General features: G+C 42.3%; 4 protein-coding genes and 1 long non-coding RNA gene across 7 annotated transcripts in view; 1 reads left to right on the top strand and 4 right to left on the bottom strand.

Moving 5' to 3' along the window:
- The first annotated feature begins 46930 nt into the window (after positions 1–46930).
- Positions 46931–51096, top strand: LOC139025215 (uncharacterized). The gene is made up of 2 exons (XR_011476688.1): positions 46931–47233; positions 48143–51096. It is a non-coding gene; the product is annotated as an uncharacterized lncRNA (long non-coding RNA).
- LOC111961210 (alpha-protein kinase 2-like) lies at positions 49079–56280 on the bottom strand. Its single transcript, XM_023983292.2, has 3 exons — positions 55162–56280; positions 54849–54937; positions 49079–54633 (listed from the first exon to the last, which is right to left on the bottom strand). The coding sequence occupies exons 1-3, from the start codon at positions 55276–55278 to the stop codon at positions 54456–54458; spliced, it is 384 nt and encodes a 127-aa protein (XP_023839060.1). The 5' UTR covers positions 55279–56280; the 3' UTR covers positions 49079–54455.
- Positions 56281–68138: 11858 nt separating this feature from the next.
- On the bottom strand, positions 68139–72560 carry LOC111961065 (retinal homeobox protein Rx3-like). Its single transcript, XM_023983189.2, has 3 exons — positions 71988–72560; positions 71556–71785; positions 68139–70921 (listed from the first exon to the last, which is right to left on the bottom strand). Exons 1-3 carry the CDS (start codon positions 72241–72243, stop codon positions 70454–70456), a joined length of 954 nt encoding a protein of 317 aa, XP_023838957.1. The 5' UTR covers positions 72244–72560; the 3' UTR covers positions 68139–70453.
- A 9927-nt stretch (positions 72561–82487) lies between these two features.
- LOC111961064 (complexin-4-like) lies at positions 82488–105426 on the bottom strand. The gene is made up of 3 exons (XM_023983188.2): positions 105094–105426; positions 95742–95829; positions 82488–83601 (listed from the first exon to the last, which is right to left on the bottom strand). Exons 1-3 carry the CDS (start codon positions 105252–105254, stop codon positions 83374–83376), a joined length of 477 nt encoding a protein of 158 aa, XP_023838956.1. The 5' UTR covers positions 105255–105426; the 3' UTR covers positions 82488–83373.
- A 12689-nt stretch (positions 105427–118115) lies between these two features.
- Positions 118116–137869, bottom strand: part of LOC111961209 (protein ERGIC-53) — a 28487-nt gene continuing 8733 nt past the window's right edge. For 2 of the 3 annotated variants that reach the window (XM_023983289.2, XM_023983290.2), the window contains exons 9-13: positions 136749–136933; positions 132345–132415; positions 119018–119177; positions 118769–118896; positions 118116–118649 (exon numbers count right to left, since the gene is read on the bottom strand). In XM_023983289.2, coding sequence (XP_023839057.1) covers positions 118613–118649; positions 118769–118896; positions 119018–119177; positions 132345–132415; positions 136749–136933 — 581 coding nt within the window. In that variant the 3' untranslated portion in view covers positions 118116–118612. Of the gene's footprint in view, positions 118650–118768; positions 118897–119017; positions 119178–130998; positions 132250–132344; positions 132416–136748; positions 136934–137869 lie in introns of those variants that run through there. The other variant, XM_023983291.2, reaches the window with a different exon arrangement.

Here is a 137869-nt window from a genome sequence, read left to right as displayed (position 1 = left end):
GTGGCCTGTCTTTATTTGAGACATCTTCATCACCTCCTTTGTTAGATCAAGCCCAGCTCTATCCCATCTGAAGTCCGTCTCTTCTCTTGCTGGTAACCTCTTTCAGCTGATGTGCAAGCTGCTGTCCTGCTCTGTCCTCACCTTGAGTTAGTGAGCCTTCCTAAGGTGGTGGTTGATTTGTGGGTTGTGGTTTGCTTCCGCTCTCCCTGCGCGCGCACCACCTCCCCCTCCAGTTTTGGTTGAACTCATCCCTATGGCAAGCCATCGGTGGTGAGGAGCGGCCTGAGCCTGCTCTTGCACTGAGGGGTCGCTCTCCTCCTGGAACCTCGTTCCGTCCACTATGGTGGAAAGAGAGGTGCTGGAATGTCCTTGGGGGGGGACGTAGAGATTGTGTAGGGGTGAGGGTGGAAGTTGTGTTGTGGGAGGGCATGTCACTGGTGGTGTCCTCTTCTCTCTCCGCTCTCTCCTTATGGTCTGAAAGTCCTGTTTCAAACAGCCTGATTGTTACCTTGCACCCATGGACAGTTCCCAGGTCTTGTAGAGGTTGATTGTTATCATGGTGCTGTCAGGGTCGTTCTTTTCTATGTTCTCTTTGATTTCAGCTTGTTCCACCCACATTACAGAATTCCTCTTTCTTTATGCATGGGTAGTGAGAGCGGACTGCTGAGCGCCATGCATTGGCTGGTTTCAGTTTTTGGAGGGATTGAGAGATTACCAACCGTCCCACCGTTTTTGTAGAGGCTGCAAAAAGGGTTTTCTGGCCTCTTCTCTAGTAGTTTCTGGTTTTGAAAGCTTTCCCATTGTGTAATTTTTGACCTTTTTTGGGTAGAGAATGGATTCTGCGCTGAGGGGAGGGGGACATTGGTGGTCCCTTGTGCGGGCTCCTGCTACTTACCGCTACTTTGCTTGCGCTATTCTGCTGCCCCGTTGCCATGGCAAACCGATTGTTTCGTCTGCTGTTTCGGCGCTTACTTTCAAAAACAGCCAAATATAAGTGAAAATCCTCAACAAAAGACTGAAGATATGTCTACAGTTAGTCCGTGCTCCTTTTGTTTACTCACTCAGTTTCATTGGCGTTTTGATGTAGTTTGTATTAACTGACCTGCTAGGTTTGTTCTAGCTCGTTTTCTTATGGCTATGCTTGTTTAGTTCTGCTGCGCTGGGTCTTTGTGTTTGTAAGTAGCTGCTAGACTTCAAAACTTCTTTAACTTGAGGCGCCAAGTTACTTTTTTTTTATTCTGAATGTTATAGAGTTGTTGGTTCACACTTCTGTCTGGAATTCTTTCTTCGATTAGAGTGTTATCTCATTCTAAAAACCCAAAAAAAATCAAAATATATCAGGAGCTCATGTGAGCTGACTCTCTCATCTCTCTCTCTCTTCTCTCCTCTCTCTCTCTTCTCTCTCTCTCTCTCTCTCTCTCCTCTCTCTCTCTTCTCTCTCTCTCCCTCTCTCCTCTCTCTCTCTCTCTCTCTCTCTGTTTCTCCCAAATTCAATTCACTTCAAGGAGGCTTTATTGGCCCTGGAAACATGTGTTTAACATTTGCAAAGCAAGTTGAGGTAGATATTATACAAAGGAAATAAACAATAAAAATTAACAGTAAAACATGTACACATACAGAAGTTCAAAACAATAAAGACATTACAAATGTTATTTATTTATTATACAGTTCTGTAACAATGACAAATGGAGTTAAAAGCACACAAAGTTAAAATAAACAAGCATAATTTGGTTGTTTTTACAATTGTGTTGTTCTTCACTGGTTGCCTTTTCTTGTGGCCAAAACAGGTCCACAAATCTTGCTGCTGTGATGGCCACACTGTGGATTTCTCCAGTAGATATGGAGTTTATCAAAATTGGATTTGTTTTCAAATTCTTTGTGGATCTGTGTAATCTGGGGGAAAATGTCTCTCTAATATGGTCAACATTTACGCAGGAGGTTAGGAAGTGCAGCTCAGTTTCCCACCTCATTTACTTGTGGGCAGTGTGCAACATAGCCTGTCTTCTCTTGAGAGCCAATGTCTGCTACGGCGGCCTTTCTCAATAGGCAAGGCTATATGCCCTCACTGAGTCTGTACATACGTCAAAGCTTTTTCTTCAAGTTTTGGTCAGTCACAGTGGTGAGGTATTTCTGCCAGCTGGTACTCTCTGTTTAGGGCCAAATAAGCATTTCTAGTTCTAGTTTAGTTTTTAGTTTTAGTTTTTAGTGTTAGTTTTTATGTTATTCTCCTCTCGTCTCTCTTGTTCTCTTCTCTTCTCTCTCTGTCTCTGTCTCTCTCTCTCTTCTCTATGTCCCCTCTCATCATGTCTCTACTGTTCCTCTATCCTCTGTCTCAGTCCTCTCTCTCTGTGTCTCTGTCTCTCTCTCTCTTCTGTCAGAGCCTTTGACCCACCACTCTCACACACACACACACACACACACACACACACACACACACACACACACACACACACACACACACACACACACACACACACCACACACACACCACACACACACACACCACACCACACACCACACAAACCATAGGGTAGAACACAGTAACACCAGACCAGCAGTGGACCTGTCTCGGCTTTGGCCTTGTTCTCATCAAGGTATGTGTAATTTTGGTAAATATGAGCTGTAATTATCTCACAGGGTGAGGACCATGGAGAGAAGACACGATTCACAGAACAGGGATCTTCACAATCCATTATGTTCTTTATGTAGAAAGTAGTGTGACGGACGCATGTGATTGTATTACTCTATATGATGTATAATTCAGTGTTACCATGGTTACTGTTATTGATGGTATAATCAAGTGTTTACCAGGCGGTTACTCTGTATGTGAATGTTTAATCAAGTCGTTACCGATGGGACTGCGCGCCTACGGTAGTGTACTGTTATATGATGATATTATATACAGTGTCACCATTGTGTTACTGTATATGATGTATAATCGAGTGTACCAGGTTAACTTATTAGATGTAAATCAGTGTGTTACCATGGTTAATGTATATGATGTATAATCAGTTGTTTCCAGGGTTACTGTATTATTTGTATTATCAGTTTGTTACCAGGTTACTGTACTATGAGTATAATCAGTTACCAGGGTTTTACTGTATATGATGTATAATCAGTGTTTACCACGGGTTTACTGTATATATGTATAATCATGTTACCAGGGTACTGTTATATGATGTATAATCAGGTTACCAGGGGTTACTGCATATTAATGTGTATAATCAGTGTTTACCATGGGTTGCTGCATATAATGTATAATCAGTGTTTACCAGGGATAACAGCATATGTTGGTATAATCCAGTGTTACCAGGGTTACTGTATATGTTGTATTAATCAGTGTTACCAGGTTACTGGATATGGATGTATAATCAGTGTTACCGGGTTACTGTATATGATTTTTATCAGTGTTTCCAGGGTTTACTGTATATGATGTATAATCAGTGTTGTTCCATGGATTACTGTATATGATGTTGTATAATCAGTGTTACCAGGGTTACTGTATATGATTGTATAATCAGTGTTACCCCGGGTTACTGTATATGATGTATAATCCCAGTGTTTCGGGGTTACTGTTATATGACGTATAAATCAGTGTTTCCATGGTTACTGTATTATGGATGTATAATCAGTGTAATTGTAAATTTCTTGTGTTTATTCTTCCTAGTTCTCTGTGTTATATCTCTGACTCTGGTCTCTGTGTTTATCCTCTGTCTCTGTGTTTATCTCTGTATCTCTGTTATCTCTGTCTCTGTCTCTGGTTATTCTGGTCCTCTTTGTTTATCTCTGTCTCTGTGTTATCTCTCTCTCTGTGTTATCTCTGTCGCTTGTTTCATATGGTCTCTTTGTTATCTCTGTCTCTGTGTTTTAATCTCTGTCTCTGTCTCTGTGTTTATCTCTGTCTCTGGTGTTATCTCTGTCTCTGGTGTTTATTCTTGTCTCTGGTGTTTATCTGTGTCTCTGGTGTTTATCTCTGTCGTCTGTGTGTGTATCTGTCTCTGTGTTTATCTCTGTCTCTGTGTTTTATCTTCTTGTCTCTGGTTTATCTCTGTACTCTGTGTTTTATTCTCTCTCTCTGTGTTTATCTTCTGTCGCTGTGTTTACTATGTCTCTTTGTTACTCTGTCTCTGTGTTTTATCTCTTGTCTCTGTGGTTTTATCTCTGTCTCTGTGTTTGTATCTGTCTCTGGTTTATCTCCTGTCTCTGTGTTATAATCTCTGTCTCTGTGTGTGTAAATCTGTCTCTGTGTTTATCTCTGTCTCTGTGTGTGTATCTGTCCTCTGTGGTTTATCTCTGTTCTCTGTGTTTATCTCTGTCTCTGGTTCTCTGTGTTTATCTCTGTCTCTGTGTTATCTCTGTCTCTGTGTGCTCTCCTCTGTGTTTATCTCTGTCTCTGTGTTTATCTCTGTTCTCTGTGTGTGTATCTGTCTCTGTGTTTATCTCTGTCTCTGTGTTGCCCTTCTGTGTTTATCTCTGTCTCTGTGTTTATCTCTGTCTGTGTTTATCTCTGTCTCTGTGTTTTATCTCTGTCTCGGTCTGCTCCGTCTCCGTGTTTGTCTCCTTCTCTGTGTCTGTCTTATTCCCAATCTCAGCATCTCAAGTTCAATTGAACGTGGATTGGAAGACTGGTCTCATTCAGTGTTACTGTGCTGTTTATGATGCATATTATCCAGATGCCTCGTAATGAGTCCAGTTGAACTGAGACAACATTCGTCTGTCTGTCTGTCTGTCTGTCGTCTGTCTGATCTGTCTGTCTGTCTGTTGTCTGTCTGTCTGTCTGTTCTGTCTGGTCTGTCTGTCTGTCTTGTTCTTGTCTGTCTGTCTGTCTGTCTATCTGTCTGCTCTGTCTGTCTGTCTGTCTGTCTGATTCTGTCTGTCTGTCTGTCTGTCTGTCTTGTCTGTCTGCTGTTTCTGGGGGGTCTTTCCCTGTCTGTCTGTCTGTCTGTCGGGTCTGTCTGTCTGTCCTGCCTGGCCTGGCCCTCTTCTGTCTGTCTGCCTGGCCTGCCTGCCTGCCTGCCTGCCGCCTGGCCTGCCTGCCTTGTCTGGCACAGTGGGAGGCTCACACACTTGCGTTAGTTTTAGACACATCAGTGCTCTCCTCTACGGAGTGACAGTTTCTCTATGGAGAAATACACAGAGGACCTGGAGTCAGTTGCATCCGTAAATGATGTATTCTACCACGACTGCAAGAAGACACACTCAAGCAGTGACACCTGTTAGCAGGACCTCGAATAAGATAATTACATGAGCAAGCACTGAATAGCAAGTAGCCTGGAAGATCGCAACAATAAGCAGTCAATGCAAAAAAATCGAGAACTGTTAAAAAAAAGAACAAAACAGAACATATAAGAACTCAAATTTCCACCTACGCCACTGGGACTACCTTTACCTAAACAATGTATAGAGCTCTTCTACACAACCCACGTGGCAAGTACTCATGCTTCTAAATAGCCTAGTCCCAATACGTCTCACATTCGTAAGCCCACCGCAATACTGGGCTCAGGTATAATGCTATGCAAGCACTTCGACCTTCCCGGCTTTAGGCCCCCTCATTACTCTCTCCGCTCATGCAGCCAATCGCTCTCCGATACGACCACCACCTTACGCTACACAAAGCATCTTCCCAACGCCTAGGTATTCTCTCCCAGTTAGCTGTAATATGAATCTTGGCGTAGCTGCCATAACAAGATATATGAATGGGCTCTATGCTGCAGAATGAAAAAATAGAACCAGACGAACGAGACTCGTCCAACTACTTCGCAACGAACGTCCCATAGACGATCTGATGAACACCTCACCTTAACTGGGACCAGGATATTCCGCACAATACCTACTCCCCCAATAAAGCTGGCTGCTTCATCGATCTCACTCCCGCCGACCGACACAGACTGACCTGATGCTCATGTACACGCGTACGTGATCACTATAGCCGAAGCAGCACTACTCGACTATCAATAAATTCTCGCCTCTTCAGCGTCAATCGCACACACTATTGTTATATAAGGTAATCCCAACGCGTGAACACTATGAATTCCCGCGCCTCCTCCTCCGAAGTGAGTCACTTTTCGATCCAGGTAGCACGCAGTTTTTCTTTAGATCCAGCACTGTCCGAACACCAACATAGCTAACAGCACATAATACTTGGCCTCTATCTAGCCTACAATGCACGTAGTGATGTCGTCTGTACCACACATACTTCTAGTAAATCACATAATCGCTATTCAAGTCTACTCAAATACGGCACAATGTCGCGGCATCTGCATCAGCCAGCCTCGAGTCTACATACGGATAAACCCACTACTCTCTGAAACCGCAACGCCATCACCGTATAAATCACTCTCCTCTCCTCTCCCCTACAGCGCAAAGGCTGTAGGTGATCCTTAAACTCACGAAACTGGTCGGCGTGCGCCACCACACAAGTTCCACACTGCTCCACCCACATCACCCTGCTTTTCGCATACCCTATCCCATTCAACGCCTCTAGTCCCCATACACACACGTGCGGCTATGCCCATGAATCGTATATAACACGAAACCAGCGGTTGTCCATCTCTCGCCTTCGGACGTCTCGTCTGGTCGGACTTATATACTCTCTGCCGTCCACGGTACCGGTCGTATAACCTCTAGCTATATACACTAACCCATCCTCACCGCTCTGACCAACCGACAGCAGGGCTCATCTCCAGTAAGGCTCTGTGTCCTAGATATAGACGCTGAATCATCAGCATCCACCATCGGCAAGCATTAAGAATCTTGCGCGATCCATATTGCAGATAAGCAGTGAGCGAACTGCGCCTCTATCTAAGCCACAGCTCCACCAATACAGAGCCCTTTACGTCGACCTAAGGCGCTCGCCGGACGGCTAAATCCACTATCATCGTCACATTGAGCTCGCCAACAACCATTCCAAGAAACAATTTGAACAGTAAGAAAAAAAGGGGGAACGTCCATAACAGTATAAGAGCTTCAAATATCTAAAACCAACAAATATAAAACTCTCACAAGCACTCAAGCTGGGTAATAACTCACTGCCTACACCCCAGCCACATACACGCCCAAACAAATTCAAGACGTTTCGCTTAGACAACATATTCTTTATCCCTTTACACTTGTGTGTATAAGGTATAGTTGTGGAATTGTTAGGTTAGATAACTTGTTGTTATTACTGCATTGTCGGAACTAGAAGCACAAGCATTTCGCTACACTCGCATTAACATCTGCTAACCATGTGTATGTGACTAATAAAATTTGATTTGATTTGATTTGATTTTGACTGTATCTTTGAGCACTCTTTCCTCCTGTGCCTGTGTGTTTCACAGGGATGGGAGGTGAACGACTCGGCCGACCCTAGCGTCCAGAGGCCCCAGGCGGTCCAGCCCCCGCTGCCCCCAGGGTGGGAGGAGAAGGTGGACAACCTAGGCAGAACCTACTACGTCAACCACAACAATAGATCTACACAGTGGAAACGACCCAGCAATGTGTACGTACAAAATGCTATCAGAGCTGCTCTAGGGTCAGGGTTAAGGTTAAGGTTATGGTTATGGTCAGGGTTGGGGTGAAAGTCAGGGTCAGGGTTAAGATCGGGGATAGGATTGTGGTTAGGGTTAGAATGGGAGGATTTGGTAGATAACCTTTGCAGAACTTACGAGCCAACCACAAAAACCTAGGCTACTGCTATGCTTTCATACACCGTTATCTTTGACACTGTGAACCACTAGATCCTCTCTACCCTCTCAGGGCTGGGTATTTCAGGCTTTGCATTGTTCTGGATTGCATCCTACCTGACAAGTCGCTCCTACCAGGTGACATGGAGAGGATCTGTGTCTGCACCATGTGGTCTCACAACTGATGCTACCCAGGGCTCTATTCTAGGTCCTCTAGTGTCCCCCATGGCTCGGTACCATGTCCTCTGGCGTCCCTCAGGGCTCAGTAGTAGGTCTTCTGGTGTGTCCCATGGCTCGGTACTAGGTCCTCTCTTGTTTTCTCTAACATGTGTGTAAATGTAATTTCTTCTACTCCAGGGATGTTGTTTCAGAGGTGGAGAATTACAATCAACAGCGTGCAAACAACATCCAGGCCCACAGAGGGTTCCGCTCCAGACGACACATCTCTGAGGACCTCGAGAACGAACACGTCGAACCCAGGGACATGGATGACATGAGTGTTACCTTTGATTTCCGGATGCAGGGTCTGTCTGGACTCAGGGAAGCCTGTAGAACACCCTGGAATACTATATAATTAAATCCCATGTTTTATGTGAAAAGTTAAAGCTTCTTGGAAGCTGCAAAAGACAGGAAATTCAAATGAGCTAGATAGCCAGCTATCTATAGTGTCCAAATTTGCCAGTGTTGACCATGTCATTAGCCTGACCATTACCAGAGGTCCCAGTACTTTGAAAATCTTGTCCTCTCTGTCTACAGTCATGGGATCCAATCACAGTAGAGAGCCCAGACAACCTGCTTCCAGGCCCCTCCTCCTCCATCATGTTGATACCCACCCCCCAGCCCTCTCTCGCTTCTCCCTCACTCCCTCTGTCTCTCTCCCCCACCTTTCCTCCCCCTCTTTTTCTCTCCCGACCTCTCCCCCTGTCTCCCTTTCCTCCCTCTCCTCAGCAGTCATCTCTCTTCCAGACTGCGTTCCTCCAGTATGACAGATGGGGTCAGTGACCAAGCCCAGCCTCCTCCAACGGTACGATACACTCCCTCTTTCCTCCTCTCCTTCTATTCCTCCTCTCCTCTTCCTGACTCCTATTATTTTCTTCCTCTCCTCTTCCTGTCTCCTTTTTTCTTCTGCCTCTTACTTCCTTTTTCAAATCAAATCACATTTTATTTGTCACATGCTTCGTAAACAACTGGTGTAGACTAACAGTGAAATGCTTACGGGTCCTTCTCAAACAAGGCAGAGCTAAAGATAAAGATAAAACATATTGAATAATGACCTGAGGAATAAATACACAGTGAATAACAATAATGAGGAAAAATAACATGGCTATATACAGGGAGTACCAGTACCGAGTCGATGTGCAGGAGTACGAGGTAATTGAGGTAGCTATGTACATATACGTAGGTATATATGAAGTGGTTAGACAACAAGAGAGATAAGACTGAGCTCTAGCAGCAGCATATGTGGAGCAGCAGTGTATGTGATGAGTGTGAAAGGGTGTTTGTGTGAGTGTGTGTGGCATCAGTGTGCATGTGTGCATATATTATATGTGTGTGTTGGGGTGTCAGTGTGAGGGGATGGGAAGAGTCCAGTGTGTGTGCATAGTAAGTGCAAGAGAGTTAGTAAAAAAAGGGCACTGCAGGGAGTCCAGGTAGCCATTTGATTAGCTATTTAGAAGCCTTGTTTGCATCTTATGGCTTGGGGATAGAAGCTGTTCAGGATCCTTGGTGCACTGGTACAGCTTGCTGTGCGATAGCAGAGAACAGTCTATGACTTGGGTGGCTGGAGGCTTTGACAATTTTTTGGGCCTTCCTCTGACACCGCCTGGTATGGAGTTCCTGGAGGGCAAGGAGCTCGGCCCCAGTGATGTACACTGGAGCCCTCTGTAGCGTCTTGCAGTCGGGTGCCTTGCAGTTGCTATGCCAAGCGGTGATGTAGCCAGTCAATATGGTCTCAATGGTGCAGCTTTGGAATTTTTCCAAATCTGAGGGTCTATGCCAAATGTTTTCAGCCTCCTGAGGGGGAAGAGGCGCTGTCGTGCACTCTTCACAACTCTGTGGGTTTGTGTAGACCATGTTAATTCCTTAGTGATGTGGATACCGAGGAACTTGACGCTCTCGACCAGCTCCAGTACAGCCCCATCGATGTGGATGGGGGCGTACTAGCCTCTCCATTTCCTGTAGTCCACAATCAGCTCCTTTGTCTTGCTGATGTTGATGTAGAGGTTGTTGTACTGGCACCACACTGCCAGGTATCTGACCTCCTCCCTATAGGCTGCCTCATCATCAGTGATCAGTCCTACCATCGCCATGTGGTCAGCAAACTTGATAATCGTGTTGGAGTCGTGCGCGGCCACGCAGTCATGGGTGAACAGGGAGTACTGGACGGAACTAAGCACACACCCCTGTGGGACCCCTGTATTGATGGTCAGCGTGGCGGATGTGTTGTTGCCTACCCTTACCGCCTGGGGGCGGTCAGTCAGGAAGTCCAGGATCCAGTTGCAGAGGGAGGTCCTTAGCTTGATGATGAGCTTGGGGGGGATTATGGTGTTGAATGCTGAGCTGTAGTCAATGAACAGCATTCTTACATAGGTATTCCTTTTGTCCAGGTGGGTGATTGCAGTGTGGAGTGCAATAGAGATTGCGTAATCTGTGGATCTGTTGGGGCAGTATGCAAATTGGAGTGGATGCAGGGTGTCTGGGATGATGGTGTTGATGTGAGCCATGACCAGCCTTTCAAAGCATTTCATGGCTATAGATGTAAGTGCTATGGGGCGTCAGTCATTTAGGCAGGTTACCTTGGCGTTCTTGGGCACGGGGACTATGGTGGTCTGCTTGAAACAAGTTGGTATTACAGTCCGGGTCAGGGATAGGTTGAACATGTCAGTGAAGTAATTTGCCAGCTGGTCAGCGCATGCTCCGAGTACACGTCCTGGTATTCCGTCTGGCCTGCGGCATCATTAATAAGTGCATCGACGACATTGTCCCCACATTGACCGTAAGTACATACTAAAATAGGCAACATATCAAGCTAAACAGGGGGGACTCTTCGCATTATGTTTTCTTACAGAAAGCTGTACCAACCTATCCCTGTACCATTCAAACGTGTTCTGGGGATTTTAGAAACAAACATCTAAAATGGAAATTTATATAATGTACATATCATCTCCGCCATCATTTAAATGACTTTGCAAGAATATATTTTTGCAAAGTCATTTAACCTCTCTTGGGTATGTGGGACGTTAGCGTCCCACCTCTTCAACAGCCAGTGAAACTGCTGGGCGCCAAATTCAAATACAGAAATACTCATTATAAAAATTCAGAAAACAAAACATATTTTACATAGGTTTAAAGATGAACGTCTTGTGAATCCAACCACTGTGTCAGATTTAAAAAATGCTTTACGGCGAAAGCATACCTTACGATTATTTGAGAACATAGCCCACTAGACAATTCATTACAAACAGTAACCAGCCAAGTATAACAGAGTCAGAGTCAGAGTCAGAGAGAGATAAAATGAATCCCTTACCTTTGATGATCTTAATATAGTTGACTCAGCAGACATTCATTTACTCAATAAATGTTTATTTTGTTCGATAAAGTCTCTTTATATACAAAAACCTCCGTTTTGTTCGCGCGTTTTCTTCAGTAATCCACAGGCTCAAACGCAGTCAAAACAGGATGACAAAAAAATCCAAATTGTATCCGTAAAGTTCATAGAAACATGTCAAACGATGTTTATATTCAATCCTCAGGTTGTTTTTAGCCTAAATAATCGATAATATTTCAACCGGACAATAACGTTGTCAATTTAAAAGGTAAACAAGAATTGCTCTCTCTCTGTCGAGTGCATGAAAAAGCTCTGCGACACTTTAGCGTCCAGTCATTCCGAATGCTCTTATTCCCTCATTTTTCAGAATACAAACCTGAAACTATTTCTAAAGACTGTTGACATCTAGTGGAAGGCATAGAAACTGCAATTTGAGTCCTAAGTCAATGGATACTGTTATGGCATTGAATAGAAAACTACAACAAAAAAAAAAAAACGACTTCCTGAATGGATTTTTCTCAGGTTTTCGCCTGCCAAATCAGTTCTGTTATACTCACGAGACACTATTTTAACAGTTTTGGAAACTTTAGAGTGTTTTCTATCCAAATCTACCAGTTATATGCATATCATATCTTCTGGGCCCGAGAAGCAGGCAGTTTAAATTGGGCATGCATTTGATCCAAAATTTCGAATGCTGCCCCCTACCCTAGTGAAGTTAAATGATGGCGGATTCATAATGTACAAAAATTGTGCGTAAAAAAAAAAAAAAAAGCACGCAAAGACGGCTGCTATCCACTGCAGCACAAACCATCTACCTTCTATCCATCCTCCTCGGGCCTCTTTTACTGCACACGCATTTATGAAGCTAGTGACGGATGTGGTAAACTTCTCAATGTTATCGGATAAATCTCGGAACATATTCCAATCTGCGCTAGCGAAACAATCCTGTAGCTTAGCAACAGCTTCGTCTGACCACTTCCGTATTGAGCACGGCACTGGTAAGCAGGAAGCAGGAGAATAGAGTTATGGTCTGATTTGCCAATGGAAGGGCGAGGGAGGGCCTTGAACGCATTTCTGTGAGAGGAATAAAAGTGATCTAGAGATTTGTCACCGTTTTGTCTAGTTGCATGGGTGACATGCTGGTAAAACTGATATAAAACGGATTTCAGTTTCCCTGCGTTAAAATCTATGAGACACTCCGCCTTTGAATGTGCATAGTGCCAGCACTAGGTTTGTGGTGGTAAATAGACAGCTAGGTAATCAAATAGATGAAAGACGGCTGCTATCCACTGCAGTGCAAACCATATACCTTCCTTCCCTCCTCCTCAGGCCTCTTTTATCTCACACGCAGGAGGTACCTCGTCTCCTCCTCCTCCTCTCACTGTGTTTCCTCCTCATGCTGCCTTTACTGCACAGGCCAGTGCCTTCTTACCACTTCTCCTCCTCCTCTCTATATGCTCACTGATTCTTGCCTTGTGGTGATTCCTTCTGCTGTGTCAGCCCTCTGCTCTGTCCACTGCGTTTCTCTAACAGTGGCAGTAACTCCTGATCAAACACATCCCAGACCTGAGTCACAGTAGCCCAGTAGAGCAGGGTGCCAGGGCTTCTAAAGAGAAAAGTATAGGTGCTGATGTCAGCCTTTTCACTGCTGACTCGAATGAGTGGATAAGTTAAATGAGTGGGTTGCAGGGGTAACAGTAGCAGAATTTGACATTTACTGGACTGGAAGTGTTCCATCCAGAAGAGAGATCCAATAACCACGTTGCTGCTTTAGCTGCAGTTTGAAACCCTTTCCTGGGAAGCTGTAGGTTGCAGATCAGGGTTCAAATTGTATTTTTACTTTGAGTGTTTGCTCTAGCCTGCCTGGAGTGCCAGATGTGCAGGGTTTTCCCTTTTGGCATAACTCCATTGTTTACATTGGGCCAGGCAAGCTCAATTACTGTAAGTGCAATTTAAGTACTTGGATTAAATACTATTTCAACCCAGGTCTGGTGTCAGATGAAAGATTCAGTCCCCACGTTGTGCATATAATGATTTCACACATTTTCTTGGGCAGTATGTGTAGGTTGATCGTGGTTAATTATGCAATTATCCCCGTGACTGTGCAGTCTCTCTCTCGCTGTGGAGTGCACTTTACCTCAGACGTCTATCAATCTACACATATCTTACGATAAGGCTGTAATGAATTATTTTGTTGTCCTTTGGATGGTCCTCCACATGGACAGTGTGTGAGACTTCCTAAGTTATTGCAGAGGGAGAGAAGCCAAATGTTATTAGTCATCATGAACGGCTGGCTGTTTTGCCTGGGGGTCAACCTAGTTGTCGGTGGATTACGTGGCAGCAAAATCTTCAATTTTACCGTAAAGGGTGTGTTGTACAATAGCGCCATAGAAAATAATGCTTAAGGATTAAATATAGACTGCTGTCTGTGTTGATGTTAGTAATGACAAAGAAGGAGTGAAAGTCAGTCAGTCAGTCCCATTGTCCCAAAGTTATGCGGTGGGACTGTGCCTTTACCAAGTGGTCCTGGGGACAACACAGCTAGATTTGTCACAGTCACACTATTTCACCTGGATATTTAGCTGTACTAATGTACTGACACTGAAAATGTGACATGGTAAGGTTGGACCCAGGTGCAGAGAAGAGACCAGACGAGGAATCATTGGTTAAGGATTAACATAATATTTACTGAGAAACGGTAGCCACAGAATCACAGTACACTTGAAAAAACAACAAACACTACTTTCAAACTCACACACGCACCACCACACACTACACAACCAACACACACACACACACAACACACACACACCACCACACAGCACACACACGCACACACCACACGCACACACACACACACAACACCAACCACACACCAACAACACACACACACACACACACACACACACAATAAGTCAAGCTTCTGCACTGGACCACAGAAAACACACCTCTTTTAACAGGGACACAATCATGAAATAATAAGACACACCTGAGTCCAATTAAAGTCTCTAGGGTGGGCTCTGCTGCCCTCTGGTGCCAGGAGGAACCATAACAGAAAATGTGCTGACACTGAAATAAAGCAAAACTGAACAGAACTTTTGATACATTTTTTTAACCTTTATTTAACTAGGCAAGTCAATTAAGAACAAATTCGGTTGTGACCATTCTGCCTGCCCTGACCCTGAACCTGCCTTTTTGTTCTGTACCTTACTGACACTGCCCTGGATTACTGACCTCTTGACCTGCCCTTGACCTGTCATTTGCCTGCCCCCTGTTTTGTAATAAATATCTGTGATTCGAACTGTCTGCATCTGGGTCTAATCCGGAGTCCTGATGTTATCGTGATAATATCGTGCCGGCCATGTCTCGGACACCAACGCCTCTCACCCGTACAAGCTATACACCTTCACCCGCTTCAAGGAAAACAACATTGAGCCGCCGACGTGGGCCTCCGCTGCTCACGAGGACTGTGTGCTCTTGTATGCCGTGGCCGACGTGATTAAGTCATTTAAGCATGTTAACCCTCGACTGTCGGCCCAGATGGCATCCCAAGCCATGTCCTCAGAGCATGTTTACCGACATCAATCTCTCCATATCCCAGTCTGTTGTCTCCACTTGCTTCAAAATGCCCACCATTGTTTCTGTACCCAAGAAAGTGAAGGTAACTGAACTAAATGACTTTCGCCCCATGGCACTCGCTTCTGTCTTTGAGAGGCAGATATCACCTCCACCTTACCCAACTCCCAAGACCCACTATAATTCACACACCGCACCAACAGATCCACGGACAACGCAATCACCATTGCACTGCTCGATCCACCTGGACAGGAAGAATACCTGTAAGAATGCTCCAGGACATCTATAGCACCCGGTGTCACAGGAAGGTCAAGAAGATGATCAAGAATCCCAGCCACTCGAGCCATAGCCTGTTCACCCCGCTACCATCTAGAAGGCTAAGACAGTACAGGTGCATCAAGCTGGGACCGAGAGACTGTTAAACAGCTTCTATCTCCAGGCCATCAGACTGTTAAACAGTCATCACTAGCCGGCCTCCGCCCAGTACAATGCCCCAACCTTAGTCACTGTTACTAGCCGGCTACCACCTGGTACTCTACACTGCACCTTAGAGACTGCTGCCCTATGTACAGAGTAATTGAACACTGGTCTCTTTAATAATGTTTAAATACTGTTTTACCCACTTGATAGTGCATTCAGAATTCAAAATTCATTATTGAAAAACAAAATCCAACCCATTTACACACAATACCCCATAATGACAAATAGAAAACATGTTTATAGAATATTTGGCAAATTTATTGAAAAAAAAGAAAATGAAATACAAAAAAAAAAAAAAATGAAATACAGAAATATCTAATTTAGATAGTTATTCACACCCCTAATTCAATACTTTGTAGAAGCACATTTGGCAGCAATTACATCTGTGAGTCTTTCTGGGTAAGGCTCTAAGAGCTTTCCACGCCTGGATTGTGCAAGCTCTGTTTAATTGCTTGTTGATCATTGCTAGACAACCTTTTGCTATAGATTTTCAAGTAGATTTAAGTCAAAACTGTAACTCGGCCACTCACATTCTTTTTGGTAAAAAACTCCAGTGTAGATTTGGCCTTGTGTTTTAGGTTATTTTTATGCTTAAAGGTGAATTTATCTCCCAGTGTCTGGTGGAAAGCAGACTTAACCAGTTTTTGCCCGTCCTTAGCTCCAGTCCGTTTCTTTTCTATCCTGAAAAAATCACCAGTCCTTAACGATTACAAGCATAACCGTAACATGATACAGCCACCACCATGCTTGAAAGTATGAAGAGTAGTACTCACTGGTGTGTTGGATTTGCCCCAAACATAACACTTTGAATTGAATATCCCTTTTAGCATGGTGAAGTTATTAATTACACTTTGGATGGTGTGTCAATACACCATTCACTAAAAGAAAGAGGAATCCTTTCTAACTCCGTTTTGGGAGAAGAAGGAAACAGCTCAGGGATTTCACCATGAGTCCAATGGTGACTTTAAAACAGTTATAGAGATGAATGGCTGTGATAGGAGAAAACTGAGGGTTGAACAACAACATTGTAATTACTCCACAATACTAACCTAAATGACAGAGTGAAAAGAAGGAAGCCTGTACAGAATAAAAAAATATTACAAAGCATGCATCCTGTTTTCAAACAAGGAACTAAAGTAAAACTGCATAGAATGTGGCAAATAAAATACCTTTCCGTCCTGAATACAAAGCTTTATATTTGGGGCAAATCCAGCATATCACTGAAAATCAGTCTTTATATTTTCAAGCATTGTGGTGGCTGCATCATGTTATGGGTACTCTTGTCATTGGCAAGGGCTAGGGAGTTTTTTAACCTCTACGGGATAGGTGCCCCCCCCCCCCCGCGGGACAGTTGAGCTAATGTGATTAGCATGAGGTTGTAAGTAACAAAAAAAAATCTCAGGACATAGACATACATTCTTAGTGGAACACAACAGAAGATGTTCTGAATTCAGATCAGGTAATTCATCTGTGTGAGTGTTTGTTAAGGCACAATTGCGATGGCAAACCACTGAGGGGATAGAAGACAACCCTGTCTTGTCCCACGTTGAAGTTGGAAATAGGATGAAAGGTTGTTTTTGTGCACACTGCAGCCATAGGGGAGTAGTTTAGGACTTTGATCCAGGACATAAAATTGGGACCGAATCCAAATTGTTTGAGAGTATAAAATAGATAATCCCACTCCACCTGATCAAACGCCTTCTCAGCATCAAGTGATAACAATATCTCTGGAGCGTCAGATGAAGAGGGATTATAAAGTATATTATAAAAGAGGTCTGATGTTGAAAAAAGAAGGACCGACTCAAAACGGCAGGCAGTCATCTTAGAAAGTATATTTACATCGCAATTCAGTAAAGAAATTGGCCTAACTGAACCCCACTCAAGAGTTATTTTTTCCCTTTTTCAGAATAAGTGAAATACATGCTTGTTTTATTGTTGAGGGTAAACAGTTTGAGGAGAATGATTCCTCAAATACGGAAAGCAAGAGAGGATAGAGTTGATCTGAGAATTAATTTTTTTGAATTCTCTCGGAAATCCGTCGGGTCCAGGTGATTTACCACACTGTATAGATTTAATTGCCAACACAATCTCTTCTACAGATAACTGTTCTTTTAATTCAGCAGCTATCTCAGGTTCAACTTTAGGAATATCCAAGTTGTTAAAGAAGGTGTTGAGTAAGGTAGCATTACCATTACATTACAGTCTTCCAGCTACAATAATAAAACGGCCTGCTGAGTCTGCCTCTACAGTTGACATTGGGAACAATATACATTGTGAACAATACTAATTAAAATGGCTGCTCCTATAGTTTTTGAATGAAAATTGGAATGATATGATTGACCGATCAACCCTCCTTTTAAACGAGAGTTGTCGAAAGTGCGTAGATGTGTCTCCTGAAGAAAGGCAATATCTACTTTAAGGAGATTTAAATGAGAAATAACCATTTTACGTTTCACTGGGTGATTTAAAGATTTAACATTCCAGCTAGCAAAAGTGACCGAGCAATCAGCTGCCCCTCTCATGATATTAGGCCTTGCCATGTAAAGTAAGGTGGGAAAAAGATAGATGCCAGATTACAATAACAACTGATCCAATAAACATTTTTACAGAAATGGCAAATAAATAAATTAACTATTTGAAGAATAAAAAACATAAACCAACAATACTCTTAACTCTGGTATGAAAAAGTAAACCAACCCACCCTAGTCACTTAATAGAACCAGGTAACCGCTAATCCCCACACATTATGTGCTTGTAGTGGGGAACACTAAACCTATCAAGTAGAGAGCCCTGCTGAAATAACGCAATGGGTGGCTATTTGAAGAATCTCAAATATATGTTGATTTATTTAACACTTTTTTGGTTACTACATGATTCCATATCTGTTATTTCATCGTTTTGATGTCTTAACTTTTTTCACAACGTAGAAAATAGTAAAAATAAAGAAAAACCCTGCAATGAGTAGGTGTGTCCAAACTTTTGACTGGTACTGCATAACCTTGTAAATGTATGCATTGTCCCTTAAGGCAAGCCACACCAGTTTTTATCTTCTTAAACTTCTTATGGCTGCAGGGGCAGTATTGAGTAGCTTGGATGAAAAGTTGCCCATTGTAAACGGCCAGCTCCTCAGTCTCAGTTGCTAATATATGCATATTATTATTAGTATTGGATAGAAAACACTCTAAAGTTTCTAAAACTGTTTGAATTATTTCTGTGAGATTAACAGAACTCATATGGCAGGCAAAAACCTGAGAAGTTCCACTTCCTGTTTGGATTTTTTCTGGGGGTGCCATATTTTCAACCAAGCTCTCTATGAAAATACAGAGAGATATGGATGGGTTTTCACTTCCTACGGCTTCCACTAGATGTCAATAGATCTTAGTCTGATGACTCTAATTTGAAGGGGGTTCGAAGGAGACAGGAATGAGTAATCACTGCCATGAGGTGCCCACGCATTGAACTGGCGCGTTCACGTGAGAGTGAGCTCCGTTCCATCTCTCAATTGAAGTGGATGTAATTCTCCAGTTGAAACGTTATTCAAGATGTATGTTAACAACATTCTAAAGATTGATTCAGTACATCGTTTGACATGTTTCTACTGACTGTAATGGAACGCTTGGACATTTCCTCACGTTATAGTGGTCGCGCTTTGAGACTTTGGTTAGGGTGTTTGGTAAACAATTCGAAAGTAGCTAATTTGACATAAATAACGGACATTAACGAACAAATCAAGCATTTATTGTGGAGGACTGCATTCTGATGAATTCATCAAATGTAAGGAAACATTTATCATGTATTTTCTGTTGAGTCCAACATGGTGGCTAATTTGCTAATCATCTGAGCTCCGTCTCAGATTATTGCATGGTTTATATTTCCGTAAGGATTTTTTGAAATCTGACACAGCGGTTGCATTACGGAGAGGTATATCTATAATTCTATGTGTATTACTTGTATTATCATTTATATTTATGTTGAGTATTTCTGTTGAAACGATGTGGCTATGCAAAGTCACTTGATGTTTTTGCAACTAGTGAATCTAACGCCTCAATGTAAACTCAGATTTTTTGATATAAATATGAACTTAATCAAACAAAACTTGCATGTATTGTGTAACATGAAGTCCTATGAGTGTCATCTGATGAAAATAATCGAAGGTTAGTGATTAATTCTATCTCTATTCTGGTTTTTGTGAAAGCTATCTTTAGCTGGAAAAAATGGCTGTGGTTATTGTGGTTTTGTGGTGACCTAACAATCGTTTGTAGTGCTTTCACTGAAAAGCCTATTTGAAATCGGACACTTTGGTGGGATTAACAACAAGATTACCTTTAAAATGATATAAGACACATGAATGTCTGAGGAATTTTAATTATGAGATTTCTGTTTTTTGAATTTGGCGCCCTGCACTTCGACTGGCTGTTGTCATATCGATCCCGTTAATTGGACTGCAGCCATATGAAGTTAACCATTGTTTGAAGCGTAGTCATGTCGTCCGAGCATGTTGACAAGTTTTCTTAACTGTATCCAGTTCAGTACGAATCATTGCTGTATGCTTCGCAAGTACATTTTTGACTGCTTGTAACTTCGACTTATTAAAATAAGAAGTCCTCATTGAGCGCCTCCTTGAGTTCCGACTTGAGTATAGATGAAATGTCAATTCTGAGGGCATCAAGAATCCCGGCTTTCAAATCCCTTTTTTTTGCCAAGCTGAGGGGAGGAGCCGCTGCTCCCACTTGTTGAAGAACTCGAGCTCCTCATCTTGGGCCTAGTGTTTTGTCAGTGACTCCGCTGAACTTAAACTTGCAGTTTAGGCGCCATTTACGCAGTAAAACAAAAATAATAGTTGAACAAAGTGGCACAGCGGTCTGTGCTTTTTGGGTCAAAGCACAAAGAAAGTACTAAATAAATGCAATTTCAGCAGGAGCTCGGAAAAACGTGACCTACTCCATGGTTTGCTCACTAGCGCCCCCTATGATGAGGTACTCTAACTCAGGTGAGCAAACCTTGAGACTTCCTTAAAAATTTGAGATTGCGCACCAGCTGTTTTTGACAAAAAGACCCACACCACCACCCCTGATCTTACCGGAGGATGCTGTTCAGTCTTGCCAATGCACAAAAAAACACAGCTAACTGTATATTATCCATATCCTTGTTCAGCCACGACTCAATGAAACATAGGATATTACAGTTTTTAATGTCCCGGTGATTGGATAGTCTCGAAAGGAGTATATCCAGTGATTGCATATTCGCCCGTAGAATGGAAGGTAATGGAAGGCACATTATCCACTCGCCAATGCAGTCTCGCCAGGCATCTGGCTCTTCGATCTCTGTAACAGCGTCTCATCTTCCTACGAATGACAGGGATTGGGTCTGGTCCGGGAGAGCAGTATATCTCTCTCGCCCGACTCATGAAAATATAATAATATGTCACAATTTGTCAAACTCACACTTTGAGGAGGATGCACACACTTAGCTACATGTAGCTACACCCTGTATTCTTCTAAATGAAAGGAGGCTTCCTGGCGCTAGTGGTGTTTTTGTTTTCTCTCTGTTCTGTTTTTTCTCTATTCTCTCCATGACGTGGGGGTACGTCTTATATGCTATGCCTTACCACGCCTGTCTTATTGCCAGATTCTACCAGAGGTTGGTGCTGAATGCTACTGTATAGCGCAGCCTCCCTTTGACTGCCTTGTCTTACTGTGACTGCCTGCCCTCTGCCCTGTCCTGCAGACTGCACTCCCAAGAGCGACACCCAGATGGCGACACTCATCTCTGCGTGCCTGGCAAATACCTCAGCTTGGATGTCAGCCCAACACCATCAGATCAACCTCGACAAGACGAAGAGCCAATTGGGCTATTTTGTGTGTTTTTTTGCACTCTTTCTATCTTTTCTTGTACATAATGTTTCCGCCATCGTTCTTATGACCGAAAAGAGCTCCTGGACATCAGAACAGTGATTACTCACCTGTAACTGGACGAGGATTTTTTCATGAGTCGGGCGAGAGAGATATACTGCTCTCCCGGGACACTTTTTTCCCCAATTTCACCTAAAATGACATACCCAAATCTAACTGCCTGTAGCTCAGGACCTGAAGCAAGGATATGCAAATTATTGATACCATTTCAAAGGCAACACTTTGAAGTTTGTGGAAAAGTGAAATTAATGTAGGATAACATAACACATTTGATCTGGTAAAAGATAATCCAAAGAAAAAAACTTGCATTTGAAATGCAAGAGAAAGGGCATAATGTATTATTCCAGCCCAGGCGCAATTTAGATGTTGGCCACTAGATGGCAGCAGTGTATGTGCGAAGTTTAGACTGATCCAATGAACCATTGCATAGCTGTTCAAAATGTTGTATCAAGACTGCCCAAATGTGCCTACTTGGTATATTAATACATTTAAGTTCATAACTGTGCACTCTCCTCAAACAATAGCATGGTATTCTTTCACTGTAATATCTACTGTAAATTGGACAATGCAGTTAGATTAAAAACTATTTAAGCTTTCTGCCCATGTAAGACACGTCTATGTCCCTGAAAGTTGGCTGTTGTTTACAATGTCATTCTAGTTACATTATCGCATATTTGTCACGACTTCTACCGAAGATAACTCCTCTCCCTGTTCGGGCGGCGCTCGGCGCTCGGCGTCGCCGGTTTACTAGCCGCCACCGATCCCTTTTTCCTTTTCTGGTTGTTTTGTCTGTGTTCATTTTCACACCTGGTTTCAATTGCGTTTATTTCTGTGTGTATATAGGGCACCTGTTACCTGCCTTATTTCGTGCGGAATTAAGCTTGTGTGTATTTGCGCTCGATTATCTTTGATGTTTCTTGTTTTCGTTATTACGTACGTGTAGTTAAGTTTCGGAACTGAGTTTGTTCCTCCGTGCGTTTGGCACGAGTTTCTGTATTGTTTTCACATTTTTAGGCACTTGTATGTAGTGTCGGAACTGTGGTTGTTCCTCCGTGTGTTGGCACGAGTTTCTGTTCCTTCGAGAGCGTAGTTTTGGATTTTCGTCTGTGCCAATTTTGTATTGGTGGACTATATATATAATATTATATATTAAACACGCATCTCAGAAATCCCTGCTCTCCTGCGCCTGACTCCTACACCTCTCACCGAGACGCACCTTATCACAATATTGAGCAACAACTGTCCCGGTTTAGGGACACCGATCCCGTAGAGGTTTTAATTAACTTCCTCAGGATAGGGTTTATTTTTCTCAATTTCTGCCTGACTGACATGCCCAAAGTAAACTGCCTGTTGCTCAGGCCCTGAAGCCAGGATATGCATATAATTGGTACCATTGGAAGGAAAACACTCTGAAGTTTGTAGAAATGTTAAAATAATGTAGGAGACTATAACACAATAGATATGTTAGGAGAAAATCCAAAGAAAACCAAAGTTATTTCTTTGAGAGCCCATGCTCTTCCATTGAAATGTATACAGTCGTGGCCAAAAGTTTTGAGAATGACACAAATATTAATTTCCACAAAGTTTGCTGCTTCAGTGTCTTTAGATATTTTTGTCAGATGTTAGTATGGAATAGGCTTTTATTATGTCAAAGGCTTTTATTGACAATTACATGAAGTTGATGCAAAGAGTCAATATTTGCAGTGTTGACCCTTCTTTTTCAAGACCTCTGCAATCCGCACTGGCGGCAGCCCATTCTTGCATAATCAATGCTTGGAGTTTGTCAGAATTTGTGGGTTTTTGTTTGTCCACCCGCCTCTTGAGGATTGACCACAAGTTCTCAATGGGATTAAAAGGTCTGGGGAGTTTCCTGGCCATGGACCCAAAATATCGATGTTTTGTTCCCCGAGCCACTTAGTTATCACTTTTGCCTTATGGCAAGGTGCTCCATCATGCTGGAAAAAGCATTGTTCGTTACCAAACTGTTCCTGGATGGTTGGGAGAAGTTGCTCTCGGAGGATGTGTTGGTACCATTCTTTATTCATGGCTGTGTTCTTAGGCAAAATTGTGAGTGAGCCCACTCRCTTGGCTGAGAAGCAACCCCACACATGAATGGTCTCAGGATGCTTTACTGTTGGCATGACACAGGACTGATGGTAGCGCTCATCTTGTCTTCTCCGGACAAGCTTTTTTCCGGATGCCCCAAACAAATAGAAAGGGGATTCATCAGAGAAAATGACTTTACCCCAGTCCTCAGCAGTTCAATCCCTGTACCTTTTGCAGAATATCAGTCTGTCCCTGATGTTTTTCCTGGAGAGAAGTGGATTCTTTGCTGCCCTTCTTGACACCAGGCCATCCTCCAAAAGTCTTCGCCTCACTGTGCGTGCAGATGCACTCACACCTGCCTGCTGCCATTCCTGAGCAAGGTGGTGGTGCCCCGATCCCACAGCTGAATCAACTTTAGGAAACGGTCCTGGCGCTTACTGGACTTTCTTGGGCGCCCTGAAGCATTCTTCACAACAATTGAACCGCTCTCCTTGAAGTTCTTGATGATCCGATAAATGGTTGATTTAGGTGCAATCTTACTGCAGCAATATCCTTGCCTGTGAAGCCCTTTTTGTGCAAAGCAATGATGACGGCACGTGTTTCCTTGCAGGTAACCATGTTTGACAGAGGAAAAAAAATTATTCCAAGCACCACCCTCCTTTTGAAGCTTCCAGTCTGTTTTTCGAACTCAATCAGCATGACAGAGCGATCTCCAGCCTTGTCCTCGTCAACACTCACACCTGTGTTAACGAAGGAATCACTGACATGATGTCAGCTGGTCCTTGTGTGGCAGGGCTGAAATGCAGTGGAAATGTCTTTTTGGGATTCAGTTCATTTGGGGCCTGCGGCGAGGGACTTTGCAATAAATTGCAATTCATCTGATCACTCTTCATAACATTCTGGAGTATATGCAAATTGCCATCATACAAACTGAAGCGGCAGACTTTGTGAAAATTAATATTTGTGTCATTCTCAAAACTTTTGGCCACGACTGTATGTAAAAAAATGTAATCTAGCTCCAAGTATGCAATTCCTATAGCTTCCACTAGATGTCAGTAGTCTTTGTTCAAGGTTTCAGGCTTGTTTCTTCCCAAACAAGGAAGAATAATGAGTTTTGATACAGGGACTCTGATACTGGGACTAAGACACTTGTATGTATCTAAATGTTTAATATCCATAACTTGTATGATTATTTATTTGAATTGCGCACCCTCCAGTTTCACCGGAAGTTGTCCCGCTAGCAGGACCCCTAGCCTTAAAAAAAAGTATTAAATGTGACGCCTTATAATTTAGTTACATCCCTTGAGGTATTGTAATAATCTGGTTCAAGACGCAATATTCTAGTGTATTTGTAATTTGTTGGTATGAAAAATACATGCTTTGGAATTCTTTGTAGATAATGGCTATGTTATGATAATACTCCATTGGTACAGTATGTCAACTATTATATAGGTTTGCACTAATTATATGTTCTGCCTCCTAACAGCCTTGTCATCCAGTGGCGGTTTGTGAACCGGGTTCAGAAACAGTTGAACGCCTTCTTGGAGGTGATTGTTTAGTACCATAGAGATGGGCTCCCTAGTGACATTGCAGTGCTAGAGGCGTCACTACAGACCCTGGTTCCCGGGTTGTATCACAACCGGCCGTGATCGGAAGTCCCATAGGGCGGCGCACAATTGGCCCAGCGTCGTCTGGGTTAGGGGAGGGCTTGGCCGGGGTAGGCCGTAAATGTAAATAATAATTTGATCTTAACTAACTTGCCTAGTTAAATAAAGGTAAGAAAAATTAAATAAAAAATATATGTCGTATTTGTTTATTATTTTATGGCAGTAACAACCATGGCCACTTGGGGGCAGTAAAGCACAAGTGTTCAGCCCATCTTAGAAAGACTTTCATTTGTTTTCGGGGTTTATATACCCATCTTACTGTAGATAACTTCTAGACACCCATTTTTTTGTTCAACGGAAATTTGGCAGCTGAAAAGTTTGAGAAAATCTTGCCTATAATGACTCAAATAGCTGATCAACATTGGGTAGTACAGGTAACTGCCAAAATAATAGAAACACTTGAGTAAATGAGGGCTACAACAGATATTGAAAGCAGGTGATTTCATACAGGTGTGGTTCCTGAGATAATTAAGCAATTAACATCCCGTCATGCTTAGGGTCATGTATAAAAATTATGGCAGGCCATTATTTTGTCTACCATGGCTATGCCTCTATAGAATGACAATGACCCCATCCACAGGGCATGAGTGGTCACTGAATGGTTGCGCATGAAAACGATATAAACCATATGCCATGGCCAGCTCAGTCACAGGATCTCAACCCCAATTGAACGCTTATGGGAGATTCTGGAGTGATGCCTGAGACAGCTTTTTCCACCACCACCATTTCTTGTAGAGTTCCAGACACTTGTAGAAACAATGCCAAGGTGCATTCAAGCTGTTCTGGCTCATGGTGGCCCAACACCCTAGACACTTCATGTTAGTGTTTTCCTTTATTTTGGCAGTTACCTGTATGTGATTACTGGTTTTATTTCCCCCTCTTTTGTACAACAGGGATTCACTGAACTCATTCTTATCAACCTCATCAAGATATTGAATGAAAACGAGCTAGAGGTACAGTATTGTTCCTAAAAATGTTCACTGTTAACTGGTAGATCTGAAAACACACGTTCTAATATTTTCACACCAATAAATAGATTGGGAGTGACTGTAGGAAATATAATATTGCTGTAACAAAAACAAAATGTGGAATTAATGACGGTGGCAATATTACATGGTTGAGTTTAACCCACACATTGCTGCTCTAATCTGTGTCTATGGCAGATAACTTCTTGTCAATAGGGGGGCGCTGTTTTCACTTAGGGAAAAATCGTGCCCAATTTAAACGGCCTTGTACTGTATTCTAGATCATACAATATGCATATTATTATTACTATTGGATAGAAAACACTCAAGTTTCTAAAACTGTTTCAATTATATCTGTGAGTAAAACAGAACTCATTTGGCAGCAAACTTCCAAACAGGAAGTGAAAATTCTGAAAATGGGGCTCTGTGTCAGGGCCTGCCTATTCAACTGGCTTATATTTATCGATATACATGCACTTCATACGCCTTCCACTAGATGTCAACAGGCAGTGGAAGGTGGAATGGGGTGTCTAGCTTGATCTGAGGTCGAACAAGAGCTTTTGGAGTGGCAGGTCAGCCATTTTGTCAGTTTTCCAAGGCGCGAGAAGGACCTCGACATTGCCTTCTGAAAAGCATTCGGTATACACGGCAAATATCTCCGGCTCTGATTTTATTTGATACATATTAGAAAAACATCATAAAGTAGGTTTTTTCAACCGAGTTTCATCAGTTTATTCAACGTTTATTGGGACTTTTGGAGTTTTCCGTTCTTTGCGCCAAGAGAGGGTGGGAATGTTAGTAACATTGGCTAGCATTGTGGCACAAATTCGACAGAAGAAATGGACATTCTAAAACCAAACAACGATTTATTCTGGACGAAGGACTCCTTGTACAACATTCTGATGGAAGCTCAACAAAAGTAAGAAAACATTTATGATGTTATTTCGTATTTCTGTATAAAATGTTGAGTCCTATTCTCCGCCGTTTTGGTGAGCGCTGTCTCGCAATAACGCAAGCTGTATGTTATGGTAAAGTTATTAAAAAAAATCTAACACAGCGGTTGCATTAAGAACCAGTGTATCTTTCATTTGCCATACAACAAGTATTTTTATGTAAAGTTTATTAAGTTCTTTGGTCAGATTAGGTGAGTGTCCAAAATATCTCTGGAGATTCTGGTGAATCGATGCTACGTATTCACAATGTATAATCAGGATTTGTAGCTCTAAATATGCACATTTTCGGAACAAAACATAATTGTATTGTATAACATGATGTTAAAGACTGTCATCTGATGAATTTGTTCAAGGTTAGTGATTAATTGTATATCTTTTGCTGGTTTTTGCGAAAGCTACTTTTTGCGGTGAATTAAATGGTTTGTGTTGTTTGGCTATTGTGGTAAGGCTAATATAATTCTATATTGTGTTTTCGCTGCTAAAACACTTAAAAAAATCCGGAAATATTGGCTGGATTCACAAGATGTTTATTCTTTCATTTGCTGTACACCATGTATTTTTCATAAATGTTTATGATTAGTATTAGGTATTTCACGTTGCTCTCTGTAATTATTTCTGGCTGCTTTGGTGATATTTTTGATGGTAGCTGCAATGCTAAAACTATGATTATACTCAAATATGCACATTTTCGAACAAAACATAAATGTATTGTATAACATGTTATAAAGACTGTCATCTGATGAAGTTGTTTCTTGGTTAGTGACTAATTATATCTCTATTTGGTCGGTTTTGTGATAGCTACCAGCGTGTAGAAACATGGTGAAATATGCGGTTGAGTCTTTTGCTATTGTGCGTTAGCTAATATAAATACATATTGTGTTTTCGCTGTAAAACATTTTAAAAATCGGAAATGATGGCTGGATTCACAAGATGTTTATCCTTCATTTGCTGTATTGGACTTGTGATCATGAAAAAATTATATTATATGATATCCCTGTCCCGTTAGGCTAGGCTATGCTAGTCAGCTTTTTTGATGAGGAGGATTGTCATGTTTTGTCATTGACATCATGTCTTGTCCCTGTGCTTCCCTCTGCTGGTCATTAGGTTCTTTCCCTCTTTCTATCCCTCTCTCTCCCCTCCCTCTCTCCCTCTCTCCTCTTCTCTCTCTATCGTCCGTTCCTGCCCCAGCTGTTTCTCATTCTCCTAACTACCTCTTTACTCTTTCACAACCTGTCCCCTATTTTGCCCTCTGATTAGAGTCCCTATTCTCCCTCTGTTTTCCGCTTCTGTCCTTGTCGGATTCTTTATTGATGGGTTGCTGTTCTGTGTCCTTGTTCCGCCCTGTCGTGTTTTTGCCTTCTTCAGATGCTGCGTGTGAGCAGGTGTCTATGTCAGCACGGCCTGTGCCTTCCTGTAGCGACCTGCAGTCTGTGGTCGCGTCTCCAGTCGTTCCTTCTCTACTGACGAGAGGATTTCAGTTTCCTGTTTCGGATTTACCTTTGATAATATCCAGGTAGTATCATTATTTGTTTAAGACTGGAATAAAGACTCTGTTTCTATTACGTCGCTTTTGGGTCCTCATTCACCAGCATAACAGAAGAATCCGACCAAGAATGGACCCAGCGACTACGGATTCTCGCTACACTGCCGTCGAGATCCAGGGAGCAATGCTCGGCAGACACGAGCAGGAATTGTCTGCTGCTCGTCATGCCGTTGAGACCCTGTCCGCTCAGGTCTCCGATCTCTCAGGACAGTTTCAGAGTCTTCGTCTCTGTGCCACCAGCTACTTCCTGGTCTTCCGAGTCTCCGGAACCTAGGGTTAATAACCCACCATGTTACTCTGCAGCCCACTGAGTGTCGCTCTTTCTCACCCAGTGTGATATTGTGTTCTCTCTCCAGCCCAACACATACTCAAGAGGAGAGAGCTCGGATCGCTTACGTCATATCACTCCTTACTGGTCGGGCTCGGGAGTGGGGCACAGCTATCTGGGAGGCAAGGGCTGAGTGTTCTAACGTCTTATCAGAACTTTAAAGAGGAGATGATACGGGTTTTGATCGTTCAGTTTTTGGGAAGGAGGCTTCCAGGGCCCTGGCTTCCCTATGTCAAGGTGATCGATCCATAAACGGATTACTCTATAGAGTTTCGCACTCTTGCTGCATCCAGTGACTGGAACGAGCCGGCGTTGCTCGCTCGTTTTCTGGAGGCGACTCCACGCTGAGGTTAAGGATGAGATTCTCTCCCGGGAGGTTCCTTCCAGCGTGGGACTCTTTGATTGCACTCGCCATCCGCATAGAACGACGGGTAGATCTTCGTCACCGAGCTCGTGGAAGAGAGCTCGCCGTTAACGGTGTTTCCCCTCTCCGCATCCAACCATCTCCTCCCACCGCTCAGAGACTGAGCCCATGCAGCTGGAGGTATTCGCATCTCGACTAAGGAGAGGGAACGGAGAATCACACCAACCGCCTTTGCCTCTATTGCGGTTCTGCTGGACATTTTTGTCATGTCATGTCCAGTAAAAGCCAGAGCTCATCAGTAAGCGGAGGGCTACTGGTGAACGCTACTACTCAGGTCTCTCCATCAAGATCCTGTACTACCTTGTCGGTCCATCTACGCTGGTGGACCGGTTCGGCTGCTTCCTGCAGTGCCTTGATAGACTCTGGGGCTGAGGGTTGTTTTATGGACGAAGCATGGGCTCGGAACATGACATTCCTCTCAGACAGTTAGGGAAGCCACGCCCATGTTCGCCTTAGATGTAGTCTCTCTCCCCAGTATCAGATGTGAGACACTACCTTTAACCCTCACAGTATCTGGAAACCACAGTGAGACCATTTCCTTTTTGATTTTCGTTCACCTTTTACACCTGTTGTTTTGGGTCATCCCTGGCTAGTATGTCATAATCCTTCTATTAATTGGTCTAGTAATTCTATCCTATCCTGGAACATTTCTTGTCATGTGAAGTGTTTAATGTCTTGCTATCCCTCCTGTTTCTTCTGTCCCCTCTACTCAGGAGGAACCTGTGATTTGACAGGAGTGCCGCGAGGAATATCATGATCTGCGCACGGTCTTCAGTCGGTCCAGAGCCAGCTCTCTTCCTCCTCACCGGTCGTATGATGATTGTTGTATTGATCTCCTTCCGGGGACACTCCCCTCGGGGTAGACTATACTCTCTGTCGGCTCCCGAACGTAAGGTCTCGAGGATTATCTGTCTGTTTCTCTCGACGCCGGCGCGGTACGTTGGTGCCTTCTTCTCTCCCGCCGGAGCGGGTTTCTTTGTTAAGAAGAAGGACGTACTCTGCGCGCCCCTGCGTGATTATCGAGGCTGAATGAACATAACGGTTAAGAATCGTTATCCGCTTCCCCTTATGTCGTCAGCCTTCGAGATTTTGCAGGGAGCCAGGTTCTTTACTAAGTGTGACCTTCGTAACGCTTACCATCTCGTACGCATCAGAGAGGGGACGAGTGGAAAACGCGTGTTAACACTCCGTTAGGCATTTTGAATACCGGGTTCTGCCGTTCGGTCTCGCTAATGCTTCCAGCTGTCTTTCAGGCATTAGTTAATGATATGTACTGAGAGACATGGCGCTGAACATCTTTGTTTTCGTTTACCTTGACGAATATCCTGATTTTTTCACCGTCACTCGAGATTCATGTTCAGCACGTTCGACTGTTACTCCAGCGCCTTTTAGAGAATTGTCTCTACGTGAAGGCTGAGAAGTGCGCTTTCATGTCTCCTCTGTCACATTTCCTCGTTCTGTTATTTCCGCTGAAGGCATTCAGATGGATCCCGCTAAGGTCCAGGCTGTCAGCGATTGGCCTGTTCCTAAGTCACGTGTCGAGTTGCAGCGCTTTCTCGGTTTCGCTAATTTCTATCGGCGTTTCATTCGTAATTTCGGTCAAGTGGCTGCCCCTCTCACAGCTCTGACTTCTGTCAAGACTTGCTTTAAGTGGTCCGGTTCCGCCCAGGGAGCTTTGATTCTCCTCAAGAAGCGTTTTACATCCGCCCCTATCCTTGTTACTTCTGACGTCACAACAATTCATTGTCGAGTTGACGCTTCAGAGGTGGGCGTGGGAGCCATTCTGTCTCAGCGCTTCCATTCTGACGATAAGGTCCATCCTTGCGCTTACTTTTCTCATCGCCTGTCGCCATCGGAACGCAACTATGATGTGGGTAACGCGAACTGCTCGCATCCGCTTAGCCATAGGCGAATGGCGACAGTGGTTGGAGGGGGCGACCCGTTCCCTTTTGTCGTTTGGACTGACCATAAGAACCTTGAGTACATCCGGTCTGCCAAACGACTTAATGCACGTCAAGCTCGTTGGGCGTTGTTTTTCGCTCGTTTCGAGTTCGTGATTTCCTATCGCCCGGGAAATAAGAACACCAAGCCTGATGCCTTTATCCCGTCTCTTTAGTTCTTCTGTGGCTTCTACCGACCCCGAGGGGATTCTCCCTGAAGGGCGTGTGTGTCGGGTTGACTGTCTGGGGAATTGAGAGACAGGTAAAGCAAGCACTCACTCACACTGCGTCGCCGCGCCGCTTGTCCTAGTACCTTCTGTTCGTTCCTGTCTCTACTCGTCTGGCTGTTCTTCAGTGGGCTCACTCTGCCAAGTTAGCTGGCCACCCCGCGTTCGGGGTACGCTTGCTTCTATTCGCCAGCGGTTTTGGTGGCCTACTCAGGAGCGGGACACGCCGCCGTTTCGTGGCTGCTTGTTCGGACTGCGCGCAGACTAAGTCAGGTAACTCTCCTCCTGCCGGTCGTCTCAGACCGCTTCCCATTCCTTCTCGACCATGGTCTCACACGCCTTAGACTTTATTACCGGTCTGCCTTCGTCTGCGGGAAGACTGTGATTCTTACGGTTATCGATAGGTTCTCTAAGCGGCACATTTCATTCCCCTCGCTAAGCTTCCTTCCGCTAAGGAGACGGCACAAATCATCATTGAGAATGTGTTCAGAATTCATGGCCTCCCGTTAGACGCCGTTTCAGACAGAGGCCCGCAATTCACGTCACAGTTTTGGAGGGAGTTCTGTCGTTTGATTGGTGCTTCCGTCAGTCTCTCTTCCGGGTTTCATCCCCAGTCTAACGGTCAAGCAGAAAGGGCCAATCAGTCGATTGGTCGCATATTACGCAGCCTTTCGTTTCGAAACCCTGCGTCTTGGGCAGAACAGCTCCCCTGGGCTGAGTACGCTCACAACTCGCTTCCTTCGTCTGCTACCGGGCTATCTCCGTTTCAGATAGCTTGGGTACCAGCCTCCTCTGTTCTCGTCCCAGCTCGCCGAGTCCAGCGTTCCCTGCCTCAGGCTTTTGTCCAACGTTGTGAACGCACCTGGAGAGGGTCAGGTCTGCACTTTGCCGTTACAGGGCGCAGACTGTGAGAGCCGCCAATAAACGTAGGATTAAGAGTCCTAGGTATTGTCGCGGTCAGAGAGTGTGGCTTTCCACTCGTAACCTTCCCCTTACGACAGCTTCTCGCAAGTTGACTCCGCGGTTCATTGGTCCGTTCCGTGTCTCTCAGGTCGTCAATCCTGTCGCTGTGCGACTGCTTCTTCCGCGACATCTTCGTCGCGTCACCCTGTCTTCCATGTCTCCTGTGTCAAGCCTTTTCTTCGCGCCCCCGTTCGTCTTCCCTCCCCCCCCGTCCTTGTCGAGGGCGCACCTATTTACAAGGTACGGAAAATCATGGACATGCGTTCTCGGGGACGTGGTCCAAGTACTTAGTGGATTGGGAGGGTTACGGTCCTGAGGAGAGGAGTTGGTGTCCATCTCGGGACGTGCTGGACCGTTCGTTGATTGATGATTCCTTCGTTGCCGCCAGGTTCCTCCTCGAGTGCGCCAGGAGGCGCTCGGTGAGTGGGGGGGTACTGTCATGTTTTGTCATTGTCATCATGTCTTGTCCCTGTGCTTCCCTCTGCTGGTCTTATTAGGTTCTTTCCCTCTTTCTATCCCTCTCTCTCCCCCTCCCTCTCTCCCTCTCTCGCTCTCTCTTTCTATCGTTCCGTTCCTGCTCCCAGCTGTTTCTCATTCTCCTAAACTACCTCATTTACTCTTTCACACCTGTCCCCTATTTTGCCCTCTGATTAGAGTCCCTATTTCTCCCTCTGTTTTCCGCTTCTGTCCTTGTCGGATTCTTATTTGATGTTTGCTGTTCTGTGTCCTTGTTCCGCCCTGTCGTGTTTTTGCCTTCTTCAGATGCTGCGTGTGAGCAGGTGTCTATGTCAGCTACGGCCTGTGCCTTCCTGTAGCGACCTGCAGTCTGTGGTCGCGTCTCCAGTCGTTCCTCTCTACTGACGAGAGGATTTCAGTTTCCTGTTTCGGATTTACCTTTGATAATATCCAGGAGTATCATTATTTGTTTAAGACTGGAATAAAGACTCTGTTTCTATTACGTCGCTTTTGGGTCCTCATTCACCAGCATAACAAGGATCCCGGATCCGGGATGGATATTAAGTAAAGGATAAAGCACACACTTGTTTCAGTGTGTCTGTAGGCAAAGTTTCTGTCTGTGTCTGTAGGCTAAGGGAGCCATGGGTTTAGTTTTCTCTGTCTGTTGTCTAAGGGCATTGTTTTTGGATGATAAGGATGTTGATTATTAATACGTAACCTACACTACCGGTCAAAAGTTTTACAATACCTACTCATTCAAGAATCTTTCTTTATTTTGACTATTTTCTATATTGTAGAATAAAAGTGAAGACATCAAAACTATGAAATAACACATGGAAGTAACAAAGGAGTTCCAACATATGCTAAGCACTTTTTTGGCTGCTTTTCCTTCACTCTGCGGTCCAACTCATCCCAAACCACCTCAATTTGGTTGAGGTTGGGGGATTGTGGAGACCAGGTCATCTGATGCAGCACTCAATCACTCTCCTTCTTAATAAAATAGCCCTTACACAGCCTGGAGGTGTGTTGGGTCATTGTCCTGTTGAAAACAAATGATAGTCTCACTAAGCCCAAACCTGATCGGATGGCGTATTGCTGCAGAATGCTGTGGTAGCCATGCTGGTGTCAGGGCTCTCGTCGTAATGAGGATCGGACCAAAGCGCAGCGTGGTAAGTGTTCATGATCTTTTATTAACCAAAACACTTGAACAAAATAACAACAGTTCTGTAAGTTGCATAAACTATACAGAAAACAACTACCCACATCTAAGGTGGCAAAACAGGCTGCCTAAGTATGATTCCCAATCAGAGACAACAATCGACAGCTGCCTCTGATTGGGAACCACACTCGGCCAAACACAAAGAAATACAACACATAGAATGTCCACCCCACATCACACCCTGACCTAACCAAATAGAGAAAAAAACGGCTCTCTAAGGTCAGGGCGTGAACAGTACCCCCCCCCCCACCCACAAAGGTGCGGACTCCCGGCCGTAACCTGACTATAGGGGAGGGTCCGTGGGGCATCTACTTCAGCGGCGGCCTCGTGCGGGACACAGACCCCGCTCCACCTCTGGCTCATCCCACTTTGGTGTGCCTCTGGTGCGGGGACCTTCGTTGCCGACCCCGGACTGGGGACTTCTCTGCAGGCCCGGACTGGGGACCCTCGCTCGCAGGCCCGACTGGGGACCCTCGCTGCAGGCCGGACTGGGACCCTCGTTGTAGGCCCCGGACTGGGGACCCTCGTTGTAGGCCCCCTGGACTTGGGGACCCTCGTTGCAGGCCCCACCGGACTGGGGACCTCGTTGTAGGCCCCGGATGGAGGACCCCTCCGCGCCTCAGGCCCCGGACTGGGGACCCTCGTCGCTGGAGGCTCCGAACTAAGGATCATCGCTGGAGGCCCCGGACTGGGGACCCTCGCCCCGCAGGCCCCAAACTGGGACCCTCGCTGCAGGCCCCGGACTGGGGACCCTCGTTGTAGGCCCCGGACTGGGGACCCTCGTTGTAGGCCCCGGACTGGAGACCCTCGTTGCAGGCCCCGGACTGGGGACCCTCGTTGTAGGCCCCGGATGGAAGCCCTCGCTGCAGGCCCCGGACTGGGGACCCTCGTCGCTGAGGCTCCGAACACTAAGGATCATCGCTGGAGGCCCCGGATGGGGACCTCGCTGCAGGCCCCGGACTGGGGACCCGTCGCTGCAGCCCGGCCCAACTGGGGACCCTCGCTGCAGGCCCCGGACTGGGAACCCCTCGCTGCCAGGCCCTGGACTGGGAACCCCTCGCTGCAGGTACCAGACCTGAACCCTTGCTGCAGGCCCCGCACTGGGGACCCTCTCTGCAGGCCCCCGCACTGGGGGATCGTCGCTGGGGCTCCGGACTGGGGATCGTCGCTGGAGGCTTGGACGGATCCTGCAGGTTCGGACTGACCCGTCGTTGGAGCGACTGAGCGGCCTGGGAGGTTCCGGACTTCTGTGTGGGCCCCGTCAGTTGGACGGTTTTCCGGACTGTGGCCCGTCGTTGGGACGGTTCCGGACTGTGGCCCGTCGTTGGAGGTTCCGGACTGTGGACCGTCGTTGGAGGTTCCGGACTGTGGACCGTCGTTGGAGGTTCCGGACTGTGGACCGTCGTTGGAGGTTCCGGACTCTGGGCTGGGAACTGTCGCCGGAAGCTCTGGACTGGGAACTGTCGCCGGAAGCTCTGGACTGAGGAGACGCACTGGAGGCTTGATGCGTGGGACCGGTACCGGTGGCACCGGGCTGATGACACGCACCTCAGGGCGAGTGCGGAGAGGAGGCACAGGACGTACTGGACTCTGGAGGTGTACTGGAAGCCTGGTGCGTGGAGCTGCCACAGGGCTCACGAGGCTGGGGAGACCTACTGGAGGCCTGGTACGTGGAATCGGAACAGGTCTCACTGGACTGGGGAGATGCACTGGAAGCCTGGTGCGTGGAGCAGGAACCAGATACAATGGGCCGTGGAGGCGCACTGGAGGTCTCAAGCGTAGAGCTGGCACAACCCGTCCTGGCTGGATGGTTACTTTGGCCCGGCACGTACGGGGCGCAGGCACAGGACGCACTGGGCTGTGCAGACGCACTGGAGACACAGTGCGCAGAGCCGGCGCAGGATATCCTGGGCTGTAGAGACGTCCTGGAGGTCTGGAGAGCAGGGCTGGCACACTCCGTCCTGGCTCGATGCCCACTCTAGCCCGGCCGATGCGAGGAGCTGGGATATAGTGCACCGGGCTAAGAACACGTACTGGAGACACCATGCGCTCCACCGCATAACACGGTGCCTGACCAGTACGACGCCCGCCACGGTAAGCATGGGGAGTTGGCTCAGGTCTCCAACCTGGCTCAGCCAATCTCCCCGTGTGCCCCCCCAAAACATTTTTTGGGAGTGGCCTCCCGGTCTTTAGTGCCAGTCTTGTTCCCGTGTAATCCCTGGCCCTTTTCCTAGCTGCCTCCGCCTTCCTTTCTGCTTCGACCTGCTCCCATGGCAGGTAATCTTTTCCAGCCAGGATCTCCTCCCACGTGTAGGATCCTTTGCCGTCCAGGATGTCCTCCCATGTCCAGTCCTCCTTACCCCGCTGCTTGGTCCTTCGGTGGTGGGTAGTTCTGTAACGGCTGTTTGAAGAAGAGGACCAAGGTGCAGCGTGCATGTAGTTCCACATCGTTTAATAAAGTGAAACCGAAACAATCAAAAAACAAACAGGTAAACAGCAAAGAACATGACGCAACCGAGGTGCACACAAACACACACGGAAAATAACTACCCACAAAACCCATGTGGGCAAGAGCTACCTAAGTATGGTTCTCAATCAGAGACAACGATAGACAGCTGCCTCTGATTGAGAACCACACCCGGCCAAACAACAAAGAAATACAAAACATAGAACACCAAACATAGAATGCCCACCCCAACTCACGCCCTGATCAAACCAAAATAGAGACATAAATAGGATCTCTAAGGTCAGGGCGTGACATTGCGATAATGGTCCTTTTCACTAATGGAACATTTGCGCTTATAGCCTAATGCCATGTGCACATTGCTGCGCTTATAATGTGAAGAAATAGCCTAATAGTTTATCAACATTTTAAGCTGAACGTTCTGATCTGTTCTGTCAGCCACATTCCGTCCGCCACAATTTTTTGATGCTAGTGGTTGTAATAATTTGGGATCTATTGCACCCCACATCTGTCCCAGACAATGATTAGAGTATTTATTTCTCGCTTAGAATAGAATAGGTCGGCTTTTGTACTATGGGGGATAGTAGATTGACATAAGCTAGTGCTTTTGCTGTTCTTTAGTTCTACGCATCTTGTTGGCTGACGAAAACTAAATGTGGACAGTTCTTCCAATATCTTCAATATGCACCTCGGAATTGGATAAGGACGCGCTATCACGTTTCAGGTTAGACCCAGATGCAGACAACGTCGAAGTAGCAATAGTTTATTAATCAAACAGGAGCAGGCAAAAAGCAGGTCAAGGGCAGGCCGAGATCGGTAATCCAGATAGGTGGGGCAAAGGTACAGGACGGCAGGCAGGCTCAGGGTCAGGGCAGGCAGAATGGTCAACACCGGGAAAACTAGGAAACAGGAACAACCAAGAGACAGGAGCAGAGGGGAAAACGCTGGTAGGCTTGACGAAACAAAACAAACTGGCAGCAGACAAACAGAGAACACAAGTTTAAATACACAGGGGATAATGGGGAAGATGGGCGACAACTGGAGGGGGGTGGAGACCATCACAAAGACAGATGAAACCGATCAGGGAGTGACACACGCACTGTTGCATCTCCGGTGTGTTTGTCTTCACTTGTAGCCTGTGATGGAGAGCCATGTGAGTGAGAGGAGCTTCGGATTGAGAAGCACTCAGCGAGAAGTGCACAAGCCAGCACCCTGGGCCTCAAAATGCATGGTTTTCTTTAGTGTGCATTACGGCAACAAAGGGGATGCCGCCGTTAAATTCAAGGCATTATCAACTGCTTGTCAAATTGTGAATGAGAGACTATTGGAGTGTGTACAGCCTGCGCAAAAAACTAAGCAGTGCTCATGGCTTTCAAATGCATTTTTTCAAATCATTTTTAGAGTCTCATCATGCAGCTTTACACGGAACCCAAACCGGCCGCGCGCCATCGTGCATACATTTATTTTGTCCCTCCACACCAAACGCGATCACGACACACAGGTTAAAATATCAAAACAAACTCTGAACCAATTACATTGACAATCACCGGCTGATGAAATTTCGTGACCGCCACAACCCTAATTATACCACCCATAAAATCATTCAAAGCTGCACTGTCTGTTGTGGATCATCATTCTCCCAAGTCGGCCTATAATAACGTGGCCACATATGCTCCCAGCAGGCCAAATCATTCAGGAAAGCCTTAACTAAATATTTGTAATTTCACTTAACGTATTACGTTTTATGTGTGGCATAAAAACAACCAATCTGATTAGGCTACTAGTCTCCTGTAGGCTAACCTGTTTACTTTCATCCCAAATATAATTCCAGCATACAAACTGCAGCGGCCCCGGGCCGGCCCTAGCCTTTTGGGGCCCTAGGCATGATTTGGTTGGGTTCCCCGCCCAACCTCACGGGCAAAACATTTTGGTGCCCCCCCCCATATATACAGAAAAACCTGTTGTTGTAAATTTAGCATCAAAATGTTGAAAATCTGATTTCCACTTAGCTGATGATTGTCTGCAGCCGGCTCTGAGCAGCCGTCTCTCTCGTAGTGTAATGAAACCGACAGGGAGAGTTAGCTCGTCCGTGGTGGTCGGCAAACCCTCAACCTTCTTGCCCTTTGCCCTGCGTGGCAATAACTGTGCCACAAAAGCATGCAGAAGTGGCAAAGTCGATGTCCACTTTTTATAAACACCGGGTCGCTACAGTTATTGTTATTTGTGGGTAGTTAACATTATTCAGGAATAATACTGAACTACTCAGACCACCAGTCGTTGTTGTTCTCAATCATTAATGAGATAAGTCATAGAGGAAAATAAATTCCACCACCTGTAAATTACATGATTCCACAAACTACATGCAACATAATTTATTGCTCAGTTGGAAGTAAATGATTTTTGGGCCAAAACCTGTGCAGCGTTTGAAGATCAAAGTTTGTTTGGCTTAAAACAGACATGTTTGCTCTGATGAAAGAGTAGGCCAGAGTAGCACTGGCCCTTGTTATCAGCCCTGTCGCTCTCTGTCTGGGGCCAGAAGCACTTTCACCATACACGGACGCACACACTGCATGCGGGTACGCAGGCACAGGCACATGCAGAGGCGTGCATGTGCTCACACATACATAACCGAATACACATGGGGTCAGATGAGCTGATTCAGAAAAAGAGACTGGTTTAAACAGCTTCTGTCTGACCTTTCTTGGCCTCACCCATTTACACCCATACCTCCTAATGACAAAGTGAAAACATGTTTTTGTCTCACCCATCTACACCAATCCCCCCTAATGACAAAGTGAAAACATGTTTTTGTCTCACCCATCTACACCAATCCCCCCTAATGACAAAGTGAAAACATGTTTTTGTCTCACCCATCTACACCAATCATCTCTAATAAATTGATATTTTTGGGGCGGCAGGTGGTTATCCTAGTGGTTAGAGCGTTGGGCCAGTAACCGAGAGGTTGCTGGATCGAATCCCTGAGCTGACAAGGTACAAATCTGTCGTTCTGCCCCTGAACAAGGCAGTTAACCCACTGTTCCCTGGTAGGCCGTCATTGTAAATAAGAATTTGTTCTTTACTAACTTGCCTAGTTAAATTAAAAACTAAACTCCTCCTCTCCAGGTTACTACTAAAGTACTACCACCACCAGATAACCTTAGGAATGCTAACCAATCACAGATTCACTGATGACGATATTAGCCTAGCCATGTCTGAATTTACTCTTCTCTCTCACTGTTTGCCTGCCCGGTCCCACCTACCTGTCTACCCACCTGTCTGTAGAATAAGGTCTATCCACTGGAAGGGAAGGAAGCAAGAGATGGGGATTATTCTGAACTACAAGTACTATTTTTCATCTTCTTTTGCAAGCCAAGAAGTAACGGGATCATGTTTATGATATTTTTTATATCATTATTATTAGCATTCTTACAGAAAACATATAAAATATGAATATAAATATAAAGGTAGAATTGTGTGAATTAGTCTGATATGAGAGGCTTGCGTCACAATTATGATATTATTATTGTTATGCTTATCTCTCCCTGTTCATAATGCTGTAAATTAATTTTCTTTTCACATTGAGAAATGATTTCATTATTATAAATATATATGTATTACGTCTAATACTGAACAACACATGAAAATTAAGCTCAGCTGTGAGAGAAACTGTGATTTCCACTGATAGAAGAGCAGCAAGTTCTTACAAAACAAAACTGTGTAAGTCTGTCCCAAATCCCACCATATTCCCTATACAAGACACTACTTTTGACCAGAGCCCTGTGGGCCATGGTCAAATGTATTCAAATCAAATCAAATGTTATTTGTCACATGTGCCGAATACAACAGGTGTAGACCTTACAGTGACATTTTTACTTACAAGCCCTAACCAACAATGCAGTTAAAAAATCACAAAAAACAAGACCTATATATTTTTTCAAATAAAAATAAGAAATAAAAGTAACAAATAATGAACGTGTGGGTAGAGTTATTAAAGTGACTCTGCATAGATAATAACAGAGAGTAGCAGCAGTGTAAAAGAGAGAGGGGGGGGGCAATTGAAATAGTCTGGGTAGCCATTTGATGAGAGGTTCAGGAGTCTTGTGGCTTGTTTATAAGCCTCTTGGACCTAGACTTGGTGATCCGGTACCGCTTGCCGTGCGGTAGCAGAGAGAACAGTCTATGACTAGGATGGCTGGAGTCATTGATCATTTTTAGGGCCTTCCTCTGACACCGCCTGGTGTAGAGGTCCTGTATGGCAGGAAGCTTGGCCCCAGTGATGTACTGGGTCGTACGCACTACCCTGTGTAATGCCTTGCGGTTGGTGGCCGAGCAGTTGCCATACCAGGCAGTGATGCAACCAGTCAGGATGCACCCGATGGTGCAGCTGTAGAACCTTTTGAGGATCTGAGGACCCATACCAAATCCTTTCAGTCTCCTGAGGGTGAATAGGTTTTGTCATGCCCTATTCACGACTGTCTTGGTGTGCTTGGACCATGTTAGTTTGTTGGTGATGTGGACACCAAGGTACTTGAAGCTCTCAACCTGCTCCACTATAGCCCCATCGATGAGAATGAGGGTGTGCTCGGTCCTCCTTTTCCTGTAGTCCACAATCATCTCCTTTGTCTTGATCACTTTGAGAGAGAGAGAGAGGTTGTTGTCCTGGCACCACACAGCCTGGTCTCTGACCTCCTCCTTATAGGCTGTCTCGTCATTGTCGGTCATCAGGCCTACCACTGTTGTGTCATCGGCAAACTTAATGATGGTGTTGGAGTCGTGTCTGGCCGAGCAGTCATGAGTGAACAGGGAGTACAGGAGGGGCTGAGCACGCACCCCTGAGTGGCCCCCGTGTTGAGGATCAGCGTGGTAGATGTGTTGCTACCTACCCTTACCACCTGGGGGCGGCCCGAAAGGAAGTCCAGGATCCAGTTGCAGAGGGAGGTGTTTAGTCCCAGGGTCCTTAGCTTACTGATGAAATTTGTGGGCACTATGGTGTTGAACGCTGAGCTGTAGTAAATGAATAGCATTCTCACATAGGTGTTCCTTTTGTCCAGGTGGGAAAAGGCAGTGTGGAGTGCAATATAGATTGCATCATCTGTGGATCTGTTAGGGCGGTATGCCAGTTGGAGTGGGTCTAGGGTTTCTGGGATAATGGTGTTGATGTGAGCCATTACCAGCCTTTCAAAGCACTTCATGGCTACAGACCTGAGTGCTAACATCGGTAGTAATTATTTATTTAAAAAATGATTTAACCTTTATTTAACTATGCAAGTCAGTTAAAAACAAAGTCTTATTTACAATGACTGCCTACACCAGCCAAACCCGAACAACGCTGGGCCAATTGTGTGCTGCCCTATGGGACTCCCAATCACGGCCGGTTGTGATACAGCCATATTTAGGCAGGTTACCTTCGTGTTCTTGGGCACAGGGACTACGGTGGTCTGCTTGAAACATTTTGGTATTACAGACTCAGACAGGGATAGGTTAAAAATGTCAGCGAAGACACTTGCCAGTTGGTCAGCGCATGCTCGGAGTTCACGTCCTGGTAATCCATCTCACCTAAAGGTCTTACTCGCATCGGCTGCAGAGAGCGTAATCACACAGTCGTCCGGAGCAGCTGATGCTCTCATGCATGTTTCAGTGTTACTTGCCTCGAAGAGAGCATAGAAGTAATTCAGCTCGTCTGGTAGGCTAGTGTCACTGGGCAGTTCTCGGCTGTGCTTCCCTTTGTAGTCTGTAATAGTTTGCAAGCGCCCCCACATCCGACGAGCGTCGGAGTCAGTGTAGTACGATACGATCTTAGTCCTGTATTAACGCTTTGCAGTTTGCGGTCTGCAGCTTGTCGTGAGATACTCTACCTCAGGCGAGCAAAACCTTGAGACTTCCTTAAATATCGTGCACCAGCTGTTGTTTATAAATATATATACACTGCTCAAAAAAATAAAGGGAACACTAAAATAACACATCCTAGATCTGAATGAATGAAACATTCTGTCACGTTCTGACCATAGTTCTTGTGTGTTTTGCTTGTTTTAGTGTTGGTCAGGACGTGAGCTGGGTGGGCATTCTATGTTGTGTGTCTTGTTTGTCCGTTTCTATGTTTGGCCTAATATGGTTCTCAATCAGAGGCAGATGTTTTGTGTTGTCTCTGATTGGGAATCATATATAGGTGGCTTGTTTTGTGTTGGGGATTGTGGTTGGTTGTTTCCTGTCTCTGTGTTTTCGCTGCACCAGATAGGGCTGTTTTGGTTTGCCACGTTTTGTTATTTTGTAATTGTTGTAAGTGTTCACAGTTTCGTTTGTAATTAAACATGTTGAACACGAGCTACGCTGCGTCTTGGTCCGATCCCTGTTACACCTCCTCTTCAGACGAAGAGGAGGAAGGCTGCCGTTACACATTCTTATTAAATACTTTTTTCTTTACATAGTTGAATGTGCTGACTACAAAATCACACAAAAATTATCAATGGAAATCAAATGTATCAACCCATGGAGGTCTGGATTTGGTGTCACACTCAAAATTAAAGTGGAAAACCACACTACAGGCTGATCCAACTTTGATGTAATGTCCTTAAAACAAGTCAAAATGAGGCTCAGTAGTGTGTGTGGCCTCCACGTGCCTGTATGACCTCCCTACAACGCCTGGGCATGCTCCTGATGAGGTGGCGGATGGTCTCCTGAGGAATCTCCTCCCAGACCTGGACTAAAGCATCCGCCAACTCTTGGACAGTCTGTGGTGCAACGTGGCGTTGGTGGATGGAGCGAGACATGATGTCCCAGATGTGCTCAATTGGATTCAGGTCTGGGGAACGGGCGGGCCAGTCCATAGCATCAATGCCTTCCTCTTGCAGGAACTGCTGACACACTCCAGCCACATGAGGTCTAGCATTGTCTTGCATTAGAAAGAACCCAGGGCCAACCGCACCAGCATATGGTCTCACAAGGGGTCTGAGGATCTCATCTCGGTACCTAATGGCAGTCAGGCTATTTAGGATATCGCCTATTTTGACTTTGCAGCTGTCCCATCTAGCGAAAATCGCTCAGTTGTACGTCCAGTGCAAAATTTATGACCATAAACTTCAACTTGCCTTCTGGTCTACTAGTTCTACCATAACTGGGGGAACTCAGGCAAGTACTCTACAAGACCTTTAGACCGTATGGCTTGTCAATAGTTAGAAATAAAGTGGCTACACACCTTAATTCCCCATAGTGTGCCTCTATTGTTTACAATTTATGAAACTTTACAGGAAGACCATTGAGTGAGCTGGATCTAGTAAATGAAGGGGTATTCAAATGTAGACTTTTCTATATTGCCATTTCTTTGAATATATCCATTATAATGAGCCTGATAAATGAACTTGCCTGGCTCAGAGAAGCTGTCAGTTCATCACGTTCATATGCATGGGCACAGTGGAGATTGCAAAACAATAAGCACACAGATAGGCACACGGCAAGTCTTATATTAACCCCGGCTGTACAAAAGCCAATGCTAGGCTAGTAGCATGGGGAAATATTGTCTTGACCCATTTCCCGAGGGCGATTAAGTTTATAAATTGACTGGGCTGTCGGACAGAGGATCCACATTGATAAATGAACAATGAAAGAGTTATTAACAGGCATTACCTGTGGAATGCGGGGATTTTGGGTGCTATAACTCCCTGCTATCAACCAATCAGGATCCAAACACATTTTATAATGGGTGTTTTGAGGGTACGTAATATAATCTATAGATTGAACCTCCCCATTCAAGTCAACAATGACATAATGGGTGGCCTGCAAGCCATTGCGAGTGTCCCATGAGTTTACCAGTTAAATTGACAGGATTAGAGGTTCAACGCCTTTTCTATAGATTAAATGTATATGATTCTATTACTATACAATGAGGTCTGTGCTAATAGTGTTAGTGTTGCCCAACTCATTCATAGCTATATGAATATACACTGAGTGTACTAAACATTAGGAACAGCTTCCTAATATTGAGTTGCACCCCCTTTTTCCCTCAGAACAGCCTCAATTAGTCGGGGCATGGACTCTACAAGGTGTCGAAAGCATTCCACCACTTTTGTTGACTCCAAAGCTTCCCACAGTTGTGTCAAGTTGGCTGGATGTCCTTTGGGTTGGTGGACCATTCTTGATACACACAGGAAACTGTTTCAGTGTGAAAAACCCAGCAGCATTGCAGTTCTTGACACATTCAAATTGGTGCGCCTGGCACCTACTACCATACCTTATTCAAAGGCACTTCAATCTTTTGTCTTTCCCATTCACCCTCTGACTGGCACACATACACAATCCTTGTCTCAATTGTCTCAAGGCTTAAAAATCCTTATTTAACCTGTCACCTCCCCTTCCTATACACTGACTGAAGTGGATTTAACAAGTGACATCAATAAGGGATCATAGTGTTCACCTGGATTCTGTCTCATTGAAAGAGTGTTCATAATGTTTTGGACACTCATATACTCAACCATGTTGTCAACCATGTTGTTTTTCTGTTCAATTAATTTAGGCAATAGTAAAGTTTCCACAACTTTCCACTGTGTAAGCAAGCAGGTTTTACATTCAACCAAACCTGCCTCGACCATAATGAAGTCGAAAGTTGTCCTGAATGACTTTTCTAAGAAGAGAGCAGCTATTGTGACATTTCATTGAGTACTGGGTAGAAGTCTAGCTATACTGACATTTCGTTGAGTACTGGGTAGAAGTCTAGCTATACTGACATTTCACTGAGTATGGTAGAGTCTAGCTATTACTGAATTTCATGAATACTAGGTAGACGTCTAGTATACTGACTTCTTGGGGTAGTACTGGGTAGAAGTCTAGCTATACTGACATTTCATTGAGTACTGGGTAGAAGTCTAGCTATACTGACATTTCATTGAGTCTATCGTTCTATCGTTCAGTAAAGAGGAATAAGGCCTACTTTACACAAAGCTTGTGGTGATGGTACGAGGGAGGCTCTTTGTGTGTGTGCATGTGTTTGTTCGGTGAAGGGAACCCAGTTCATTCACACAGGCAATCTAGGACTTATCTGCTCCAAGGGCGAGCAAATAAAAGCGGCCTGCTTGTCCTGGTACATTTTATCAAGCCCCCTCTCTCTCTTGCTCGCTCTCCCTCTGCTCTCCCTCTGCTCTTTCTCTCTCTGTTTCTCGCAAACAAACCAGGAGCCAAATCCTTCCTCTGGCTCCCTCAGGATCTGGGCTGTCTAATAAAACGTTACTGAGGTCATCTGGATCGTGTTCAGTATCAAGAAAACATTTTGAAACATAGAGGGACAACCTGAACACAACCCTGCTAGGAAAGGATCTAATCTGCTACACAATTGTAATGTAACCAACTGATAGGCCTACTACTTTAGTTTTCCACAAAAGACAGGTTTAGTGAAGAGAAATATATCCAAGGTGCTGTGTGTCATTTCAATCAGTGACCTGTCAATGACCGACAGAGCTCTGGATTTTCCTGGATTTCCTTGACATCAGTTGACCTCTGTTGGGACTTGACACTGTAATTCAGAGTAACAATTACATTTTGTCATATCATGTACACCAGGACGAATTTTCGATACTCCCTGACTGTCTAGCTTTAATTTAGGTGATTATTGGCAAGCTGGACACAGTCAAAAAATGCAATAAATGTAGGTCCACACAGTTTCTATTTGGTTTTAGTCATTTTGAAGTATATTGATTTTTTTTTACTCAAACCATCCGTGGGCCGGATTGAACTACCCCTGATGTACACGATGTAGAACATCAAATGCATATCTGAATCTATCTAACCAAGAACATTTGCATTTTTTCAAAATTCCAGACTTTTCTTTGGGGCAAGCTTGTTATTGGAGATGAGAGATGTTAAACAGTATTGTTATTGTTCATAGTAATAGTAACAACATACAGACATTTTTCTGGGAATGTGAATATTGATTATTGACAGATATTTTATGACAGTTCGTAAACACCAGCTCACGGTAAGCTTTTAGACATTCTTATCTCATCCAGCCCCTGTCCAACTCTTCGAAGTCAAAGAGTTGACAATGATGATGACAGGAAAGGGGACATTTTTAAGACTTTAACGTGTACTCTATGACTAAGTATGTGCCCGTCTACTCCGTTACACAGAGTACATCTGTCATTTAATTTTGGGTGTCATGCTGTTGGCACGAGGAACAAGGTAGCACTTCAGGACCCCGTCACGGTCTTATTAGACCCTGGAAAAAAACAAAAGATGGTGGGCATAACATGCAATGAAGGGGAAGTAAAGTTGCTATCTTACTGTTCTATCTTCATGAACAACTACAGCTACTGTACGTTACGGTAGCAAACAAAGAGATTGTGTGTGTACGGCACAGCAAAGACTGAATAATAGCTGAAGAGACAAAGGTGGATGCATGCCTGTTTGCCATGCCAAGGTAGTACGTTAGTGCCCCCCCCTCCTCTAAGTCAGGGTCAATCGATACTACCCTGCAGCTTATCACTGAGGGGAATTAACTGTTTGTCCAAACAACCCTCCTCTGGCTACATAAAGGGAGGGAAAGGGACAGCACCATTCCCAAAGGCTGACTGTCTCTCTGTCCACGCACCTGCGTCCCTCCACATACCCCAGACCTGCGTCAACACACCATGGACTGCTGCAAACAGGACTGTAGGGCTACCTGGTCTTTACTGAAGAGCGTGGAGCTGTGACACGGGACAGCGGAGAAGGAGTCAGAGGATGTGTCTGAAATGGTACCCTATGTGCATATAAGGAATGGGGTGCCAATTTGGACACAGAGAGAGAGAGAGCAGCAGCCCTGTCCTGGGGCCTACATAGTGGGAGTAGAATGGGGAGAGAGATGCCAAGGCGGTCGACCGACCAGTAGTCTCATGGTGAGTTACAGTAGGATCTAAATGAGCACATGTAATTTAATGGTAGTAAGAAACTAACACAAGTCTACATAATCAAGGCGAGGGAATAGGTGTTCCCTCTCCAGAAGAAGCATAGTGAATGGACTGGTCAGAGTTTTCCCCATGTCCATTGTGATCAGTGTGTCTGTCTGCTCCATCTGGTTAGCAGCAGGTTTATTATTAATAGCTGACGTGAGCCTTAGTGCAGTTCGGTGAGCGGTCATAGCAGCTCAGTGTGAGTTGAAATAGGCCTTTATACAGCAGACCTGTAAATCCTAGGATACATGTATTTATTACATTTGTACATATGCTCTTATCCAGAGCGACTTACAGAAGCGATTAGGGTTAAGTGCCTTGCTCAAAGTCACATCAACAGATTTATCACTTAGACGGCTCAGGGATTTCAAACCAGCAACCAGCCCAATGCTCTTAACCGCTAGGCTACCTGCCGCCATACTACAGTATTAAGCAAGGGTCATACTATATCCATGTCTGGTAGCATGCTTGTATTTATTGTGTTGTTCAGATTTTCATTTGAGTCATTTTAGCAGATACTCTTATCCAGAGTGGTTTAAGAACTTAAGTAGGTGTGAAAATATCACAATCATTGCAAGCAAAAGGTGTTTGTTTACATGCAGAATTATTATTGGGCCAACATTGAGACAGATCTACCATAAGACCAAACTGCATGTTGTGTGAAATGTTATGTGGCGGTCTCATTAGTCATCAGTCTAAGTTTTTGTAGGTGGTAATTTCTACATTGAAACATGAAATGCACCAGGGACAAATCTATAATAGATTACTAATCTCTCTCTCTCTCTCTCTCTCTCTCTCTCTCTCTCGTTCTCTCTACAACTTTCTATCTGACTTCACCCTCGCTCTCTACCCCAGTTATCCTCCCCCCACCCCCCCCACCCATCTCTCTCTCTCTCCAACTTTCTATCTGACTTCACCCTCGCTCTCTACCCCAGGTATCCTCCCACCCCCCTCTCTCTCCACATCGCAGATATTCCCTCCCTCCATCCATCCTTATCCTCTGAAGCTGTGGAGTGTGACAATGGTGTTTGTGTCCTCTGCAATCGAACGCCATTATCACACTAAATAGCTCCGGTTAGAAGAGAACAGCGTCACCGTGACCCCATGCTCTGTGGTCACTCAAACAGAGATACGGACGGTGAAGTTCCGGCCATGGCTTTGCCTTATTCTCTCTTCACAGGCCTCACATGTTGTTGTAGCTGGTTTGGACTCTACTTTGATCACATGCTGACTGAAAGGTAAGTCATTCAAATAGAAGTGTGATACCTTGACAAAACATGAAGCTTCAGATGATTGCTGACCCATTTCCCTCTCTGCCTACATGTGAGGTGATAATGTGTTACGAAGGTAAAGACGTGATCTTTTAGAAACCGAAATACATGAACCATTATGGGAGGCTATAGTGTAAATATGGCCAATCAGAAGAGGGGAGAATAAAAGCCACAAGTTGCAGCTCACTCATTTTGTGGAAAGCTCCAGCCAGTGCATGTGCGTGCGCACACACACACACACACACACACACACACACACACACACACACACACACACACACACACACACACACACCACACACACACACAACACACACACACACCACACACACACACACACACACACACACACACACACAGTATTTACTCCCTCTCTGCCACTTGAGCCAGGGTACACACACCATCACCTTAGACTAGCAGGTTTATAACATAGAGGTCAATAATAGGGCCTGTATTCATTACAGAACTCACATTCACTTGAAAGAGCCGTGCCCCCAAAAATCACAAGATAATATCTAACTAATCTCAAACATCAATCACGGCTCCAAAGAAGTATTACTCTCTATTAGGAATAGGCAGTATCCGATTACATATAACCAATATCCCAAAGGTGATTTAAATAATTTGTTTGAAATTGTGTGAATGAATATCTCAGAGAGGATAACTCAGACATTTTATTTGTATTTATTATGGATCCCCATTAGCTGCTGCCAAGCAAAATTAAGGCAGTTTATACAATTTAAAAAACATTACAATACATTCACAGACGACTGTGTGCCCTCAGGCCCCTCCTCCACCACTACCACATATCTACTGTACAAGATCCATGTGTATGTGTCTGGATAATGCGTATATTATCGTGTGTGTGTATGCATGTGTCTGTGCCTATGTTTGTGTTCCATAAAAATTCCTATGTCCCCGCTGTTCCATAAAATGTGTTTTTTTTATATGTTTTTTAAATCAAATTTTACTGCTTGCATGAGTTACTTGATGTGGAATAGAGTTCCATGTAGTCATGGCTCTATGTAGTACTGTACGCCTTCCATAGTCTGTTCTGGACTTGGGGACTGTGAAGAGACCTGTTGTTGTGGCATGTCTTGTGGGCTATGCATGGGTGTCCGAGCTGTGCGCCAATAGTTCAAACAGACAGCTCGGTGCATTCAACATGTCAATACCTCTCATAAATATAAGCAGTGATAAAGTCAATCTCTCCTCCATTTTGAGCAGGGAGAGATTGACATGCATACTATTAATATTAGCTCTCTGTGTACATCCAAGGGCCAGCCGTACTGCCCTTGGATGTACACAGAGAACCAACTGCAATTTTCCTAAGTCCTTTTTCAAGAAGGCAGAGCAGCACCTTATAATGGACAGACTTCTCCCCATCTTAGCTACTGTTGTATCAATATGTTTTGACCTTGACAGTTTACAATCCAGGGTAACTCCAAGCAGTTTAGTCACCTCAGCTTGCTCAATTTCCACATTATGTAGTTGAGGTTCAGGGAATGATTTGTTCCAAATACAATGCTTTTAGTTTTAGAAATATTTAGGACTAACTTATTCCTTGCCACCCACTCTGAAACTAGCTGCAACTCTTTGTTAAGTGTTGCAGTCATTTCAGTCACTGACATGTATAGTGTTGAGTCATCCACATACATATATATTTTATATTTTTTATTTAACTAGGCAAGTCAGTTAAGAACACATTCTTATTTACAATGACAGCCTAGGAACAGTGGGTTAACTGCCTTGTTCAGGGGCAGGACAACAGATGTTTACCTTGTCAGCTCAGGGACTTGATTTGGCAACCTTTCTGTTATTGGCCCAACGCTCTAACCACTAGGCTACCTGCCACCCCAGGTAGATACTCTGGCTTTCCTCTTAGTAAAGATTGAAAAAAGTAATGGGTCTAGACAGCTGCCTTGGGGAATTCCTGATTATATCTGGATTATGTTGGAGAGGCTTCCCTTAACACCCTCTGTGTTCTGTTAGACATGTAACTCTTTATCCACAATTTAGCAGGGGGTGTAAAGCCATAACACATACGTTTTGCCAGCAGCAGACTATGATTGATAATGTCAACATCCGTACTGAAGTATAACAAAACAACCCCCACAATCTTTTTATTATCAATTTCTCTCAGCCAATCATCAGTCATTTGTGTAAGTGCAGTGCTTGTTGAATGTCCGTCTTTATAAGCGTTGTCCTTCTTTGTTGTCAATTTGGTTACTGTAAAATAGTATTGTATCTGGTCAAACACAATTTTTTCATCAAGTTTACTAAAGGTTGGTAACAGGCTGATTGGTCGGCTATTTGAGCCAGTAAAGGGGGCTTTACTATTCTTAGGTAGCGGGATGACTTTTGCATCCCTCCAGGCCTGGGGGCACACATATTCTAGTAGGCTTTAATTGAAAATGTGGCAATATTGTCTGCTATTTATCCTCAGTAATTTTCCATCCAAGTTGTCAGACCCCGGTGGCTTGTCATTGTTGATAGACAGCATTTTAAAAGGCATGTACAGCTCAGAGAGAGACGATTGTATGGCATGTATACTGTAGCCTAGCTCTGAGGCAGAGAACAGTGTTAGCATAGCAGACATTCTGGCCAGGCCAAACTGGCAGCTGGCTTGGGACGTCAAGAGGAGGAGCTCTCAGGGGGCACAGTGGTATACTCTCACTGACTGGTCTTCTGGTACTGCACTAAAAACTTGTAGTTTTTTAGAAGAAAGTAAAATAGTGCCATCAAGTAACACAACAGGTTTCAAATGGTCTCATCATCGATCCTTGCTGAACCTCAGCAATGTTGGGAGGAGCTCCAGTTGAAGTTGGATGTTTACATACACTTAGGTTGGAGTCATTAAAACTCATTTTTCAAACACTCCACAAATTTCTTGTTAACAAACTATAGTTTTGGCAAGTCGGTTAGGACATCTACTTTGTGCATGACACAAGTCATTTTTCCAACAATTGTTTACAGACAGATTATTTCACTTATAATTCACTGTATCACAATTCCAGTGGGTCAGAAGTTTACATACACTAAGTTGACTGTGCCTTTAAACAGCTTGGAAAATTCCAGAAAATGATGTCATGGCTTTAGAAGCTTCTGATAGACTAATTGACATAATTTTAGTCAATTGGAGATGTACCTGTGGATGTATTTCAAGGCCTACCTTCAAACTCAGTGCCTCTTTGCTTGACATCATGGGAAAATCAAAAGAAATCAGTCAAGACCTCAGAAAAAAATTTGCACTCCACAAGTCTGGTTCATCCTTGGGAGCAATTTCCAAACGCCTGAAGGTACCACGTTAATCTGTACAAACAATAGTACGCAAGTATAAACACAATGGGATCACGCAGCCGTTATACTGCTCAGGAAGGAGACGTTCACCTAGAGATGAACGTACTTGGTGCGAAAAGTGCAAATCAATCCCAGAACAACAGCAAAGGACCTTGTGAAGATGCTGGAGGAAACAGGTACAAAGGTATCTATATCCATAGTAAAATGAGTCCTATATCGCCATAACCTGAAAGGCCGCTCAGAAAGGAAGAAGCCACTGCTCCAAAACCGCCATAAAAAAGCCAGACTACGGTTTGCAACTGCACATGGGGACAAAGATCGTACTTTTTGGAGAAATGTCCTCTGGTCTGATGAAACGGAAATAGAACTGTTTGGCCATAATGACCATCGTTATGTTTGGAGGAAAAAGGGGGATGCTTGCAAGCCGAAGAACACCATCCCAACCGTGAAGCACGGGGGTTGCAGCATCATGTTGTGGGGGTGCTTTGCTGCAGGAGGAACTGGTGCACTTCCCAAAATAGATGGCATCTTGAGGAAGGAAAATTATGTGGATATATTGAAGCAACATCTCAAGACATCAGTCAGGAAGTTAAAGCTTGGTTGCAAATGGGTCTGCCAAATGGACAATGACCCCAAGCATAATTCCAAAGTTGTGGCAAAATAGCTTAAGGGCAACAAATTCAAGCTATTGGACCTCACATCTCTAGAAAACTTGTGTGCTGAAAAAGTGTGTGCGAGCCAGGAGACCTACAAACCTGACTCAGCTACACCAGCTCTGTCAGGAGGAATGTGCCAAAATTCACCCAACTTATTGTGGGAAGCTTGTGGAAGGCTACCCGAAACGTTTGACCCAAGTTAAACAATTTTAAGGCAATGCTACCAAATACTAATTGAGTGTATGTAAACTTCTGACCCACTGGGAATGTGATGAAAGAAATTAAAGCTGAAATAAATCATTCTCTCTACTATTATTCTGACATTTCACATTCTTAAAACAAAGTGGTGATCCTAACTGACCTAAGACAGGGAATTTTTACTCTGATTAAATGTCAGGAATTGTGAAAAACTGAGTTTGAATGTATTTGGCTAAGATGTGTGTAAACTTCCGAATTCAACCGTATTCTCCGTGTTAGAATGTATTTATTTTATGCACCAGACATGGAAAAAAGGTAAGGTAAAAAATGCCAGTTGAGCAGAAATCAGTTGCTTTACTACAGTAGGTAAAAACATATGGTAGCTAACCGACAAACATACATCTTACTGTAAATACATTCACTTCAAAGACATCTAATGGCAACACACAAAAAAACATTAACACAAATACATATATTTATATTTTCACTAATCAGGTACAGACAATAAACATAAAGTTGTAGTGTTGTAATATGACATATATTTCATATTTTTTTGTAATCTCTATTCTTATATTACACAATATTTCATTACTACAATTATGTTTAACACATATATTGAATCAAATGTGTTAAATGTGTCATTAAAAGTAAAAAGAACACAAAAAATACATATACAAAACATTTATTGTTAAAAGAAACAACATACCCTAAAGCTATGCTACCTCATAAAGTAAGACATCACAACCTGTTACAGAGGGACTACAGTATACTGCCCATTGTTAATAACCATTACAGGCTCCCGAGTGGTGCAGCGGTCTAAACTTTACTTTACCATGACCTGCTGAAACATACTTCTCGTCACCGAGATGGGAAACCTACTCAACTGAATTAGACAAGCCCTTCTTTGATACAGCAGCAGCTCTCTAGTAAGATACAATCCGGACATCCTCTCTCCATCCATCCATCTATCCAGCCATCCATCCATCCATACTTCCATTGACCCAACAGTCTCTGTATACACTCCTGAGAGACAACCACATATCCAGGTAGCATCTTTGTGTCTTGTATGTCAGATTTATTCTTGGGACCATCTTCCCATTATCAAACCTATTAGCTCTATTTTCAGGTGTCTCTTGCAAAACCTATTTCATATCTCAATGAGAAAACCTGTTACCAAATGTTAAATAAAAATCCATAATGCCCATAATTTAAAGGCCCCCCTAATATCAGGATTTGATCTTCAGGATGGTTCCCGGAAGCCTTTTTCTTTGGGGCAGGTTGGGTTGGCTTGGGTTTGGGGGCAACAGCATTTTCTGGCTTCGGTTGTAAAGACTTGAGTCCAAGGATCTCACAGTATTTGTTGCACAGATGCGACGCTTTGAACTGACTGATGAAAGACGTGGAACAGTTCCCATTGAATCCCGTGTATCTAGAAAGACAGCGATGTTGCATATATACGTTAGTGAGTAATATTGTACTGTGTACACTAGATAATATATTGTTTTTGTGATTTGATTTGATTAAAATCATCAAAAATTGTATTTTCGTTTCCTATACTCATCCTTCTTACAGGTAGCTATTCCGACATCTGTTAACCTCATGCCAACCCATAGAATGAAATGAGAGAAATTAGATAGCACTTTTTAGTTGCAACAAAGTTTGTATACAGTTCGATACTATTTATATTTCTATCTACCACATTCATTACACTGCTGTAAGTACAGTAGCTAGGCTGAACCTTGTCTATGCAGCACTACTGTACCTACCTTGCATGTCAGTGATGAGTAGGTTTCCCTCAGTCTCGTGGTAGACACAGTGCTGGAAGGCACAACACTTCTGACCTGCCTCAGAGTCTCTCAACTTCAAGTTGAGCTTCTTCCCATCCCGGACAGAGTACTTCACCAGGTATTTGGGAATCATCCTAGAGATAAGAAGATTACTATACTGTATATTTCAAAAGGATTTCATATTTTTTTGCTTTTACATAGAGGTTGAAGCACAGGGAGAGCAGAAGTGTTGAAGTGCAGTTTAGGGGTTAGGTGGGACACAAGGACACAACAGCAAGAGATGACATCTAGGATTTTCAGGCTCACACCCTGACACATGATGATGAAACAGCGATGACATTATACTCACTCTGGAACCTCTACGAAGGCTTCCTGTGTCTGGGCCACAGTTGTCCAGGCATTAATGTACTCTCTGGCTATGTTCTGAACATGGCACTCCTGGAATCATACAATACACATGTTAGATCTGAGCATTTTTGCTGATGGTTACAACAGGATTCAGGAAGTGAATGAATTGAAATGAAATTGACCCCGATCCTGGGTCACAGTATTGCAGAATGCCAAATAATGACAGTAACTGATTTTCTAACCCTTACTATACCCTTAACCCCTAACCTTAACCCTAACTCAGTGCCTGGTATCAAGAGAAATGCTCTGCTCACATCCACGGTCAGGTTATAGTTCTTCTGAACCAGCTCCTCGTTGTTCTTGGTCCAGTAGCTGATAGCGTTGTGTACCTTCAGAACGCAGGGGTGGCCCTGGGTGAACATAGGCACCATACCGGCCACTGGTGCATACCCTCGCCAAAGTGTTCCTTCTCAGTCACCAGGCTGGCTGGCTGGCTGGTTCTCCCCAAAGTACTGGTCTGACAAGAAGTCATCTTTGATGAGGAAACATGAACACTTCACGTCCTGCTTGCCCCACCACCTCAGGGTACATGAAGTAGAGAGGAATTTACTCATTCAGAATTAGCCTTTACTATATGATATCTTAGCAAATTATCATTGCATAGCAGTAACATAAAATGTAGCAACATTGAGGACAAATGTTTACACTTAAAATGACATTGTGAATTACTTTTATTGACTTATGAACACCAATGAGATTGATGTAAAAATATCAAACTGAAATCCTACTTAATTTCTCCACTAACCTATGGTATTTTTCTGGGGAGTAGCCGGGATGACGATCTCACTCAGCACAATAAAGGAAACAGACAGAGGAAAATATAAATGGTATCATATTAAACAGTGCTCCATCCATCCTGATACAAGCTTTAATTTATTTTTGTGTTATTATTGTGAGAGCTGGTTTCCAATGTATTACAGATAACAAAAAAAAGTTGAAAGTTGAACTTGAGACTTAAGTGTGACCTATGATGTGTCTTACTCTCATCGGCGAGGAGGTAGTCTAAGACAACAGAGCCATAGAAACAGAGGAGACTACAACAGTATTTCCCCAGATCTTTATTGGAGGCTTTGGTGATGGCGAGGGACACACTACTCTCATCCCCAGCACTACAGAGAGAAGAGAGGAGATGTAAAATCACTATTCTATATCAATGTAATAACATAATATCTGCTTTCATCCCCATCACTACAGAGAGAAAAGTGCAGAGGTCAAATCTTTAATCATCATTCTGTTTTAACATAATATATTGATTTATTTTTGTACATACGTATTTATCCTTTTACCCCTTTTTCTTCCCAATTTTGTGATATTCAATTGGTAGTTACAGTCTCCCATACGGACTCGGGAGAGGAGAAGGTCGAGAGCCAACATAATCTATTTCTAATCAGGCTTGGTCCAAAACCCTGATGAAGGCAACTTGCTGTCAAAATATTGGTTCATTACTGAATAATATTATTAATGAATAATATTACATTCAGAGCAATAAAAGTGTGACTGGCAGCTATATTCATTAAATTTTTTGGTCTCTGGTCAAAACCTACATCTGACTCAACATACAGCGGGGTCCGGAATTATTGGATCCCTTGATAAAGATGAGCAAAAAAGACTGTAAAATAAATAATACAAATACTGAGCTATATTGTATGCTCACAAATGAACAAATATATGTATATATTTTATACTAATACAATCGCTCAGAGAAAGAGATGTCGTTTAACAGGTAATAAAAAATGATTGGATACCCTGTTTTCAATACTCCAGCAAGGATAACGACATTGATCCTTTTTCTAAAATGTTTTATGAGATTGGAGAACACATTGGGAGGGATCTCACCCATACAAAAAATATATACATTTCAATATATTTAACGTCATGTAAATGCTTGCATCTTTGCTCAAATCACTATAATGCCTGGCAATATTCCAGAAATACATGGCTATGGCATCTAGGCTACAGGGTGGCCAAAGTGGTTCCCAATGCAGCTTCTTAAATTGCTATTTACGTATTGATCAACGGAGAATTTGTTTGGGCCACCAAGTCAAAAACTTTGGCAGTGATATGTTTCAATTGAGATGGTGAGTAAAAAAAAATATTTTTGATTTCACCTCATTTAAACATTCTGTCATAAAGAGCACACGTTCAACTTCACAAAAAACATGTTTTCCCATCTCAAGAGGAGCAGTAGGCTGTTATTTTTTTTTGTATTGTATATGTTTAAACAAAAACTATACTTTGTGCAATGCTCCACAATATGTCAAAGTGTAGGTCTAGGTCTTGTGCTTCCAATTTTATACGTCTCTACAGTGGACGGTTAACAGTGTTAATTACTAGTTAAATCAGCCATGAATCCCCTTGTGACAAGGGGAATGGAAACTAGTTTTGTGCAACATGAAGGGGCAACTGAAAGCAAGAATACATTTTTTGTTATTTATTGTTAAAATATTTCTAGCCTGTCAATCTCTGGGTAACAGAGTTGACATGTAATGTTTGACCCGCTCATTTTTTCACCACAAAACACCAGACAATGGCCAAAAAGAGTAGAACCAGCTCACCTGCTTTTATAATAGGATCTGACTATTCTTTTGAAATAAATATTTAAAAGAATAGTTTCACCATATTAAAATGAGAGTCCAGTTCAGGTCATTTTTTTACCTTAAAATAAGGGACTGACGAAAATAAATGACTAATCACATGAAATAAATTATAATCTTCAGAAATAACTTTGTCAAAGTGATAAAATGACTAGAGCTTTACAATGATGTTAAAAACTTGGAGTATTTTGGGGGGTTAAAATATTCCTAGAAGTCACTTTATCAAGTCTTTATTCATATTGAGAATCAGATTTATTGACTTCTCCATGTGGTCTATATTAAAGGGTACGTCATTTCATATACAGTTGAAATGAGAAGTTTACATACACTTAGGTTGGAGTCATTAAAACTTGTTTTTCAACCACTCCACAAATTTCTTGTTAACATACTATAGTTTGAGAAAGTCGGTTAGGACATCTACTTTGTGCATGACGGAAGTAATTTTTCCAACAATTGTTTACAGACAGATTATTTCACTTATAATTCTCTGTATCACAATTCCAGTGTGTCAGAAGTTTACATACACTAAGTTGACTGTGCCTTTAAACAGCTTGGAAAATTCCAGAAAATTATGACATGGCTTCAGAAACTTTTGATAGGCAATTTACATAATTTGAGTCAATTGGAGGTGTACCTGTGGATGTATTTCAAGGCCTACCTTCAAACCCAGTGCCTCTTTGCTTGACATCATGGGAATAGCAAAATAAATCAGCCAAGATCTCAGAAAAAAATTGTAGACCTCCACAAGTCTGGTTCATCCTTGGGAGCAATTTCCAAACGGCTGAAGGTACCACGTTCATCTGTACAAACAATAGTATGCAAGTATAAACACCATGGTACCACGCAGCCGCGTGCCACGTGCGAAAAGTGCAAATCAATCCCAGAACAACAGCAAAGGACCTTGTGAAAATGCTGGAGGAAACAGGTACAAAAGTATCTACAGTGGGGAGAACAAGTATTTGATACACTGCCGATTTTGCAGATTTTCCTACTTACAAAGCATGTAGAGGTCTGTCATTTTTATCATAGGTACACTTCAACTCTGAGAGACGGAATCTAAAACAAAAATCCAGAAAATCACATTGTATGATTTTTAAGTAATTAATTTGCATTTTATTGCATGACATAAGTATTTGATCACCTACCAACCAGTAAGAATTCCGCCTCTCACAGACCTGTTAGTTTTTCTTTAAGAAGTCCTCCTGTTCTCCACTCATTACCTGTATTAACTGCACCTGTTTGAACTCGTTACCTGTATAAAAGACACCTGTCCACACACTCAATCAAACAGACTCCAACCTCTCCACAATGGCCAAGACCAGAGAGCTGTGTAAGGACATCAGGGATAAATTGTAGACCTGTACAAGGCTGGGATGGGCTACAGGACAATAGGCAAGCAGCTTGGTGAGAAGGCAACAACTGTTGGCACAATTATTAGAAAATGGAAGAAGTTCAAGATGACGGTCAATCACCCTCGGTCTGGGGCTCCATGCAAGATCTCACCTCGTGGGGCATCAATGATCATGAGGAATGTGAGGATCAGCCCAGAACTACACGGCAGGACCTGGTCAATGACCTGAAGAGAGCTGGGACCACAGTCTCAAAGAAACCATTAGTAACACACTACGCCGTCATGAATTAAAATCCTGCAGCGCACGCAAGGTCCCCTGCTCAAGCCAGCGCATGTCCAGGCCCGTCTGAAGTTTGCCAATGACCATCGGATGATCCAGAGGAGGAATGGGAGAAGGTCATGTGGTCTGATGAGACAAAAATAGAGCTTTTTGCTCTAAACTCCACTCGCCGTGTTTGGAGGAATAGAAGGATGAGTAAACCCCAAGAACACCATCCAACCGTGAAGCATGGAGGTGGAAACATCATTCTTTGGGGATGCTTTTCTGCAAAGGGGACAGGACGACTGCACCGTATTGAGGGGAGGATGGATGGGGCCATGTATCGCGAGATCTTGACCAACAACCTCCTTCCCTCAGTAAGAGCATTGAAGATGGGTCGTGGCTGGGTCTTCCAGCATGACAACGACCCGAAACACACAGCCAGGGCAACTAAGGAGTGGCTCCGTAAGAAGCATCTCAAGGTCCTGGAGTGGCCTAGCCAGTCTCCAGACCTGAACCAATAGAAAATCTTTGGAGGGAGCCGAAAGTCGTATTGCCCAGCGACAGCCCGAAACCTGAAGGATCTGGAGATGGTCTGTATGGAGGAGTGGGCCAAAATCCCTGCTGCAGTGTGTGCAAACCTGGTCAAAACTACAGGAAACGTATGATCTCTGTAATTTGCAAACTAAGGTTTCTGTACCAAATATTAAGTTCTGCTTTTCTGATGTATCAAATACTTATGTCATGCAATAAAATGCAAATTAATTACTTAAAAATCATACAATATGATTTTCTGGATTTTTGTTTTAGATTCCTTCTCTCACAGTTGAAGTGTACCTATGATAAAAAATTACAGACCTCTACATGCTTTGTAAGTAGGAAAACCTGCAAAATCGTCAGTGTATCAAATACTTGTTCTCCCCACTGTATATCCACAGTAAAACGAGTCCTATATCGACATAACCTGAATGGCTGCTCAGCAAGGAAGAAGCCACTGCTCCAAAACCGACATAAAAAAGACAGACTACGGTTTGCAACTGCACATGGGGACAACGATCGTACTTTTTGGAGAAATGTCCTCTGGTCTGATGAAACAAAAATAGAACTGTTTGGCCATAATGACCATTGCTATGTTTGTAGGAAAAAGGGGGAGGCTTGTAAGCTGAAGCACACCATCCCAACCGTGAAGCACGGGGTGGCAGCATCATGTTGTGGGGGTGCTTTGCTGCAGGAGGGACTGGGGCACTTGGGCACACAAAATAGATGGCATTATGAGGTATGAATACTATGTGGATATATTGAAGCAACATCTCAAGACATCAGTCAGGAAGTTAAAGCTTGGTCGCAAATGGGTCTTCCAAATGGACAATGACCCCAAGCATACTTCCAAAGTTGTGTAAAAGGGCTTAAGGACAACAAAGTCATGGTATTGGAGTGGCCATTACAAAGCCCTGACATCAATCCTATGAAAAATGTGTGGGCAGAACTGAAAAAGCATGTGCGAGCAAAGAGGCCTACAAACCTGACTCAGTTACACCAGCTCTGTCAGGAGGAATGAACCAAAATTCACCCAACTTATTGTGGGAAGCTTGTGGAAGGCTACCCGAAACGTTTGACCCAAATAAAACAATTTAAAATCAATGCTACCAAATACTAATTGAGTGTATGTAAACTTCTAACCCACTGGGAATGTGATGAAAGAAATAAAAGCTGAAATAAATAATTCTCCCTACTATTATGCTGACATTTCACATTCTTAAAATAATGTGGTGATCCTATCTGACCTAAGACAGTGAATTTTTAATAGGATTAAATGTCAGGAATTGTGAAAAACTGAGTTTAAATATATTTGGCTCCGGTGTAAATGTAAACTTCCGACTTCAACTATAGCACCAATAACCTGTCTGTCTCCCTGCCTGTCTGCCTGTCTCCCACTTTTCTCACACTCTTAACCTTTGTAGTATGTGAAACTACACAATGTCTTGCGAGAACCTGCACAATGTTATTACAATACATTATTTCAATACATTCTTAAAAATGCAGTATTTTTCCACACTCTACCACAGCCAGGTGCAATTTTGGGGAGGGACACAACAAATAAAAAACTTTGCATGTATGGCTCCTTACCACAATCAATCAGTATGGCAAAAAGAATCTCTGCTCAGAGTGCCTTAGAAATAATTTTTGCAGAGAGAGAAGCTAGGAGGTTCTTCCACTGTGGATGATGAAGCATTTTCAGAATATGAGGATCCTGACTCTGTCAATTCGGAGTCTGACCGTGAGTTGGAAGAAGAGGATGAGATTGACCCTCAGCCAGCCAGTAGCCAGCCCCAGGACCAGCCCGTCAGCAATCAGCTTATCAGCTGCCTGTAGGAGAGGAAATATGGATATCAAAAGTTTTTGAAATTGAATGGTCTTCTTGCACAAGGAATGAGCCACCCCGCATGGCTGCCATTGTGATAAGGATGCATCCAGGGCCGACGTGGATGGCGGTTACTCACGTGCAGGACATAAATTCTTATTTTGAACTGTTGATTCCAGACACCATCTGGTGAAAATCATTCTGGACTGCACTAATTTGCAGAGAAGGCGTGTTTTTGGATAGAGATGGAAGGAGATGGACTAAACGTATTTACATGCATACTTTGAGGTTCTTATCCTTGCTGGTGTTTTCAGATCCAATGTGGAATCCCTGTGGGATGCAGAAACTGGCAGAGAACTTTTCCTTGCAACAATGTCTCTGGAAAACTTCCACATTATTTCCAGGATTATGCGCTTCGATAACCGAGACACCAGACCAGCTTGGCGGCAGAGAGACAAGCTAGCTGCAAACAGGTCAGTGTGGGACAAGTGGGTGGACCGCCTCCCCCTGATTCCAGATCTCAATATGGAATCAAGATCTGGGCTGCCTGTGATGCTGCTTCATCATATGCATGGAACTTGCACGTGTATACGGGGAAGCCAGAGAAGAACCAAAAGATGTGGGTTGTCCTGGACGTGACACAGGAACTCCATGGCCACAACATCACATGTGATAACTTTTTCGCTTCACACAAGCTGGGACAGGAGCTCCTCAAGAGGAAGCTGACGATGGTAGGAACAGTACAAAAAAACAAGCGAGAGCTCCCACCTCAGCTGTTGAATACATGGAACAGGCCTATCAATTCCTCTAAGTTTGTGTTCATGGCCGACACGTCCCTAGTGTCCTACGTGCTAAAGAAAGACGAAAATCTGGTACTCATGAGTACGCTACATAGGGATGGAGAATCTGTGGCCAGGAACATCAAAAAACAGAAATCAGAATGGATTACAATGACACAAAGGAGGGGTGGACAGTTTAGATGAGCTGGTGACTAGCTACAGCTGCAAAAAAGAACACTACGCTGGACACTTGTGATATTCTTTAAGATCTTGGACATCTTTGCGTACAATGCGTTTGTCATCTGGATGCCGTTGAACCCAGACTGGAACAGAGGGAAGCTAGGAAAAGTAGTTTTGAACAGTAATCCAACTCGGAATTACAAGTCAGAAACTTGGTCATCATCCTAGAGCTCAGACTTCTCGACTTCACGATTTTTCTCAGTCTGAGCTCGTTTTGTTTTCGAGTTCCCAGTTGTCTTGATCACACCAAAAGTAATAAGTTTCGAACGTGATATACTGCATACTTTTTTACTAAACAGTATGTGCAAAATAATACATAGTATGATTAGCACACAGTATGCAGTTTAAGTAAGTAGTAGGCAAGCCATGATTGTAGACACGGCCAGACTTGATGGCGTAGCAGGAAGATCGGAATGCCGTGAACCAAGGGCTTGTGGTTTCAAATCCCAGTGGAGGACATGTTGTTATGTCAAATATGTAAGTTGAAAGCACTGTATGGTAAAAGCATTGTGGAGTGTCCCCCCCTAATCTTGCCAAAAAAAAGAGCTGTGAATGGATCAGTGGTTCACTAATCAGAGCGTTGATGGGCTCTGCCACGGTAACAAAGGGTGTAAAGATACAACTTTCAAAAAATAATGTTACTTTGGGATCATTAGGCAACGTCCTGATGAATGATAGACAGGAATGTTCTTGCAACGTTTCCGCGAAACGTGTCTAGAACATTACTATCTTATATTCTGAGAACATGGCAACCGTGTTCTGTGTATGTTTGGTGGGACATTAATGGAATATTCTCCTAACCCACAGAAAACTGGACACGTGAACATTCATGCATCGTTCTCATGAAACGTATCTAGAACATTCATGCATTATATTTTGACACATTTTGACACATTAATGTTCTTGCCATGTTCCTATGAAATGGGAGTGTGAGGAACATGTTTGTTGGCCTCATAATTGCAAGCCAACTAGCTAATATTTAGAAAAACGATTTGTTTGGCTAGAGATATGCAAACCGTTTGCAATCTCTTTACCGTTGCTTGCTAGCTTGCTGGCTAGCTACAGGGGTTAGCTGACTAATTAGCGACATTAGTTAGCTACTGTCATCAGTTGTTGTTGTGTTATTATCATATTTTGCCTATTCCACCGTTTGTAGAACTCATACTGGCATTTGAATATAGCGCGGTGAAAGGGAATCTGGACACACTGTGGACATGGTAGACATATTTCAATATAGGTGTAGACACATGACACGTTCGGCATTGCATGATCAGAACTCTATGATCCGAATACAAAAGCTGCATGAACTGTCAAGTCTAGACATGGCCAGAGAAGAGCTCCGACCAACAGCAAATGTCTATCATGTGCGCACAGGGAACAATATCATGCTGCAGGCACCATAGAGAAGAAAAATACATATTTAGAAGTGATTATTGATCGCATGTCAGCTAACACACGTGGGATGTTGAAGTAAAGTCAAGTAAAAAAGCTGGAATTGAAAAACCGCCTTATTCGAATGCAATACATGTATTATTGAATGTGTTCGGGCTGTGCGCATACCTTTCAGGTGGCAGGTGCCCAAAATGAAAAACGGGCTTTCATAATTCATATCTCGATAATTCATTTTAAGATTGTTTAGCATAATTGTGGGCCTATTTGTTTCTGCAACAACACACTCACTGATCCAACATGTTGATGGGCAGTCACTACCATTATGGGAACTGTATTCACTTTTTATGCTGAGTTACAGCATTCACCCCACATAATACATAGTGCATTTATTATTATTATTTTTAATAATCAAACCAAAACCGAACCGACCTCAAAAAGCACTAATCGCTCAGCAATAATAGCCAAGGACTAGGTGTGTGGAGACACATATTGTACAATATGAGGAGGGAATTATAGTCCTAAAGAATCTTTCCAGTTTCACTGACTCACCCAATGATGTGCAGCTCACTCACTGGTGATGGCCGCTATGTGCTCGTGCCTTTGTTTTAACTTTTTCAAGTTGATAAAATATTTTGGTAGACGACAGGAGACAGATTAGATTAGTCTTCATTTTTCAGCAGGATCAATATGCTTTCCAACCTGTGTTTTCCCGCGATTGTAATAGGATATTGCAAAAGGCCTGTTTTGTCTGCATGCTGTTCACTGACAGATTTGCCTTCCACCAAGTGTTGCTCACAATCTAGTCAGGTTACAGCCGTAACTTGACCTCGTTTCAAAGTTATCAACAAGTAATCTTATTTGTATGCCTAGAAATCACCAATGTAGACTGTTTGAAGCACACTTTTGTAAGTCTCAGTTACAGCAGCTCCAATAAGCCCCCTATGTTGAATGAGAGGCTTGTTGAATCATGATTCTTTTGAGGTTTTAGTTCATCGTTCGGTGGGGGGGGGTCCTACGTGCACTGGGCATTACTGAATCAAATCAACTAAATGAGTCGAATGATTCATTCTTTTGACTGAACGAGTTGAAAAGGTCTAATTAAGTCAAATGAGCCAAACTTCCCATCACTAAATGACCAGTGACTCTGGTGTCAGATTACAATACATATACACAGCCATTGGAGGCCGCAAAGTCCCACCTAAAATGTAATTAGTTCATGGAGTTTACGCATACGCATCACTGTCAAACGAAGCACAACACTGGAAATCTGTCCGCATCCACAGAAACTAGTCCCCTCGTTCTATGACAAGCAGAGATGGTTTACAGTATATTGAATTCAAAACAGAGAGAGAGAGAGACTGCCACAAACTGGCAGTTCCTTAAAGTTTTGGCTGTATATGTAGCTGAATATGAATAAACACTTAGCTAAGTGGGTTTATGAAATAAACAAACATGGGTACAAAACCCGACGTGCACCAGTAACATGTGCACAAGCACTTACAATAAACAATTCCACACAAAGACCTGGGGTGGAACAGAGGGTTAAATAGACAACAATAAATGAGGGAAATTGAAACCAGGTGTGTAGGAAAACAAGACAAAACAAATGGAAAACGAAAAATGGATCGAAGATGGCTAGAAGACCAGTGACGCCGACCGCCGAACACCGCCAGAACAAGGAGAGGAAACGACTTCGGTGGAAGTCGTGACAAGTATTTTACAAAGTAGCCTATTAAAAGCAAATGGTAATCTATAAGGCAGTTATTCTGAGACTTTCTTCTTTGCCTAATACAGTATATTTGTTTATTCATTCACAACTAGGATGTTGCTGGGCTCATCATAGTCCGTGTGGTTCCCTGGAAACCCAGTGATGCTTAGCACAGACAGTTTAGCTGCTTCTGCAGCAGAGTCAAGTGGAGGTAGGAAGAAAAAAGAGACACACACACATGTACTGCCAGTTTCTTAATATTTTGGCTCTATATTATATATACAGTTCATCCTTAGGGTAGTGGGGGGGCACATATGACAGGCACTCATTTGCAATATAAGTAGTTAGGCTGTTATAATGTTATAAATTATTAAAGGCTAAGGATAAGCTATTAGGCATTTACTCCGTGATTTTCTTCTTTTCTCAAAAAAGTGTTTTATTCATTCACAACTAAGATGCTTCTGGGCTCAGCACAGACAGAGTGAAAGCTGAGGAAAACAAGAAGAAGCACAGAGAGACATAGTGTCGGACAGACAACTGAGGAGAACAAGATGAAGCACAGACAGACAGTGACAACAGAGGAGGACAAGGAGAAGCACAGACAGAACAGTGACACAGTGACAACAGATGAGGGACAAGGAGAAGCAAAAACAGACATGACAACAGAGGAGAACACGATGAACACAGACAGACAGTGAACAAGACAGATGAAGCACAGACAGACAGTGACAACAGAGGAGGACAAGAGAAGCACAGACAAACAGTGACAACAGAGGAGGACAAGGAGAAGCACAGACAGACAGGACAACAAGGAGAACACAGATGAAGAAGACAGACAGTGACAACAGAGAGAACAAGACGAAGCACAACAGACACGTGACACCAGAGGACAAGGAGAAGCACAGACAGACAGTGACATCAGAGAGGACAAGGAGAGGCACAGACAGACAGTGACAACAGAGGAGAACAAGATGAAGCACAGATAGACAGTGACAACAGAGAAGGAGAAGCACAGACAGACAGTGACAACAGAGAAGGAGAAGCACAGACAGACAGTGACAACAGAGAAGGAGAAGCACAGACAGACAGAGTGAGTGTTGTGTGGTGCAGGTGCGGTGATGTGTGCTGCTGTGGCTAAAAATGTAGATAACAGAAGTACAAGCCACTTTGAGAGACGTCATCCTATAACTAATATGAATTTGCAATATAGGTCAAGTCGCCAACAGTACAAACATTTAGTATGCATGGAAAGGGTACACCCTGATGGCCATTGTAAAGCAATATATTTCCTTCTCCATTCACATTAGCTTGTACGCATCCTCCATATGTGCGGGTTTAGCTAGCTCATCGTTTACAATAGGAAAAGTGAATGGGAAAAGAAGTTTGAAGTTTCTTCGCCTGTCTGTGTCTTATTTCAACAACAAAAAAACTCCATAACTTGAAAGCTCTGTTTGTTAAGGTCATTTTACGATGTCAGGCCTGAAAATATGTTCAGCCATTTTGGCACCGTGGCTCACTACTCAAACCAGACACAATTGGTTTCAAGTGGCCAAGAGACATCGTGATCTCCTACTACTATCTAGTGGACGAACTTGGAATCAGACAGAGGATATATGTACATCAGTGGATAGATAGAGACTTCAGCTTTCTTCTTCTCATAGTTATATCATTCCCGTAAGACAGAAAATAAAGATATGGCACGTTGCATAAGCCCTGCACTTTTAAAATGGCTGTTTTCCAATGGGAATAAACACATGTTTAGAGTAAAAGATCTAAGATATTTTTCATTATTATTATTATTATTCCTTTTGAAACAGTAATTGATGACATATTTGATCTGAAACCTAGACTTTCAAATCTCTTATTCCCAATGAAATTGAGGACCCCCCCCCCCCAAATAATACATTGTTTAATAGGAAGAAAGGTGTAGTAGACAGCTTTCTGAACAAAATAAAGCTGGGACTCAAAAGGTTGATCGATACGTTTCTCCTTCTTCCTAACACTAATGTCCACTAGAGGGAACCGGACACCATGTTCACTTGTTCCGCTCTGCTCTGTGACTTGAGATTTAAATGAGCAATAAGCGTGAAAATAAAACCACTTGTTTTCTAAAAAGTTGAAAGCATTCTGCAAAAGCAATCCTCTTCAAAAAAAGAATAGAGTTCTATTGTAAAAAAAAATATATATGTCTCTCTTTTTCTCTCCAAACCAAATGTTGACTGAGTCTTCCAAATGAATAAGAAATGCCCATTGTGCATGGTGAAGCTATGACACATGTCGTGTACACAACAACACAATGCATGTGTATATCATAGGACGTATGACAATTAATGAAATAAGGGATAAGTGTGCAAATAAGGGATACGTGTTGATGTAACTATGCAGTTTTATTTCCATCAAATCATTCGCGTATGGAGATAAACAGCACCTGGACAATTGGTCATGAACATTTGTAAAGTCAGCTGCACAAACTGGAAGAACACTGAAAGAGCGTTATCTCGACAAGGGCTTGGAAACAATAATAAATACATTGATTAATCCTGGGATGTGATAGTCTTAGCAGAAGTACATATACATAACAGAAGATAATTGTTCAAATAGGGATGCAAAATGTTAACATAGAAACCAGGTCGCAGGCAATTTTACATTTGAACATTTCCACTTTCTCTTCAATGTCATCCTTCATTCAGTAAAGGGGGGGGGGAATTCATACCCGAATTCCCCTTTTTACACACTTTTCTTTTTAAGCGTATTCTGACCTTGACCTTGCGGATGAGAATATCATGCTATTCACAACCTATTCAATGCTATTCACAGAAGTGGAGGCGAGGCAGAGGTGTGTCTGCAGATATTCCGTATTCAGACCTTGACTTAATTCCCTCATAATTCCCCCACTTTTAAAAAACGACGAATAAGGTCGAGCAACCTGTCAGTTCCAAGTGGAACAGGATCTACATAATTATTTTCCAATAGAAATAACACCAAATCTCCATGCACTGTAATTTATAAATTGATAAGAGCTATTAATAAGACCTAGGTAAATTAGTCATTGGTTAGGACAAGGGGATTGTAAATAGAAATGACAGTTGTTTTAAATCTATTTTATTTTATGAGCGTTGGAGACGAATGTGAAACCAGTCATATTTCAGCAAACTGAAAAGCATGTCAACATACAGGTGTTTCGGCCTCTTTTCCACAGTGAAGTATAAATAGCTGTGTCATTATTCAGAATTGTAGGCCTATGGCTTCATCATTTGCAGGAGTGAAATTTGGAGATCCAAGCTGAGGCTGTAGCCTATGGAAACATGTGTGCACTGATAGTAGAGCAGAACCTACCTAGTTGGTAGGTTAAAAAAACAGTAAAAAAAAAATTATAAGTACTTTCCTAACCCTAAATAATATACAAGATCAGAGTATTTTTTTATCTACCAATTGGTGCTGAAAAGGAAAGAAAAAGGCATGTATTTACAAGGCTTTCTTTCACTGGTCCCTAACATTCTGAAACATTCTCTTCATAGACGGGTTAGCTGAGAACTTCCTGAAAACCATGTGTTGTTATGAGGTGTTTTGACTGTCACGTCTATACTATGCTATGCTAACATGTCAAAAAATAAATTGTGCAACTTTATTCATGTTTTCAATAAACATTGGAGACTAAATATAGTTTACATGTTGTCAACAATCTAAGTCCCCGTCTGTTTTGCCCCATAGTTGCACATGGGTCGGTTTTGTTGCTAAACAACCAACCCATCTATATGTTCTAGTGAGTCTGTTGAGAAAATTCTAATTAAAGGTACACCAAATTTAAAGGGATGGCTATTGAATAAACATTTCACGAGCAAATCTGTTGGCCAGCAAGTGGGAGGGTTTTCAGCAGTTGAATTACATTTATTCAAGGTAACCACATCTGCAAAGCCTGTTAAGATTATTTTATGCTTCCCAGTCTAAACAGTTACTGCATATATTATGACAACATTTTGTGAGGTTTTTGTTTGTTTTGGTGTTTGGCAGTGTTCGTCAGTTTTTTTCCTAGCCTGTTCGAGCACACTTTTAATTGAGGCAAGCCGAAGTATGCCTTTCGTTGGTGATTGGTCAACATTAGGGATTCTTCAATTAAGTGTTTGTTGGCATTCAACAACAGACGACTAGTCTTCATGCAAAGTTTTTCACTTGAGAAATACTGCACCAAAATCTTAGATGTAAAATTTTGCGACTAAAACCTCCTTGGCAAAAACGTCAAAACTAATTACAGATTTCTTGAGTTATCATAATCTTAATTTGGACTATTTTGAGGAAGTGTACTGGATATGGCGTCTCAAGAGGAACAAACATTAATATTGCTAGCATGCTAGTAGATACCATAGACTACCTCTAACTTCCTTCAAACAGGGTGCAGAGACATAAAACTGGTATCCATGAGTTCATCTGATTCTGGGGAAGTGGATAAAAGGCTTTATTGCCAAAATCCCAAAGTATCCCTTTAAGGGAGTATGCAAGCACAGATGTTCACTTCACCTAGCCAACCGAACCTACGCAGCTTGTTTGGATACCTTTACGCACCTGCACAAGGTAAGTAGGAAAAGTGTACATTTCCTAAGTCAGAACCTAAAAGTAGACCAGAGTAAACCAGATGTATCTTGGTGAATGCAAGCATTACATTGATGAGGAAAGTACATTATATAACTTGAATATACTGAGAATGCACAAAAAACACTGACTGGGATGATACTATAAACCATTGAAGAAGACAAAAAAACTTTGTTCATCATCTTGTGGAGAAGAGTCCTCCAGCACATTGGACTTTAATGTCTATAACGCAGCAACAATACATTCAGTAGAAGTCTTTCGTCTTTGCATTGCCTCAGAGGGATGCAAGCCAGCATCCATCCTCACCATGTTTTCCAATAGACTGAATATGCTCCTTAGCCTTCATCCTCAGAGACACAATACTAGAATTACGAGGATCCAACTCCTCCATAGTTAACTTGTCCACGTACCCAGACGCTGAGCACTGGTACGGGGGCGGCGGAGGAGGACACAGAGAACCAATATGCCCGAAACTGGGGGAGTTGAGAAAGGGTGGAGGAGTGTAGCTGGAGGTTCTTTGGAGACCCTGAGATGGGCTGGTGATGAACCCGGAAAGGGACTGCAGGGGGGTGGCAGTGGTGGTGGGAGTGCTGAGCCATGGCTCCACCTGTAGCCCGGAGCCCAGAGACTGGGAGGAGGAGCGGCTGAAGGACAGGAAGGAGGAAGTGTCCTGGAGCTTGATGGAGCTCACCTCCAGCTTCTCCTGGCGACGCCACTTGGCCCGACGGTTCTGGAACCACACCTGGAATCATCACAACATTCTTTTAAGACATTCTGGAATTCAACATTATGAGAACTGGGGCGATTATAGACAGAAACAAGATTCAGGGGCACTTTGACCATATCAGTAAAATATTGAAATACCATACAGATGTAGGATCTTAATTTGAGCCAGTTTGCTACAGCAGGAAATGTATCCTGTAGCAACAGGAAGAATGAATTATTATATGGATTAGAATTAACTGTCATTTATGTAGGGTTGATAAATTTTTCTTAAGGGAAAATCAAGTCTGAAATTTCAAAGTGGAAATACCGTTTGTGACAATTTACTTAATAGTGAAGAAGTTAGGCCTAATATAAATTGCAATAACATATTTTAGTAGTCCTGACATTAGCCTAAGGTTGTAAATTAAAAATATTAATATTCAAATAAAAAGGATGATTATTTCACGAACCACATTTTATTTAAACTTTATTGATAAGACTCAGACACACAACTTTTGTTAAATGTGTCACAAATAGGATAAGACAAGAACTTATGTTGAGCCCATGCAAGAAACATTAATTGATAGACCTCGATGTTTTACGTATTTTACACAGAGTCGAACTTCATACACATTTTCAACAACGGACTCAGTTGCTTGCTCACAATGTACCTGTACTCGGACCTCGGGAAGATGAACTTTCAGCGCGATCTCCTCTCTGCTGTAGACGTCAGGATAGTGCGACTTTTCGAACGCTCTCTCCAGCTCGTGCAGCTGAAAGGTGGTGAACGTGGTCCTGTTGCGCCGGTGTTTCTTCTTTGGGTTCTCATCAACGTACAATGTATCCTCCCCTTCAGGTAAGTCAGGACTGACAGAGGCCCCCGAACTGCTGCAGCAGACACCTGAAAAATACATTATAGGCTGGATCAATTTATGAACTTCTGAGTTATATTTGCCAACCTTTTACTCTGACTCAAATGGCTACTGGCACACATATGTAGGCCTAAACATGGAATAAATAACAATAAATAGCCTAATGGTATGAAAGATAACATTTTGAATCAATTTGAAATCAATTAAAAAAATATTGCCACTGTCACTTACTGTCAAAACCTTTTGTGTTGAGTTCTTTCTTCGGGGATGACATAATTCCGTTTCCTCTCGGCTCAGCGGGTTTTCCTGATCCATTGTAGGACACAGATTGATGAAACATATTTTCGTCTTTAAATCCCAATATTGCTTCAATACTGTGAACCCTCGTTGCGGCTTGATTATGGTTATTCCAGGGGCTTCGGACAAAACGTGCAGAAGGTGACAGGCGCTCTTCCATGACTTCGGGAGCTGAACCAAGAAGCCACATTTGATGTATAAAATGTTCTCAAACTAAATTGAAATGACACTGAAAAATAAATGTAAACTCCCGAGAAAGTTATATTTAAGTCTTCAGAATGCATAACAAAATGTTGAAATAGAATGAAACACAGACTGTTGACTAACAAATCTGTGTACGGCATGCATCGCAACTGAGTATAGAGGCCACCTAGCTGACACTCTACTAGAGGTCTTGTCATATAGAGGACGCTGTATCTTCTGGGGTTTATAAAGTAGTCCCCTCGGTAAGACCCCCGTGTCCCTCAGTCCATGTGACAGCTCCCACCTCTCCACTAGACACGTCAAAAGAAGAATGTCACGTTCGATTTGACCCAGCCCTGCGGTTTAGGGGTAACTACATTGTCCTCATTGAACCAATGCACCAATGCAGAGCTAGGCTACACTAACTCCTCCCCAAGACAAGTCTTCTGCTGTGCTTGTCAGTCAGTCAGTGTTGTTTTATAAACCGCCTTACATAAATCTTAAATCCATCTTTCCCTCCATCTCCAGATGTCATGTGCTGCATCCCAAATGGCATACTATTCCCTATTCCCTATACAGTGCTTTTGACCATGGGGCCATAGCATTCTGGTCAAAAGTAGTGCTCCATGTTGGGGATAGGGTGTCATTTGGGATGCAAAATGCTTATGGTGGCCTGTAAAATTAGCTGGTGGGGTAGGAGAGTATGGTTTAAGGTGTCAGAACAAAATCATAATTACAAGATGTTCAGCCAGGACACAGATTGCAAGATGTCAGATTAATGTTTGACTAGTGTCTTAATCAAACGGTGAATACAGTACTTTCAAAAAGAGGTCGACCGATTATGATTTTTCAACGCCGATACCGATACCGATTATTGGAGGGCCAAAAAAAAGCCGATACCGATTAATCGGCCGATTTTTACATATATATATCTGTAATAATGACAATTACAACAATACTGAATAAACACTTATTTTAACTTAATATAATACATCAATAAAATCAATGTAGTCTCAAATAAATAATGAAACATGTTCAATTTGGTTTAAATAATGCAAAAACAAAGTGTTGGCGAAGAAAGTAAAAGTGCAATATGTGCCATGTAAAAAAGATTAACGTTTAAGTTCCTTGCTCAGAACATGAGAACATATGAAAGCTGAAGGTTCCTTTTAACATGTGTCTTCAATATTCCCAGGTAAGAAGTTTTCGGTTGTAGTTATTATAGGATTATTTATCTCTATACCATTTGTATTTCATATACCTTTGACTATTGGATGTTCTTATAAGTACTTTAATATTGCCAGCCTAATCTCGGGAGTTGATAGGCTTGAAGTCATAAACAGTGCAATGCTTGAAGCACAGCGAAGACTGCTGGCAAATGCAGGAAAGTGCTGTTTGAATGAATGCTTACGAGCCTGCTGCTGCCTACCACCGCTCAGTCAGACTGCTCCATCATATCATAGACTTAATTATAATAACACACAGAAATACGAGCCTTAGGTCATCAACCATATGTAGTTAACTAGTGATTATGTTAAGATTGATTGTTTTTTATAAGATAAGTTTAATGCTAGCTAGCACCTTACCTGGCTCCATGCTGCACTCGCATAACAGGTAGTCAGCCTGCCACGCAGTCTCCTCGTGGAGTGCAATGTAATCGGCCAAAATCGGTGTCCAAAAATGCCGAATACCGATTGCTATGAAAACTTGAAATCGGCCCTAATTAATCGGCCATTCCGATTAATCGGTCGACCTCTACTTTCAAAACATGTGTCCAAATCACATATTTAGTAATGAATGATATTATTACACAATAAACAGGTGTCATGTGCTCTTTTGTTTGATTCATAGGCCTGGGACCTACAGTTGAAGTCGGAAGTTTATATACACTTAGGTAGGAGTCATTAAAACTCGTTTTTCAACCACTCCACACATTTCTTGTTAACAAACTATAGTTTTGGCAAGTCGGTTAGGGCATCTACTTTGTGCATGACACAAGTCATTTTTCCAAAAATTGTTTACGGACAGATTATTTCACTTATAAATCACTGTATCACAATTCCAGTTGGTCAGAAGTTTACATACAAGCTTGGAAAATTCCATCTAATGATGTCATGGTTTTAGAAGCTTCTGATAGGCTAATTGACATGATTTGAGTCAACTGGAGGTGTACCTGTGGATGTATTTCAAGGCCTACCTTCAAACTCAGTGCCTCTTTGCTTGACATCATGGGAAAATCAAAATAAATCAGCCAAGACCTCAGGAAAAGAAATTGTAGACCTCCACAAGTCTGGTTCATCCTTGGGATCAATTTCCAAACGCCTGAAGTGCCACGTTCATCTGTACAAACAATAGTACGCAAGTATTAACACCATGGGACCACGCAGTCGTTATACCGCTCAGGAAGGAGACGCATTCTGTCTCCTAGAGATTAACATACTTTGGTGCGAAAAGTGCAAATCAATTCAAGAACATCAGCAAAGGACCTTGTGAAGATGCTGGAGGAAACAGGTACCAAAGTATATATATCCACAGTAAAATGAGTCATATATCAACATAACCTGAAAGGTTCAGCAAAGAAGAAGCCACTGCTCAAAAACCGCCATAAAAAAGCCAAACATGGGAATAAAGATTGGACTTTTTGGAGAAATGTCCTCTGGTCTGATGAAACATAAAATAACTGTTTGGCCATAATGACCATCGTTATGTTTGTAGGAAAAAGGGGGAGGCTTGAAGCCGAAGAACACCATCCCAACCGTGAAGCACGGGGTGGCAGCATCATGTTGTGGGGGTGCTTTGCTGCAGGAGGGACTGGTGCACTTCACAAAATAGATGGCATCATGAGGCAGGAAAGTTATGTGAATATATTGAAGCAACATCTCAAGACATCAGTCAGTAAAATGAAAGTTTGGTCACAAATGGGTCTTCCAAATGGACAATGACCCCAAGCATACTTCCAAAGTTGTGGCAAAATGGCTTAAGGACAACAAAGTCAAGGTTGGAGTGGCCATCACAAAGCCCTGACCTCAATCCTATAGAAAATTTGTGGGCAGAACTGAAAAAGCGTGTGCAAGCAAGGAGGCCAACAAACCTGACTCAGTTACACCAGCTCTGTCAGGAGGAATGGGCCAAAATTCACCCAACTTATTTTGGGAAGCTTGTGGAAGGCTACCCGAAACGTTTGACCCAAGTTAAAAAATGTAAAGGCAATGCTACCAAATACGAATTGAGTGTATGTAAACTTCTGACCCACTGGGAATGTGATGAAAGAAATAAAAGCTGAAATAAATCATTCTCTCTACTATTATTCTGACATTTCACATTCTTAAATGAAGTGGTGATCCAAACTGACCTAAGACAGGGAATTTATACTAGGATTAAATGTCAGGAATTTTGAAAAACTGAGTTTTGGCTAGTTTTGGTGTATGTAAACTTCAGACTTCAACTGTACATATAAAATTGTTAAATAGTTATTGATAGGCCTTTTGGCATATTACAAAATTTCTCACAGAGGAAGTTTACACATTAATGATTAAATATTTAATTAAAAACTCTTTAGTTGTCATTAAATGTAGTCATTTAAAAAAAAAATCTGAACTATGCCCACTTGTTCTGTGAAGGCCAAATAAATAAATAATGAGCAAATAAAACCCATTTCCCATCATTTTCTTTGACTCTACAGTCTACAAACATTCAAAAACTATTTTACAAAATGAGTTAAACTAAGCAATGAAAACACAAGTTATTATAATATGTGATTAGTAACAGCTATTAACATCTATAGGCCTAGCTGTTCTCCATTTAAGGCCTAATCCAGTCTCGATAATTGGACCTACTTCAAGTTGGGTTGAATGTGTCGAATGAGTTGAGTTGGCCTATAAGCCTGTTGTATCCTATTATCTGTAAGCAAACAAAGCTACTATGGCTTATGCTCCATGAAGTAACCATTTTAAATGTCATAGTTCACATCTAGTTACATCGTTACATTTTAGGCCTACACAACCTTATTAGGTGAGAGGTTAACCATACAGACCCGAGTGGAGCACAGAGGCCCAGTGGGCCAGCCATTGAGGTGCAAATAATCTGAAACATTTCTTAACTTCCTCAATATTGTGGAGGATATGTGTAATTAACACTAAACAAAGATTGACAGCAGGTTGGTAATCCCTGGCCCACATGCTGCTTAAGGGGATTACTTTCTTTTTACTCAAAAGAGGTCAAATCCTTAAAACGATTTAGCATTTCCCAATTGCTGAAGGTGACATTATCCTCTGTTGGCCATTGGTCCAATAGGCACTGCACAAGGAAGCAGAGCTGGATGTGGTATGTTGAGAGCTATAGCACAGCTATAGGATCCTCAATTGAGCCAGTTTGCTACAGCAGGAAAATTATCCTGCAGCAACAGGAAATGTGGATTATAAGTCGTCGACATTTTTGTAGATGTTGATATGTTTTTCACAAAGGGAAATCAAGTCTGAATTTTGAAAATGGAAGTTACAAACTTCAGAAGCCTTTTTTAAACCTCAAATACGCTACACGTTTTTAATATCCTGCATTGCAGGAAAGTTCTATTGCAACAGGGTGATCAAATTAAGATCCTACACCTGTAATCACAATGAAGCTTGTAATTTCTAATACAAAGGTTATAACACAAATCTATCTTTTAGTTTCTATCTTTTTAGATTTTGTATCTTTTTAATTTAGGGGATGGATATTGGATATAAAAATGGTTCTTTGGCTCTTGACTCATTAGCATATTTGTAGTTCACAATATTAATTACATTATCCAGGGCTGGGTGCAACTTCATTCAACTCCATTTAGTCAATTCATGTCATGCATTTGAATTGAATTCAAGAACTGAAAGAAAGATCATCAATGAGTCTATTGTTCTCAGTTTAGGGGATGGGTACATTGGTGTGCCTTTACCTTTGACATTGCTCTGTCTGATGAAAACAGACATGAGATAATAGAAAAAAATACAGTAGCAAAGCAAAAGTTATTCAAAGAAGCGACAGTTTAACTTCTTTGGGGTAGGGGGCAGTATTTTCATGTCCGGATGAAAAGCATGCCCAGAGTAAACGGCCTGCTACTCAGGCCCAGATCCTAGGATATGCATATTATTAGTATATTTGGATAGAAAACACTCTGACGTTTCTAAAACTGTTTAAATGTCTGTGAGTATAACATAACTCATATGGCAGGCAAAAACCTGAGAAAAAATTCAACCAGAAAGTGGGAAATCTGAGGTTTGTAGGTTTTCAACTCTTTGCTTATCCAAGATACAGTGGAAATGGGGTCATGTTGCACTTCCTAAGGCTTCCAATAGATGTCAACAGTTTATATAACCTTGTTTGAAGCTTCTACTGTGAAGTGGGGGAGAATGAGAGGAGATTGAGTAAGGTCTCTCCCAGAGTGCCACGAGCTGACTATGCACTGATCATGCGCGTTCATGTGAGAATTAGCTGCGTTCCATCGCATTTCTGAAGACAAAGGAATTCTCCGGTTTGAACATTATTGAAGATTTATGTTATAAACATCATAAAGATTGATTCTATACATCGTTTGACATGTTTCTACAGACTGTAACAGAACTTTTTGGACTTTTCGTCCGTACTTTCCGCTGGACTTGCACGCGCGTCGTGAGTTTAGATTGTGTACTGAATGCGCTAACAACAAGGAGGAATTTGGACATAAATGATGGACATAATGATGGACAATAAACAAACATTTATTGTGGAATTGGGATTCCTGGGAGTGCATTCTGATGAAGATCATCAAAGGTAAGTGAATATTTATAATGCTATTTCTGACTTATGTTGACTCCAACATGGCGGATATCTCTTTGGGTTGATTTGTCGTCTTAGCGCCGTACTCAGATTATTGCATGGTTTGCTTTTTCCGTAAATGTTTTGGGAAATCTGACACAGCGGTTGCATTAAGGAGAAGTGGCTCTAAAATTCAATGTGTAACACTTGTATTTTCATCAACATTTATGATGACTATTTCTGTAAATTGATGTGGCTCTCTGCAAAATCCCCGGATGTTTTGGAACTACTGAACATAACGCGTCAATGTAAACTGAGATTTTTGGATATAAATATGAACTTTACCGAACAAAACCTATATGTATCGTGTAACATGAAGTCCTATGAGTGTCATCTGATGAAGATCATCAAAGGTTAGTGATTCATTTTATCTATATTTCTGCTTTTTGTGACTCCTCTCTTTGGCTGGGAAAATCGGCTCTTCACAATGCAGAAAGAGTGCATTTAATCAGTGGACACCACCACATTTTTATTACAACACACATGTCATAATTGTTTTCTTTACTAAAGTAGAGGTTTATTATTATTATTGCTAAAGGTACTGTATAGGTGTAAACATACATTTTTTAGCAAGAGATAGCACTTGCATAGCCTAAGAAAGTAATAGAAATGTGCAGAATGTCGTTTTGAATGCATTTTATTGAAGGGAAACAATAACAGTCTTTTTTGGCAACATAGTGATATATTAATATATTCTGTACAATGAGGAATTCAACTACAAAATACTAGTCTTCTCCCATTTGTTAAACCCACCCACAAGGTCTATAAACAACAACAATAAATAAGAATAAAATAAGATAATAGATACAAAACAAAAACGTGAAGAACATAAATCAATCAACTCTAATTAGCACATGTAGGACATTATGCAAGTGTGTGTGCATGGACTATGCAGACGTATTTCTCACATGTGCAGCACATAGTATTTGTTTTACAGTCCTCTTGCCTGCCACAGCTGCAGCCTCAGGTGGATCAGGACAAGATTCAGTTCCCTGTACAGCTTTCACAAGCGCTGCAGAGGCTGCTGTGTGGGGGAGGCGCTCCCTTCTTTGAATGTGAATCCTCTTGTTCCGCTTATCAGGTATCCGGGTAGGATTGATCTTGTTCCATATCACGAAGGCATTGTAAGAGGACACATCAATGATGTTATGGAAGATGACCAGGAGCCAGCGGGCAGTCATTCTTCTGCAATTGTAATTTACAATCACCTTGTCCAGGTTGTCCATGCCTCCTTTGTTGTGGTTGTAGTCCAGGATGATGGCTGGCTTCCTGTCCTCACGATCACTGATCTCAGCCGTTTTGTGCAGTGTGCTCAGGTGGACCACATTCTTGTTCCTCGTTGGGAGGTAAGAAACTAGAGTGGTGGTGGGGGTGAAGGAAAACTTTGATGAGAAGTGCAGGGGGGAGCTCAGGCTTGTTCTTTCTAACTGTGTCAACCATGGTGATCTTCCTCTTCAGGAGCTGCTGGCTGAGTTCATAAGAGGTGAAGAAATTGTCACACGTGACACTATGCCCCATCAGTCCATCTGTCACATCAAGCACAACCCGCATCATCTGGTTCGTCTCCGGGCCTCCACTGGTCGGCTTCCCTGTGTCATGTCTCTGGCTTTTCATTATTTGTGAAGACTGTTATTTTATCAATTTTTATGCTCTATATGTGTAATATCTTTAGCGGCTTCTTAGATTGATGACTCATGACACGTAAGTACGGTTTAGTATTTAATTGTAACTTAGAACAATATTCTCTAATGCACCTGGCTTTAGCTACCTGAAGCTTTCTTAAATCACGGTTAAATCACGGCAGACATATGAAATGGCTACGGATAGCGGAAAGCAAACCCCTGTCTTGAGTCAATACTGCCATCTATTGGTAAACATAAATATACCAGGTTACTGCAATATGTAATTATTATTACGTGATTAAACTAATCATGTCAACTTTAATGAAGTCGGTGCACCACGGGAAAATGTTTATAGAAAGAAAATGTTCCTGTCTTATCGAATACAGTCTTCTATTAATGAATTATCAGTTCTCGTTCTAAACGTCTTAAAATTCTTGGCTATCTGCACGAACACAGCCTTTACTATTAATCATCCATACACCAATTGCTCAATTATTTATTTGCTAACTAATTAAACAATTACAGAATATACAATACATAATAACATTATACAGTAAATACTGTCCTTAGTGGACTAAACAAAAACAGTTTGTTTTTAACACGATAGACTCAGAGAGAAGAGAAAGGGGTTTTGGAAGGAAGACTAAGGGACATGGCTTTATCGGAACTGGGAAGCTATTCTCACATAAATACATATGCCACTAACGATCGCTCATTTGGAAAAGTAATGGATTGTATTTACGTGAAGCTGGCTTCAATAGTTGAGCTGGTGATGTGAGGCTCTGGTTTGCCCTCGTCCTTTGTGGAATCTTCCGGGTTGTCATGTGAGAGGTTCACGTGGTCTGAAAGGTTCATCTCACTCTGGAGATTCGTCCACGTCAGTCAGTGTTCTCGTACTAGATCTGCGCATTTGTTCAGCTGCAGTTTGACAAATGCTCTTTTAGTATGCACTTCTTCTTTAGGTGATCAATAGTTCAGAGTTCATATCATTTCACGTGTGGAGCAAGCTCTCTCATTTCCTGGCCTAAAGCCCTTTTCAACGTGGAGGACCATTCCACCCCTTTATTTGGAACTGAGGTAAAGTTTCGTCATGGGGGCTTTCATAGAAATTTAGAAAAGGGGTTGGTTCATAATTTCCAACCAATGTCTATTCACTTGGGCGTGGCCGCATCATTTTACTTATGAAAACAATTCTCTTATTTAGAAGACTAAATATCACATTACATCATTTCGCATGTAGTTTCATCTTTACTCATTCATTTTCTACAAGAATTAGATGCAAGCCTCATAACTGAGGAACCTGTATAAACAGAGAGGGTCATGTGGCTGTATTGTCTTTCATGAGGTCTGTGGTGGTTTATTTCTTATTATCAAATTAGGAGAGATAAACTTATCACACAAGTCAGAGTTATACTTAAACTACATCTTTAACTATTGTGTGTGTGTTCTACTGAGGATGGGCCTCAATGAGATAACACTGACAGAGGAGATTTACGATGTCTTTGGGTGATAAACATGTCAACGTTTTTTATAATCAATCCTCAGGTTGTTTTTAACATACATAATCGATAATATTTCAAACGGACGGAAAACTATACTACAGAGAAAGAAAATGTCGAGCTACAACTCTCCCGTGCATGAACTAATCAAAGGACACCTGATGCGTTTTGATAAATCTCGCTCATTTTTCAAAATAAAAGCCTGAAACTATGTCTAAAGCCTGGTCACAGCCTGAGGAAGTCATTGGGAAAGGAATCTGGTTGATACCCCTTTAAATGGAGGAGGGGCAGGCAATGAAACAGGGATTCTTCCAAATAAAAGGCACTTCCGGGTTGGATTTCCTCAGGTTTTCACCTGCAAAATCAGTTCTGTTATACTCACAGACAATATTTTGACAGTTTTGGAAACGTTGGAGTGTTTTCTATCATAATCTGTAAATTATATGCATATTCTACGATCTGGGCCTGAGAAATAGTCCATTTACCTTGGGAACGTTATTTTTCCAAACAGAAAAATTCTGCCCCCTAGCTGACAGAAGTTAACAGAATACTCTATTTTGTCGAATAAAACAACCATTATAATGCAATACAAGCATTATAACATAATCTTGCAATTTCCCTGTCAGGTCACAAACGTGAAACAAAACGGACCGGGTCGTAGCTGGCTTCTCCACCGACCGTTTCCACATTCTCCAGAATAGGAATATTGTTCAATTCTCAAATTCTGGGATGTAGTAGAATTTGACGGAACAGTTCCTTTGTTCTACTGTGACCCTCTCTCTCCCATACTGCATAGTCAGGGAGACAAGAGTCTCCGCAAGGAATTTACGACGTGGTTGTAAAGTCGTAAAACTGCCCCCCCTCTCACCTCCTAACAGGAAAGGGGGGAGTTGTTCACATCTCTTCTAGCCAATTCACTGAAAGGGCTAGCGCCATGACACCTGTGTAGACTTGCATCTTCCAAGCGTAGCTGGATTGTGCGTTACAGGCCACCCATATCTTGATGCCATCCTTTGCTGGCTTGCTGGGCATATACTGCCGGAGTTCCATAATCTGTGTGCTTGATTGACTCCAAAAGTTCCAAAAGTTCCAGAAGGAGTTTTCATCCAACTGTGTCTATTATATCACGCATTTAGGAATACAATTATTTGTAGAAGGCTTTGGATCTGTAAACAAATATAAACGTTGAGCAATAATGGTAAATAGTCGGTTGTTTTATTAGTCAATGGCTTCCACATGAACATGTGTCATTCTAACTGTACAACATATATTTACATTTAATATACTTTATATATGCTATAATAATCCAGAATCCTTAACATTAGTACTTCAGTGTTAGTGTCAAGCAAAGTTAATGTTTGAGTATGGAATGAAGACTACATATTGTATTCAACTGAGGATTTGTGCAAAACTGCAAATATTTGTCTCTTTCAGGCTTGGTTTATGCTTGTTGTTTGAGATGAACATTGATGGAGGGGATTTTGAAAGTTGCACAATCGTCTGTGTGGATGAGGATTTGCAACAGAATGCATATTGTCAGTCGCATTTGGTCTGCATAGAGTGTAAGAAAAGTGGCCAACTTCACTGTTATTTCTCCATTAATTCATGGGAAAATGTATTAGTTAATTAAGTAATTATCCCAGATTAAATAAAAAGAATAACACGAGAAGGATAGAGGGGGAGCAACAATCTAAAACAATTTATTCATACAACAAATGACCTATCTGGCAAATTAAGGGAACACATCAAAACAGACCATTCACACAAGAGGTTGTTCGGAAGTGAGTTTCCAACAAGACCCTCTGCCATTGGACATACATCTCCAGGGAGCTTTCACAGCTTGGGGGTTGGCGAGAATGAGAGAAGGACCTGGGTTCAAATTGTATTTGTTTTCTTTTAGCTGTGCTTGATTGAACAATGCCTGGCGCAATAGTCCCAAACCAACCCGGGCCATCCATCTGGCAATCCCCAGACAGGCTTAATCAAAACACTCAAAGGAGACTTTGAAAGATCTCAGATACTAATTTTAAACCCAGGTCTGCTGCATGGTGACGACTAGAAACTCTTGGACTGTTAGGAGCGAATCCTAACTTCCACATAAGCCAAGTCTATATGACAATTTTTTTTTACTGAAGTGGAAGTTAAGTTTCACCCCTGATCAGTGAACTGAAATATGGCATTTTATTTCATTTACATGACAGAGCATTTCTCCTCTGCCTTGGCTTTCATCTCCGTCACGGTGGCCGAGGCCTTCTCCTTGAGCTGATCCATGTCCATGTTCTGGAGGTTCTGAATGCCACCCAAGATGGAGTCTTTGTCTTCTTCCTCCGTGGCATCCTCGTCCACCATCTTGAGCAGCTCCTCGGGTACGTCCACATCGTCTCCGGCCATTGCGAGCATGTTATCGTCCTGCTCGCTCTAGAAAGAGTACAGACCAATCCATATAGTACATTATTTTATAACTTGTAATATTATTATGAGTCAGGACATTAGCAAGTAAGACACAGAGATCATGTTCTCGTCCTGCTTGTGTAACGGACGTCACGCTGCTTGCTTAGAAAGTACCGCTTTCTCCTTATTTGGGTCTCACCGAGGCTTGAACCCAGGACCTCTGCCTTATTAGTACACGTTACCACCCTCCCAAAGTGACTCGCTTGACACAAAAAGCTAGCTATTCAGTGGCTCAAGTGGGGACAATTCAGGCTGAGAAGTAAGTTTCACAGATCCCCATGTGCTACACTCGCTCTGTAGAGGAAGAGACCAATATAAAGATTAAAATAGATGCTTGCTAAATGTTAGATTAGCTAGTGAGACATCCTACTAGCTACATTCCTCTGTATAGACCAGGGCCCAGTTTACCAAAAGCATCTTAAGGCTAAGTTCATTGTTAGAACCTCCAGAGCATCGTTACATCTCTGAGCTGTTTCCCAAAACCTTTGTTATTAACGTTGCACCTGAAAATGCTCGTAATCTACCTCCTGCCTCAGACCACTCGTAGAACAGCTAAGTGCATCGTCAGATGCTTTTTTGCCCTCCCAACATCACTTTGAAGATCTCCACTAAACATTAAATCATTATTTACCTGTCTCTCCATGACCACCGATAACTTCACAACGAAGTTGACTATAAATACGAAGTTGCCAAGGTATTTTTCTTATTTTTTTTATTGAATGTTTAAAACATACAATATACTTGCAGTGAAGTCGCTAAACAACTACATCACTTTAGTCATCTAACAGACTCCCATCCAGAGCGACACACAGAAGCAACCAGGGTCAACGCCCTGCTCAAGGGCACTTCGACAGATTGCCCACAAGGTCAAAAACAGGGACCCGAACCGGCGATCCATCAGCCACCGGCCCAAGCTCCCAACCGACAACCCTCCAAGATCACCCCCACAGTTCCCCAAGAGCTGCCCCTCAACCATCCGAGACCGCCCCACAGTCGTCCCCCCCCGAGAAAACATATTTCATTCCGTCCCCCCCAACACACCAACAAACAACAAAATGAACAAAAGACAAAAAGAGAAAGACAAAGGAAAACAGTAAACAACAATGCAGAAAACAAACAAAGGCATCAAGGACAACAAAAATCATAACAGCAAGGCCAACTGAATATGTTTGAGTGCATGTATGGCACTATTTACCTGTGTGTGTCCATGTATGTGCACATTTGTGCATTTGAATGAGTGTGTGTATATGCATGTGTACAAACACCTGAACGGCATCAGCCTCCGGCAAACCAGCATTAGCTGTCACTGCAAACAAACGTTTTCTGTAGCTCTCAATGAAGCTTCTGCGCCTGTTAGCAGGTAGTTTGGCCCACTCTTCCTGAGCTAACTGCTTCAGCTGTCTCAGGTTTGACCTCCCGCGCTCTCAAACAGAGAATTAGTGAACATCAAAGTTAAATCAGGAGAAACGACAGGGATTATCCAGTCGCAGTACATTTCAATGTCCTGAAGCATGACATTTCTACCTTTAGATTTTGTGGCATAGAGAAAGTTAAGATATCAGACAGGGGAGGTGATATTAATAACACTCTGAGTAAAAGAGAATCTTTTGGGATATTCACCCTCCAGACATTATTTCCTAAAGGACTTAATGATGAAATGCCTATGTATGTTATGTTGTAAATTTGAACATGAATTATGTGCCTATTTAAGATTAATCTGATGTTTTTTGTACGATGTACCCAATGACTAATGAAAACTTGCTATGTCCTCATTGTGGTTTTACAGACGTGTTTAATACATCTTATTTATTCACTTTTTTATTCAATATTTATGAAATGCATATTGTTATATTTGGTAGCACTTATTTGTTTTTCCTTTGCCTCCAACCCCCTTCGATGTGTGGAACGGATGTGGGTGGGGCGAGGTCTACATAAGGGTGCAAATTTAAAAAAATTCACAAAAGCTCTGATGATGGCCATGAGGCCGATACGTAAGCTTATTAAATATCAGTGATACTATCAAGAGCAGTGTGCGGTTTCCTTTTTCCTTCATCTTGTTCAATTGTTGCCATGCACCTGCAAATAAGATTGCTCAGATGTGTGAGTGCCTTTTGAATTCAGGTTTGATGGGTGCCTTCTCCAGACTGCAAGTTTCATCTCTTTCCATAGATGTTCGATAGGATTCAGATCAGGACTCATAGAAGGCCACTTCATAATCGTCCAATGTTTTGTTCTTATCCATTCTTGGGTGCTTTTAGCTGTGTGCTTTGGGTCATTATCCTGTTATGAGGACCCATGACCTGCGACTGAGACAGTGCTTTCTGACACTGGGCAGTACGTTTCACTCCAGAACGCCTTTGTAGTCTGGAGATTTCATTGTGCCCTGCACAGATTCAAGGCACCCTGTGACAGGCGTAGAAAAGCAGCCCCAAAACATAACCCAGCCTCCTCCATGTTTCACTGTAGGTATGGTGTTCTTTTCTTTGAAGGCTTCATTTTTTCATCTGTGAACGTAGAGCTGATGTGACTTGCCCAAAAGCTCCAGTTTTGATTCATCTGTCCAAAGGGCATTCTCCCGGAAGGATTGTGGATTGTCAATATGCATTGTATAAAATTCAAAGTCTGTAGATTGTATGTTTTTCTTTCAAAAGTGGAGTCCTCCTGGGTCTTCTTCCATGGAGCCCACTTTCGCTCAAAAAGCGACGGATGGTGCGATCAGAAACTGACGTACCTTCACCTTGGACTTCAGCTTGTATCTCTTTGGCAGTTATCCCTGGTTCTTTTTCTACCATTCGCACTATCCTTCTGTTCATTCTGGGGTCGATTTTCCTCTTGAGGCCGCGCCTAGGGAGGTTGGCTACAGTTCCATGGACCTTAAACTTCTTAATAATATGTGCAACTGTTGTCACAGGAACATCAAGCTGCTTGGAGATGGTCTTGTAGCCTTTACCTTTACCATGCTTGTCTATTATTTTCTTTCTGCTCTCCTCAGACAAATATCTGCTTTGCTTTCTCTGGTCCGTGTTCAGTGTGGTGCACACAATGATACCAAACAGCACATTGACTACTTTTCTCCATTTAAATAGACTGACTGACTAGTTACAAGATTGGAGGCATGTGTGATACTAATTAAAGAAACTAAATAGTTTGATATATCACTATAATCCAATTATTTATTATATTTTCTAAGGGGTACCAACAAATGTGTCCAGGACATTTTAGAATATATTCGTAGAATAAACAATAATTAATCTCTTTTCACTGCTTCTTTGCTTTATTACATGACATACCAATGGCATGCAAGTATACATGATAAAAAATCTTTCAATTTCATCAATTTTCAGGAGGAATTAAGCATTATTTCATTGAGCTGTAATGGTACCAACAAATTTGAGCACGTCTGTATATCTTTCAGCTATGCTGTGTTTAACACACAATTTCAATCTATCTAATCGAATAGAATTGACAGATTGTGAGTTGAAGATAAATACTTCCAAATACTACCAAGATCTCCCAACAGTACTATTTCTAGGGTCAATTTTAGATCAATGTTAAGTTGCCAATGTCTTTGCAATTATTACAAACAAGCGGAAGATAAAATGAAAACAGAGATGACTGCATTAAAAGATACAAAGCCTACCAACAGTAAAAACTATTGGCCTACAGTGCATTTGGAAAGTATTCAGACCCCTTAACTTTTTCCACATTTTGATACATTACAGCCTTATAGGCTGACCCCACAGCTCYCGTCGCGTGCACGAGCGTTGCAAAATAAATTTAGAAATCTATGTTATTCAATTATTGCACCCACACTGCTCGCGCGTGTCAACGAGCGTCTGCGTTGCCAAGGGCTAAAATAGAACTCCTTTCTATTTCTTATGTAGATCACGCTGCAAGTCCTGCCTCTCCCATCTCCTCATTGGTTTATAGAAGCAGATACCCACGTGCCATCTCCTCATTGGTTATACCCACGTGAGTGATTGAAAGACGAACTGTGTTGCTGGTCGGTGTAGTAATACTATGAAAGTTTAGATGCCAATCACCATATAAGTTCAAAGATGAAAAAGCCTGGAAGGAGGAGAGATGACTAGAAATTGATTAATTGTCGGAGTAGAGGACCTTGTGCATTTCAGGTAAAATAACAACTCAATGTTTATATCCCAGAACAAATTAGCTAGCAACAGCAAGCTAGCTAGCTAAATTGCCATAAATGTTTGATGCTTTTCGACCTGTTCCCAAATTAATGTAATTGGTTCAGAGTATGTTTTGATATTTTAACCTACGTGTCGTGATCGCGTTTGGTGTAGGGGGACAAAATACATTTATGCACGATGGCGCACGATGGCGCATGCGCGCAGCCGGTTTGGGTTCCGTGTTATTCTAAAATTGACTAAATTGTTTTTTATCCTCATCAATCTACACACAATACCGAATAATGACAAAGCAAAAACAGGTTTTTAGAAATGTTTGTAAATTCATAGAAAAAAAAAAACTGAAATATTACATTTACATAAGTATTCAGACTCTTTACTCAGTACTTTGTTGAAGAACCCTTGGCAGCAATTACAGCCTTGAGTCTTCTTTGGTATGAGGCTACAAGCTAAGCACACCTACATTTGGGGAGTTTCTCCCATCCTTCTCTGCAGATCCTCTCAAGCTCTGCCAGGTTGGATGGGGAGCTTTGTTGCACAGCTATTTTCAGACATTCAGAGATGTTCGATCGGGTTCAAGTCCGGGTTCTTGCTTGGCCACTGAAGGACATTCAGAGACTTGTCCCGAAGCCACTCCCGCATTGTCTTAGCTCTGTGCTTAGGGTCATTGTCCTGTTGGAAGGTGAACCTTAGCCCCAGTCTGTGGTCCTGAGAACTCTGGAGCAGATTTCATCAAGGATCTCTCTGTACATTGTCCGTTCATCTATTTCTCGATCCTGACTAGTCTCCCAGTACCTGCCACTGAGAAACATCTCCAAAGCAAGATGCTGCCACCACCATGTTTCACCGTAGGGATGGTGCCAGGTTTCCTCCAGATGTGAAGCTTCGCATTCAGGCCAAAGAATTCAATCTTAGTTTCATCAGTGCAACTCAATATTAGGAAGATCTTCCTAATGTTTGGAAAATCCCAAAGTGAAACTATGAGATCAAGTTTGATATTTAAATGATATTGAAATCAATTTCATGTTCAATCAAGTGAGTTTCATGTAATTAGATATTTGGCTACTGTCAAATGTTTTTCCTCAATATATTTCATGATGTGTAGCCTAACATGTACAAATCTTGATTCAGTGCATTATTATAGGGTAAGTATTAGAATAAGCCGCCTCAATATTTACAGCCATAGGTGATAATATCTCTCTAGCTGCTGATCCGTCATCAGTATTGTGGAATAATTATAACGATACGGTAAGATTTGAATAGAGAAAGCTGACTCGAGAGCAGTGGTGCCTTTCTTTTGATCCTATCATTATTGACACATGCCTCAAGGACACACTTAGCAAATGTTCTCTCTGCTTGGTGTTTTAGGAAACGCATGTTACATCTTCGGCCGGTGTAGATAAGATATAGTGTTAAAACACTCATCAGCCCTAGTTCCATCGTTATCGGGAAACCGGACCCAAGGCTCTCTAAAACTGCTCCTTGAGAGTGTTGTGACGTGATGATGGTTATTTTATCAAATCAATTAACTATGTTTAATTATTACGTGATTAAATTAATCATGTAACAATTAACTCATTAGCAATCTTGAGGCACCACGGAAAAAGTTTATTTAATGAGTTACCGTTTCCCTAATTAACTCTAGAATATATCGTTATCATACCAGTCATCCATTAATTATTATTAATACCTCATATCAGTCTCATTCTGAACGTTGTTGACTTCAAATCTGCGCAAACCCTAGTCTAAATGATGATTCAACTATACACAAATTGGCTTAATTATTTATTTACTAACTAACTAAATAATCACACATAATTACATAAACACACAAACAGGATAGATTCTCTGTTGTAACACTCAGAAATTCCAGTCTCAATATTGCAAATGCAAGAGAGAGAGAAAGTTTACGATTGTTCGTTAAAGTCCTAGAACCGGCTCCACTGCCCCTCTTCTTCTCTGGTGGGAGAGAGGGGGGGCTCTCTTTGATCCTAACCCAGGAAGGAAAGTCATGACAAGATCTACCCTCCTTTAGGTTTTTGCTCCAATCCCATTTGTATCTAACCTGATTAATCTTATGAACCAGATAGCTATTAGAGTCATGTGAGCTAGATTAGGGTTGGAGTGAAAACATAGCGGATGGTAGCTCTCCAGGAACAGGGTTGGAGAGCCCTTGTATAGACCAATACAGATATTAAAATCATGTTCTTGTCCGACTCGCTCTGTTGGAGAAACAATAGACATGTTACATTAACGAGTCAGACATCGTTATCTAGTGAGACTCCTGCTCCCACTAAAAGACCAATGCAGACATTAGATAAGCAAGTGAGACAGACAGACATACAGACAGTCTGAACCTACTACTTTCCTGTTTCCTGTTTGCTCTGTAGAGAGAGAGACAGGGCCCAAAACAGTTGTAAAATTCCAAGTACAATCCTGTCTATTTAGAGGCCAACGCAGGCATCAGATTAGCTAGCGAGTACCATCTTACTCCAACTACTGTAACCGTGCATTCAGAAAGTATTTACACCCCTTGACTTTTTCCAAATGTTGTTGCGTTACAGCCTGAATTTAACATGAATTCAATTGAGATGTTTGTCACTGGATTACACACAATACCTCATATTGCCAAAGTTTAAATATGTTAGAATTTTTTGTTGTGTATTAATTACAAATGAAAAGCTGAAAAGTATTCAACCCATTTGTTATTGCAAGCCTAATTAGTTCAGGAGTAAAAATCTGCTTAACAAGTCACATAATAAGTTACATGGAATCACTTTGTGTGCAATAATAATGTTTAACATAATTTTTTTTTTAGGGCCACCTAACACATATATATTTTTTGTGTACCCAACACATACAAATATCTGTAAGGTACCTCAGTCGAGCAGTGACTTTCAAACACATATTCAACCACAAAGACCAGGGATGTTTTCCAATACCTCACAAAGAAGGGGTCCTATTGGTAGAAAAAAAGAGAAAAAAAAGAAGCAGACATTGCATATCCATTTGACCATGGTGTAGTTATTAATTACACTTTGGATGGTGTATCAATGAACAGCATTCTCACATAGGTGTTCCTTTTGTCCAGGTGGGAAAGGGCAGTGTTGGGGCGGTATGCAAATTGGAGTTGGTCTAGGGTATCAGTGAGGATGCTGTTTATGGGAGCCATGACCAGCCTTTCAAAGCAATTCATGGCTATCGACGTGAATGCTACGGGGCGGTAATCATTTAGGCAGACTACCTTCACTTCCTTGGGCACAGGGACTATGGTGGTCTGCTTGAAACGTGTAGGTATTACAGACAGTCAGGGAGAGGTTGAAATTGTCAGTGAAGACACTTGCCAGTTGATCTGCGCATGCTTTGCGTACACGTCCTGGTAATCCATCTGACCCCGCAGCTTTGTGAATGTTGACCTGTTTAACTTCTCTAGGATAGGGGGCAGCATTTTCACGTTTGGATGAAAAGCATACCCAAATTCAACTGCCAGCTACTCATCCCAAGAAGATAGATATGCATATTATTAGTAGATTTGGATAGAAAACACTCTGACGTTTCTAAATCATGTCTGTGAGTATAACAGAACTTATTTAGCAGGCGAAACCCCGAGGACAAACCATTAAGATTCTTTTTTTTTGGTCACTCTCTTTTCAATGGATTTTCATTGGGAATCCAGATTTCTAATTGACCTTCTTGCAGTTCCTACCGCTTCCACTGGATGTCAACAGTCTTTAGAAATTGGTTGAGGTTTTTTCCTTTGTGTAATGAAGAAGTACGACCATCCAGAACGAGGAGGGTCACTTAAAGTTTGTTAGAGGCGCGTGCCCAGAAAGCTAGCTACAGTTTGTTTTAATCCTGTATTGAAAACAGATCATCCCGTCTTCAATTTTATCGATTATTTACATTAAAAAATACCTAAAGTTGTATTACAAAAGTAGTTTGAAATGTTTTGTCAAAGTTTACAGGTAACTTTTGAGATATTTTGTAGTAACGTTGTACAAGTTGGAACCGGTGTTTTTCTGGATCAAACGCGCCAAATAAATGCACATTCTGGATATATATCGACGGAATTAATCAAACAAAAGGACCATTTGTGATGTTTATGGGACATATTGGAGTGCCAACAACCGAAGCTCGTCAAAGGTAAGGCATGAATTATATTTTTATTTCTGCGTTTTGTGTCGCGCCTGCAGGGTTGAAATATGCTTCTCGCTTTGTTTACTCTGTTGCTATCCTCATAATAGCATCGTTTGCTTTTGCCGAAAAGCCTATTTGAAATTCTGACATGTTGGCTGGATTCACAAGAAGTGTAGCTTTAATTTGGTATCTTTCATGTGTGATTTCATGAAAGTTTGATTTTTATAGTAATTTATTTGAATTTGGCGCTCTGCATTTTTACTGGATTTTGGCCAAGTGGGACGTTAGCGCCCCACATATCCCAGAGAAGTTAAAGGTCTTGCTCACATCGGCTACTGAGAGCGTGATCACACAGTCATCCAGAACAGCTGGTGCTCTCATGCATGCTTCAATATTGCTTGCCTCGAAGCGAGCATAAAAGGCATTTAGCTCTTCTGGTAGGCTCACGTCACTGGGCAGCTCGCGTCTGGGTTTCCCTTTGTAGTACGTAATAGTTTTCAAGCTCTGCCACATCCGACGAGCATCAGAGCCGGTGTAGTAGGATTCAATCTTAATCTTGTATTGACGCTTTGCTTGTTTTATGGTTCGTCTGAGGGCATAGCGGGACTTCTTATAGGCGTCCTGATTAGTGTCCTGGTCCTTGAAAGTGGCAGCTCTACCCTTTAGCTCAGTGCGGATGTTGCCTGTAATCCATTGCTTCTGGTTGGGTTATGTACGTACAGTCACTGTGAGGACAACGTCCTCGATGCACTTATTGATGAAGCCAGTGACTGATGTGGTGTTCTCCTCAATGCCATCTGAAGAATCCCAGAAAATATTCCAGTCTGTGCTAGCATAGCAGTTCTGTAGCTTAGCATCTGCTTCATCTGACCACTTGTTTATTGACCGCTTTAATTTTCGCTTGTAAGCAGGAATCAGGAGGATAGAATTATGGTCAGATTTGCCAAATGGAGGGCGCTCTGGTTGCACATTTAAAAACAAATTTAAGTTTCCCTGCATTAAAGTCCCTGGCCACTTGGAGCACCGCCTCGGGATGAGCGTTTTCCTATTTGCTTATGGCGGTATACAGCTCATTGAGTGCCGTCTTAGTGCCAGCATCGGTCTGTGGTGGTATGTAGACAGCTATGAAAAATACAGATGAAAACTCTCTAGGTAGATGGTGTGGTCTACAGCTTATCTTGAGATACTCTACCTCAGGCGAGTAAAACCTTGCGACTTCCTTAGATATTGTGCACCAGCTGTTTGCAAATATACATAGACCCCCACCCCTTGTCTTACCAGAGGCTGCTGTTCTATCCTGCTGATACAGTGTATAACCCGCCAGCTGTATGTTATTGATGTCGTCGTTCAGCCATGACTCGGTGAAACAAAATATTTTTTTATGTCCCATTGGGAAGATATACGTGCTTTTAGTTCATCCAATTTATTAGCTAGCGATTGTACATTGGTCAATAGTATGGATGGCAAAGGCAGATTAGCCACTCGTTGGCGGATCCTCACAAGGCACCCCAATCTCTTTCCACGATACCTCTTCCGTCTTTTTCTTTTGCGAATGACGGGGATAAGGGCCTGTTCGGGTGTCTGGAGTAAACCCCTCTTGTCCGACTCATTAAAGAGAAATTCTTCGTCCAGTTCAAGGTGAGTAATCGCTATTCTGATTTCCAGGAACTCTTTTCGGTCATGACAGCAACAGCAATATTATGTACAAAATGATGCGAAAAACAAAGGGCACGGTTGGTTAAGAGCCTATGAAATGGCAGCCATCCCGTCCGGTACCATTTTATATCCAAATCAAATAGAAGAAGAAGAAGAAGAGATGATTTATCTTTGGAGAGTGAAACTCCTGTAACATCAAACCTTCATTCTAGAACCGATAGGAACCTACATTCTAGACTCCAGGAAGGATTATCTGAAACCTGCGTTAACCTTCCCATTGGAAACCATGATGCCTGCATGGTGTGACGATTCTAAAGATATCCGCCACAGTCTTACACAACAGACTAATTCCAATAGTTTGGCATGCCAGATTCTTATAAACATTTGCATGTCATTAAATATACTTTTTCTCTCAAGAAAGGAAATGTACAATCACATAATTTCACCATTCATTGTGTTCATCAGATGGGCTGATTGTCTTGTACAATACCTTTAATAGAATTTAATAGGACCTTTATGTTGGGTTGTCATGGTGAAACTATACATGCTGGACTCTATAGTTATTCTATAGGTTGTATAGCCTTTGTCATAAACATGTACTTTTACTGATATGCAAAGACAACAACTGAACCTTACCTTATTAATGATATACATATTCATATGTTGTTTATTGTTTTGAAGTGTCGTTGCACATATAGCATTAACATAATTAACAGGAAGATTGAATGCTGCAAGCAGCAAACACAAAAGCCATTATACGTTCGCCTCAATCAGGAAGAATGCTATTTTATACTTTAATAATGTCAATGTATTCTGCTCTTTGCTTCTGTAAGCACAAAGAAATGGTAGTGATAATATAGCTACACAAATCAAAATCATTATAACATAAGACAATCACCTTTTCTTTCAGTGATGACATATATAAAATCAGGAATCCAACTGTACCTTATTTCCACTCGCCATAACGCCTGATTTAAAAATCACTTCCTTATCATGCAGCTTTCAATAGATCCCAATAGATCCAAACAGATCCAATAGATTCTTCTTCAGTATCTATGTGGTACAATATGGGGCACTGCGTGAAGTCTCCTGGTCATTTATGGAACATCTTGCCTACACCCTAATCTGCTGGCAGATCACCTCTCGCTACATGGCCTAAAAAAACGGCAAGTACTAGGCCAGAGGATTAACACAGCCTCTAGCATCAACAGCTACTGCAGGTCACGTTTAACCATTGAGGTGTTCACCATGGAATAGGGTTGGTGTCAAATCTATTTAAATTCAGTCAAAATTTCAATTTACATACAATTTAAGACAACATAATCTCTATCCCAAGATCTCTGCACCTGAGCATTTAACTGTCACTTGTTTGCTTTTTGACTTATTTCCTTATGTAAACACATAAAACAATGCGGAATTCGGGTTTACTTCCAGAACTGAATGGAAATGGAATTGACCCAAACTTATTCTGTTTGGACAGATAAATTGCCTCCCTCAATGTTCCTATGGTCTTACATGTCTGTAGAGGTTCTGGCGTCAGTTGGGACAGAGTGGACGAGTTGGAAACCGGATGTGCGTCACACATCCGACTTGTCTGTCTGAAGAGAACCCTCCCTGGATTTTTTGTTGTTGTTGTTACTTTTAATGGTGCACTGTGCAGAAATCGCTCCGCCATTTCTTGTTTACTAAAATTTGAATTCTTTGGTTAATTTCAGTTTATGTGACAAAACAAGCAAGTATAGTGCAGAGAATCATTGTACCATCCAACCCCCTGTGAAATATATGACCTATAAACAAAAATATAGCATTTTCATTTGATATTGGTGTACTTTACCAAATCGAAAGTAAAAGATAAAAAAACTACACTTAAGAACGGGATGCATAGAAATAACACACAGAGAACAGTTTTAAAGCTTTCTAGACTTGTTTTGAATGAGAATGCAGATCTATAACTCCCATTTTTTTGTGAATTTGGTCAGGTTGCCCAAAAAGTTACATATTGCAGCTTTATGTCCAAGAGAATCCAACATCCTCCCCAGACCTTGCCATTGCCTAGCTTATGTTGCTCCAAGGTCTTGGATTTCTGAGACTCTACAGAGTGACCAGGGATGAGTGACCAGGGATGTAACTAAGGTTGTATGGCGGCCGGGAATAGGTTCTCACCTTTGGGAGCCTGTACTTGTCTCTTAGGCACACCCTCAGAGTTGCCCGCTCAGCCTTCTTGTGTAAGAAGTCTGCGTCTCTCTCCATCCTGAATAACAGAGAAAATGAATGAATGATTGATTGATTAATTACTTGATATCTAGCATGATCAGGTCATGGATAACTGTATGTATGTACAGTATGCATGTATATACTACAGTTGTATATACTACGGTTGGACGCATTAAAACTAGTTTTTCAACCACTCCACAAAATAGTTGTTAACAAACTATAGTTTTGGCAAGTCGGTTAGGAAAAATACTTTGCGCATGACACAAGTAATTTTTCCAACAATTGTTTACAGACAAATTATTTCACTTATAATTCACTGTATCACAATTCCAGTGGGGTCAGAAGTTTACGTTCACTAAGTTGACTGTGCCTTTAAAGAGTTTGGAAAATTCCAGAAAATTATGTCATAGCCTTAGAAGCTTCTGATAGGCTAATTGACATCGTTTGAGTCAATTGGAGGTGTACTAGCGGATGTATTTCAAGGCCTACCTTCAAACTCAGTGCCTCTTTGCTTGACATCATGGGAAAATCAAAAGAAATCAGCCAAGACTAGTTCATTCTTGGGAGCAATTTCCAAACACCTGAAGGTACCACGTTCATCTGTACAAACAATAGTACACAAGTATAAACACCATGGGACCACACAGCAGTCATACAGCTCAGGAAGGAGACGCGTTCTGTCTCCTAAAGATGAACTTACTTCGGTGCGAAAAGTGCAAATCAATCCCAGAACAACAGCAAAGGACCTTGTGAAGACGCTGGAGGAAACAGGTACAAAAGTATCTATATCCACAGTAAAATGAGTCATATATCAACATAACCTGAAAGGCCGCTCAGCAAGGAAGAAGCCACTGCTCCAAAACCGCCATAAAAAAGCCAGACTACGGTTTGCAACTTATGGAGAAATGTCCTCTGGCCTGATGAAACAAAAATAGAACTGTTTGGCCATAATAACCATCGTTATGTTTGGAGGAAAAAGGGGGAGGAGTGCAAGCCGAAGAATACCATCCCAACTGTGAAGCGTGGGGGTGGCAGCATCATGTTATGGGGGGCTTTGCTGCAGGAGGGACTGGTTGAAGCAACATCTCAAAACATCAGTCAGGAAGTTAAAGCTTGGTCACAAATGGGTTTTCCAAATGGACAATGACAGCAAGCATACTTCCAAAGTTGTGTAAAATGGCTTAAGGACAACAAAGTCAATGTATTGGAGTGGCCATCACAAAGCCCTGACCTCATCCTATAGAAAATGTGTGTGCAGAACTGAAAAAGCGTGTGCGAGCAAGGAGGCCTACCAACCTAACTCAGTTACACCAGCTCTGTCAGGAGAAATGGGCCAAAATTCACCCAACTTATTGTGGGAAGCTTGTGGAAGGCTACCCAAAATGTTTGACCCAAGTTAAACAATTTAAAGGCAATGCTACCAAATCCTAATTGAGTGTATGTAAACTTCTGACCCACTGGGAATGTGATGAAATAAATAAAAACTGAAATAAATCATTCTCTCTACTATTATTCTGACATTTCACATTCTTAAAATAAAGTGGTGATCCTAACTTACCTGAGACATATCTATTGTAGGGTATGTAAACATATAAAAGTGGCATTGTTTAACATCTCTGGGATATGTGGGACGCTAACGTCCCACTTGGCCAAAAGCCAGTAAAAATGCAGAGCGCCAAATTAAAATAAATTACTATAAAAATCAAACTTTCATGAAATCACACATGAAAGATACCAAATTAAAGCTACACTTGTTGTGAATCCAGCCAACATGTCAGAATTCAAATAGGCTTTATGACGAAAGCACACCAAACGATTATGTTAGGTCAGAGCCAAGTCACAGAAAAACACAGCCATTTTTCCAGCCAAAGAGAGGAGTAACAAAAAGCAGAAATAAAGATAAAATTAATCACTAACCTTTGATGATCTTCATCAGATGACACTCATAGGACTTCATGTTACACATTACATGTATGTTTTGTTCGGTAAAGTTCATATTTATATCCAAAAATCTGAGTTTACATTGGCGCGTTATGTTCAGTAGTTCCAAACCATCCGGTGATCTTGCAGAGAGCCACATCAATTTACAGAAATACTCATAATAAACATTGCTAAAAGATATAACTGTTATGCATGGAATTTTAGATCCACTTCTCCTTAATGCAAACGCTGTGTCGGAAAAAGCAAACCATGCAATAATCTGAGTACGGCGTTCAGACGACAAATCAACCCAAAGAGATATCCGCCATGTTGTGCAGTCAACAGAAGTCAGAAATAACATTATAAACATTCACTTACCTTTGATGATCTTCATCAGAATGCACTCCCAGGATTCCCAGTTCCACAATAAATGTTTGTTTTGTTCGATAATGTCCATCATTTATGTCCAAATTCCTCCTTTTTGTTCGCGCCATCAGTACACAATCTAAACTCACGACGTGCGTACAAGTCCAGCGGAAAGTACGGACGAAAAGTCCAAAAAGTTCCGTTACAGTCCGTAGTAACATGTCAAACGATGTATAGAATCAATCTTTAGAATGTATTTAACCTTTTATGGCTGCAGTCCCGTTAACGGGATAGATATGACAACAGACTCAACCGCATATTTTCACCATGTTTCTACCGCATAGGTAGCTATCACAAAACCGACCAAATAGAGATATAATTAGTCACTAACCAAGAAACAACTTCATCAGATGACAGTCTTATAACATGTTATACAATACATTTATGTTTTGTTCGAAAAATGTGCATATTTGAGGTATAAATCATAGTTTTACATTGCAGCTACCATCACAAATAGCACCGAAGCAGCCAGAATAATTACAGAGAGCAACGTGAAATAAATAAATACTCATCATAAAACATTTATGAAAAATACATGGTGTACAGCAAATGAAAGATAAACATCTTGTGAATCCAGCCAATATTTACGATTTTTTAAGTGTTTTACAGCGAAAACACAATATAGAATTTTATTAGCTTACCACAATAGCCAAACACACAAATGCATTTATTCACCGCAAAAGGTAGCTATCGCAAAAACCAGCAAAAGATATAAAATTAATCACTAACCTTGAAAAACTTCATCAGATGACAGTCTTATAACATCAGGTTATACAATACACTTATGTTTTGTTCGAAAATGTGCATATTTAGAGCTGCAAACCGTGGTTATACATTGTGAATATGTAGCAACATTTCCCCAGAATGTACGGAGCTATTTTGGACACTCACCTAATCTCACCAAAGAACTCATCATAAACTTTACATAAAAATACTTGTTGTATGTGTAACGTCCTGACCAGAGTTCTTATGTGTTGTGCTTGTTTTAGTGTTGGTCAGGACGTGAGCTGGGTGGGCATTCTATGTTGTGTGCCTAGTTTGTCTGTTTCTGTGTTCAGCCTAATATGGTTCTCAATCAGAGGCATCTGTCAATCGTTGTCCCTGATTGAGAATCATATATAGGTGGCTTGTTTTGTGTTGGGATCTTGTGGGTGGTTGTCTCCTGTGTCAGTGTTTGTGCCACACGGGACTGTGACGGTTAGTACGTTTGTTGTTTTGTATTCTTGTCTAGTTTTCATGTCATTAAATTATGGAAACTTACCACGCTGTACATTGGTCTCCGATCCTTCTCGCCTCTCCTCGTCTGAGGAGGAGGAAGAGCTAGACTGCCGTTACAGAACACCCACCACCAAAGGACCAAGCGCGAGTGGAAAAGGGCAGCGACAGCAGCAGCAGAAACAGACACAGGACTCCTGGACTTGGAGGAGATCCTGGACGGCAAGGGACCCTGGGCTCAGCCAGGGAATATCGCCGTCCCAAGCGGAGTTGGAGGCAGCGAAGGCAGAGAGGCGCTGGTATGAGGAGCAGCGCGGCGACGCGGTTGGGAGCCCGAGAGTCAGACCCAAAAATGTCTGGGGGGGGGGCACACGCGGAGTGTGCAAAGCCGGGTAGGAGACCTGAGCCAACTCCCTGTGCTTACCGTGGAGTGAGAGGGCGTCGTACTGGTCAGACACCGTTGTTATGCGGTGGAGCGCACGGTGTCCCCAGTACGCGTGCTTAGCCCAGTGCGGGCTATTCCACCTCGCCGCACTGGTAGGGCTAGGTTGGGCATCGAGCCGGGTGTCATGAAGCCGGCCCAACGCATCTGGTCTCCAGTGCGTCTCCTCGGGCCGGCGTACATGGCACCAGCCTTACGTAGGGTGTCCCCGGTTCGCCAGCATAGCCCAGTACGGGCTATTCCACCTCGCCGCACAGGCAGGGCTACGGGAACACTCAACCTGGTAAGGTTGGGCAGGCTCGGTGTTCACGAGCTCGTGTACTCCTTCACGGTCCGGTATATCCGGCGCCACCTTCCCGCCCCAGCCCAGTACCATCAGTGCCCACACCATGCACCAGGCTTCCAGTGCGTCTCCAGAGCCCTGTTCCTCCTCCACGCACTCTCCCTGTGGTGCGTGTCTCCAGCCCAGTACCTCCAGTTCCGGCACCACGCACTAAGCCTCCTGTGCGTCTCCAGAGCCCTGTACGCACTGTTCCTGCTCCCCGCACTAGCCTTGAGGTGCGTGTCTCCAGTCCGGTACCACCAGTTCCGGCACCACGCACCAGGCCTACTGTGCGCCTCAGCAGGTCAGAGTCGGTCGTCTGCCCAGCGCAGTCTGATCTGCTTGCCTGCCCAGCGCCGTCTGAGCCATCCGTCTGCCCAGCGCCGTCTGAGCCATCCGTCTGCCCAGCGCCGTCTAGCCATCCGTCTGCCCAGCGCCATCTGAGCCATCCGTACTGCCAGCGCCATCTGAGCATCCACTGCCAGCGCCATCTGAGACATCCGTCTGCCCAGCGCCATCTGAGCCGCCCGTCTGTCCCGAGCGTCAGAGCCGCCCGTCTGTCCCGAGCCATTAGAGCCGTCCGTCAGTCAGGAGCCGCTAGAGCCGTCAGTCAGTCAGGAGCTGCCAGAGCCGCCAGCCAGTCAGGAGCTGCCAGAGCCGCCAGCCAGTCAGGAGCTGCCAGAGCCGCCAGCCAGTCAGGAGCTGCCAAGCTGCCAGCCAGTCAGGAGCTGCCAGAGCTGCCTTCCAGTCATGAGCTGCCTTCCAGTCATGAGCTGCCTTCCAGTCATGAGCTGCCCGCCAGTCATGAGCTGCCGCCAGTCATGAGCTGCCCTCCAGTCAAGAGCTGCCCTCCAGTCATGAGCTGCCACTCAGTCCGGAGCTGCCAACTCAGTCCGGAGCTGCCACTCAGTCCGGAGCTGCCACTCAGTCCGGAGCTGCCATTCAGTCCGGAGCTGCCATTAGTCCGGAGCGACCATTCAGTCCAGAGCTGCCTCTCTGTCCTGAGCTACCTTTCTGTCTTGAGCTACCTCTCTGTCTTGAGCTACCTCTCTGTCTTGAGCTACCTCTCTGTCCTGAGCTACCTCTCTGTCCTGAGCTATCTCCTCTATCTAGGGGGGACCTTTGTGAAGGTTCCTAGACCAGGGTCGGGGGCGAGGGTCGCCACTCAAATGACGCTAAGGAGGGGGACAAAGACAATGGTGGGGTGGTGTCCTCGTCCTGCGCCGGAGCCGCCACCGCGGACAGATGCCCACCCAGACCCTCCTCTTGAGTTTTAGGGGTGCGTTCGGAGTCCGCACCTCAGGAGGGGGGTACTGTAACATCCTGACCAGAGTTCTTATGTGTTGTGCTTGTTTTAGTGTTGGTCAGGACGTGAGCTGGGTGGGCATTCTATGTTGTGTGTCTAGTTTGTCTGTTTCTGTGTTCAGCCTAATATGGTTCTCAATCAGAGGCAGCTGTCAATCGTTGTCCCTGATTGAGAATCATATATAGGTGGCTTGTTTTGTGTTGGGATTTTGTGGGTGGTTGTCTCCTGTGTCAGTGTTTGTGCCACACGGGACTGTGACGGTTAGTACGTTTGTTGTTTTGTATTCTTGTCTAGTTTTCATGTCATTAAATTATGGAACTTACAACTTACCACGCTGTACATTGGTCCTCCGATCCTTCTCGCCTCTCCTCGTCTGAGGAGGAGGAAGAGCTAGACTGCCGTTACAGTATGGCAAATGAAAGATACACTGGTTCTTAATGCAACCGCCGTGTTAGATTTAAAAAAATAACTTTACCATAACAAACAGCTTGCGTTATTGCGAGACAGCGCTCCTCAAAACGGCGGAGAATAGGAATCAACATTTTCCACAGAAATACGAAATAACATCATAAATTGTTCTTACTTTTGCTGACCTTCCATCAGAATGTTGTACAAGGAGTCCTTGGTCCAGAATAAATCGTTGTTTGGTTTTAGAATGTCCATTTCTTCTGTCGAATTCGCGCCACAATGCTAGCCAATGTTGATAACGTTCCCATCTTCTCTCGACGCAAAGAACGGAAAACTCTAAAAGTCCCAATAAACGTTGACTAATCTGATAAAACTCGGTTGAAAAAACCTACTTTACGATGTTATTATCACATGTATCAAATAAAATCAGAGCCGGAGATATTCGGCATGTAAACCGAACGCTTATCAGAAGACAATATCGAGGTACTTCGTGCGCCTTGGTAGACAAAGGAAATTCCTGACCTGCCACTCCAAAAGCTCTTGTTCGACCTCAGATCAAGCTAGACACCCCATTCCACCTTCCACTGCCTGTTGACATCTAGTGGAAGGCGTATGAAGTGCATATCGATAAATATAAGGCAATTGAATAGGCAGGCCCTGAAACAGAGCCTCGTTTTCAGATTTTTCACTTCCTGTATGGAAGTTTGCTGCAAAATGAGTTCTGTTTTACTCACAGACATAATTCAAACAGTTTTAGAAACTTCTGAGTGTTTTCTATCCAATAGTAATAATAATATGCATATTGTATGATCTAGAAAAGAGTACGAGGCTGTTTCATTTGGGCACGATTTTTTCCAAAGTGTAAACAGCGCCCCCCCCTATTGACAAGAAGTTTAACATACATCTTGAATAACGTTCCAACCGGAGAATTACATCAACTTCAATTGAGAGATGGAACGGAGCTCACTCTCACATGAACGCGCCAGTTCAATGCGTGGGCACCTCATGGCAGTGATTACTAATTTCTGACTCCTTCGACCCCCCTTCACATTAGAGTCATCAGACTTAGTTCTATTGACTGTTGATATCTAGTGGAAGCCGTAGGAAGTGAAAACCCATCCATATCTCTCTGTATTTTCAATGAGAGCTTGGTTGAAAATATGGCACACCCAGAAAAAATCCAAACAGGAAGTGGAACTTCTCAGGTTTTTGCCTGCCATATGAGTTCTGTTAATCTCACAGACATAATTCAATCAGTTTTAGAAACTTTAGAGTGTTTTCCATCCAATACTAATAATAATATGCATATATTAGCAACTATGACATAGGAGCAGGCCGTTTACTCTGGGCACCTCTGTGCACCTTTCATCCAAGCTACTCAATACTGCCCCTTCAGCCATAAGAGGTTAACATAAATCATCAATAATGTTCCAACTGGAGAAGTCCTTTGTCTTCAGAAAAGCAAATGGAACAGAGTTCGCCCTCACGTGAACGAGCGTCACGAGCTCAAAGCATTCTGCCAGACCTCTGACTCATTCCCTTCTCATTCGGCCCCACCTCACAGTAGAAGAATCAAACAAGGTTCTATAGACTGTTGACATCTAGTGGAAGCCTTAGTAAGTGCAACATGACCCCATTTCCACTGTATCTTGGATAAACAAAGAGTTGAAAACCTACAAACCTCAGATTTCCCACTTCCTGGTTGGATTTTTTTCTCAGGTTTTTGCCTGCCATATGAGTTCTGTTATACTCACAGACATCATTCAAACAGTTTTTGAAACTTCAGAGTGTTTTCTATCCAAATCCACTAATAATATGCATATCCTAGGATCTGTGCCTGAGTAGCAGGCAGTTTACTCTGGACACGCTTTTCTTCCGGACGTGAAAATACTGACCCCTACCCCAAAGAAGTTAACTTCTCTAGGGTAGGGGGCAGCATTCGGAATTTTGGATGAAAAGCATGCCCAAATTAAACTGCCTGCTTCTCGGGCCCAGAATATATGATATGCATATAACTGGTAGATTTTGATAGAAAACACTCTAACGTTTCCAAAACTGTTAAAACACTGTCTGTGAGTATAACAGAACTGATTTGGCAGGCAAAAACCTGAGAAAAATCCATTCGGGAAGTAGGTTTTTTTGTTGGTTTTGTAGTTTTCTATTCAATGCCATTACAGTATCCATTGACTTAGGACTCAAATTGCAGTTCCTATGCCTTCCACAAGATGTCAAAAGTCTTTAGAAATTGTTTCAGGCTTGTATTCTGAAAAATGAGGAAGTAAGAGCAGTCTGAATGAGTGGACCCTAAAGTGTCACAGAGCTTTTTCATGCGCACGACCGAGAGTGCCTTTCTTGTTTACCTTTTATATTGACGACGTTATTGTCCGGTTGAAATATTATCGATTATTTAGGCTCAAAACAACCTGAGGTTTGAATATAAACATCGTTTGACATGTTTCTATGAACTTTTTTCTATGAACAAAATGGAGGTTTTTGGATATAAAGAGACTTTATCGAACAAAAGGAACATTTATTGAGTAAATGAATGTCTGCTGAGTGCAACCATATGAAGATCATCAAAGGTAAGGGATTAATTTTATCTCTATTTCTGACTTGTGTAACTCTTCTACTTGGCTGGTTACTGTTGGTAATGATTTGTCTGGTAGGCTATGTTCTCAAATAATCGTAAGGTATGCTTTCGCGTAAAGCATTTTTAAAATCTGACACRGTGGTTGGATTCACAAGAAGTTCATCTTTAAACCTATGTAAAATATGTTTTGTTTTCTGAATTTTTATAATGAGAATTTCTGTATTTTTTTTMGGCGCCCAGCAGTTTCACTGGCTGTTGAAGAGGTGGGACGCTAACGTCTCACGTACCCAAGAGAGGTTAAGCAAAGCTGTTATCAAGGCAAAGGGTGGCTACATTGAAGAATTTCAAATATATTTAGATTTGTCACTTTTTTGGTTACTACATGATTCCATATGTGTTATTTCACAGTTTTGATGTCTTCACTATTATTCTACAATGTCAGAAAATCTTTTAAAAAATAAAGTAAAAAACATGGAATGAGTAGGTGTGTCCAACTTTTGACTGGTATGTAGGAAGGTGCAGAATTCCTGCATGGTGCTAGTCAAGGTCAGATGGAATAGTGGTGGTGATGGTGTCATTATGTAGGATTAGCCAGCCATGTTCTCTGCTTTCCATGATCCAACAACAACAGCAAAACAAAATGGAGTTTCAGCGACAGGGCAGTTTACTTACTTCTCCTCCACCAACTGTTTTTGGTACTCCTCATACTCCTCGCGTGTCATCCCTGCTGCTTTGGCTGGGTCGGCAGGTGCCGCCTCCACTTCCTCCTCCCCTCCACCCATAGGATTCAAACCAGCCAGTGGGTTAGGCATCATTGCCTTGATTAGGAACATCTTGCTGCCCTAGACTTGGAGATATAGATATTATATTATTGTAAATAAGACTAGTTATTCCCTATGGTCACTACTGATGGGTTGGGATTCTTAGCGGTTGGTTAATTCCAATAGGATCCTGTATGTCTAGCTAACCTGTCCTGCTGCTTGGATTTGTAGTGAAGGACGCAATGACGGCTTGGAAACAGACACCAACATTTATTTTTTTTACGCCCGGCCGTAATCTGGATTAAACCTCACTACAGCCCCACCATACTAAGAGGCAGATGACCTGGTTGTCCGCATTCTATTTTTATAACACACAACTTTGTGGATTCATATTGATTATGAGACATGTTCAATCAATGGCAGTATTGGTGTACAGCACCATGCAGAGGTCACGGTAACATTTTGAGATTTCAAGATCCCAAAACATTCTTGTTCTTCTGTCTGGTTGGTGCAGACGTCACATACTGTGTGTTGCTTCCACCCGCCCATTGCTAGTAATCCCATTACTTAAGAAAGGTTGGCCCCTCCCATGTGGCATATCTACCAGAGAGTTACATTTATACCCTGCCTGAGCTGAGGGCTGATGGCTGGAGGGGGAAGAGGAGACAGATGATCAGCTTGTTTATCTAGCAGACCTGGGACTCAAGTAGTATTTAAACAAAATGTAATACTCAGCTGTGCTTGATTGAGAAAGCCTGCCACGATGGAACCCAATTGAATAGTCCCAAAAGTGCAAACCCGCTCATCTAGCACTACATACATGCTCATTCAAACACTCAAAGTATTTGAAAGGCTGATTTGAAAGGCACCCCATTCCTCAAGTCTTCTGCCCTAAGTGTGCACTTGTATACTTCCCATTCCTCAACCCTTCTGCCTTAAGTGTGCACTTGTTCACTTCCCTTTATCTATTTAAAGGAAGTGAACTGATGTCAAAACCAATGCTGGAGACTAATGCTTACACCAATCCAAGAGACACCAATCCCCCCCTGCACGTTATGACTATGCAATCACCAATGACCTTTGATAGATTCAGATTAACCCCATGCTTCTTAGATTGCCATTGGAGTGGCTGGAAAGAGATGATATGCAAACAGAAAAGAAAACATCCTTTATATGCAAACATGAATACAAATTTTAGATAACAGAAAATACATAACTGCATACAGATCATAAACATAACTGTGCACAGAACAAAACAGTGTACCAAATGTGCTGAAAGCGGGGCTGTATATGGTCATATTCCCATTATCAAATTATGATATTTACAATTGGTAGGTAATTATATAGGGATAAAGATAATTGTATAACATTTGCCTTTTTCTATAGCTCCGCTGTTGTGTTGGCCGTTGATTGTGCTGTGGCAGGGGAGCCAGGGGAGGCAGCTAACTTATCTTTCCTGGGTGTGAAAGAAATTGAATTGTCTTTTTTATGACGTGACAATATGGTCTGATGAGAGTGGTCCCGTGTGGCTCAGTTGGTAGAGCATGGCGCTTGCAACGCCAGGGTTGTGGGTTCATTCCCCACGGGGGGACCAGGATGAATATGTATGAACTTTCCAATTTGTAAGTCGCTCTGGATAAGAGCGTCTGCTAAATGARGTAAATGAGAGATCATTAGCTCCCAAATGGCAGTGCACTATACATGGAATAGGGTGCCATTTGAGACACAATGGAATTAATTGTGCTTTTCACATTCCAATTTTTCTGCCATTATTGTGGGTAAGCAGAGGTGGCATTAAGAACTAAAGAATGGACATGAACAAGAGTGGAAGGCCATAGCGCAGTACATTCTGTTAACAAGCGTCATGCTATTTCTTGTGTCCTCAACGGCATCCCAAATAAAACTAGTATTCAGTCGTTCACAATTAAGTTGCCTAGGAGGTTGCATGTTACAAAATTATATAGGCTCCAATATGGTCAAAATGTTCTTCTGGAAAGAAGTGATTGTATAACACAACCCTAGAGTAAAATGAATTAGATATCCTTACTGCTGTACTAAACTGACTTCTGGACTGTTTGTTTGGTTAACCTTTTTTTAAATGAAATTAAACAATGTACTTGAGTCTTTTTCAAATCAAATCAAATCAAATTGTTCACATACAGTCATGGCCAAAAGTTTTGAGAATGACACAAATATTAATTTCCACAAAGTTTGCTGCTTCAGTGTCTTTAGATATTTTTGTCAGATGTTACTATGGAATACTGAAGTATAATTACAAGTAATTCATAAGTGTGAAAGGCTTTTATTGACAATTACATGAAGTTGATGCAAAGAGTCAATATTTGCAGTGTTGACCCTTCTTTTTCAAGACCTCTGCAATCCGCCCTGGCATGCTGTCAATTAACGTCAATTAACCCTGGCATGCTGTCAATTAACAATTAACAATTAATTAACAATTAACATCCTAACTGATGGCAGCCCATTCTTGCATAATAAATGCTTGGAGTTTGTCAGAATTTGTGGGTTTTTGTTTGTCCACCCGCCTCTTGAGGACTGACCACAAGTTCTCAATGAGATTTAGGTCTGGGGAGTTTCCTGGACATGGACCAAAAATATTGATGTTTTGTTCCCCGAGCCACTTAGTTATCACCTTTGCCTTATGGCAAGGTGCTCCATCATGCTGGAAAAGGCATTGTTCGTCACCAAACTGTTCCTGGATGGTTGGGAGAAGTTGCTCTCAGAGGATGTGTTGGTACTATTCTTTATTCATGGCTGTGTTCTTAGGCAAAATTGTGAGTGAGCCCACTCCCTTGGCTGAGAAGCAACCCCACACATGACTGGTCTCAGGATGCTTTACTGTTGGCATGACACAGGACTGATGGGGTCTTAGGCTGTTTGACTGTTGGCATGACACAGGACTGGTGGTAGCGCTCACCTTGTCTTCTCCGGACAAGCTTTTTTCCGGATGCCCCAAACAATTGTAAAGGGGATTCATCAGAGAAAGTGACTTTACCCCAGTCCTCAGCAGTCCAATCCCTGTACCTTTTGTAGAATATCAGTCTGTCCCTGATGTTTTTCCTGGAGAGAAGTGGCTTCTTTGCTGCCCTTCTTGACACCAGACCATCCTCCAAAAGTCTTCGCCTCACTGTGCATGCAGATGCACTCACACCTGCCTGCTGCCATTCCTGAGCAAGCTCTGTCATGGTGGTGCCCCAATCCCGCAGCTGAATCAACTTTAGGAGATGGTCCTGGCGCTTACTGGACTTTCTTGGGCGCCCTGAAGCCTTCTTCACAACAATTGAACCGCTCTCCTTGAAGTTCTTGATGATCCGATAAATGGTTGATTTAGGTGCAATCTTACTGGCAGCAATATCCTTGCCTGTGAAGCCCTTTTAGTGCAAAGCAATGATAATGACACGTGTTTCCTTGCAGGTAACCATGGTTGACAGAGGAAGAACAATGATTCTAAGCACCACCCTCCTTTTGAAGCTTCCAGTCGATTATTCGAACTTAATTAGCATGACAGAGTGATCTCCATTCTTGTCCTCATCAACACTCACACCTGTGTTAACGAAAGAATCACTGACTGTCAACTGGTCCTTTTGTGACAGGGCTGAAATGCAGTGGCATTTTTGGGGGGGGGTTCAGTTAATTTACAGGGACTTTGCAATTAATTGCAATTCATCTGATCACTCTTCATAACATTCTGGAGTATATGCAAATTGCCATCATACAAACTGAGGCAGCAGATTTTGAAAATGAATATTTGTGTCATTCTCACAACTTTTGGCCACGACTGTACACATGGTTAGCAGATGTTAATGCGAGTGTAGCTAAATGCTTGTGCTTCTAGTTCCAACAGTGCAGTAATATCTAACAAGTAATCTAACAATTCCCAACAACTACCTAATACACACAAATCTAAAGGGGTGAATGAGAATATCTACATATAAGTATATGGATGAGCGATGGCCGAGCGGCATAGGCAAGTTGCAGTAGATGGTATAAAATACAGTATATACATGTGATATGAGTAATATGTAGACATTATTAAAGTGGCATTATTTAAAGTGGAATTGTTTAAAGTGACTAGTGATGCATTTATTAAAGTGTCCAGTGATCTCAATGCAGGCAGCAGCCACTCTGAACTAGTGATTGCTATTTAGCAGWCTGATTGATGGCCTTGAGATAGAAGCTGTTTCTCAATCTCTCGGTCCCAGTTTTGATGCACCTGTACTGACCTCGCCTTCTGGATGATAGCGGTGTGAGCAGGCAGTGGCTCGGGGGGCTGTTGTCATTGATGATCTTTTTGGCCTTCCTGTGATATCGGGTGCTGTAGGTGTCATGGAGAGCAGGTAGTTTGCCCCCGGTGATGCGTTGTGCAGACCACACCACCCTCTGGAGAGCCTTGCGGTTGAGGGCGGTGCAGTTGCCGTACCAGGCAGTGATACAGCCCGACAGGATGCTCTTGTTTCTGCATCTGTAAAAGTTTATCAGGGTTTTGGGAGACAAGCCAAATTTATTCAGCCTCCTGAGGTTGAAGAGGCATTGTTGCGCGTTCTTCACCACACTGTCTGTGTGGGTGGACCATTTCAGTTTGTCTGTGATGTGTACACCCAGGAACTTAAAACGTTCCACCTTCTCCACTGCTGTCCCTTCAATGTGGATAGTGGGGTGCTCCCTCTGCTGTTTCCTGAAGTCCACAATTATCTCCTTTGTTATGTTGACGTTGAGTGAGAGGTTGTTTTCCTGGCACCACAGGCTGTCTTGTCGTTGTTGGTGATCAAGCCCACTACTGTTGTGTCGTCTGCAAACTTGATGATTGAGTTGGAGGCGTGCATGGCCACGCAGTCGTTGGTGAACAGGGAGTACAGGAGAGGGCTAAGCATTTACATTTACATTTACATTTAAGTCATTTAGCAGACGCTCTTATCCAGAGCGACTTACAAATTGGTGCATTCACCTTATGACATCCAGTGGAACAGCCACTTAAGCACACACCCTTGTGGGGCACCAATGTTGAGTCAATGAAGTGGAGATGGGGGCGGCCCGTCAGAAAGTCTAGGATCCAGCTGCACAGGGAGGGGCTGAGACCCAGGGCCTCCAGCTTGATGATGAGCTTGGAGGGTACTATGGTGTTGAATGCTGAGCTGTAGTCAATGAACAGCATTCTTACATAGGTATTCCTTTTGTCCAGATGGGATAGGGCAGTGTGCAGTGCGATGGCGATTGCGTCATCTGTGGACCTGTTGGGGCGGTATGCAAACWGAAGTGGGTCAAGGTGGCCAATAAGGTGGTGGTGATATGATCCTTGACTATACTCTCAAAGCACTTCATGATAACAGAAGTGAGTGCCCCGGGGTGGTAGTCATTTAGTTCAGTTATCTTTGCCTTCTTGGGTACAGGAACAATGGTAGCCATCTTGAAGCATATGGGGACAACAGACTGGGATAGGGAGCGATTAAATATGTCTGTAAACACACCAGCCAGCTGGTCTGCGCATGCTCTGAGGATGCGGCTAGGGATGCCGTCTGGGCCAGCAGCCTTGCGAGGGTTAACATGTTTAAATGTTTTACTCACGTCAGCCACTGAGGAGAGGGGGCGCGGTCATTGTTAGRGAGCCGCGACGGTGGCACTGTATTATCCTCAAAGCGGGCAAAGAAGGTGTTTAATTTGCCTGGAAGCGTGACGTCGGTATCCATGACGTGACTGTTTTTGTTTTTGTAGTCCATGATTTCCTGTAGACCCTGCCACATACACTACCGTTCAAAAGTTTGGGGTCACTTAGAAATGTCAGCCTCCGGGTATATGGTTTCCAGTTTACATAGATTCCAGTGAAGTTTCTTGAGGGCCATCTTGGTGTTCGTTTGAGGGGGGGGGGCGTACACAGCTGTGACTATAACTGACGAGAATTCTCTTGGTAGGAGGAATGGCCTGCATTTGATTGTAAAGAATTCTAGGTCGGGTGAGCAGAAGGACTTGAGTTCCTGTGTGTTGTTATGATCACACCATGAGTTGTTAATCATAAAGCACACACGCCCGCCCTTCCTCTTCCCAGAGAGGTGTTTATCTCTGTCGGCGTGATGCATGGAGAAGCTCGGTGGTTGGACCGATTACAACAACATATCCCGAGAGAGCCATGTTTCCGATAAACAGAGAACGTTACAATCTCTAATGTCTCTTTGGAAGGCAAACCTTGCTCGAATTTCGTCTACCTTTCGTCTACCATTCGCGAGTAGTATACTCGGGAGCAGTAAGTGATGTGTGCCTGTTTACGAAGCCTGACCAGAAGACCGCTCCATCTGCTCCTTCTGCGTCGCCGTTGTTTTCGGTCAGCTGCTGGGATTAAAGCCATTGTCCTGGGTGGTGGTCCGAAGAGAGGATCTGCTTCGGGAAAGTCATATTCCTGGTCGTAATGTTGGTAAGTTGACGTTGCTCTTACATCCAATAGTTCTTCCCGGCTGTATGTAATAAGACTTAAGATTTCCTGGGGTAACAATGTAAGAAATAATACATAAACAAAACAAAAATACTAAATAGTTTCCTAAGAACGCGAAGCGAGGCGACCATCTGTCGGCACCATCTCTTTAAACCTTTAAACTTTTGAATTGCACCCTGTGACCTTCACATTTACTAGGTCATAATTTCCTTCTTGTTGACAACACCCTTATAAGCATAATGTTTTACACTATGTTTTATTTTAATGTAATATATACAGTGAAACAGGCACGCAGTATATGATAAATTGATCTCCTGTGTATTGTGTGATGCGTTAAAACTACATGGCAATGATGACATTGTCCCTCTATTCAATTGCTTGTGGAGGAATCAGGATGGCACGACAGATGTGCTGCTGGAGTTTCACAGGCATCGCTCTAATCCCCTCGTTAGAATAGAATACGGGTGATGGTATTGGCACAGAAWGATAGAGGGAGAGACARAGAGAGAGCGAAAGAGAGGGGGAAAGGAGAGAGCCGGGGGGCTCATAGAGAGAGGAAAAGAGAGGGTGAGTGAGAGAGAGATGGAAGAAAAGAGGGGGTGAGTGAGGAAAAGAGGGTGAGCGAGAGAGAGAGAGAGAAAGAGAGACAGGGGGTGAGGAGGGAGAGAGATGAGGGAGGCTCAATGAGGTAGAGAAAGAGAAAGAGGAAAAGAGAGAGAGGGTGAGCAAGAGACAGAAGGTGAGAGAGTGAGGGTGAGCGTGAGAGAGGAAGTGGATTAATAGCTCAGAAACACAGCAGAACTTTGAGTTGACAAGGAAATGTGTATTTGGTGCGAGACATTCACTAGTTGCATCCATTAAAACAGAAACGCGTTATGTACAATATTAATTTTCACGCACAATATTTTCATATATTCCATCCCAGAGGCACAGAAAAAATGAAGCCAGTATTTGTATACATGCCATCAGGATTAGGAAGAGAGGAAGGCCATGGTGGTGGGATCTGACCTGGAAGTATAAGGGTTAAAGTCAAAGCTACAAATAGCTGAACCATAACAAGGTAGCTCTGGAAGACATGACATCAAATACCAATTTTCCAGTCAGCACTCATGCTAAATGCATGACATGCCTAAATATATACTTTTTTACAAATATAAACAGACATTTTATTTAGGTCACAGAGCCATTAACCCTTGTGATGTCTTAAGGGTCAAAAATGACCCACCACTGTGTTAAACAGCAGAGAAAACTTGAAATTACTTGAAATTAGATGACTTGATCCCAACATTAGAAAAAGAGAAACATCGCTTTTGTTCATATTTCCATGAAAGCTGTACAGCACCAGGGTACAAAGATTGTCGTAAGGTCATTTTTGACCCGGCAGTTATAAAATCATTTACACAACACAAAAACGACAAAGACACACACACACACACAAACACATACCGACACACACACAATGAGAAATTGAGATTATGTGTGCTACCGATTGAACTCAGACAAAACTAAAACGTTTTTGTGCATGTGCAGCATCTCCCATCCATGACCCCTCCACGACCCCACACATGACTCAAGTTCACAGACAAAATGAAAACAATTTCAGAAAAAATAAACATTTCAAAGTCCTAAAATGGCGCCGGAAGAAATGGCAGCAGTTTTACGGGTGCCTAACCACTATTATGTGTTTTTTTCAAGTTATATAATATAACATAATGTTTCTGCCACCGTATCTTACGGCAAAAACGAGCTTCTGGATATCAGGACAGCGATCACTCACCTCGGATTAGACAAATACTTTTTCTTCAACAAGCAGGACACACAGAATATACTGCTAACACCTGACAAGGCCAACATCCCCGTTATTGGCAAGAGAAAGAGATGCAGGTACAGAGGACACAGAGCGGGGTGCCTCGCAAGGATCCGCAGAAGGCGAGTGGGAAAGCTGCAGTTACCGTCAATATTACTCGCCAACGTACAATCATTGGACAGTAAATTAGACGAGGGACGATCACGAATGTCCTAGCAAAGGGACATCAAAAAATTTAACATCTTATGTTTCACGGAATCGTGGCTGAATGATGACATGGATATTCAACTAGCAGAATAAACGCTGCACCGTCTAGATAGAACAGCACACTCCTGTAAGACGAGGGGGCGATCTGTGCATATTTGTAAACAACAGCTGGTGCACGAAATCTAAGGAAGTCTCTAGATTTTGCTCACTTGAAGTAGATTATTTTATGATAAACTGTAGACCACACTATTTGCCAAGAGAGTTTTCGTCTATATTTTTCGTGGCTGTTTATTTACCACCACAGACAGATGCTAGCACTAAGACCGCACTCAGTCAGCCTTATAAGGAAATAAGCAAACAGAATGCCGCTCGCCCAGAAGCGGTGCTCCTAGTGGTCGGAGACTTTAATGCAGGGAAACTTAAATCAGTTTTACCTAATCTCTATCAACATGTTAAATGTGCAACCAGAGGGAAAACAATTCTAGATCCCCTTGTCGTATTGTTAACTATGCCGGATTAAGTGATATATGACATGCTATTCTTAAAATCCTTTCTCTGTAATTAAATATTACCTGATTGAGCTAATCATGTAAATGTAATTAACTAGAAAGTTGGGGCACCACAAAATAATATTTATAGAGCTGTTATCTTCTGAATAAACTCTTAAAGACCTAGTAATATTTGACATCAAAAGCAGTCAATATTAATCGTCACCTTATTTCAGTCTCATCTGAAAGTTGTAAATTCTTGGTTATCTTCACYAACCCTGGCTAACAAGTTGAATCAGCAATACAAAATTGGGTGTAATTATTTATTTACTAAATACCTAACTAATCACACATAATTATATATACACAGAATGAATCATACCTTGATTACAAATTATGTCATAAAGGAAAACGTCCCTTACGGACGGAACAGATATGACAGCTGGTTACACAAAGAAAAGGGGCTGGGTTTGAGTGAAAGAGCGGTAAGACTGAAGAGCAAAGGGAGAAGCGATGTCTCTATTGGGCCGTAGGCAGCTACTCTATCGTAAATACAGGATCTTATGCATTCTAAATTACCGCCCATTTGGAGAAGGAAAATGCAATAAATATTTACTCTGAGCTGCGCTTCAATAGGTTGGTGGTAGATGGAAGGCCGTGTTGCCCAACAGAGTCCCTTGTCCTTTGAAGGGTGTCTCTGGTGGTGAACGGGAAACGTTGTAGTGTCGTCGTTGTGTGGTAGACGGGATACTCTGTCTGTCCTCTCCGAGCCCACGTTTACAGCGGCCGCTGCTAACTCAACGGCTAGGAGGTATCACTTCTGTAGCGAATAAGAGTTCAAAGTTCATACCATTCACAACCAAAGCTCACGCTGAGGTTGGCTTCGTTCTGTAGTTATTATCTGAACCCTTCTGACATCGGATCGTCATCCTAATGTACCCGGAACAGGAAGTGATATTGTCGTCAAGGCTTTATATAGGAAGGGAGAGGAGGGCGTGTTTCATAGTTTATAACCAATGTCTCTTCACGTGGGCGGGCCCCTGAGTCGGGCCTAATTCACTCATGAAAACCCAATTCTCACATTATGGAAGCTAAAATCACATTTCATCCACTCACAAATAATTTCATATTCAAACATTTAAATTGAACAACAATTCCATGTGAATCTGATAACTATAATGTGTAGACTTTCCACTGTACAGTTCATGTCATCCTATCATTGATGAGAATGTCTCAGATGACAACCGAACTGACATCATATTCATTAAGTACCAACGCATATGTTCAACTGGTTGGATTACCAAAATATGGTTCATTCTGATGTTCCCAGAATCTCTATGTTTCCAATAGTCACATCAGTAGGATAGAGAGAGGAAAAAAGGGGGGAGAGGTATTTATGACTGTCATAAACCTACCCCCAGGCCAGCGTCATGACACCCTGTACTCCTCACAGACTGGAACATGTTCCGGGATTCTTCCGATTGCATTGAGGAGTACACCCCATCAGTCACTGGCTTCATCAATATGTGCATTGAGGACGTCGTCCCCACAGTGACTGTACGTACATACCCCAACCAGAAGCCATGGATTACAGGCAACATTCGCACTGAGCTAAACGGTAGAGCTGCCGCTTTCAAGGTGCTGGACTCGAACCCGGAAGCTTACAAGAAATCCCGCTATGCCCTCAGATGAACCATCAAACAAGCAAAGCGTCAATACAGGATTGACATGGAATCCTACTACACCGGCTCTGAGCTTGTCGGATTTCGCAGGGCTTGCAAACGATCACGTAATACAAAGGGAATCATAGCCGCGAGCTGCCCAGTGACACGAGCCTACCAGACGAGCTAAATCACTTCTAGGCTCGTTTCGAGGCAAGCAACACTGAGGCATGCATGAGAGCATCAGCTGCGCCTGAAGACTGTGTGATCCCGCTCTCCGTAGCCAATGTAAGACCTTTAAACAGGTCAACATTCACAAGGCTGCGGGGCCAGACGGATTACCAGGACGTGTGCTCCGGGCGTGTGCTGACCAGCTGGCAGGTGTCTTCTAGGACATTTTCAACATGTCCCTGATTGAGTCTGTAATACCAACATGTTTCAAGCAGACCACCATAGTCACTGTGCCCAAGAATACGAAGGCAACCTGCCTAAATGACTACAGACCCGTAGCACACACGTTTGTAGCCATGAAGTGCTTTGAAAGGTTGGTAATGGCTCATATCAACAGCATTATCCCAGAAACCCTAGACCCACTCCAATTTGCATACCACCCAAACAGATCCACAGATGATGCAATCTCTATTGTACTCCACACGGACCTTTCCCACCTGGACAAACGGAACACCTACATGAGAATGCTATTCATTGACTACAGCTCAGCGTTCAACACCATAGTACCCTCAAAGCTCATCACTAAGCTAAGGATCCTGGGACTAAACACCTCCCTCTGCAACTGGTTCCTGGACTTTCTGACGGGCCGCCCCTAGGTGGTGATGGTAGGTAGCAACACATCTGCCACACTGATCCTCAACACTGTTCTATCTTGCCGGTGCAGTGTATATCCCACTGGCTGAATATCCATGTCGTAATTCAGCCACAATTCCGTGAAACATAGGATATTCGTTTTTGATGTCCCGTTGGTAGGATATTCGTGATCATACCTCGTCCAATGATTGCGTGTTGGCGAGTAGTATTGACGGTAACGGCAGCTTTCCCAGTTGCCTTCGCCGAGTCCTGACCAGGCATCCGGCTCTTTGTCCTCTGTACCTGCGTCGCTTCCTCTTGCAAATAACGGGGATGTCGGTCCTGTGGGGTGTTTGAAGAATGTCTTGTGCGTCGTCTTTGTTGTAGATAAAATCTTTGTCTAATCCGAGGTGAGTGATTGCTGTCCTGATATCCAGAAGCTCTTTTTTGCCGTAAGATATGGTTGCAGAAACATTATGTACAAAATAAGTTACAAATAATGCGGAACAACAAATAGCACAATTGGTTGGGCGCCCGTAAAAGTGCTGCCATTTCTTCCYGCGCCATTTTAACCGGTATGGTTAGGGGTTTAGTGAAGGCAGGTCATTTTTTACCCTTAGGACAAGGGGAGTATACAGAATGTTAAGACTACACAAGGGTGAATTTGTTGAAATATGCCTACTGCTGTTATGACTGATATGCAATCATCTGTATGCCTACCGATCAGTGTTGACTCAAATACAATTTTGGCAATTATTTACATAAAGGGACATCACTATCCAATCTATGTTGATACATTGCCAAGTGGTATCGTTACAGCTGAAGGACAACATTTGCTTTCAGGAGTGCATTACAACAGTAATTAGAGATATTGGTCGTCGAGTCAATTACACCATGTAAATTTAAAGTCACATTTTTTTTTGAATAAGTTAGCGAGTGGAATCATTGACCCTGCTTCGTGACAAACCCCTGGTCTCAGATCCAAGCGAAAATCAATGACATTTCCAAGTCTCCCTTMTAAAAGACATCCCTTGTATTCTGACATCAATTGGGCTTCCTGGTTAAATAACGGTAAAAAAAAAGGTTCAAGGATGTACAGGATATGGGCCCCAATATCCAATACCTAGACGACATACAAGTGTTGTTCTCTTATAACTAAGGTCGAGCACATGTCCAGCATGTTKTCTGTCCTGTCAGAGTATTATAGCTGGACACCAGCCTACCGTGCCTCACACTGTAGTCCCTTTCTCAGACCAATCCTTGACCAGACTAAGCACTAAGTCAAGCATTTAGCTAATGTCTCAGAGATCCTGATCAAAAGAGCCAGGATGATAACCTGGTCCCAGATGAGTTACAAGGTGCAAGATGGCACAAACACAATGTCACATTTGGCAAGTGATAAGACAGCCAAAACAGATCTCTGACCATGCTACCAAGACTAAACTTTCAGGTAAAAATGGTGCTATTCGGCTGCTTTTTAATAGATGAGCACCAATATGTAAACAAGATGACAAGAAAGAGAAAAGCTGCAAAATGTCAGTTTATTTTTTGTTTATGTAAATTGCTCGAGAAGAAAGGCAAAGTCAGACTTTTGGCATGTTACAACCACTCAAGAAAACAACCACTGGGTTTAATTCAACATAGTTGAGCATTAATACAAAATTGCGCATTTATTAAGTTTTTTTTTACATAGTTTTCCAAACTATGTGAATTGGCAGATAGTGGTTTTGTTTGTCTTCTAGGGGTGGGCACTTGTCAAAAAAACATTTGAAAGATCAAATATCATCCAATGACTTGGCAAAATACTGTATAGAACATATTACATATTTGGAATCTTAACATTTCCCACACGCGCATTCATTCACATACCATGTTAAAAATATCAGATCAAATTCAAACTAAGACATTTAAAAAAAGAAACTTCTCAAACAAAATCTKATTTAAGTACAATAATTTACAACTTCAAAAACAGCTAAATGAACAGTCCCTCATTTACATATCATGATATCGATGATAATGTTTCCTCAAAAGAATTTCTTTGCTGCTGCTTCTTGTTGACTTCTGTAGGGGGAGAAGAAACAAGAAAATAAATTGAGGAGAGTGAATTGTGAGAAACAAAAATTCAACTARACTTTTGAATTATCAAAGCTAATAAAGTGAAAACAAGATCTCATTCTTACTTGTACATGATGTAGCTGAAGAACAGGACTGATTGGATGACCACAAAGACCAAGAAGTGAGTAGTACCCAGACAGGAAGGCATTTTAGGAGGGTCAGGGCATTTCTCTCCCTGATTTTCACTGGGGCTCTACATGCATTACAAAACAAAGAATAAAAACAAAAATCCAATGCTCTTTCCAAATTCATTTGTTGAGACTGTTGATGTGGTTTTTACAGTGGTTTACTGTAAGATAAGTTATTAAACAGACCCCATTGCGTGTGATAAGGTGTTCGATGTTCCTCTTGACCACGTGTAGATGTTCCTGGATTTCGCTGAAGTGTTGCACCGTCTCATATGTCCCCATGCTCACTGGGTTGGCTTGGTGCTGAGTGGCGCCGATCTGCTTCAGAGACTCATGGAAAGAGTTTCTGAGGAGAAAAAAAAAAACAGTGTCAGGTATATCTGTTGAACACAGCTGATGCTGCAGTAGAAGATTGCATAGAATAAAAAAAATAAAAAAAAGATTTAGCCATTTTCTACATCTCATCTCACATCAGCACACCAGAAAGGGTAGCGAAGAAAACCATAGCCCAGGGTAAAATAACATCTGAAGTATGTGACAACATTAAACCAGAAATGGAATCGATAGGATTCCAGTTTGATACAGAATGAAGATAATTGAATATTTTTATATCTTTGTATACGTATATTATCCCAAATGAAGTATGTGTATTGAGTAAAAAAAAAAAAATAATCTGCCATGATTAAATGAAAGCTTGGAAATGATTCAATCTTTCCTATAAGGTAAGAAATGTTTGGRTTTTCCCTACATTATGATAGTGTGTGAAGACGTGAATGTGTGACCCAGACAGAKAGACAGGTTWATCCATGATGACATGACAAAGATATTGGACCGTTGTCCGGGAACAATGCTCAGACCACTTACCCGGGTTAAAAATAGGAAGATGAGGCAGAGACGCTGGGCCAGCAGGTGACAACACACATTCCCGATTAGTGTACAGCACACACAGACCTATTTCATACATCCTTGCTCACTCACAAATGAGACATCTGTACAGATTTAACAAACTATTTTAGACAGCGAGAGGGTGACAGGAAAGTTGGTAGGAGAGATAGAAGGGCAAGAGGTCTGGATTCTAACCATCGCCAATACCGGCATATGAGCTCTGAAGGCAGTGGCACAAATCGGTGTCACACTAGGCAACCCGGAAATTATTTTAAATGATAGTGTGGGCTTCCTGCAGTTTGTTTTATTAAGACCAGCCAAAAGTCCCCTCCAGAGCTAAGAAATGACTGCAAATGTACTGTAATGAACAATTTATAATCTTAATATTACAGGGAATTGTCCAAATTCATCTTCCGGATCTTCTATTTAGCTAACAAAGGGCAATTTATCCTTAAAGTTTTGATACAAAATCTACCATCCAATAAAAAAGGGCATGATTGCTAAATTAATCCCATGGAGTGATTCCATACAAAACCAGGTCAAAAAAGACTGATTTAGGAGATTTTCACAAAATTGAATATATAGAATGGTTCTTTTGAAGAATTGTAACATCTGCCCAAAATATCTAAAGACACTGAAGCAGCAAACTGTGAAAATGAATGTGTGTCATTCAAAACTTTTGGCCACGACTGTATAAAAAAAATTGATTTGTCAAATGTTTCCATATATTGTTGAACATAATATATTCTAATGGGCAAGTCACAGTTCGAGAGTGGGATCTCTGCTAGTTTAAAGTTAAAGACCATTTTATACAGAGAAATTGGCATAGAAGGCAAATGTAACAAACTACAGCCCTCATTTTACTTGTATCATTGCASATCCTGCAAATCACCAGCAGATATGATCCAATTTGGATTCAAAATGGTCGAAAACTCTTAAATTAACAGAGATTCCACTCAGGAACTTTTATATGCTTGTACAGTATATTATGTTCAACAATATACAGTCGTGGCCAAAAGTTGAGAATGACACAAATATTAATTTTCAAAGTCTGCTGCCTCAGTGTCTTTAGATATTTGTCAGATGTAATTATACTTCAGTATTCCATAGTAACAAGTATTTCATTGACAATTACATGAAGTTGATGCAAAGACTCAATATTTGCAGTGTTGACCCTTTTTCCAAGACCTCTGCAATCCGCCCTGGCATGCTGTCAATTAACTTCTGGGCCACATCCTGACTGATGGCAGCCAATTCTTGCATAATCAATGCTTGGAGTTTGTCAGAATTTGTGTTTTTTTTGTCCACCCGCATCTTGAGGACTGACCACAAGTTCTCAATGAGATTTAGGCCTGGGGAGTTTCTTGGCCACGAACCCAAAATATTGATGTTTCGTTCCCCGAGCCACTTAGTTATCACTTTTGCCTTATGGAAAGGTGTTCCATCATGCTGGAAAAGACATTGTTCGTCACCAAACTGTTCCTGGATGGTTGGGAGAAGTTGCTCTCGGAGGATGTGTTGGTACTATTCTTTATTCATGGATGTGTTCTTAGGCAAAATTGTGAGTGAGCCCACTCCCTTGGCTGAGAAGCAACCCCACACATGACTGGTCTTAGGCTGTTTGACTGTTGGCATGACACAGGACTGGTGGTAGCGCTCACCTTGTCTTCTCCGGACAAGCTTTTTTCCAGATGCCCCAAACAATCATAAAGGGGATTCATCAGAGAAAGTGACTTTACCCCAGTCCTCAGCAGTCCAATCCCTGTACCTTTTGCAGAATATCAGTCTGTCCCTGATGTTTTTCCTGGAGAGAAGTGGCTTCTTTGCTGCCCTTCTTGACAACAGGCCATCCTCCAAAAGTCTTCGCCTCACTGTGCGTGCAGATGCACTCACACCTGCCTGCTGCCATTCCTGAGCAAGCGCTGTACTGGTGGTGCCCCGATCCCGCAGCTGAATCAACTTTCTTCACAACAATTGAACCGCTCTCCTTGAAGTTCTTGATGATCCGATAAATGGTTGATTTAGGTGCAATCTTACTGGCAGCAATATCCTTGCCTGTGAAGCCCTTTTTGTGCAAAGCAATGATGATGGCACGTGTTTCCTTGCAGGTAACCATGGCTGACAGAGGAAGAACAATGATTCTAAGCACCACCTTCCTTTTGAAGCTTCCAGTCTTATTTGAACTCAATCAGCATGACAGAGCGATCTCCAGCCTTGTCCTCGTCAACACTCACACCTGTGTTAGAGAGAGAATCACTGACATGTCGGCTGGTCCTTTTGTGGCAGGGCTGAAAAGCAGTGGAAATGTTTTTTGGGGATTCAGTTAATTTGCATGGCAAAGAGGGACTTAGATCAGATGAATTGCAATTTATTGCACTCTTCATAACATTCTAGAGTATATGCAAATTGCTATCATGAGGCAGACTTTGGAAATTAATATTTCTCTCAACTTTTGGCCACGACTGTATAGAAAAAAAATTACAAATCCAAAATGGTGTTTTTTCAATATTCATGTTGATTTGTCAGTATTCAAAAGTAAAAATGTTTCTCTTGAAATCAAAATACTCATATTACAGTACAAGCGGTAAAGCGTCATGACAATAATTGCTGCTTTGTAGCACCTACAGATGAAACATTATGGAGTCAAAAAATTAGGCCTGAGTAAGACAAAAATGTCAAATATGCCAACTTAAAAAAACAAAAAACAATTCTCAATTCTGCTTTTAGATACAACTGCCAAACACACAAAAGTATGGTGACACCCCTTCAAATTAGTGGATTCGGCTATTTCAGTCACACCTGTTGCTGACAGGTGTATAAAACCGAGCACACAGCCATGCAATCTCTATGGACAAACATTGGCAGTGCCTGACCTCACTAATGCTTGCGGCTGAATGGAAGCAAGACCCAACAGCAATGTTCCAACATGTAGTGGAAAGCCTTCCCAGAAGAGTGGAGGCTGTTATAGCAGAAAAGGGGGGACCAACTCCATATAAATGCCCATTTGGTCATGTAGTGTGTGCATGTACACAACCAGCTCAAACGTTTGGGGTCACTTAGAAAATGTCCTGGTTTTTGAAAGAAAAGCAATTTTTTGGTCCATTTAAAATAACATCAAATTTATCAGAAATACAGCTACAATAGTAATTTACAACATTAATAATGTCTACACTGTAGTTCCGATCAATTTGATGTTATTTCAAAATGGACAGTGTCAAAAACAAGGACCCCAACATTTTTAACGGTAGTGTATGCATGTATGATGTACAGTTGAAGTCGGAAGTTTACATACACCTTAGCCAAATACATTTAAACTCAGTTTCACAATTACTGACATTTAATCCCAGTAAAAATTCCCCGTTTTAGGTCAGTTAGGATCACCACTTTATTTTAAGAATGTGAATTGTCAGAATAATAGTACAGAGAATGATATATTTCCGCTTTCATTTCTTTCATCACATTCCCAGTGGGTCAGAAGTTTACATACACTCAATTAGTATTTGGTAGCATTGCCTTTAAATTGTTTAACTTGGGTCAAAGTTTTGGGTAGCCTTCCACAAGCTTCCCACAATAATTTGGGTGAATTTTGGCCCATTCCTCCTGACAGAGCTGGTGTAACTGAGTCAGGTTTGTAGGCCCCTTGCTCGCACACGCTTTTTCAGTTCTGCCCACACATTCTATTGGATTGAGGTCAGGGCTTTGTGATGGCCACTCCAATACCTTGACTTTGTTGTCCTTAAGCCATTTTGCCACAACTTTGGAAGTATGCTTGCGTCATTGTCCATTTGAAAGACCCATTTGCGACCAAGCTTTAACTTCCAGACTGATGTCTGAGATGTTGCTTCAATATATCCACATCATATTCCATCTATTTTGTGAAGTGCACCAGTCCCTCCTGCAGCAAAGCACCCCACAACATGATGCTGCCACCTCCATGCTTCACGGTTTGGGATGGTGTTCTTCGGCTTGCACTCCTCCCCCCTTTCCTCCTAACATAACGATGGTCATTATGGCCAAACGGTTCTATTTTTGTTTCATCAGACCAGAAAGCATTTCTCCAAAAAGTACGATCTTTGTCCCCATGTGCAGTTGCAAACTGTAGTCTGGCTTTTTATGGTGGTTTTAGAGCAGTGGCCTCTTCCTTGCTGAGCGGCTTTTCAGGTTATGTCGATATGGACTTGTTTTACTATGGATATAGATACTTTTGTACCGGTTTCCTCTAGAATCTTCACAAGGTCCTTTGCTGTTGTTCTGGGATTGATTTGCAACTTCTCGCACCAAAGTACGTTCAACTCTAGGAGACAGAACGCGTCTCCTTCCTGAGCGGTATGACGGCTGCGTGGTCCCATGGTGTTTATACTTGAGTTCTATTGTTTGTACAGATGAACGTGGTACCTTCAGGCGTTTGGAAATTGCTCCCAAGGATGAACCAGACTTGTGGTCTACAATTTATTTTCTGAAGTCTTGGCTGATTTCTTTTGATTTTCCCATGATGTCAAGCAAAGAGGCACTGGGTTTGAAGGTAGGCCTTGAAATACATCCACAGGTACACCTCCAATTGACTCAAACGATGTCAATTTGCCTATCAGAAGCTTCTAAAGCCATGACCTAATTTTCTGGAATTTTCCAAGCTGTTTAAAAGGCACAGTCAACTTAGCGTATGTAAACTTCTGACCCACTGGAATTGTGATACAGTGATTTATAAGTGAAATAATCTGGAAACAATTGTTGGAAAAATGACTTGTGTCATGCACAAAGTAGATGTCCTAAACGACTTGCCCAAACTATAGTTTGTTAACAAGAAATTTGTGGAGTGGTTGAAACACTTAAGTTGGAGTCATTAAAACTAGTTAATGTAAACTTCCAACTTCAAATGCATGCATCGATGTATATCCTCCAAATGACAAATGGTTTAAATTGTGAAAAACCCTCCAAATCATGGTATTTTTTTGTCCTGGTTTCATATGGAATCACTCCATATTTTTAACCCAGACATACAGTATCTTAATCAGAAATACTTAAGTATCCATCACATGCAACCTAGAAAGGTTAAAAACAGAAACATTTCTGTAAACTATTTATAAATAATACTACAACTATACATTTTTGCCCAGGGCAAGTTTGACTTGGAATCTCTCAAGTGGGATTTGTCAGTTTGCTGGTTAGGAATTAAGCTTGTTAAAAGGTTAACGCATAATTTGGCATTGTCTATTGAAACAATAATAGTTGTAATTAGTCTGTGGCATCTGTAAATGTGCAATCAAAATTTTCCATACTGAGAAAAACGATTGTTGTTACACCCTACAGAACTCTGCGGTCCTGTTTTATGAGCTTGTATGGCCTACCACTTCGTGGCTGAGCCGTTGTGGCTCCTAGACAGTACCACTTCACAATAATAGCCCTTAGTTGACCGGGGCAGGTCTAGCAGGGCAGAAATAGCCGAATCCACTCATTTTTAAGGGGTGTCCAGACAGTTTTGTCTAAAATAAATATCTGGCTTATAAACTATAATGTAGTAATACATAAACGTGACAATAATTGCTTGATTGAATCAGGGGATATAGGATTTTTACTTAGTCTCTGTAGCATAATTTGATTGACATAAATGTTTCCAAATACAGTATAGATGCACATCTGGCTTATAACCTCTTATGTATCCCTTAACGGGATTCGCGCTTAACGGGATTGATTTGACAACATCCAGTGAAATTGTAGCGCGCCAAATACAAACTACAGAAATATCAATATTCAACCTTCAAAAATAAGTGTAATACATCAAAATAAAGCTTAACTTCTTGTTAATCCAGCCGCTGTCAGATTTCAAAAAGGCTTTACAGCGAAAGCAAACCATGCAATTATCTGAGGACAGCGCCCCGCATACAAACACATGAAAAACATATTTCAACCAGGCAGGTGCGACACAAAAGTCAGAAATAGCCATATAATAAATGCCTTATTTTTGCAATCTCAAATGTCTCAGCGACACAATGAATGGTTGTTTTGTTTGATAAATTCCTTCTTTATATCCCCAAAATGTCCATTTATTTGGCACGTTTGATTCAGAAATACACCGATTCCAACATGACTACAAAGTATCTAATAAGTTACCTGTAAACTTGGTCCAAACATTTCAAACAACGTTCCTAATCCAACCTCAGGTATCCTAAAATGTAAATAAACAACACAATTTAAGACTGAATAAACTGTTTCTAATACCAGATAAAAACATGAAGCGCGCTCCAGTTCACACGCAACTAAAGCCCTTCAGAGTGACACCTACAAAGAACAGCCCTACTTCTTCATTTCTCAAAAGAAAAACATCAAACAATTTCTAAAGACTTGATATCTAGTGGAAGCCATAGGAACTGCAATCTGGGCCCTAATAAATCAGGTCTCCCATAGAAAAACTGCCTGCCAAATCAGTTCTGTTATACTCACAGACATTATTCTAACAGTTTTAGAAACTTCAGAGTGTTTTCTATCCAAATCTACTATTTATATGCATATCCTAGCTTCTGGGCCTGAGTAGCAGGCATTTTACTTTGGGCACACTTTTCATCCGGACGTGAAAATACTTGTAAGGGCTCATCGTGATAAATTATGCTACAGAAACTGATTGACATAAATGTTTACAAATATAGTATAGATGCAKATCTGGCCTATAATCTATAATGCAGTAACAGGTGATTGAGCTGTTTTAGATCATAATCTACCTGAATATAACCTCTTTAAATTTGTGACCCCTTTCTATAGACAATAATTATATGACTTTGTCTTACTGTAGTCTGTTAAATTATGTTCTCTGATCTGAGAAGGGCTTTTTCATAAATGGGTCACTTGGATGAGATAAAGATTACATGCATGGTTTAATAAATGTTCACTTACTTTCTCAAGGGAGATTTTCCTTCGTTTGTAATTTTGAGAAACAAATTAGATTTTGTTTATACAAACGTCTTATACTGTATGACTGTCCCTCAGCTCTGTGCCATGTGGCCCTGGGATGGCTGCAAGAAAAGGCCACATCTTAGCACCATTTGTCCTCAAAGTATTAGACGTCAGTCTTTTAAATACATCCGTCATACAGATATAAAACACGGGCTCCTTCRGATTGCTTTTTTGATGTTGCAGTTCCCTCGAGAGCTTGATACTTATAGCCTTCCAATTGCTTTCATTTGTCAGTCTTTTTGGCTTTATAATCATCTTAAATTGCGTAAAAAGGATGTACCCCTCCAAATAACAGAGGTAGCTAAAGAATAGGGACAGTTTCAAGTAAGCAGTAACACTCCCAAATGTAGAGTATGGAGCTAAGTGTTCACTGATTCACACAAAATACCCTATAATGTCTAAGTCTATTTTTTTTTTGGGGGGGGGGGGGTGTTTTAATTAATTAAAAATGAAAAAATGAAATATATTGAGTCAATACATATTCAAACGCTTTTATGGCAAGCCTAAATAAGTTCAGGAGTAGAAATTTGCTTAGCAGATCACATAAGTTGTATGGACTCAGTGTGTGCAATATTAGTGGTTAACATGATTTTTGAATGACTGCTGTATGATTGTACCAAACACATTCAGATAATTGTAAGGTCCCTCAGTCAAGTAGTGAATATCAAGCACAGATTCAAACAACAAAAAAAAAACCTGGGAGGTTTCCCAATGCTTTGAAAAGAAGGGCACCGATTGGTAGATGGGTGAWAATAAACAAAAGCAGACAATGAATATCTGTTTGAGCATCTTAAAGTGATTAATTAGGCTTTGGATGGTGTACCAACACACTCAGTCACTAAAAAGATTGTCAACTGACCGAGGAAGGGAACCACTCAGGGATTTCACCATGAGGGCAACTGTGAATTTAAAACAGTTACAACAATTAATGGCTGTGATATGTGAAAACTATGCATGGATCAACAACATTGTAGTTACTCAACAATACTAACCTAAATGAGTAAAAAGGAAACCTTTACCGAATAAAATATTCAAAAACATGCATCCTGTTTGCAACAACAATAAAGTAGTACTGCACAAAATGTGACAAAGAAATGTACTTTTTGTCCTGAATACAAAGTGTTATGTTTGGGCCAAATCCAACACAACACATGACTGAGTACCACTTCTTATTTTGAAGCATGGTGGTGGCTGCATCATATGGGTTTGCTCGTCATCAGCAAGGACTGTATAGAGTTTATTCAGGGTAAGAAAATAAAACAGAATGGAGCTAAGCACAGGCAAAATCCTAGAGGGAAACCTGATTCAGTCTGCTTTTCAACAGACAGTGGGAGATTAATTCACTTTTCGGCAGGACAATAACCTAAAACACAAGTCCAAATCTACACTGGAGTTGCTTATCAAGACGACATTGAATGTTCCTAAATGGTCTAGATATAGTTAATTCAGACTTAAATCTGATTGAAAATCTATGGCAAGACATGAAAATGGCAGTCTAGCAATGATCAACAACCAACTTGATACAGCTTGAAATCATTTTTTAAAGAATAGGCAAATATTGCACAATCCAGGTGTTCAAAGCTCTTAGAGACTTACCCCAAAAAACTCACAGCTGTAAATGCTGCAAAAGGTGTTAACATGCATTTACTCAGGGGGGTGAATAATAGGGTTTAAAGTGGGAACCGGATTACTGAGATTTAGAGATTGTCTGGCCAAACCAACTCCGGTTTCCCGGGATAAATAACTGAGAAACCAGTAAATTTATTTATATAAACCACATGACATGAAATGGAACTTAATTTATATGCAATGTCTAAATCTGCTTTCTCATGGCCTTCTCTACTCTACTACCTGCATGATCAATGATCCAACGCTCAGTGTGGCTGAGTGTGCGCACTGTTGTAAGAGCCCATCGTATTTACTATATTGTTTGTGCTTAAACTGTACACATGACCTTGAAATGCAATTAGTAGGTCTATGGTAATAAAATTGGCTCCAGCTTTTGAGCTACAGGTTAAGTAGGCCAACCTACTTTAATTAATAAATAAAAAAATGTTGACTGTGTAGTAGAGCTTCACTAAAAGTAATGCCACAAGGCAGAATGCTAAATCTGCAAGCGCAAAATAAAATTTAGACTACAGGCAGTTTGACAAGTTGATTGATCCAACATGCAGGCTGGCCTACACTCCAAACACTTGGGAGGTAAGTACAGAGAAGGGGCTTCAGCAAGCGCATGGGCGCTTTAGTAGCAAAACGTCTTAGAACTATGCAGTCTTACCTGAAGCTGACAAGAAATTCAAGCAGAAATGGCTGCAAGTGACGGATTCTCCTGCCATGCCAATGCAAACAGCATTGTGCTACACACAACATCTACCATATATGCCAGACATTCCAGTGTACTGCAGTCCAATTTCATCTGGAGTTATTTACCAAACTCTTCCTTTACGTAGCCTACCCCTGTAGCTTATCATCACGGACCCCTAACTTGCGAAAGTGACTCGCAATCTTTCTCCACTGTGCTGCGCAGCTCCCCTCAACGACTACTGGTTGTCTGTTTCTTCGCACTCCCCATCAACACCAAGTTTGTGTAGCCAGATGGCTCACTTTATTTAATGTGGTGGCTATATTTGGATACGATGTAGGCTAGCCTATGATTTTACCAACATCTTATTTTGTGAAAATACTATTTGTGACCGACCAGCTCGATTCAATTTGAAATTGTGTACTCAAAGCTAGAAAATGGTATATCATATACTATAGTTGAGGAACAACGGGAAAGTAATTTTGCTTTGAAAGTTAATAACCTTGTAACATGTAAATGTAAATGTAACCTCACTTTTGAGAAAATGGCTCTTGAATATTTTGGTACACCTATGGGAGATATCTTCTTTGTCAGCACCCATTCAGCATTGTTCACACCCTCTTAACCTTTAGCCCCACCCATCTCTTTAAGGATTCACATTTGAGCCCATGTACTAAACAACCAAAGATTTCAAGACTAAAGGCTGGTTTATACTACGGGTGTGCTCGTAAATTTAATGTGTGCTCTGGGCATTCGTAAACTCAGAACCTTGTCAGATTGTCCGTTCGTAAATGCAGGGAGTTCAGAGCGCACACTGGACGCTCTGGCCTAGGAGTAGGGTTGATTTTTGAGTGTTCTGACCGCACAACAGCAGTCAAGCACCCAAGCTAAGGATGACTAGCTTGCCAGCTACTTCAGACAAATTTGAGAAAAGCTCACTGACCATTTTACTTGGCCTAGCAGAGCTGGTTAGGCTGTTACGTAATCCTCCGAAATCAGAGTAGATAGCCAGAGGGAATTTACCAGATACGTCTAGACAGTTGTCGCAGTGACATCATTAACATTCTATTGAAATGGTTACTTGCATAGTGGATTATTTTGTTTAGACATGTAGATAGCTAAACAATGAGCCATAATCCCAACTCATAACGTTACTACCCTGCATGAATCTGCAGGTAGCGAACCAACCAGGTTTAATGTTAGCTAGCTAACATTAGGCTATAACTAGCAATGCAAGTGGCTGAGATTCAAATAAAATTACCACACAGATCATACACGTAACGTTAACTAGCCAGCCAGCTAACGTTAGGTATCTAGCTAACAGTACACTTTAACCTGAAATGAAAACGACTGGCATAATTAGAAACATGTATCTCGCTAGAATATCTTAACCGTATATATGGATGGACACTTCTCCCTCTCTGCCATGGTTGGTTTCACTGAACACCGTAACGGTTTTGCACAAATAGATTTTGTCCCCCAACACCAAGCGCGATCCCGATACGCAGGTTAAAATACCAAAACAGACTTAACTAATTGTATTAGGGACTGGTCGAAAAGCCTTAAACATTTATGGTAATTTAGCTAGCTAGCTTGCAGTTGCTAGCTAATTTGTCCTATTTAGCTAGCTTGCTGTTGCTCGCTAATTTGTCTGGGATATAAACGTTGAGTTGTTATTTTACCTGAAATGCACAAGGTCCTCTAACCCGACAATTAATCCACACATAAAACGGTCAAACGAATCGTTTCTAGTCATCTCTCCTTCCAGGCTTTTTCTTCTTTGGACTTTATATGGCGATTGGCATCTCAGTTACCACGACGACCGACCGAACTCAGTTCATCTTTCAACCACCCACGTGGGTATAACCAATGAGGAGATGGCACTTGGGTATCTACTTCTATAAACCAATGAGAAGATGGGAGAGGCAGGACTTGCACCGCGATCAGCGTCACAAATAGAACCGACTTCTATTTTAGTCCCTGGCAACGCAGACGCTCGCGAGCTGTGTAATAATTGAATAACATGTATATTTACTTTTTCTTTTTTGCAAAGCATGCGACAGGCGGTCTGGTCAGCATGTTAGTTCGAAGATGTAATTCGGAGACAGGTGTTTTATACATCTCCCTCTGCATATTTGCAATCAACACGCCAGCATTTTCTCCATCTCCTTAGCTATCATACTCTAATTCCACTGATTTCAAAACTCGGTCCTCCAGAAAGTGGAGAGCAACACTTATGCAGTTCTACTACGTGATATCTTTAAAAAAAGCTGTGTTAGGTAATCCTTTCTACACATACTGACCAGCTCATGTTATAGACAGAAGCAGCTACTTGGCAGACCAATCCAAACTCATCTCGGCATGTCCAGCCCACTCATTATCTTAGCCAATCATGGCTAGTGGGAAGGTTGCTGACTTTTTTCGTGGCTAAACCGACRAGGCTCGTAATTTAACAATTATTTAGAATTACAGATGACATACGACTTTGTTATTAATTGCTTTAGAATTACTATACATTTGGAGAATAATGAATGCAATAAGAACATTAAAATGTTATGTATAATTCACCTTAGAATAGCACATGCTTCTGTCCGGTGATTTTATATGCTTCAGAATGTATTTCACGTTTTTTGGGGGCGAGAAATACCCGGTTACCCGGAAGAAAATAGATTGTTCTTGGGATGGAGAATTTGTAAAATACCAGGGAAATATTAAACCGTAGTGAATACTTATCTAATTAAGATATATTAGTGTCTTATGTTTCATTAACCCCCCCAAAAAATGCTCTTCCACAGTATGTTGTGTAGATTACAATTAAATCCATTTTAATTACACCTTTTACACAACAAAATGTGGAAAAAGTCCAGGGGTGCATTCAGAAAGTATTCAGATCCCTTGACCTTTTCCACAATTTGTTACGTTACAGCCTTATTCTAAAATGGATTACATAATTTCCCCCCCTCAATCTACACACAATGCCCGATAATGTGAAAACAATGAAAACAGGTTCGTAGAAAATTGCTAATTTATTACAAATWAAAAATTWAAAAAAATTTACATAAGTATTCAGACCCATTGTTATGAGACTCGAAATCGAGCTCAGACGCATCCTGTTTCCATCGATGATCCTTGATGTTTATACAACTTGATTGGAGTCTGTGGTAAATTCACACACCAGTCTATATAAGGTCCCACATTTGACAGTGCACTACAGAGCAAAAACCAAGCAACGAGGTSAAAGGAATTGTCCTAGAGTTCCGAGACAGGATTGTGTCGAGGCACAGATCTGGGGAAAGGTACCAAAACATTTCTGCCACATTGTCTGTATTTGTTTATCACCTTCAAAGAAAACAAAACAATGGTTATTGCTACTGCACTTACTTCAACTCGTTCAGGTTTCTCAGTATCTCCTGTTGTGTTGCGACCACTGCACCCATTTCTTGACTAGGAGCCTAAAGATAAATTAAATTAATTAATGTTTTATACCTAAGGATAAATTACTGAAAGATGTTTGAGTAAAGGCATCTTTACTTTTTAGTAATAAAACTGGCATACATACAGTGCATTCAGAAAGTATTCATACCCCTTGACTTTTCACATTGTTTTAAAATGTATTAAAATGTATCCATTAATTAAATTGAGGTGTGTAGGCCAGTGACCAAACATACCCACCACCCCATAATGTCAAAGTAGAATTATGTTTTACAAATGAATAAAAAAGGAAATGCTAAAATGTGGAAGCAGCATATGATTGAAAGTGAGATTATGTAGTCTGAAGCTCGTTAGCTTCTTACCTAAACCCATGGCACAAAAGGTCAGTAAACATTTTATTTGACCTTTATTTAACCAGGTAGGCCAGTTGAGAACAAGTTCTCATTTACAACTGCGACCTATACAGTGTGTGCAAATATAAGATTAGGGAGGTAAGGCAATAAATATGCTATAGTGGCGAAATAATTACAATTTAGCAACTAAACACTGGAGTGATAGATGTGCAGAAMATGAACGTGCAAGTAGAGATACCGGGGTGCAAGGGAGCAAAAAAATAAATAACAATATGGGGATGAGGTAGTTGGATGGGCTATTTACAGATGGGTTATGTACAGGTGCAATGATCGGTAAGCTGCTCTGACAGCTGATGCTTAAAGTTAGTGAGGGAGATATGAGTCTCCAGCGTCAGTGATTTTTGCAATTCGTTCTAGTCATTGGCAGCAGAGAACAGGAAGGCAGCTAAAAAGGGGTGTTGGCTTTGGGGATGACAAGGGAAATATACCTGCTGGAGAGCGTTCTACTGGTGGGTGCTGCTATGGTGACCAGTGAGTGAGCTGAGATAAGGCGGGGCTTAAACCTAGCAGAGACTTATAGATGACCTGGAGTGAATTCTGGGCTGGGACCGACAGGTAAACAAAATGAGGTACCGTGTTATTGAAACAGTCCAGGGGGCATCAGCTGTGTAGCCGAGTGCACATAGGGTCAAAAGAGCAGCAATAGGAGAGTCATGGTGCTGTTCGGTAGTCACTATTACGCTAGGCGAGCAGGGGACACAGCGTTCAGAAAAGCTAGTGGGCCGGGGCTAGTAGCTGGTTCTACGGCAACATCATAACAGAATAGCCGGTTGAGACCACATAGGGCGATCACGTCGGCAGTCCATTCATGATGGATCGGCGGGGCTCTGTGTCGACAATAAAGGGTCCAGGCCAATTGGCAAAGAAGGTATAGTAGCCCTAGAATTAGCTGATATATGGGCCTAGCTCGAGGCTAGCTCAAGACCAGCTGGTGCATGCTTTGGGACAGAAGTGTTAGCTAACAGTAGCCACTCGTTTGCAGCTAGCTAACTGCGATGATCCGGAGTAATGATCCAGAGCGGCAGGAATCCGGTGATATGGTAGAGAGAAGCAGTCCGATATGCTCTGGGTTGATATCGCGCTGTGCAGATTGGCAGGTGTTGTCCGAGCTAAGGCTAGCTGATGACGGGGAAAAAAGGCGAGGACCGCTAGCCGTGGTTAACAAAGACTAGTAGCTGGCTAGCTCCTGATGGAAGTTCCAGTTATAAGGAAGAAAAATCCAAAATCCGTACCACATTGGGTGAGGCGGGTTGCAGGAAAGTATATTTAGTTTGTAGATAGAAAGTGAGATTAAGATGTATACGAAAAAGACTGGCTATTTACACAGGAAAAGACCAAAGACAAAGACCGATACACGTTCTACTGCAMCGCCATCTTGGAAAACAACCCTATTTTGACCCTTAGCCTAAATAAGTTSAGGAGTAAAAATGTGCTTAACCTCTTGGGTAGGGGGCAGTATTTTCACATCCGGATGAAAAGCGTGCCCAAAGTAAACTGCCTGTTACTCAGGCCCAGAAGCTAGGATATGCATATAATTGGTAGATTTGGATAGAAAACACTAAAGTTTCTAAAACTGTTAAAAGTATGTCTGTGAGTATAACAGAACTGATATGGCAGGCAAAACCCCGAGGACAAACCATACAGCGGTTTAACTGGACAGGTTCCACTCAGAACAGGCCTCGCCATGGTCGACCAAAGAAGTTGAGTGCACGTGCTCAGCGTCATATCCAGAGGTTGTCTTTGGGAAATAGACGTATGAGTGCTGCCAGCATTGCTGCAGAGGTTGAAGGGGTGGGGGTCAGCCTGTCAGTGCTCAGACCATACGCCGTACACTGCATCAAATTGGTCTGCATGTCTGTCGTCCCAGGAGGAAGCCTCTTCTAAAGATGATGCACAAGAAAGCCCGCAAACAGTTTGCTGAAGACAAGCAGACTAAGGACATGGATTACTGGAACCYTGTCCTGTGGTCTGATGAGACCAAGATAAACTTATTTTGGTTCAGATGGTGTCAAGCGTGTGTGGCGGCAACCAGGTGAGGAGTACAAAGACAAGTGTGTCTTGCCTACAGTCAAGCATGGTGGTGGGAGTGTCATGGTCTGGGGCTGCATGAGTGTTGCCAGCACTGGAGAGCTACAGTTCATTGAGGGAACCATGAATGCCAACATGTACTGTGACATACTGAAGCAGAGCATGATCCCCTTCCTTCGGAGACTGGGCCGCAGGGTAGTATTCCAACATGATAACGACCCCAAACACACCTCCAAGACGACCACTGCCTTGCTAAAGAAGCTGAGGGTAAAGGTGATGGACTGGCCAAGCATGTCTCCAGACCTAAACCCTATTGAGCATCTGTGGGGCATCCTCAAACGGAAGGTGGAGGAGTGCAAGGTCTCTAACATCCACCAGCTCCGTGATGTCGTCATGGAGGAGTGGAAGAGGACTCCAGTGGCAACCTGTGAAGCTCTGGTGAACTCCATGCCCAAGAGGGTTAAGGCAGTGCTGGAAAATGATGGTGGCCACACAAAATATTGACACTTTGGGCCCAATTTGGACATTTTCACTTAGGGGTGTACTCACTTTTGTTGCCAGCGGTTTAGACATTAATGGCTGTGTGTTGAGTTATTTTGAGGGGACAGCAAATTTACACTGTTATACAAGCTGTACACTCACTACTTTACATTGTAGCAAAGTGTCATTTTTTCAGTGTTGTCACATGAAAAGATATACTCAAATATTTACAAAAATGTGAGGGGTGTACTCACTTTTGTGATATACTGTATATATATATATATATATTTCCCTTTGGGCATGGTGAAGAAGTTAATTACACTTTGGATGGCGTATCAATACACCAAGTCACTACAAAGTCTAGGTCCAAGAGGCTTCTAAACAGCTTCTACCCCCAAGCCATAAGACTCCTCTTCAAATGGCTACCCAGACTATCTGCACAAGGCACTAAAGTAATACTGCAAAAAATGCAGAAAATGAGTAGCACTTTTTTTCCTGAATACAAAGTGCTTTCTTTGGGGCACATCCAATAAAACACATTACTGAGTATCACTCTCCATATTTTCAAGCTTAGTGGTGGCTGCATCATGATCTAAGAACAGGTAAAATCCTAGAGGAACACCTTGTACAGGAGTTGCTTACCAACAAGACAGTGCATGTTCCTGAATTAGTTTTGCCTTAAATCTGCTTGAAAATCMAAGACCTGAAAATGGTTGCGATGATCAACAACTAAATTGTAAGTTGTACAATCCAGGTGTGTAAAGCGCTTAGATACTTACCCAAAGAGAGTCACATGTAATCACTGTCAAAAGTGATTCTAACATGTATTGACTCAGGGGTTCAATACTTATATAATCAAAAAAACATATATTCGTGTTTATTATTTTATTCGTGTATACATTATTTTAAATGCTAGAATTTTCCCTCCACTTTTACATTAGAGTATTTTGTGTAGATCGTTAACAGAAAATAATTTTTAATCCCACTTTGTAACAATTTGGAAGAAGTCGAGGGTTATGAATAGTTTCTGAAGGCACTGTATGTCCATGGCCCGTGCTTGACTTGGGCAGGAGCTAACTGGAGCAGAGTACCAGCACCTCAAGATTTTTACTGCTCGAGTTCCTGCACCTTTTATAGAAAATTAGCACAATAGTATTTCCTGCAGAGTACCTGCACCTAAATAAASAGGACCGGCACACAACATTATTACCAGCACCTATTTCAGTTCAAGTCTAGCAAAGTTAATGGCTATATTGAGGTCAACAAAACAGAGTAAACGTCTGAGGTTAGTGGCATAGTCTGCAGTGGTATTAATGAATGAAACCTTCCCTCCTTGATGCAAGGCCTCAATCAGAGCAGTAGGTAGTTGTAATTGTGTGCGTAATGTAAATGTTTGTGCGCGCGAGTGTACGTGTACACTTAAACTTCCTACCTGTCCCACCAACTCCCCTTGGCGTTTGGATATCTCGTCTGTAACCACAGAAACATAGCGGTTCTGTTCGTCGAGGATCATGGCCATCTGGCGGTGAAGCTGTTTGATCTCCAGGTGGATCTGGCTCTGACCCTCAAACACCTGGCGGATATCCCTGTCGTTGACACTCTCGTACATGTCCTCGACTTAACACAGAACAGGACACACCTGTTGCATCAAGTTCTAGCATCTAGACAGCATAGCATCCATTGGTAGCATCTAGTATGTACAAAGTAGCCAATAACCTGCATTAGACTTAATTTGTTTTCTGTTATTGATATTWAAATTGTGCTGACCAACTGCGTAAACTATAGGCCATAGAGTCACACACACGCAGTTGAAGTCGGAAGTTTACATACACCTAGGTCGGAGTCATTAATCGTTTTCAACCACTCCACACATTTCTTGTTAACAAACTAAAGTTTTGGCAAGTCGGTTAAGACATCTACTTTGTGCATGACACAAGTAATTTTTCCAACAATTGTTTACAGACAGATTATTTCACTTATAATTCATGGTATCACAAATCCAGTGGGTCAAAAGTTTACATACACGAAAAATTGACCGTGGCCCTTTAAACAGGTCGGGAAAGTCCAGAAAATGATGTCATGGCCTGTAGAAGCTTCTGATAGGCAAAATTGACGAATTTGAGTCATTGGGAGGTGTGAACTGTGGACTGGTATTTCAAGGCCTACCTTAAAACTCAGTGCCTCTTTGCTTGGACATATATTGGAAAATAAAAGAAGATCAGCCAAGACCTCAGAAAAATAATTGTAGATCCTCGCATCAAGTCCTGGTTCATCCTTGGAGCAGTTTTCAAAGCGCCTGAAGGTACACGTTCATCTGTAAAAACAATAGTATGCAAGTACAAACACCATGGGTCCACGCAGCCGTCTTTCCGCTCAGGAAGGAGACACGTTTGTCTCCTAGAGATGAACGTACTTGGGTGCGAAAAGTGCAAATCAATCCCAAAACAACAGTAAACCTTGTGAAGATGCTGGAGGAAACCGGTACAACGTATTCTAATACCACAGTAAAGCTAGTCGCCAGTTTGAAGAAGACGATGTCCTCTAGGGGTTAGC

The sequence above is a fragment of the Salvelinus sp. IW2-2015 genome, linkage group LG4q.1:29 (genome assembly GCF_002910315.2).
Source record: "Salvelinus sp. IW2-2015 linkage group LG4q.1:29, ASM291031v2, whole genome shotgun sequence".
Taxonomy (NCBI): domain Eukaryota; kingdom Metazoa; phylum Chordata; class Actinopteri; order Salmoniformes; family Salmonidae; genus Salvelinus; species Salvelinus sp. IW2-2015.
The sequence above is the reverse complement of the archived record's forward strand: the minus strand, read 5'-3'. Positions and strand labels throughout refer to the sequence as shown.

Excerpts from the sequence above, each read along its gene's own strand:
- LOC111961210 (XM_023983292.2), bottom strand. The coding sequence starts at position 55,278 with ATGGTGCCTATGTTCACCCAGGGCCACCCCTGCGTTCTGAAGGTACAC. Across the intron at positions 54,938-55,161 it reads ACTATAACCTGACCGTGGAT|GAGTGCCATGTTCAGAACAT; the intron begins GTGAGCAGAGCA and ends GTATGATTCCAG. Across the intron at positions 54,634-54,848 it reads GCCTTCGTAGAGGTTCCAGA|GATGATTCCCAAATACCTGG; the intron begins GTGAGTATAATG and ends TCTTATCTCTAG.
- LOC111961065 (XM_023983189.2), bottom strand. The coding sequence starts at position 72,243 with ATGTGGCTTCTTGGTTCAGCTCCCGAAGTCATGGAAGAGCGCCTGTCA. Across the intron at positions 71,786-71,987 it reads CAACACAAAAGGTTTTGACA|GTGTCTGCTGCAGCAGTTCG; the intron begins GTAAGTGACAGT and ends TGTATTTTTCAG. Across the intron at positions 70,922-71,555 it reads TTCCCGAGGTCCGAGTACAG|GTGTGGTTCCAGAACCGTCG; the intron begins GTACATTGTGAG and ends TGATGATTCCAG.
- LOC111961064 (XM_023983188.2), bottom strand. The coding sequence starts at position 105,254 with ATGTTCCTAATCAAGGCAATGATGCCTAACCCACTGGCTGGTTTGAAT. Across the intron at positions 95,830-105,093 it reads AAACAGTTGGTGGAGGAGAA|GATGGAGAGAGACGCAGACT; the intron begins GTAAGTAAACTG and ends TCTGTTATTCAG. Across the intron at positions 83,602-95,741 it reads ACAAGTACAGGCTCCCAAAG|AGCGAGCAGGACGATAACAT; the intron begins GTGAGAACCTAT and ends TACTCTTTCTAG.